Raw genomic sequence first — 113,020 nt, 5'->3', positions numbered from 1 at the left:
GTGTGGGACTGCGTTATACACTTTGCTAAAGCTTTAGCTATAGCTTGTAACTTGATTTAGCAGCTTAGCTAAGCGCCAGTGCGCATACTTAATAAATTTTATATTTTTTGACTGTATGAACTTGCATATCCTCAGTCTTATGCATACGATTGAACTGTTAATTGCAGCTTAGCTTTTAATTATGCCTTAGTACATGTTTTTAGAATGTTACAAAATGACTACGCAAATTTAATATACCCCAAAACCATTTTGCATGCAATAAAGTGTATAATGATAATCGAAAAGCAGCAGCAGCACAGCAGTTTGTTGTTCTTGACTGCGTTATACAGTTTGCAAAAATTCTAGCTACAGCTTGGCACTTAATATAAAGCATTAGTGTTACGTATACTTAATAAATTTGATTGTTTTAAATGTAGCAACTTGCATATTCTCAGCCTGAAATTTGTTGCACAGCTGCTGCTTGTTTCTATAAATGTTACCAAATAGCTACGCATTCAAATATACCCCACATCAACTGTTACACAACAAAGTGTATGCTGATAAGCCGCTGAATGTTTGATTTAGCAACGATAATTGTAGCCATATTGAGTTACGCAGCAGAAATTGTGTCAAAGGGTTTATGGTCGCATTTAATTAACAAGCTGGGAAGTCAATACTTGAGAGCTCAGCTGATTGATTTGTCAACTGAGCTGCACTTAGCCAAAGCAGTTGGCTAAGCTATAACTAAAGCTAAAGTCAATTGCATTTTTCATTGCATGATTAATATGCAATGCCAAGCGTGTTGGCAACATTTTACTTAAGTTTCTTATCTGCAGCAAAGTCTGTGTTTACCTTATGCCCAAAACCAATTTATTTTTGCAGCAGCAGCCTGCAGACTTTCAGTTCAGTGCACGTCGAGGCAGTCAAGCAGCCAGGCTGGCAGGCAGGCGCATAATTAAAAGCATTGCGCCATCATCATCAGGCAGCGACACCCCAAAAACAAAATATATATATATAGCCACGACCCACCCATAAATGACGTGCAGCAATCGCATTATTTGCCTTTCTTTTGGGCGCTTTGGCTGGCGTTTTTGGCTGCACAGCAGCAGCAGCATTGCGAGCAGGTCGTTAATATTATTTGGCTTGATAAACTTCTGCCACAAGACAATCGAAATTACTCAATCACGTGCGCGCAGGCGACTTGAGCTGAGTTGGGGGCGCCGCTGAGAAAGCCGCGCGTCAAATGCTGCAGCGTCTGTGAAGCCATCAAAGCCGCGCCTTTGTAAACTGCCAGCAGCTCTCCAGCTCTGTAGCTCTTGGCCCTATTGCCTGTTGGCAACAGGAGTCGTCGTTTGTGTCGTGTAATTGTTGCTAACGCGCCCACTTTGTGGCTAACGTTAAATGCCAAATATAATTTAATAGGAAGTGAAAAGCAAGCAGAAAGGGTAGAAAATTATGCCTTGAAAACATAATGATTGATTTGTATCAGAGCCAAACAAGCCGAAAACTAATGTTGCTGCCATTAAACATATGTCTATGTCTATGTCTATGTCTATGTCTGTCGAGATTGCAACTAACCGCAGGCCGCGATAGCTCGAGCTGACTGCCAATTTGTAGCGCTCAATTTCGCAAGCGTTTTTGAAATTTGGCTCTCTTTAGTAGATTTTTATATTCATTTGTTGCTGCTGCCAATTTGCGCTGGCTGGTTGCGGAAATAATAACAATAATTTTCGTGCGCACTGTTTGTACAAATCGAGTTAACATAATGCACAATCATTAGGCTATAATCAAATACAGGACACACACACACACACACAGACAGTCAAACAATTGCAGTTATTTTGCAGCTGATTTGTTGCTCACATTGCATCATCATCAATTGCAGTGGCTCAATTTGCATTATTATGCACTTTGGCAGCTTATTAGCTTTATGTTTGGGCTTTAATGGACTTTAGAAAGCATTGCACTGTCGCCTTTTTATTATTATTGTTGCTGCTGCTGTTGCTGTTGTTATGGCTGACTAAGCTGCAGCTATGTGGCAAGCAAAAAGTTGGAAAGGTGTTGCCAGTTACGCCACTTCAACTGAAAGTTGTTTGAAGGTTGTTGGGTCAACACTTCCTTAATAAAAAGAAAATCTTATTGCAAGCTTAGCTTTAGCATTAATCAGAAAAGTCTTAAGTAATATTGCGCGTATGTTTGATAGTTAATTAAATTTGTCTAAGCTTCCTTTAACAACTTTTATTCTCAAATAATTATCAATCACATTAATTCTTGCAGTTTGCAATACAATAAAACTTCTCTAGTGTATGCAACGTTCTAAATTTTTATAGCAGCAACAAATTCTAAAAGTTTGCACTACAAGCACAAAACTTGCTCGAGACTTCGCTAACTTAAAATTGAGACAAGGCGCTTAAGCTTAGCATTTATTATATTTATAAGTAAAAATAATGATTGTCCAGTTTAAGCATGCTAAGAACTTTTTTTATTTATTAAACCTTTGACAAAATGTTTGTTCATCGTGAAAGATTTAGAATTCAATTTTGTTGAAACAATAAAATCATTGTAAGAATTTATTTATAAGCTACAAAAATTTGAATTTGAAGATTAATGAATGTCATGCTGCATTTGTCAGCTATTTATATATAAGCTATTAAAAATTTAAGCTCAAATTACAATTGAGCAAGAATTTTGCTTTTTCAACAATTGTTCAAGTCAGCTTAAGCTGAAGCTTGCGCAGCTTTAACTTTATCATATCTTGGCAGCTTTTGCTTTGCTGCTTTGAATGCCCTTTACCAAATAGAATAATGCTGAATACTAATCATTGCTTATAGCTGCTTAGACTGCTATAATTTATATATTAGTATGCATAAGTATGTTTTATTGCTATAACCTTTCAATATGCAGCTTTAGCAGTCATGCTCAACTTATCTTCAAGCCAATGCCATCAAAGTTCATTAAACATATTTCAATGCGCTAACTACGCCTTTTGTAAAAATTATGCGCGCCTGGGTCACAGTCTAAGTCGCCCACAACTTACAGCAATGTGGAAACAATGCCACAAAGCATTTGCTGTCTGGGCAGGGCAGGGCAATGGGCACTACACGAGTTTCTAATTGAAATAAATTACTACGAACTGACTGCAGAAATTGAAAATAACTACCAAGCCAGCATGCCCTTGAATTAGCTACGAACTTAGCTTAAATTTATATAAATTGGGTTCATTTATGCAACGATCAAATGAACGAACGCCCCGATCGCCCGCTTGTCTGTCTGTGTTGCCCGCTTATGACAGGCAGACAAAAGCTGCGTGTCATGGCGCTGGCTGCTGTAGTTTAATGAAATGTTGTGTAGACGCAGCTCGTGCTGTGACCTTGAAGTGCAGCGTGTTGCGGTGCGGTGCGGGGGGTGCAGCAATTGGTAAATGGCAATCCATACGTTGCTGCTGCTGTTGCAGACTTGAATTCGAATGTGTGTCAAATGCATCATGCAACCGTTGACGATGTTGCAGACGTGACTAACCGACTTTCATGTCATAACTTAGTGCGCTCTTTGAAGTTCAAGTTGCCTGCCACAGAAACAAACACACACACACACACACACTTAGTTGCTGCCCCCTTGCAACATTAGCCAGCTGGCATTGTGCCAGGCTTTTGAGCCGGTTCAATTAAGGCGCATAAATTATGCAGCAGCCGCTACGGCCGCCAAATTGAAATCGTAAATTAACATTTGCCAGACTGCCCCACAGTCCACCCCTCTACCCCTCTCAGCTACAGCTAGCGTTAGGCTATAACTTTTACATTTTGACCAAATATTTTTGCAAATTTTCACTAAGCGCGCTGCCCACGCAGTTTGACGCCCGTTTGGGTGAATGTTGCAACAACAGCAGCAACAACGACTGCAAAATTGTCAAACGAAATGAAAATGGTAGCAATTGCTGCAGACATGCAACTTGGCCAACAAAAAATAGTGACAGTTGCAAGTCAGTCAACGGCTGCAACTGCAACTGCTGCTGCTGCTGCTGCTGTTGTTAGTTTGTTGCACATGCCACATGAGTGTGCTACGTTAGCCAACATCATTACCAACTTGGACTTGCTGCTTGTGTCGCGCAGTCATTTGGATTTTTATATATACACTTTGGTATTTAAATTAGGGTAGTAGGGTATGATAAAAGAGAGAGAAAGAGCAACAGACTTAAATAATATTCACTATTTTTTCTTATTTGATTGAATGGCAATAAAAATCAATAAGATTTGTTTTGATCTTTTTATCTTCTCTGAGTGAAAACTAAGAACTGCCATATATTGTATTTATTTTATATAGAATATTTCTCAGATATTTTTTACAGTACAAGTAATCAAATATATAAAATAATTTGTATGCGAAAATAATTCTTTTAAATTATTTAAATTTATTTTCACATTTATTGCAAAGGCTCGTAGATGTTATAATTTTGTATATATTACAATTAATGAAATAATTTTGAGATAAATGAGAAATGAAATGTAAGCAATTAATTTAAATTTAAGCAAATTTATTTATTTATTTATTTTAATTGTAACTTAGAATTAATTCTATGGTACAATGAGGTGCAGTTGAGGCCTTCAGGCTATCTATGCAAATAATTACATTTATTTTCTCAACTTATTAAAATTGCTTTCTGATTAAGGCGATTAATTAAATTTGATTTCTCATTATTTCAAAGCCTGCTAATTTTTTAGAATTTCGCACACAGAGCATTGAAGTTTTCTCTAGCAAAGTGTATCTGCTAGTCAGCTGTGATTTGCCTGCCGCTTATTTTATGTGTGACAGTTGCTTTATGTTACAATTGCCAGTATTACTTTTTATTTCAAGTGCACAAATTTATTGCCATTTGCCAAGGTGCAGAGCGCTCGCTCTCGAGCCAAGTTAACAGCTACCGGGCTAATCAGCGCGCCGCGTTCGTTACCTTAGCTTAGCTTTCACTAGAAGAATTAGCAACATTAGCATTTGTTGCTGTTGCTGTTGACAGTTTTGGTATGCGAGGCCTTAGATTAAACTAGTTGACAATCAATCATTAAGACAATTTTCACATGCTTGGGGCTTTTGTTATAAAAAATAAAATTGCGCGCTCAAATTACAAAACAAGCGCAGCTCAACTCAAGACAATGTCAAGCGCTTTATTTTTTTTTAACAATGTTGCATAATGTTGGCTACAATTTTGTTATTTGCGTGGCCAAAAAGAAAAGCAAAAAACTTTTCCTGTAACGAGCCGCCCGCCAACTCGAGTCGCAGCTACGGTAATATGAGCCCGGACGGACAGCGGGACGACTTTATGCCGCTAGAGGTTGTTGCCTGGTAATAATGACAGTATGTGTCACATTGCAACCCACACGCATTCAATTTTACTGCCATGGCAAACAACAACAACAACAAGCTTGCAATTTTATGAGCCATTTGAACAGCGGCTGGTCCCTCGCTTTTGTTGTTGTTTTTGTTATGGTTGTTGTTGCTACGTTTAGTTTTTTGTGCTGTTTTGGCTGCAGTCTTGGCGCAAATTTGATCCAATTGCGCACTCATTTAATCGTGATCTTTATGCGATTGTACAGTTGGATGTGTTTAGCCTTTTATGTCGAGCTTGAGAGCCTGAGAGCCTCAGTCTGTCTGACTGTCTGTCTGTCGCTGTTGTCTTGTTGCTTTTTGGCCTGTGCATTGTGACCTACATAAACTTGTTGCTGTTGTTGTTGTTGTCATTGTTTAATTTAATTTGCTGCCTTGCCAGCCGCTCTGCAATAATTATGTAAAAAACATGTTGAGCGTTTAAGGAAGTTAATTAAATGCAAAATAAATGTTCATTAAACAAGCCAACCAGCCAGCCAGCCAGTCAGTCAGTCATGTGTGTGTGTGGGAGCGAATTCTTGATCTTTTGCAGGCCTTGGCAGCTGGTCAAGTGCTGATAAGCAAATTATTTCCGGCATTACAATGCAATGTACAAAATGCTGCATATTAAATTATGAAATGCAGCAGTTTGCGCTTTAATTAATTTATGCTGCCTAAATGAGTTGTCAAAAATATGAAAAAAATGTTGAAGCAGCTTTGAGCTGCTTTGAAGCTTGGCTAAAGCTTAAACTAGTTCAATAGATTACATATATTTGGTTAAAGCTTAAACTAGCTTACTAGATTACATATATGTATTTGAATTACTTACTAAGGTGGGTTATCGGGTTACGATCGACTTCAAAAACTCCCTCCAGGCGCCTCTGCTTGTGCGCTCCTTATCCAATTCATAACCTCCAGTTTGGATAGGCTCTCCTCCACTTGATTCTTCATTTGTATTCCTTAATTTTAGATTATTTTTGAATTATTATATATTATCATTAGCATTAACATTATGTGCCAAAAATAAATTCAACTCGACCCAACAGTCCTTGCCTATATTGTCAAAAATATTAAAAAAAAATTATAAAAAGTTTTTCCCTATTTTGTAGTTTGGTTAAAATCTGAAACTAGCTCAATAGATTAAACTTTTTTTGAATTATTCAATTAATAATTTATAATTAATAATAATTACTGTATGTTTAATCAGCAACAGTTCATGTTCATATTGTAATAAATATTGTAAAAGAATAACTTGCTGCTTGATTTGTAGTATAGTTTGTTAAAATTGTCTAAACGTATTTAATTGAATTTAAATTTAACAAGCAACTTTATGCAATGAAGACTCAAGCCCATTCACTTATATATGCATTAATATAAAATTAATTGAGTAATAAATTTATAAAAGCAAAGCGAACATTTGAACATTTAAATTTTTTATCTAACATATGTTAAGTTTAAATTTTCAAAGCAAACCTTTCAATAAGCAAAAATTTCTATAAAGCTTAAGCATCATTGTCTTAAATGTCTTTTTATCTAAGACTTCAGTATTGTATTGTTTCTGATTTTATTAAAATAAGCGCATAAGCATTAGGCAAATGTAAAACGTTTAACGTACAGTCTAATTTAGATGCCATGCGAGATTTACTTTGTTTAAACTTTCAACTGATATTCCTAATGTTATTAAGCTGCGCTTGATTGCGGCACGCGTTGAACGTACAGCTCATATAATATTTATTTAAAAATAAAGCTAACGCACTTCAGCTGAATAATTAATTTACACTTAAGCTTCAAGCTCAATTGACTTGGCTGCGCTTATTGGCAGAGTTTAATGTTTTATGCATAATTTGACAAGCTTTTGTTATAAAGCCAAGCCAAGCAGCTAAATTTAGATTTCTGCTGTTGAATTTGATATAAAGACGCACTTGAAGCGTTAAAGTCTCAACGCTCATTGTATGAAATTTTGTGCCAGCTGCAGACAGCGACAAAGGCCTGGCTTATGTTATTAGCCAAGTTAGCCGTAATTACCTAAAGCATAGATGTGTAATTATGCTGTTGGCCGGATATGGAAATTGACATGATTAAGCCAAAAGCTGGCAACGTATAATTTTGAGTTTGCCGCAAAGCATGTCAAGGGCATTGGATGAGCTGTAGCTGCAGCAGCTTTGTGGCATCAAAATTGAATTTTTAGCCAACAATTGGCGAAAGCCGCAGCGTCGAGAGCTTGTTGCACTTTCGGGTGAAAGATATGTGCACCAGCTATGAATAAAACATAACGAAGGCGTTGCAGCCAAGAGAGAAACAATAACTAAAGGCGTTGCTGGCTACCTAGCTGCCTAGCCTGGTTTTTTCGGCCAAAGCGGTAATACGTCAATAACCGTTTAGCGTACAAATTGAAATTTTTATTAGTTACGGAACGCCAACTGCAGGCAGCCAGAGCTGGAGCTGGCCAAAGCAAAAGCGCCCGCCGGCGCTGCAAAATGCAAAAAGAAAGAAAGAAGCAAGCGGCCAAATAAAAAAAACAAAATTTATGCGCAGCTAGACGAAGATTTGTTACACTAACTTGGCTGCAAGTTTATAGACGTGCACATAGTGAAATTATAGTAACTTGGGCTAGTCTATGTAGACTTGGCTGCTTAGACAGTGGGCGGCGAGACGGGATGCTGGGGCTGGGGGCTGGGGGCTGGGGCTGCTGTCTAAGGAAGCCGCAGCAATGCCGCCGCCTGAGATATCGCTAGAGATTATGTTTTGTGGCGGTAGCAGCTGCCACCATTGTTTTTTTTTTATTCCAAGCTAACTTTGTTTTTGTAATTGTTGTTGCTGCTGCTGTTGGCCTTTGGCTTGTATCGCGTCGTTGGCATCTGTGCGATGTGCAACACTTGCAGACAACTTGGCGCTCGCTGCTTTTTTATAACTGTACATCAGCTGCTGGAACTGAGGGCGCTATGAAATTTGTTTATAGAAATTAGCCAGGCCGTCGCCACGCCCATGCGCCTGTTTGTCTATCAGTTTATCAGCCCGCAGGTGATTAAGCCGTCGTCTACATGCATTTGCATGTCTGCCACAAACTTCGCTTGCCACATATGTTTCCTGTGTGTGTTGCAACGTTTTGACTTGACGGCTGTGTTGCATCCTGCTGTCATTTTGGCTACCGTGTTTTGGGCCACCCCTGCTGCGTTGTTTGGCGGGGGGAGCGAGCCGGTCAACATAGACAGGTGATAATGTCTTTAATATGCTTGTTGATTTGTGAATTGCGCGCCAGCAAATATTTAACTTGCGTGTTGCCAACTGTTTGCAGCCCCCTCTTACTGCTGCGCTAGCTGCAGTTGACAGCATTTTGTTTATTTATATTTTTATTGAAAGAGGGTTTGGCCAGCAGCGCTGCAAGTTTTAATTATAGCTGCTGTTAAAAGTCGTTAATTTATTGTTACACTGACAAAAAATACAAGCAAAAATATAGCATAAATATATATAATATATAAACATTAAACAAATTTTAAGCGCATTGAAAGGAATTTGCACAAAAGCTTTAAAAATGTAAACAAAGTTCGCACTGTTTTTGTTTTAAATTTCTAAGAAAAATACGCACTTGTCAAACTTGTTTCAAATGTATACAAAAAAATGCTATTAAAATTAGAATTGAGCTAAAAATTATTAATAGTAATAATAAGATGCTAAGAAGTTGCTTAATGTATAAAAAAAGTTCAAACTGTTTGTTCTATTTTTGTATTAAATTTCTAAGAAAAGTTCACACTTGTTAAACTTGTTTCAAATGCTTAAAAAAATGCTATTAAAATTAGAATTGCATTAAAAATTCCATTAAATATATACAAAGCTGCGTGGCTTCAAAAATGTTAATGCCAAATTGATTTTAAGCTTGTTAGACTGACAAGCAGCAGCGCCCAAAAAATCATGAGATGAGTCTTGAGTCTGAGTTCTATCTAAACAAATCGATGAAGCTGTAGAACTTACTGACAAAACTTTAAGTACGTTTTAAGGCCGTTCCTTGGCCGTCGCGTCATTATATTGTAGAACTAGGGTTATAACATAACCAAATTTCAGCCAAATCGATGAGTCCAACGTCGTGTTGTTTGCTTGTGAGATTTTATTTTGCCGCATATTTAGTTAAGGCAACTTATTGTTACTACTGCTGCTATGCAACTAAATAGTTGCATTAAATGTATCACTACCCACTAAAAGTCTAAGCCATGTCTATCAAAAGTGTAAGCTTGCTTTGATTTTGATTTGCTTTATCATTACAGTATAAAATATTTAAAAATTCGTCTTCAAGATATACGCAATTCAAATGCAATAATTTTCTCTCACTATAGTAGGTAGTAGCTTTGCTTTAATCTAGTTGCAAATACAAATCAAAGCTCAGCACGCAACTTGTACTTAAGCTGCAACTATTGCTATTGCTAACAAACTGGGTTAAGTATACGCCGCTTTGGCTGCTGCACTGCACTCTTGACTTTGCAAATTTATGCATTTCGTGTTAACAGCTTTATGATTTTGTTTTGTCTAACAAACAAATACACGTTGACGTTGAATAAACAAAACAAAAACAACAACAACGAGAGAGAACAACAAATGTTGCAAACGCTTCGTTGCATGCGATCAAGGCCACAGCTGTGTGGCAACAACAAAAGCAAAAGCAATAGCTTAAGTACTATAAATTACAAGTTTTGCAAACGGAAACGTTCATATGCTAAGCAACAAAAAGCGAGCTGAACGTTGCTGTGTTGGCGTTTGTTGCATGCATAGGAGCCGCAGCTTTTTGCCTAATGAGCCGTGCCCAAAAATCTAGCGCTGCTCAACCGCTGATGCTGTTTGCCTTTCACAATGAGACTGTGTGCAAAAAATCTAATTAAATATAATCGCGCTAATAATCTTTGTTTATAAAACTTTCTAAAGCAGCGCAGCAGCTGAACTAAAATTCAAAACGCTTGCAGCTCTTGGGCTAATTATGCTGCGTCTAATTACAAAGAGACGGCCAAGCAAAGCTACAAAAGTCAAGCAAACTGGTTAAAGTCGCGACACTCAACTTGAGCTACTAGAATTATGAAGCCAAAGCCACAAAAACGCGCGTGGCAAGCAGCAGCAGCGGCAAGTTTATGCCGCCTGAGTGACTTTTCCGCCAAAGTTTTGATTTATGTGGCAACTGTGACTTGGCGGTTCTCGCTCTCGCTCTGTCTGTAATTATAGCTCAGTTCAGACTTGTTGGCGACACGTTACAAATTGCAAATTCTCGCTCAACTTGTATTTGTTGCTTTCAGCGCATTGCGCATTTATAAACAATTGCAACAAGGTCTGGCTGCTATAATGTTTATCAACAGCAGACTCTAGACTCTAGACTCTAATGTTGTCAGCAGCTGCTGCCCCCAGCGCTGAACTTGCCACGCACTCAGTTCTTCGCACTTTGTAAAGTTTCTAGATATGCAAGCTTCCTGGAATGCAACGCGCTGGCTGCTGCTCCTCTGCTAGTGTTGATAGCCATGAATTGCCGTCGCAGGCCATAAATACAAAAATGCAAAAATGAGTTGCTGTTGTTTTAGCTGCGGGCTGCTGTTGCAAATATTCAGTTCGTTGCACAGGGCGGGCGTAACAAGTACATAAAGGCCATTCAAGCCGACGCTGCTTGTTTTGTGACCCATTTAGGCTGCCCCAAAACAATGGCTTGTGCAACCAGCAACCAGCAACAGCAACTCGAGCAGCAGCCTTGCTGCAAGCCCAACTCACCTGCTATACCCTCATACTCAAACTAAGTCAAAATATGTTTAGTCAGTCTGAGAGCTTTCTTTTCATTTTCATTACATTTGCATTTATATTTCAATACTTTTCTTTATGAGCTGCTTAGTAGTTTAGCCGTTATGATTAGCTACAAATTTTAATATTTAAAAATTATTAAATAAAAGTCTCTCTATCTCTTTTAGATAAATATCTGTGTTTCATATACATTTAAATGAATTGTAAAGGTAAGTTTGATATGCTTTAATTATAATTTAATAAAACTCATATTTTCTACATTATTTATCAATAATTTGGTTTATCAATTTTGGCCAATTTTTAAACTTGTTAGTTCGGCATGCTTCAAATTTGTTTATTCCTTCTTCATTTATTTGCTGCAGCAGCAAAAGTTATAATTTGTTTTCATGTTTATTATAAAAAAAGGTTAAACTTGTTTGTATTCATTTTGTCTTAAGCTTATAAATTTTTGTTTCGCATCAAATGTTATTTAATATATTAAAAAAGAAATTGACTACATATTTTTCATAGCAAGAAATTCTTTTAAAAATTCCAATTAAACTGCAGCTTAAAGAGTAAGCGAAAGTATTTCAAGCCTAATTAAATTAACTTATTTTTAGTTGAATTTATTAGACACTTTACTTTTATTTTTATTTATTTATTTATTTAATTGTAAACTTATAGTTAAGATAAAAGAAAAAGATTACATAAAATATTAAAAATTAAATTTAAAAGTATTCAAAATTATGTTTTTGTTTTTAAATTTGATAAACTTATACATTGGGAGTGTTAAACAGACTCAGCTTTGTTTTATCATGAGCTGGAACTTTAGTTTGACTTGGCTGCATTTACAAAAATTCACAGCAAAGTGTATTTAAAATTCGGCTGCATGCAACTTCTGCCGCATGCCGCCTTTTGTCATTGTGTTTGTCGACACACACACACGCACAGAATATTTCAGAGTCATTTGTCTTGTTGATTTATGCGCTTATTTACTTATTGGCGTTTAATGTTGTACAAGATTTTCACACGATCAGCAGCAGCAGCAGCAGCAGCTTTAGGCCCAATGCTGTTGGCTAACCTTGAGCCTTGGCATAACGGCAATTCAAGACTTGACTTTTGTTTGTTAACCAAGAACCCACCAATGCTATATAGCACAGTTTTGAGCGTGTTCTACTTACAATAACTAAAACCAAAGCCAAACAGTTGCTAAGCAAACTTTATATTTTATGCTTTGACTGCATCTTTTAAATATAATAAAGTGTCGCTCTTCCTGTGCGTGTTTGCTGTCTGGCATTTGTAATTGAAGGATCTGTTTTTATGACTTATCTAGCACTTGTGGAATTTTCTAGTATTTGTCTGTTAAGTAACAAAGCGGAAGTGCACTTAGTGAAATAAAAAGGATCTCCCCCCCCCCTACTGAGCTCACACTTTGTCTACCTGGCCCGACACCTGTGAGAAAGCCATATAAATGTTTATACAGTAGCGTCGTGGTTCAGGCATTAATCATGGCAATTGTTGTGACTCTCGAGCTGTGGCCTCATCCATAAAATTCGCAGGCGCATTGCGTGGGGTGTCGCTTGGATTAATGCGCGGCAAGCTGCGATTAGAAACCAATTTGAATTAATGAACATTTGAAGCAACTTTGATTTTGTTTAGCCACAAACACACACAGCGGGCAGTCCAAACAGCAACAACAACAATAGCGTCTGCAAAAAGAAGCTAAACAAAAGACTTAAGCCACAAACTTGACTTGGCGTTTTGGCCAGCTTTCTGTCTTTCGGTCTCGCTTATTAATTTCACATGCCTGCAACATAATGAAAAGCGATTTTATATTACCCATGGCCGCCTGCCGTCGTTTATAATCAAGTTAAATGCGCGCCAAGCTATAAAAACTTGACTTATCAGCCGACACCGCCAAATGGCAAATGCAAAGGCGCAAATGCGTTTTTATTGGCCAAGTGCAAGGATTGCCAGCCAGACAGACAGCCAGACAGTGTGACCATTAACAGAACGATGTCGCCAGCGATTCGCCAGCGTTAGTGACTGAGTGAGTAAGTGCGCGAGCATTGCCTTTTTTATGGCAATTTTCACTTGGCCTGGCTTTGGGGTTTTCCCCCCACTCCCCCCAGTCAAATACAACTTTATTGGCCAGCTTCCTGCTGTGCGTAAAAACATATAACTATCATTTATGGCAAGCTCTTAAAGCTCCCCAGACACCACAATACCAATACTCAAAAGTGCGTTCAGACTTGCTAATTTCTATATCTTATGCAAACTAATAATTGAGCAAAAGCAATAAAAAAATATGTTTGTAAATAAGTGGGGAACTGAAAGTTGCAGTTATATAAAAATGCACTAGACAATGTATTAGTTGGGAATTTTATATAGATATTTGTAGATATTTTAAATTAAATATATATTTCATTTAGATGAAATGCATTTGGAATCAGATGAAGTGAATTAATCGAGCTTTTGGTTTTAAATTTGTATATATTTTAAATTAAATATGCTAAATTAAAATTAAGATAATAACAAAAGGCGAGTACTAAAAGTTAGAGTTGTATAAAAATACAGTTGGAGGAGTTGAGCATTCAAATTTGTATATATTTAAAATTAAGTTATTAATAGCTTAAGATTAAGAGTCGAGAGTTGAAAGCTAGAGTTGTATAAAAATGCATTTGGAATAAGTTGTTTGACTAAAATTCTTTTCTTAAATCTTAGAGATTTTTTTTCAAAGTGAATTTCAGTTCATCCTCAACGAATTACATTGCTGTTGAGTTAAATACTTTTTTAAAAGCTGATTGAATTCAAACTAAATTTATTCTTAAAATTTTAATTCAAATTGAGTTCATGTTTTGAATTCTAATTCAAATTGAAATGAAGTTTCTGACTTTAATTCACATTACAGACGATTTCAGCTTAAAACTTTAAGTTTTAGTTAAAGATTTTGGGCTTAAATTTGAAAGATAATATTGTATTATATTATATATTAAGATAAACAATATTTGGTCTAAGCTTAAGCTTTGAGCTATATAAAAGTGCATTTGAAATCAGATGAAAGGCTTAAGTTGTGAGATTTTGCTTACAAATTTGTAATATTTAAAATAAATTTATATTAAATGCAGCTTAAGCTAACATTTGGCTTAAGATTACAGTAAACTATACTTTAGAATTATAGAAACTCCAAACTAAGCCCAAATGGCAACTAAATTGAGGCTGCTAACATAAATTTGATTAGCTCTTAGAACAATGGGCTTGCATATTTATGCTGATATGACATTGAAAACTATTGAAAATATGCTTAAATACTCATGTGTGTGTGCGTGTGTGTGTTTGTTATATCTGTGTGGCATCTTTTTGTTTTCTTTATGCGTGTTTTGTTTGCTTTTCGTTGGAAGAAGAGACGTAGACGAAAAAAATGCGCGCGCTATCGATCAACATGCAGACGCGGGAATCTCTTGGATTTCAACACAATGGGACGTCAGAGGTTTCGATTTCAAAGCCAGAACAGCCACAGCCAAAGCCAAAGCACGTAGCCTCGGGATGTTTGAGGCACACACAGAGGCATAGAGACTGTGACGTTGATGCGCACCTTTGATAAGACTGCGCCGCCATCTAACACACCTAACAGAGTTATGAAACAGCGTGAGAGACAGCAAGAGCAAAAAAGAAAGAAAGAGAGAGAGAGAGAGAGAGCGGGGGAAGCAAATTTTTGTGTCATTGACACAGAGCGCTGAATTTTAATGTGCGTACAATTTGAAATTTTAAAAACCTAACATGCTAAAAATATTTTAGTTCAAAGTGATTGTACCTGTTGCTGATATGCTGTTAATATGGCTTCAACTGATTGATCAACTGACACTGCCGAATTGCATTTTGGCAGCTTGGCTGGCTTTGCAATTTTCGCTGAGCTGCGTTTACGTTTCAAGCTGCGTTTGGGCTTAGCTTGCTTAGCCAAGTTAATACTTGATTTACTTTTGCTTATATACAACATTTTGATGCGCGTCTTTTTGGAGTTCTGCGCCAGCTGCTGAAATTTGTATTTTTCGGCTGCCGACAGCAGCGGCCACATTTCTATAGCCTGCTTGCGTATTTCCTGCGATTTGCTTGGCAACATGCGCTGCTGGCCGCTGTCATCCAATGCCTTGAGCCGCAGCTCATTCAAATAATTCTCGAACGGCACAGGCGACGCAATCCGCTTCAGCTGGCGCTCGCGTTCCAGCTGCAATGTGCTCTCGGTGAAGCTTACATGTGGTATTTGCTTATTGCCAGCGCCAAGTGTATTACATAGCCAGTTCATTATACTTAAAATATATATAAAAATATACAAACTACGTTTTGTTATTTTGTATTTGATTTGAGATTTCTTATATGACTCTAATTTCAAATGTTATTGCTCTATCTTAGCAAGGTGCTAAGCCGCAAGTTAATTAAGACAATGCACGTGCTAAGACCCCTTCCTGGAACTGGTAACAATAGCGCTTGGAAAGCCCTAACCATAAAACGCATTGATAAGAAGCAAAAGATTTAAAGACGGCGATAAACGCCAAGGGAGGCTGCAACTATTATTATTGTTGCCCAGCTGTGAGCAGCTACATAAAAAATAAACCTTAGCTATAGTGCAAACAATGCTTGGTAGTATACTTAACACCCAGACAGACGGCCAGACGGCCTAAGCGGCATTTTATCGTCGCTTGTTAACATTGGAAAGTGTGTAAATTTACACAGTCGAGAAGTCAGTTGGAGATTTTCCTCTTTGGTTTTACTTTCAATGAAGCAACACTTTTCCAGCAGAAGATTCTAGCCAACTCAAATACTCAAAACACTGAAGAATATTTAAACAAATATAAATAAAGTTTAAAACTAAGTTGGCTTAATTATATATTAAATTAGTGCGAGCTAAGCTGTTATGCTCTTTAATTTATTTGCATTAGTTAGTGTATTTAAGTAATGCGCTTTTTATTACATTTTACCATGTGCAATTTTAGGTCCAATATAAATTAGTTGACTAACTAACATGCCCTTGCAACTTGTACTGAGCTCGCAGGGGAATTGTTAAGTTTTTGCGGCGAAATGATCAGTTGTGTGCGAACTTCGCCCCTCGAACACATACAGTTGCGACGAACTTGCTGCGAACTCGAACGCGTATCGCATCTCTCGCTCTTACACGCACTGCTGCCGATCTTTTGTATCAAACTCATACGAACCTTTGAGTCAAACTCATACAGTTGCTGCAAACCTTTGAGTCGAACTCGAACACGCATCGAACCAACTAAAAAAGTTGTTTTTTGTTTGTTTTTGTTTTTATTTCTTTCTCAAACTCAAAGTAACGGAAAAAACGTCAAGCTGATCGGTCGCGGTCGCGCGCGCTCGCTAAAACAGCTACGAAATATTTTATGAATGGAGTGTAACCAAAACGAGAGAACGTGAACGAAACTTACAAAAGTATAAGCTAAACGATAAACAATCTCGAAACGATAGCAAAACGTTAAAGTTTATTAAGAAAGAAAACGTTTGTTTTTTTAGTGCTGCCAGCTAACAAAAACAACAACATATATAGCATAAACAAAAAGAAAACGCGGAAATTGCAGTTGAAAACAAAACAAACGCTTCGATTGTCAAGACACGGTCAGTACATATTTTCTTATGTGCTTGAATTTCGCACAACTCCCCCACAATAACAACAACAACAAAAACAAGCTGAAGAAAATTTACAGCTAAAATAAATAAAAAGCTAAATAGTGCGTACAAATTCATTTTCGTGTAAGAAGAAGAGTGAAGAGCAAAGCAAAGTGTGTAAAAGCGCGTCGCGTGTGTTTTTGTTACAGATTACTAAATTCTGGCAATTGGAAGAAGAAAAAAACAACATGTCGAAACGTGAAACGAAATGTTGAAACAGCAACAACAAGAAAAAAAGTTGATGTAAAGATTTGGAAATCAATTTACGCATAATAAGAAATTAGTGCAAAAGTTCTGTGTATACAAGTGTTTATTAGTGTGTGTGAGCAAACGAAACTGAGTTTTCAATAAATAAACATATAACGGATTTGTAGGCGAGAGTTTTTTCAACATAAAGGTAGGTCACAGTTTAATTTGCAAAATATGCGCTAAAGCAAAAAGTGAAATAGAAAAGGCAAGCTGTGTAGGTGTGTGTGTGTGTGTGGGTTAAGCCAAAGCAGACACACACACATACATAAAGACTTATGCTTATCAGTTGTGAGTGCGTAAACAATGCGCTTATCTGTCTGTATGTGTGGGAGAGTGACAGCAATAATTGCAGCTGGCTAAGTTAACATTTCTTAGAATGTTAGAAAACGTTTAGTTGCTGTCGCTATGTTTGCACTTACTTTCACTGCACAAAAACAACAACAAGCAGCAGCAGCAAGCAGACGAAAATATTAAAAAAGGCAACACACAGCGAAGTGAAGAAACAAAAACTTAAATTTTTTATAAAAACAGAGTTTGCTTAAACCGGCATATGCCAGACACATGCATACAAATATGCTATCAGTATGGCAATGCCTCGCTCGCTCGCGCTCTCTCGCTCTTTGCCTGCGCTCTCGCTCTGGCGCTGGGCTCTGCGCTCTGATGCTTGTCTCTCCTTTTAAGTTAGACGCGCTTTATCTTGTCAGCTCAGCGAGCACAGTTATAGTCGCTGTCGCTTAGTCGCTATTGGTGGTGCTGGTCTCGTCAAGCTGATAACCTACATAGTATGTATTGAAAGTATTGTGCTGGGGCCACAGCTGTTTAGTTCGAGTTTGTCTTTTAGTTTCATCAAAATCATATCGATAACACACACACACAACTAAAACTGCAAGCTGACTTTATCTGACTAACATTTCCGTTACGCGTTAAGGTCTGACAATAATTTTTTATATATTTTTTTATTTATTTTCGTTGCTCGTTTCATAAATCATAATCGGCTGTGCTTATTGATCGTCATGTTTATTTCTTTGTGTGTGTGTGCGGCACTTGAACTTAGTTTATTTGTTTATTTAATGTTCGTTGCGCATTTTTTACTATAGGGACGCCCAATCACAGTTGATTTTGTTGCTTAAAAGCGTAAACAAAATACTTGAATGTGCATTGCGCATTCGCTGTAATTTGCATTAAAATATTTCCGGTCACATTAAATGCGTCATCGAACATAAAATAAAATTCATAAACAGCGCTGCGATTTAGTTGCAATTTATAAATTTTACGTTAATAAGCGACCCTTTTTTATAGTCAATTATGCTTGTGTCTGCTTTGCTGTAAAGTTATATTAACATGCTTACAACTGGTTTTTGTTTATATTATGTGCGTGTATGTGTTTAAATAAAAAAGGTGTTTAATTTAACAGCAAACTTGGCGTAAATAAAACTGAAACAATATGCTGCGTTCTTATATACACACATACATGCAAACATATGTAAATATATGTACATGTGTGTGTGTATTAACTCGTTTTTATGTTTGCGCTGTTTATTTTGTTTTTTAGGTAAATTTAGCTACAGCTGTTTGGCTTGAAACAGTTGCCATAGGCTGTTCTATAAAAATTATTAATAAATTAATTAGCAATTGTTAGCAATTAAATTGCTATGCAGCTAAAGTTTGTTTAGCATTAACTTCCAAATTTTGTGTATTGTTTATTTTGAGACATTTTAAAAATGTCTAAAATCCCCACAAGTCACACCCCTCTTAAAAAGGATTACTTGTCTGTTATTTTACATTTCCTGTTGCTTGTCGTTATGTTAAATTAAATCTCTAGACAGGTTCACATCAATTCTTTGTAGGTGATAAATGTCTGGCAAGAATTTACATAAATATTTTTACTACAGCTGCCGAACTAAGACTAAGTTGACAATGTGATTTGTATGCAGTTGTAGTTGTAGTTGTTGTTGTTGTTGGGGCGCCACCCTGAACTTACATAGAAGTAAATTTATTTTAGCTACTGTCTGTAGCGAAAGAGAGAGAGAGAGAGAGCATGAAATGAATTCTATCCAAAAACAGCAAACTAATTTCAAACAATGTAAAGTATTATTTATTTTTAACTGAGGTCATCAAGCGACGCTGTTGTCGTCTCCCGCTCTGCCGCTCTCTGAGAGCGCTCAACAAACGATCAACTGCGCTCAGATTCATGTTATTCTTATTTCCAACTTAATGTGCGCGTGTTGAGTTTATATATGTATGCATGTGTGTGTGCTAGTGTGTGTGTTGAACTCGAACTCTCACCAAATTATGCCACACAACGTTGACTGCCCTGAGCAGCGGCAGCAGCAGCGGCAGCACACCCAGACATAGGCATACTAGATCCACTGTTAATGTTAATGTTGTTGTTGTTGTTGCTGGAGCTAGTGCTGTTGCTGCTATCGCCCAGTGGCGTTCGTAGGTCTAACAGTCGGGGCCAACAAACATTATTTGAAATATTTATGCTTGACTTTTGCGCCTCAATGACTTTTGAATTGCCTTGCCTTTGGGGCTACACACACACACACACTAATACACACACACGCATTTGCATACATGTGTGTGCTGCATGTTTTGCTTTGTTGTTGCGTTAGAAGTTATTTTGTTGTTATTTTTTGTGCTTAAGGCACAAACGCACTTCAAGCAACAAATTGCAAGCGTTGCAGCTGCTTAAAGTTTAAAAATATACAAACAAATTAAAACAAGCTACTTAGTTGTTAGTACAAAAATGATTAAACTTAGTAAAAAGAACTAAATGTGGCAGGTTTTAACAATTTTTGTTGCTCCAACACTATTTACTATTAGACATCTTCGATTTTTGTGCACTAAACTTGCTAAAAAATATTATTGTATTAAAATTAAATTATTTTATTGCTTTAGTTTTTCTATTGTTTTGAATTGTTAACAAAAATTGAAGTAATTTTGCTGCTGCACTAAATAAAATTTTAAAAAATATATATGCATGAGTTTTAAACTATCTAAAGATTCTAAGCTCTTAATATATGACAAATTTTTGACACGTCAAGCACCTTGACTAAATTTCAAAAAACGCAGTATTTTTTATACATAAATTTAAATGGCATAAACAAATCTTCTCACACCTATTAGCTAAGGTCATAATTTAAAGACTTAAACTAAACCAAAATATATATGCGCAGACTATATTTTAATTTGAAATTTTTTCAAAAATTTTTCTATAACATGTGGCAAAGCCATAAATATATGCAACTGCCTTTAGTTTTTTTGTTGTTGTTTATCATTTACGCTGCGGGCAGTCCAAACGCTCAGGGGGGAGAGTTGAGTTGAAAAATAATGAAACCAATCACACAAGCTCGCACATTAAACACACATTAGTCTGCATTTAATTTGTCAATATTAGCTCGACCTTTTTTTTTGAGGAGAAATGGACGCAGTTCTCAGGCCCAGGCCACACTTTTCTTTTCAGCATTGGGAAAGTGAGGCAAGGCAACAGCGCCAAAGCAGCAACAACAACAACAACAACAATAAAAGCAATAACTCTGCACGACAAGCAGGTCCAAAAGCAAAGCATGTTTGTCTGTTTGGCTAAATGCCTGTGTCTATGTCTATGTTGACCTTTTCACAGCTGGAATCATCTTTCACATGAGTTCTCTGTCTCGCTGCTCTCCATACATATATATATAGTATATATATATATATAATATGCATAAACCCCATTGCTCGTGCGCTTGTCAATTTTCTGTCAGTTGCTTGTCAAAAAATTTGTTTGCAGTGAAAAACAGAGAAAAAGCAACAACCACAATACACGATTTTCATGTAAAGCGCAATGATTGACGAACTGTCGGACATACCACAAAAAAAAAAATGAGCAACAAAAAAAAAAGAGCTGACTAGTTTGCTTTTCTGCAGCTGGAAAATGTTTATACATTTTGAGCTGTACGTATGTCTTTTAAAAATTCCCTGCATAATTAAGCTCTACTACATATTTGCCCATATAACTTGTAGTTGTTAGCCCTGTTTACAGCGCTTTGCATTTATTGTTTACAGCGTAATTTGTTTATACGCGGGCGACATGTGAAAATGCAAACAAAACGCAGCCAACAAAAACAACAACAAAAATCAGTGGGGTGCCAACTGTGCTACGCAATCAACGTCAAATGCTGACTAATGTGCAATATTTTTATTTTATTTTTATTTATTTTTTTTAAGTTACGCGCAAGTATTTGTTATCGCGTTTAAGGGCTCGTCATACAAAGCGCAACACGTAGCAATTGTTTAAAGTTTACTACAAGTTAGTTATATATGCTTAGCAACTTGTTTATAACTGACACGTTTGGCAGTTGCCTAACTGTACAATTTAGATCTAGGGCTAGTGGCTCAGAATCAGCGCTAAATTGTTTAATTTATGCAATTTAGAAAGTTGCAATTTTTATACAAATTTTGCTCTAAATTTTGAGCTCAACGAATTTTATTTATGATTTTAATTAGTTGCAAAAAATGATGCAAAACTTTCTTAAATTTGCTATTTAGCAGCAATTGTTGTAGAAGAATATTTTATATTTTTATTACATTTTATTAGCTCTCTTTTATATAAATATAAATATTTTGCTTTGTATTTCTTTTGCTTAGTTGCAAAATTTTATATTTTTATATTTGCAATTAGCTAACAATTGTTGAAACAATATATTTGTATACATTTGTTTATTATTTTTAGCGCATTTTGTTTTTCTTTTTTTGCTCTATAGCTACTTTTGTGTTTTGGTTTTTATTAGTTGCAGAAATAATATAAAAAAAGTCTTAAATTTGCAATTTAGCTGCAATTGTTATAAAAGAAAATTTTATATTTTTATTACCTTTAATTTTTAGCTCTTTTTTTTATATATTTATAATATTGTTTTTATTTAGCTTAGTTGCAAAATGTAATATTTTCTTTTTTATTGCAATTAGCAACAATTGTTATGATTTTATATATTTTCATACAATTTGTTTTTCATTTTTAGCGCATTTTGTTTTCTGTCTTTCTGCTCTGACTGGCGCCTACAGCTTGAAAAACTAAAAATTAGCATTTTTAATGAACTTAATTATACATAAAAAAATTCATGTAATTATTAGCTGTCATTAGTTATGCCACGCAAAAACTAAAAAAAAAAATATATAAAACAAATGCCACAAAAGTGTCGCTATATTTTATTGTAGACATTATTTAGATGCCAGCGTGACTTTTTTATTTTATTTGGCAATTTTTCTTAACGCTTCGCAGACCGCTCGGTGAGCGGTGGGCGTTGGGCGGGCGGCTGTGCTGCTTTTTATTTATAATTAAATGCAATTAATTTTGCATATAGACAAACATTAAAGCGGAAATGGCAAGCTGAGCGCTGAGCTATTCATTGATAATTTGCTGCTTGCAAAAAAAGAAAAGAAAAATATATATATTTAATGATAGACATTCACTTTTTTGTGCTGTTTTTTATGGAACGCGACTAGGTGTGTGGCTTAATGGAGTGAAATTTGGCGTAATTGCTTTGACTTTGTGTATGAATCTTTTATTTTACTTTGTGTTTTGTTTTGTGTTTTGTGTTTTGTGACTTTGGCTTGAACTTAGAGTTTTGCTTTTGTCGCTGCTGTTGCTGCATTTGTTATGCAAATCAAGTGCCGCCATATGCAGCACAGACACACACAAACAAACTAAGAAGCCAAAACGTTGTCAGAGCCGGCCAGACCAGACCCCAGACCAAGAGACAAGCCAACAGGCCCGGCATAACACACAAAATTGAAATAAACTCAAACTGCGAACTGGTTGTGTAGGCAGCACACGTACAAGGTCTTCAAATATGGCTCTTTATATATATATATATATATATATAGTTTTTGTTTTTGTTTTCTTTGCTGCTGTTGCTTCTAAGCATTTTTCTTCTATTTCTTGTGACGCTATAATAGCATTAATATTACCCATACGATTTTTGTATTTATGGCCATTGTACGCTGAAGTGCAATTTGATTATTTTTTTCTACAATTTTGTTGCAGTTGTATGTGATGTTGATGTGTGTGGGTGCTGTTGTTGACTTGTTGTTGCAACACACACACACACGCGCACTTTGTGGTTTTTCAATTAAGTTGCTGTTTTGACTTTGTGGTATTTCCATTCATAATTGTCTAATTAGTTCTTAACGCTTGCATTTTTGTAAGACATGCACGTAATTAATTAATTTTTTATATATATATTTTTAAGTAATTAACTCTTGCATTTTTCCAACACATGAGTGTTATTTAATTTGTATTTTTATACTTATTTTAATTCTATAATTTTTGAAGTAATTAACTCTTGCCTTATTGCCGGGACACGAGTTTAAATTAATTGATATTTTTATAGATATTTTAATTTTATAATTTAATAAGTATTTTATAGCAGTCTTTTGACATTTTTTTTAAGACTTCAGTGTCATTAAATTTGTATTTTTAATTATATTTTAATTGTATTATTTATTGAGTAATAGGTCTTGCATTTTTCCAAGACATGATTGCTATTTAATTTGTATTTTTATATTTATTTTAATTGTATAATTTTCTTACTAATTAACTCTTGCATTATTGACAAGACAAAAGTGCTAATTAATTGATATTTTTATATATATTTTAATTTTATAGTAATCTTTTGTCTTTTTCTAAGACTTCAGTGTCATTAAATTTGTATTTTTATATATAATATTTCAATTAATGGATTTTTCTTACCCATGAGTGTTATTTAATTTGTATTTTTATATTTATAAATTTAAAAGTAATTATATTTTGCATTTTTCAAAGACATGAGTGTCTATTAATTTGCGCTTTTATATTTATTTTAATTCTATAATTTTTGAAGCAATTAATTCTTGCATTTTTCCAAAAGCTAAGTCTGAATTTATTTTTATTTTTATATATAATTTAATTGCATAATTTTCTAACTAATTCACGCTTGTCTTATTGCCAACACATGCGCGTTAATTTATTGCTATTTTTCTACACTATTATTATTATTAATAATTATTTGTTAATCACCCCTCACTTATGTTCAACAGTGTAGCGCGCCTCGCATGATTAATGCACTTTGCAGTTGGCTGGCGCCTTAATAAATATTGATTGTTGTTGAACCCAGAGTGCATGATCTATTTACAGCAATTGTTGCTATCAGCTAAATGAGCTTAGTTTTCTATTTTATTAAAATTAATGTCAGCGCTTAAGGCTTAATAAATAATAAACATTTTTTCATTGCAGGTATGTTCTCATTTTGTTAACTTGATGAATATAAAACGCAAACGTAAGTGCATTAATTCATTAAAATAGTTGAGAACACATGTCATCAAGCGCCAGCGTTAAGTTTTTTAACAAAATTCAAAAAAAAAAAAATATACTAGACGTGCATATTTTGTAGAATTGCTATCAACAGCAGTACTAGTTAGTATAAAGCGCCATATGCAGCTGACTGACAAGTTTGACCAAACTGACAAGCTGACAGAAATACACAGCGAGAAACAAATGAAACAAAATTGCGTTTGCAACTAAAAATAATAAAAATAGCTTTAAGTAATTTATTTGCTGTGTATATATTATATAGCGCGCTCATTTGTTGCTTTTGGCAATCAGCAAAGTGTTGACATTATTTTTTGTCAACATGACGTCATTATATGGCGGCCTTAGCCATAGTTTTGTCTACTTTATTAATGCTGACACTAGCATATACAAAAATCAAGGGATTTTATATATATGCGCATATATATTATGTGACAGTCGCTTGTTGCTGTTGTTGTTTTTGCTTGCATTTTGTTATCGCTTGTGTATTAGTCATCACCTGAGTCAAAAAGAAATTGAGTAATATATATAAAAACAACAATAAAAGGCAAGTTATTGTTGTTTTCTTTAGCACAAAAGTGCATTAGCGACTGTTTGATATGCATGCATAGCAAGCAGCTTTTGTTAACGATATTCTTTTTTGTGAATGAAGCAATGAATGAGTTCATTTGCCATAAGCGTTTGGCTGCTTAAACAAAAATATTGCACAGAGTGAAGACAAAGCGAGGGCGCGACGTCTGAGGCAGACAGACAGACAGACAGTTGTTGGCCGCGTCTGCTGCGTGGGGCGTCATTTGGCCAACTGTCAACTTAGTCATCAACTTAATTATCAGCAGCAGCAGCAGCAACATTATTATTATAATAATTGACTTGCCAAGTACGAGGAAATGCAGTTGCTTGAGTTGATTGCACTTTGTCAGTCAGTTGCAACTGATAAGCTGCAGCAGCAACAGCAACAACAGCAGCCACATTGTGTTTTAGTTTCAGCAGCAGCAGCAGCAGCAGCAGCAGCTGAAAGACAGCATCAAGTCCATTGTAGATAAGCAGCCAAAGCACAGATCAACGTCTGCCTAGGCTATAAAAAAGCAACAGTTTCAATTTGATTTATAGCATGTAAATTTATGGAAATTTACAGCCAACCACAAATGCCTTGGCGAGCGTCTCGCTCTCTCTCTCTCTAGCTCTTGATAAAGTGTAAAATAGCTTTGCATGCTAAGCAATTGCAACAAATTCCAATTTTATTATATCATGTGCGGCATTATCGCATAGCTCGCCACACATATTATCGCCTGCCACTTGCCCCATGCCCCATGCCCCCTGCCAATTGCTTCTAGACTCGCCACTCGCTCTCTTTTTTTTTTTTATAGAGCGTACTTAAGATATGTTAAAAACAAGTTGTAGAACAAGTTTCGCAACGCCTTTAAATATTTTTGCGCAAAGCTCAACCCCAGCCAACCCCACCCCCTCAGCCCCTCTCTGCAATCTTAACAATGTATATTCGTAATATCTACACGCCGGGCAGACAAGTCTTAATTACCCAACATTTATTTGTATATTTATCGCAGCAGCAACAAAAAAATTGTATAAAATTTTTTTGTTCATTTGCCTGCGGCGCTAATGAACTCGCCGCGCGGCGTCTTGTTAATAATTATTAAAATAATTTTTTTTTTTATTTTGTTTATTTTACTTGTTTTTGCTGTTGCTATTGATATTGTAGTTATTGTTGTTGTTGTTGTTTGTTGGCTGCTTTTAACGCGTTCAACTGGCTTTTGAATTGATTTCGGCAATTAAAAGTCACTAAATGAAATTGAAAACGCTGAAAGCTGCAAAAATATAAAAAAATAAAACTAAAACAGCACCAAAAGTATTCAAGTTATTATTATTATTTTTTTTTTTTTGTGTGTGAGACACTCGAGTTGCTTTGATTGATGGGCGTTCAAGTAGCGTCAGCAATTGTTTAACAAAAAATTAATAAATTTATGAAGCTGACCGACTAAACTATGCTCTTTAGTTAGCGCACAGCATTAATGTTTATATAAGTAGCATAATTAATGAATTTATAGCCATTGACAAGGGTTAAAAATCTTAACCTTAACTTAAGTTGCTCAAAAGAAAAATCCAAAGAATCCAGTTAAAATGTATTTTATAAAAATTAGCAATTATATTTCAAATATGTATAGCAAATATTATTTTTTAAATATTTTAATATATTTCTTTAACTAATGAAATTGCCATTCTAAGGCTAAAAATCTTTACATGAAAATTAGAAAAAATTGTTGGTCTGATTAAATTAATTAAAATTGATTGGTTACATTTTATTTTCTTAAAAATAACATTTAAATTGAAAATATTATTTTTATATATATAAATATATATCTGAAATTGATGAACGACAAGGGTTAAAAATCTTAACCTTAAGCTGCTCAATAAAAATCAGAATTTATATGCTGTTTGACTTTTAAAGAAGAGAAATTTTGTTTGCTTAGAAAATTCATTTAAATTTAAAATAATTTCCAAATAGCAAATAGCTAAAATCTATTGCTAGTCATATATTTTAGTGTATTTAAAATTCAATATAGCGCTAAGTACTGCGTATTATATTTTGTGGTTATTTTGGCTTTGCTGCTTTTTCTTTCATACGTTTTTGCTTTGGCCGCACACGTGTGTGTGGCACTGTTTGTTGTTATCAATGGCCAAAAGCTTTATTCATTAGGCAGCTGCTGATAAACAGTTTTCAGTTCTTTTCCAACTGTTTCGATTATCAGCCAAATGTGTGTGTGTGTGTGTGTGTGTGTTACTTTTACTTAGATAGCGCCGGCACGAAATACTTTTTGTATTTTTTTATTTTCATTTTTTATTAATATGCTGTTTCTGTTGTTGTATTTTATCGCTTGATATCGCTTGGCGTTATGTATATGTGACTTAATTAGTTTGCTATGCTTACGTGGGTAGGCGAGTTGCTTAGACCGGATCTGCGTGCGTGTGTGTGTGTGTAGAAATTAATTAGAGACGCCACAGCGCTGATAAGCAAATAAACAAATAACAAACAGCAGCTAGAACTTTCATATTCAAAAAGAAAGTCGTATAGACTGCACTAATGTAACTGAATAACAACAAAACTATAAGCCATATATATGTGTGTGTGTGTATAAGTGTGCGTGTTAGCCTTGAACAATTGCCAAAATTTTGTATTTTGTGTGCGCGCAATAAAAACAAGACAGCTATATAATTTTAATAGCTATATAGTCTACTAAAGTCAACGCAATAAATTGCCTAAGGTCGTAGCATAATAAAAAATAATAACAAATATGCTTTTGTTAAAGTTAAAGCGGCTTAAATCTTTACGCTGCACTTGAACCTTTTTTTGCTATGAACTTTCAGCTTTAAATGTGTGTGTGTGTGTGTGTGTGTGACGTCAGTGCTGTGCTATAAATTATGTCTATAGCGCTTTTATTTATAGCAAATATGATTTACAACACTGGCGGGGGGACTATGTAAATATATTTACATGCCAACAAGTCAATCAGCAAAGAGTGACGCTGATAAATTTAATCGCCAGCAGCGACTGCGACTTGCAAATGGGAAAATTATTTTTGCGCGCCTGCCTCATTACAGAATTTATAATTAAATGCAATTTATAACTACAAGTGGAGTATACAACATGCCACATGCAACAAGCGGAGCACTGACCACAGCTACACACACACACACACACATGCATACAGAACGTCCGCCAAATAACCGCAATTGTAATTATAACTTTTTTTTATTTTTAATACAAAATGCGCTTGTTACGCTCTGTTTGAAATAAACAACGAAAACAAATGATTAGCTTTGCTTATTGTTGTTGTTGCACACACACACAGCTATGATTTGTGTCTGTGTGTAACAAACGCGTTTGCTGATAGACAACGCACCAGCAGCAGCAGCAGCAGCGCCGCCTGCTCCACCAACGCCGCCGCCTCGCCTCAGTGACCATTACAAATGTTCACTTAGCCGCGCCGATAGATATGAACACTAAACTAAGCGAGAGAGCGCGACTTTACTTTATGTAGAAAATCTTTTTTTTTTTTATAAATTTGCAGCGTCTCCAGCAGCAGCAGCAGCAGCAGCGTTTTTATTTTTTCTCCTTTTGGTGTCGTTGTTGATTATTTCTACAAAAGCCACTAATGGATTTTGATATGCACAACACAGCAGCTCACATATACACACACACAAGCACACACTAATACTAATGCACACACATACATAACACGCATATTTCTATTAAGCTGATGTGCCTGTTGCTGCAGCAATTGCCTTGAGACGCGAACACTCTCCACACAGCAAAAATAAAAGTCGTACAACAAATTAAATAATACTAAAATAAAATTTAATCATTATAAAAAATAAATAAAAAACTTTTCAGTTTAAAATGACAAATTGTGTGTGCGATTCTGCCAATGTCTGAACTTAAATTGCATATAAATTTAAATTTTGCAATTTTTACAAATTGAGTTTTTTAATATAAAAATAATGCTTAAGACTTGAGCATTTTACAATTTACTCTTGCCTCAAAAACTCTGTCAAAGCATTCACAAGTGCTACGCATACAAATAATACATGGAAATCATTTTAATGCCACTTTAATTAAAGATTTTGAAAACAATTTTAGTTTGCTATATGCAATTGAAAGTAAGAAGCTTAAGCTTCAAAATTCTTGCTAATTACAGCTTAAAAAAATAAATATATTTTTTTATATTTAGTAATTTGAAATTACGAATTTCAAGCAGAAATTATTGTTTATTTAATGTAAACAACTAAGAATATTATAACATTTTTAAAAGAATTTAGTTAGATAAAATATATAATATTTTTATATAGTAAACGCTGCTTAAAAAATTCTTAGAATATGTGCGCTATTGCTAAACTTTTTCTTGCAGTGTGCGTTGCAGCTACTTTCCGTTGCAAGTTTGCTACTTTATATGAATGCCTTGAGGCTTGCAACTTGCGTCTCGTCGCGTCTTGCGGCATGCAGCGATAAAGTTCTTGCGCTTTTTCGTGAAAGTGCAATCGTTAGAATGCGCACAGTCAAAAGAGTGAGACAGCTAGAGAGTGAGAGAGCGCGACTGAGTGTAGAGTGAGGATTGAAGCATTGGCCCGCTTAATTATCAAAGACATTTTTCTCAACGGGCCATTATTTTGGGCTTGGTCAGCTGATAAAGCAACAAAGTGGCTGCCAAAAGGCGTGGCCTGGACTTGGGGCTTGCGACTTGTGCATTTTTAAAGGCGAGGTCAAGTCAACAGCAGCAGCAGCCAGCCAGACCGCCTCGACTGTCAGCAAGTGATGTAATGTGCAATGCAGGAAGCGTTGTCCACGCAGCTGTTTGCCTAAAATAGCAAACAAGCAAACAAAGGGTGCGAGAGCGAGAGCTACAGAGTGAGCGAGAGCGAGAGCGAGCGAGCTGGGCCAGGATGACTGTAAACAAAGACTGTCAGTTCGTTTGGCAGCTTGGGGTTAAAACATTAAATGCGCAGACATAAACAGCAAATAGCTGAAAGGGCCGTTGCTGTTGTGGCAACATTGGGCGTAGGTGCAACGCTGTGGCAGCAACACTAAACTAATGGCGCAGTCGCGGTTCAATGAATTACTTCATTAGTTGCAGGCGACCAAACGACTGACCAACGTTGCTGGCGTTTGTGTATCTCAAAGATACGCAGCGGCGTTTAGACTAGACAGACTGCTGCAAAATGTTGCAAGTGTTGCCATGTGGCATGTCCAAGTTGAATTAGCTGGCAGAACTCAACTCCTGTTAGTGCCAGCGTCAGAGCCTGGACTTGGGCCTTAATTGCGGAAGTTATGAGCATGGAATTTTAATTATTTCACTCGAGTGGCTGCCACAGCGCGTCGCTGTTTGCTGCTGCTGCTGCTGCTGCTGCTCGTTGCATTGTTAGCTCGTTTACAGTTAAGCAAAGAATTTGTTCAGTTTCTCGTTTTAGTTTTTGGGCTGCCACCGTCTGTGGCACGCTGAGCAAACATCCGGCACAGTCAAGCAGCAAACCTTGCGCATTCTTCAGCCATTTGCTTGTCTGTTTGCATTCTTCATTTTGTGCTGGCGGCGGCGGCGTCCACAGTGTTGGCGGCTTAGAAAGTGTCAAGTCAAATGATTGCGAGCGAGCTGTACCCAATTTTCACCATATTTAGTTCTAGCCGAGCATTTCACCAAACGTGACACTTTCAAATGTTTCAGAGCCCCAGACACATGAAGCGTTTTCCCCCAAATGCGGTGGCCTAAACTCCAGACAGCAAACTAACTGGGGATGTATGTGTAGCTCATCTGTCCAAAGTTAAATGCGCAAGCTACACTAAAAAAAATAAAAAAAAAATAAAAAAAACCTAAAAAAAAGTATTTTAATATGCTGCAATTTGTTTGAAATTTTTTTTTGTATTTTTAGAATTAAAGAGCGTTAAGTTTTTTGTTTTAAATTGCAGATAGATCAACATATAAAAAAAGATTTGAAATTGCTAGTTTTTGTTTGAAATGCATTTTGTTTATTAAAATTGAAGTAAGCGCTAAGTTATTTTTAAATGCTAGACATTGCAACATTTTGCGCAGTGTAGCATTTAAAAAAAGATTTTACATTTATATAATATTAGATTTATAAAAACTTAAAAAAAAAATTATTTTTGTGTAATTTTTGCGCTAAATTATTTTTAAATGCTTAACAGTGCAACATTTTGCGCAGTGTAAGTTTTAAAAAAAGATTTGTATTGCTGGCATTTGTTTGAAGTTGTGTTTTGTTTATTAATATTGAAGTGAGCGCTAAGTTATTTTTAATTTACGACAATTTATCATTTCGCGCAGTGTATCTCTAGTTCTTGGACTTTCTATGCCAAGCTAATTTGTAATAAATGCGCGCTGTTTACCTATTTGTTGTATGTGTCGCAGTCGCAGTCGTCGTTGCTGTTGCTGTTGCAAGTAGCTGCTGCTGCTGCTGCTTCTAAAGGCCAAGTGGCCTCTTGTTGCAGTCTCGACGCATTGCGAGTTGCTTGGGCACGCCGTCAATTCGTCACTGGTGAGACGGGCAAGCAACTTCCTTGCTTCAGTCACTCGCTGCTGCATTTGTTCAAATGCAAGCAAACAAAGCACAAAGGCAACAGCAACAGCAGCAACAATACAAAACTGGCTAAGAGCAGCAAGCAGCTGATGCTGTTGCTGTTGCTGTTGCTGTTGTTGTGGCTGTGGCTGGGCTGAGATGGATGGAGACGTCGTTTAAGATTAAGACGACTTCTTTTTACAGCTGCGTCGACTGCAGCAGCAACGAGTTGGCGTTGGTTGTTGTGTGCGTGTTGCTGCTGCGGCTGCGGCTGCTGCTGCTGAGGTGAGTGATGATGATGAATGTGTTACAACGAAGGTTAACGACTTGCTGGCCAAGCAGCAGACAACAGCGTCACAGCTGATAAAAGCGCCTCGCTATTGTCTGCGTCTATTAGCTAACGGTTTGGCAGTTTATATATTTTAAATTTGAGTTAATTAAGCCGCCAACAGTCGCCATAATAAATCCACTCAATTTGGCTTAAATGCAATTTAAATAAATGCGACAAGCAGTCGCTGGCCCAACCAGTTTAACCGAAAAACTTGCAAAGAAGTCGCGTTAACAGCAAAAATATTTGCAATTTGTTGTAGTCAACGTGTTGTCAATGGCAACAGCTGCTGTTAACTGAAAGTTCTCTCTCTCTCGCTCTTAACAACTAAATTACACTTGTCTGCATGTTAACAATTTACACACACACACACACACACATGCAAATGCAAGTTTGGCAGTCAGTTAGTCACTTAGCCCAGTCAGTTTGTCTGTGCGGGCCAAGATTGCAATTGCAATGGGGTTAGCAGCGCAATCTCTGCTCAAATATAGATAGCTAGTTAGCTTGGCAAACAAACGAATAAACGAGCAGCGAGCCACGAGCAACTTGCAACATGTGTTGCCTTGTAACGACAGCAACAGCAGCAGCCAACACCAGCAACAGCAACCAGTTCGACTTTGGCTTCGACTATTCTAATTGCGCACAAGCTTTAGCAGCTTTTAGATACTTTGTTAACTTTAAGATGCCATCAAAACAGCAACAGCGCGCTACGTTCTTGTTGCCACAGTTTACGACTATGGCACAGCTATGGGCTAACAGCTTTTGGCCATAACTACAGGCAAGTGTTTGCCAATGAGTTTACATTTGGGTCAAGCTGCAGATATTAAAGCTTTATAACTTTATATATTTTATTGCACTAACAAATTGGCAGCTGTGTGTAAGAGAGTGCGAGAGCGCCAGAGCTCGAGAGAGCGTTAATACAAACACGTTAACTGCCTAACTGTGCTGTCAAATATGTAGCGCCTGCCCACGTTGGGCTCAGTTCAGCTCAGTTCAGCAGCAGCAACCACACAAAGTCACAACAGCAACAACACATTGCATTGCATGTGGCATGAAATTCAGTTGAAAATAATGACACACCCGTTTCAATTGTGACGCACACACACACATACAAACAGATATACATCTCATAGATATTTCACTTGAAAACAAAAAAAAATTGAAAATTTACTGAACTGTAACCATATGTGGCAAGCAGCGTGGCCAAATGTGTCGCTCTCGCGACTTCTCATGCTGACTTTATGGCTATGTCAGCTCTAAAATAGTCAAGCCCAAGCAGCAGCGGCAAAGCAGCAGCAACTGCTATAAGAATCACATTAAAAAAACATTTAAATTAGGCCTATAAAATGCGTTGTTAATGAATTTGTGCAAAAGCTAAAAAACTGCTAATTGCTCTCTACAAATTTTATGCATTTTTTATAGAGTTTGATATGCTTTAGAAAAAAAGGGAAAAGGGTATTAAAAGTTGTGCCAAATGTATGTAACAGGCATGGCAAACGCCTTAGAATTGAACAGCAAAACAAACTGAGTCGACTGACTGTATGAGCGTCAAGAACTCGGAAACTAAAAGAGCTACAGCAACTAAATTTAGTATATAGCTTCTTCTATTTCTGTAGCATGTTGCTTGTATATTTAAACAATTTTTTAACAGCTCCATTAACCACAAATAAAAAAAAAATCAATTTGTGTGCACTAAAAAATTAAAAAAAAATCTAAAATAAATTACACATAAGCCTTGTCATGTGCTAAAGCATGTTTGTAGTCAAAGTGTATTTAAAAGTTGGCTGCGCTCAACTTTAACTTTGTTTATACAGTTTGATAGCCAGGACCGCCCACAATTTAATGCCTTTTGACAATGTTTAAAGTACAATTACCAGAGTAGAAACAGTTACGCTCACTGATTGTACAATTTTGATTAGCAACCAAAGCAAACGACAGGCGACGTCAACAATTTAATTGCACATTTGCATTAGAGTTGGAAAGCAGGCCTGCCACAGAAACTGTCAATGCCTGCAACTGCAACTGCAGCTGGCAGTGGCAGCTCCTGTTGAGCGCTTTACAATTGTCAGCGACAGAGCCAGAGAGACTGGAGGCCACGTTTGATTTCTTAATTGTCGCTAAATGCGGGAACTGTGCAGTCTGCACAACATTGGCTACGTTTTTATCGTTGGATCACAAGTTTTGGGTTTGTGTGCACACGAAATGTTTGTCTAGCTAGGCAAGCATGGTGGTAATTTCAACAACTGTGGTCTAGCCTAGAGAGAGAGAGCGCAAGGGAGCGCAGTGCTGAGACATGCGGGAAGTTCAAGTTTCGACTGCTGCTAAGGGTCGAATTTTAATTGCTACAGTTTTAATTTATTTTTATTGCCATTTGGCATGCTTTGTTTACAAACTCCCAACCCTCTAATGTTGCCACTTAAGCTACCTGCATATTGTTTAAACAATTTTCTAAGCCTGTTGACAGCTTAAGCAGCAGCTCTTATGACTAATTTGGCTCACCCACTCACTTATTAACTGTCATATATAATACTTTCACTACTTAAAACACTAAAAAACTTATAACTTAAATAATTTTTACTTAATTTACATTTTAAAATGCGCGTTTTTTTGGGTTTTCTAATCGCTGCGCAGTTATCAAAGCGCATGCGTTCGCTCTCGCTCGCTCTCGATCGCTTAATCGCTTAACTGTCACATAAACTGTGCATTTTATTTGACAGTCAAAAATATGTAAAAAAAAACAAACGCACAAACGCAAGCTCAAAATTTCTTTTCGATAACGTGACAGCTGCGCACACATTGCGTATACGCAACATGCGACTGCACATTAGTTGAAAATGCTGACAACAATAATTCAAAATTATGCGCTTTGTATTGCAGACAGCTATAGACGTCGTTATTATTAAATCAATTTACTTTCGATTATCAGCAGCTGAGCCGCAGCTCAAACTCAACTCAATTCAAATGCAAATGTGCGCAGCTTGTGTTAATCTCAGTGATTTGTGTGCTTTACTATTATTTTAATAATTATGCAGCTGCAGTTTCAACATAATTATTCTTTTTTTAGGCAACAGGCAACACAATAAACAAAAAGAGTGATGCGGATTAGGAAACAATTTCGATATCAAATGCGCTGCGCCGCTGCTTGGGCAGATCGCATAAATTATGTGGCGGCTGGGACTAAGTTTAGGTGTTAGAACCTTTAGCGGTTTTTGATTTGGGCTTTTGGTTAGAATTTATGTTGCCTTAAATGGACAGCTCAGTTTTTTTTTGGTTGCCATTTGTGATTTATTGCGCCACTTTAATCGATTGTGTTGCCGCAACACACACAACAAAATTTGTTGTTGTTTGGCTACAACTTGACATTGAAAACAAAAGCCATGTGGCATTGTTGTTGTTGCCACATTGTTGACTGCTGGCTGGCCAAGCGTGTGAATTTTGTTTTCGTTGCAACTTTCAAAGTAAAAAAGCTGAGAAAGACGCTGCAAATTAAGTCAAGGCTGTAGAATTGCATTACTCATAAAGTCGAAAGCTAGCGAGCATATTAAATTACATGCGGGGCATGCAGTGCATTAAATTGCATTTGCAATTGAAATCGGCATTATATACACCATATAATGTGGGTGATTGTTTGTGCGCATATCAAATTTCAAGGCATTTATAACAAACATATAAATGCGTATGGTATGCGCCTTATATATATTTCAGTCTAATTACTGATAACAAAATACTTCAAGGGAATTTGATTAAATATTTTTATAACTGTGCGCCCTGGGGACTGAAATTAATAAACATGCAATAAATATATTTGCCAAGAACTTTGACGTACATTACAAGCTTAACACATTTTGTTTGCTTATGAAAATAAATAAATATGCAAAATAAATAAAGTTCAGATAAGCTCAAAATGCAACAAATTTCCACGAATTTGCTACAAAATACGTTAATGAATCAAATATTCATAAATTAATGCTTTTATAAATTAAAAGTTTTTAAATTTTAATATCACCCCAATAATTAAAATAATTAAAATAAATTATAATTAAAATAAATAATAAAAAAAAGATTTATGGGGTCTGCTCGTCTATAATCTATAAATTATTTTAGCTTTTTGACCAAAATAAAATTCTATACATTTTTTTTATGCTATAAAATATATTTTAAGCTAAATTTTGTAGAATTTTTTATTAAAAATAAGCTTAAAACATTAAAAATACAAATAGGCATAAAATTGAAGAATTTTAGTACTTCAGACTACAAAAATATGTCAAGAATTTAACTAACATTTCAAGTCAACAAAAGTCAAACCAAGTTAACACTCAAAGCACTGTTAATGCTTTGCCAAAACAGCAGCAGCACCTAAAAATCTTTAACTACAGCATGAGCTCAACTGATTAGCAGCTCCAAGCTCCAAGCTATGCAGCTGCTGTTTGATAAGCTGCGTCTAAAGATAAATTTTAATATAGAAATTGTTGCTTAAAGATGCAATTCATAAATTTACATAACTGCATGACAATTGTTTTATGTTTTTTGTGGATTTTAGAAAAATAATCTCCAGCTGTGCGCGTTGATTGGGCATGCAACAAGTTGCAACAACAGCTGAGTTGGGAAAGTTGTGTTTATAGTGAAGTTTAGTTGCGTAAATAATTTAATTTTTAAGCAAAATCATTGCATTAATCTAAATATTTACGCTTTCATTGCAGCTTTCTGTTGATCTAAGCTGCGTACATTGTTTAAAACAAAGCCAGGTAAGTTTAAACAAATATAAAAATGGTAGCTTAAGCAAGTTTTTATTTAATGTCAACAAAGTTCTTTCACTTTCTTTGCTTTTATTGTTTTTAAAGCTGCCGTATATGTAATAAAAATTTAACGTTTATGACATTGAACCTTGAACTTATAGCAGCCAATCATTCACACCCCAGGCGACGATCTAGCATAGATAAGAGTATATGGGAGTATATTATTATTTCTCGCTCTCGCTCTTTGCTATTTAACTTTGAAGTTTTGAAGCTTTTGCGTTTTGCTGACTACGCTGCCAATTTGGCTAAAAATAAATTATTACTGCTTATATAGTATACAATATGATATCATGACGACTGCGTTGTTGTTTTTGCCAATTAAAAAACCTGAAAAATATCTCTGCTGCTGCTGCTGCTAGCTAAATTATGACTAGCGATAATCACACTCGGCGGCGACGTGGCAGTGAATTTTATTTTTATATTTATTTTCAGTTTCAGAATTGTAGAGACTTGAGTTTGGTCTAGTAATTAGCTGCTGCTGTTAAAGTTGCATGCGTAGCTCAAATTTCAAAAACTACATGCACTTTGCAACGCACACAGATACGACTGTGTGTGTGTGTGTGTGCTAAGCCGGAGCTGCTTGCATTGGCAGCGCTTGGGTGTGAAAAGATTTATGTGCCTGTTGGAGCATCTCGCTATCAATACGTTGGCCCACAGCAGCTCACACACACACACACACACACACACACACAAACCACACACACATACTGGCGCAGTTGCAACTGCAGCCATTCACCCGAGTCATTCCAGTTTCAGAGTTTGCTTGTTGGTGGCATCTTTTGAGACATTTCATTGTGTATATCGAGGCTTTTATTTATGGTCTGCAGCGCATTTTTATAACTCTACGATTTATATATTGATTTGTAATGCACATAAAAAAAAAGGCCAATGCTTTTGACCTTGTCCCTGTGCCCAGGCGCGCTCATCTGCTCATCGTCTTGCTGCTGTTTGTTTTTGCTTGTTAATTTACAATAGTTACAACGAAGCGAAGGTCAGCAGCAGCAGCAGCAAAAACTTGCCACAGCCCCAAAAACCAGACGCAGCAGCAGCTCACATTACCAACAAGTGCAACATGCTGCCTGTTGCAGCTGCAAGTCTCAGCCCAGTTGGGTGACATAACTCGAACTTTACACACAAATATTTCAACTTTTAAGGTATGAGCGACGCGTAAACTTCCTAACTCACAGTCTCAATGTTTTTTTTCTTTCATAATTTTATGCAACTCTTTACTTTATCGTTGCTGTCTGCCTGTCATGGCCACCTACAAGCAAACTAAATCAACCCGAACTGGCAACTGGACATGGCATAGATAACTCTAAAAATGCAGTCAATTGGCAAACACTTGTGCATGCAAATATTTAACAGAATTTGTTAGAAATTTGTTGTTGTTTGTTGTTGCACAAAAACCTGCGCACATGACAATGTGTAAATTTATGACAGTCTTTGTTGTTGTTTTTGTTGTTTTTCTTTGCTTGACTGCACTCAGCTATTGCATAAGTTGTTGTGTTTTTTATGCGCTTTGCACATAGCAAAATATTTACTTTATTAATTAAGCTTGAGCGCTAAAAATGCACATGAAAATCTTTAACAACAATATTTGTTTATACGCAGCGCATATATTTTGTATAATTTTATGGCATTTTTCATGTGAACGCCGCAGTCTTTACAACGCAAGCTGATCAAACGATTTATTGAGAATCGCTTTGGAAATCACAAATTGTAATAAAATTGTTCGTATTAAACTCTAATTAAAATGACCATGTTGTTCATGCTTGTGGGTGGGTGTAGCTTAAGCTATATATAGGTCACAGTTTAGTTATTAGCTGCAATTGAGTTAAGCCTAGGCCATGACCAAAGCGCTTTATACACTTTGACATGCTTATAAAAAATAGAAAAGGGTGTCTTGAAGTTTTACAAGCTGCAGCAATACAAAACTTAGTCGATTTAGTCATGTTTGTCTCTATGTGCGTCTGTATGAGCTACAAGAACTCAGAGACTATAGCAGTTAGAGCAATTATATTTGGTATATAGATTCTCCTATTACTGAAGCAATTTTTTAAAATTTTGTAATAATTTTTTTCCTCCCCCCTCCCCCTGAAATTAAAAAAAAGGAATTTGCGTCCATTAAAAATATCGAAAAAACTGAAGCTTTGCCATAATCTTGATCGATACTTGCTGCCATCAAAGTGTATCTGAAAGTTGCTTGCTGCCAACTTTAATGCGCTTGCTGCTTTTCAATGAAATAGTATTTCTTTTGCTTTGCGCTGCTTTGGGGCTGATTAAAGGCTTTCACCGCATCTGGGTCACCTTTCGCCAGCTAAGAATTCTCTCATTCTAAGCAACAACACATGTTTGGCTGTTGGCTAATGAACTTGTTGTTGGTAGGTAGCCAAAGTTTCTTTTGATGTAGGCGTTTGACCCTCAGTTAGTTTGCCTAGTTAGCTATGTAAATTTTTCGTCGGGCCTTTCATACAATTTTTTCAATTAGCTGAAGGTTTGTCTGCTCGCGTTCAAACACATTAATCAATTTGCTTTACACAAAAAACACATTTGATTGCAAAAAAGCTAAAAAAAAAAAAAAAGAGCCAGCGACAATTTAATTATAACAACAAACAGCAGCAGCTACAACGACTGGCAACGAGTGTATCTGAAATTGATATCGTGACTTTGTGTAATTTGTAATTTACGATGAGATCACTTCCTTCCCCAACAATGTGTACAAGTCGCATAAACTCGCCTCAGCTGCCTCTTTGCCTAGCAAAGTTTTTCTATTTTTTGTTGCAGCTGTCCCGCTGAACGTGCCCCAAACATACGTCAATTCGTCGCCGGCAACAGGCTGCGGTATCTCTCTGGCTCTTGCTCTGCTATGCCTTGTGACAATATAAGCTTCGTGGTCGTCACTGCGCATAGTTAGACGAGAGTTCCCAGCTGCCAGCCCAGGCCAGGCCAACCAGCATGGCCAGTGCACTATTTCAGTTTCAATTTCAATTGCAATTGCAGCTTGAACTTTGTTGTTGTTGCTGTTTTTTGGCTTGTGCCCCAACATTTTCCGCTGACTGACTGACTGACAACAGCGTCCTGCGCATCCATCCAAAGCAGCAAAACAGACAACGGCAAATTTGCATTTAACTCAAGCGAGCGATAGAGAGCGCAGTCCATGGGCTATAAATTGCATAAATTAGATTTGGCATTCTGCATTTTTTTGCAGCAACACGCTAATAAATTCAGCAGGCGCGCAATTGAAATGAAAGCAGCGAGAATATTGTGCAACTGATCTGCAAAGTTTATAACTAAAGCGACTAAATATTGTACAATTAAACAAATTGGTGCAAGTAGCTGAGCTCAATTAGCGCAAGCAATAAGTGATAGTATATTAGTGTGTGATATTCTATTACAAAAGAACACATAGAAAGTGAGTCGCAGTCGACATTAATAGACTCTGTCCTTGTAGTACAAAAACTAAGCTAAAAGATTATTGTATACAATTCGTTTGCTTTTATTAAAACTACAACTCCAAGCTTCAAATACATAGAAAGTTGCACACAGTCGACACTAATAGACTGCTCTTTGCTTAATAAGAGTAGCTGAACTATACTTTGGGCTTTGTCATGCTTTCTGCTAACTTGGCAGCACAATTATCAACTTAAACTAAACTAATAGTCGGCTGCTTAATTTAGTACAAGCATAGTTTAGTTCAAGTCTAGTGCAGTTCTTATAAATGCCATAGCGGCTTTAAGTGCTTAAGCTTGCATTCTAAATTATTTTCAACTCAGTTTCTTACTGTACACACAATTTCTATGTAACTTAACTAATAGACCATTGTAAATTTATATACAGAGTCTAAGAATAATTCAACTTTAAGTATTTTCAGCTTGAAAATTCCATTTCCAATCAATTTCCATTGAATAAAACTAAACAAATGTGAATTTGTATACAGAGTCTAGCAATATAGATTCCATACGTTTAAGATTATAATGTTATACCAGAGCATTCCATTTTTTTTCTCTCAGTGTAGCAGTACGCTCAATTTGAAGCAAAAAAATAGACCATTGTACAGAGTCTAAGAATATGCAATTGCTATTAATTCCATAGCAGCTTTAAGTATTTTTGATTGAAAATCATGCCAAAGCAGCTGCTTAGTTTTGCTCAATTTCTATTGAATTAGTGACTATTAAACAATTGTGATTGTTAATACAAAGTCTAAGAATCTATAAATTCCATACAAGTTTTAATTGCTTAAGCTTAAAATGTTATGCCAAAGCATTCTTTTTCTCAGTGTATATACAAATAGTTCATTGTGCATTTTTATACAGCGTCTGGCAATATGAAATTCCTATTAATTCCATATCAGTAAAGTATTTTCAATTGAAAATCTACTCAGTTGCGCTCACTTGTGATTTTTAATGCAAAGAAGTCAAAAAAAATAATTCCAACTAAGTCTAAAATATGCAATTAATACTAATACAAGCTGCAACTTTTTAAATAAATAAATTGTGGCAATTAGCATAGCTTATTTTTCTCTGTGTAGCTGACTTGCGTATCTTTTGAAATCACTCACTGAATTCTTTATGCTTCGCATTTCCGTTGAACTGCTTTGTGTGATTTGCTGCAATCTCTACATTCATTCAGTCCTTGACCTTTAACTTAATTACATTTGGCTTAGCCGCACGTTCAGCGCTTTTTTTTTAGTTTTTTTTTTATGGCTACCAGTTTGAAATTGAATTATTGTTAGCTCATTAAGTTGTAACAAGCGGCGGCAAGAGTCTTTTATCTATTAAGTTATTTTTATGTGCGTTTTTATTTTTTTCCAACTTTAAATGCTTTTTTTTTTGGCAAAGCGGCAACAAGTTGTTTAATTAGCTGAAAGCCCACGCGGCTAAAGAATCTTGCAACGATGTTGCAATCGACTGATTGTCGATATATAACGTTATGCTTATTATAGCTGCAGCATAAAGTAAAGTCATGTGACAGATTTTAAAAGTGTCAGCAGCATTTTCTTTTTTAATGTCCAGCCTACGTTCTTGGCTATTGAATTGTCAGTTGTGGCTATGGCAAGACGCCTCTTTAAGCCTGCGCCAGAGCCACTGACAGTTGCCAAAGCTGCTTTACATGTGCAGCGAAGCGTGTGGGCAACCAACACACTGACAGTTCCAGCGGCGGCTCAAGAGCTGCTCCTCTGCTGCTGCTGCTGCTGCTGCTGCTGCTGGCGCGTAGGTCGCTAATCAGATTTGCAGCTGTGATATGCAGACGCTGGCAGACGCTATTTTAATTACAAGTCTACAGTCTCCAGTCTCAGTAGCTTGGGTGGCCCACTGACCAAGCAGTTAGTGGTAGAGATCATAAAATAGACTTTGTCATAAAAATCAATTGAGAATTGAGCGCTCCAGACAGTTAGACAATGCATAGACACTCGCTTTTCATATGTGCCGCGGGTTGTGGCAAGGCAGTTGCTACGATTGCATAAGCACACACACACACATATATTGTTGTATGTGTGTGTGTAATTGTCTGTGGCACAGGCACAAACTTAATTTCAGTAAAGGCAAACAAACCCAAAAGCGCTGACGACGCAATGAGCGAGAGCGACTGCGTCTTGGGCTTGGTTTGTGTGGTCCAGACTTGCAGCCAAGCCCAAGCTGCAACTTGCTGCAGGCTTTTTGCTTTGCGTGTGTTTCAGTTTGGGCTTGCAACAGAGTGAAATAACCTAAAATTACACGACGCCAATTTAATAGTCACACTTGCAACAGCAACAGCAACAGCCGCAGCCACAGCTGTAACTAAAATTACTTGCAACAGCAACAACAACAACAACAACAAAAAGCGTCTGCGTGGCGTCGGCGTATTGCTGCATTAAATGCTTCTTAGAAATGTTAAGTTATATATATAAATTTTAAGCTGCAGCGCTAACAAACGTTGCAAGTTGCTGTGGCTGCTGCTGCTGCTGCTGCTGTTGGTGGGTGGTTGACTCTTGAGTTCTTGAGAAAATATGCAGCCTCATCGTAATGCTGTTGGTAAATACTTCAGCGTATGACAACAAAGCCAAATGATGTTGCTACCAAGGCCAAGCACAAAGGTTGAGGCAGCTGCAATTTCCTTTGCAAACAAATGTAATTGAGCTGCGTAGTTTGGATTTTGAGCATATGGCAGCCTAAAATTATGCGCGATCGATCAAATGCTTAATGCACACACAGGCGGCGGCAGCTAATGTTGCAAGTATCGCATGTCAACTGCTGCAAAAGCAACAACAACTGATAGATAGATAGACAACCCAGTTAGGGAAACAAACCAAACAAACAAACGAGCGAATCTGTCAGTCTGCAAGCGCCGCACACACACACAAACACACACATATCTTGCTCTTTATATGTGTGTATTTGTGTGTGCAACCTCAAACATAAAACTACCGTTTGATCGATCGTTTTGATTAAAAATGCAACACATTTCTGTATGATCTGTCACAGACATCAGACATTAGACATTAGACAGTCAGAGCCTCAGCTCCACTCCCCGCCCCTGCCCCAAGCCGCAAGCCTCTTTCGCTTGCGTTTGCGGTTGAGAGCGAGCGAGACAAGCGAAATGTTTGTTAAAGTGAAATTAACGTCGTCAGCTAACAGCCTACCAATCAACAATGAACGCACACTGTCCACATAGCTGCTAATGTCTGTATGTGTGTGTGTGTGTGTGTGATACGCATGCCAATGCGCAAGTATGTGTAAGTGTAAATACACAGTCAAAAATTAAGAATTCTAAATGCAAGCACAACGGGTCAAACGTTTTGAACAAGCTTAGAAATTAAAGCAATTGAAAAGTTGAAGCTTAACTGTATTTTTATTAATAATTAAAAAAAAATATGAAGCAACAGCCTAAAAATTAAGAAATTTATTAACATGCTTCATACTTATATAAAGAAAATGTATGCAGCGAAGAATTTAAAGAAATGTATGAAGGAAATCCAATTAGAATACACAAATAAAGTAAACAAATTATATATGAAATAAAGTAAAATTTAACACAATTTAGATACTTTTAATTTTTGGCAAGTTGTTAGCTTACATTTCAATGTTTAAACTGTTGTTGTGACTGTGATTAGTTTACTGTAATATTTTTTTGCTTTAAAATTCAGCTGATAATTGATTTACATTTTTATTTCCCAGTCGTTTTTAGTTAAAATTTATATTTTGTAGCTGAAAGCATTCATAGAGCGAGTGCTGACTGTATTGCTTATCTTATAATAATTAGTTTTATGTTTTATTAATCTTAGATAGTTTCAAATTGTATTGCAATGACTTCTTTATACTTTTATCAGCTTGCAATATTTCATGTCTCATTGTGTATTCTAAATTTCAGCTAATAATTGAAATAAATTACATTTTATTTTTATTGCCAAGTCGCTTAGCCACACATTTAATTGTTAAGCGAATATTTGTAGTGCTTTAAGCGAAAGGATTTGTTAAGCGAGTGAGTTGACTATATTAACATTATCTTACAATTTTTGTTTATGCTAAATTTCAGCTTATAATTAAAATACATTTTAAAAGTTACATTATATTTTTATTTACCAGTTAGTTAGCTCCTATTTTAATGTTAATCGATTTAATTTGCTTAAAATATTTGTTAAGCGACTGTTGACTGTGTTTAAATATCTTGTTATTCTTTAAATTTTATTTGTATTATTTTATATTATTTATTATTATTTATATTATCTTATATTATTTATATTAATAACATAAATTCATTTTGAATTCCTCAAGTCTCAATTTGAATTTAATCTAATGCATTTATTTCTCTCATAGAGCTTGAAGGCATCGACACTAGATAGAGCTCGCGCATTATTATGTATTTATGTATTATATACATATTTCTCTCAGTGCATTTGACTCAAGTCAGTCAGAGACAGACAGCAGCCTTTCATTGGCATGCAGTCGTCACAACAAGCGAGCGTAGCCAAGTTGCCACGCAGCGCATTTTCGCATTTTCCGCATGATTGTTGTCAACGCTTCCTACACACACAAGCAAACAAACACATACACACACACACACTAACGCACACATGTGTGTGTGTTGCTGGCATGCAGTTTTGTTTTACAATTCATGAAACTCGATCGATTTATTAACTATATGTATATTGTATTTTGCATTAGTTGCGCCGTTGCAACTTCAGCTCAGCGTCTTCAGTAACTCGAGCGCCATTTATGGCAACAATTTGAGTTTGTTGTTGTTGTTGTTGCTGCTGCTGTCCATTTACCTTCATTAGGCTTAGCCATAAATGCCAAATAAATTGAATAAAAAATTGTCTCAATGCTTTGACAATTGCCAACGTCATTGGAGATTGCACAATTAAACTTTTTACTTATTTGTTTGTCTTAATGAACTGTGTGAAATATATAGCGATATATGTATATGTGTAGCGTATGTTGTTGTTGTTGTTGTTGCAGCCACCCATGAGAAAATTAAAAAGCTGCAGCTTAGCTTATTGTTGTTGTTTGTTTGACCAGTTGCAAGCTCAAATTGTTGAGAGCTCGAAATTGTTATTGCACAATTTTCGCTTTTTTTGGGGAATTCAATGCAAGCGGTTGCAACTGGTTGAAAGTGGGCAGCATGAGGCGGTGGGGTAGGGGGGTGTGGCGACTAACAAAATGCGCCTAATTGTCACTGGCAGTTGTCGCCACACATAACACTTTGTTTTTGTTGCTAATTTTATGACGCCTGTTGCGAGTGCGCAATGCGTTATAAACTAAACAAAATGCATGTGTGTGTGTGTGTGTGTGTGTTTTATTTATGTTTTTTTTTTGTTCAGCAGCTTTCAAGTTCAGCGCAAGGCTTTAGCTTTAGCTTTAGACTTTGGCAGCAGGCACGTGACTGAAGCTGAGCTGCACCTTTTTTTTATTTTGGGCTGCTGTGTTGCAAGCTTAAGCTTGAGTCATGGTCGTCAGTTTGTTGGCCCTACTGCAACATTATCAGCAACACATTAGCAGCAGCCGCAGCATATTCTGTCTCGCTCTAACACTTGCTTTTAACCGTTAAAATTGCATACCTTGGCATTGACCATTATCAAACTGAGGCATCAAACATTGCTGCTTGCCACCAGCAGCAGCAGCAGCAACACAATTGCAAATTGCAATTGCTGCCAATTACCAAGGCAGGCAGCAAAAAAAACAAGAAAAAATAGAGCAAACGGCTAAACTTGTTTCTTGACCAACACTTCAGCATAGAGAAGTGCGAAACTAGCTGCAGCTCTAGCTCTGCCCAGCAGAATAGCAGAGCTGCTCAGTGATTATGCAATTTACATGATGTTTTGGTTACTCTAACTTAGGGGTAGTTGCAATATGTAAGGCAGCAGCAATCAAATTAAGCTTTGTTGGCTCTAATTGGAATTAAACTCAGTAAAGTCCAAAATATCAAGTCTTAACTCATACTGCATGGATTAGTAAATAGCAAAAATTAAAAAAAAATATTTATAAATTTAGAAATAATTTTTTCTACACTACATGACTATAAAGTCAATTTCTTATCAGCATTTTAATTAAATTAAAATTTCAATTATTTGTTTGCTCTAAGCGAAAAGGCTTTGTGCTTAAAAATAGCAAAGGAAAGTCCAAAATGTCAAGACTCAGCTCAGTTTTGATTGATTTTTAAATAGCAAAATTACAAAAAAAAATATTTATAAATTCATAAATCATTTTTATAGTCAATCCTGTATCAGCAGCCTAATCAAATTGAGTTTTAAATGTATTTTTTTGCTGTAAGTGGAAATGGATCTACTTTAAATAATCCAATGCTTGGAAATAGCAAAGGAAAGTCTAAAATGTGAAGACTTAACTCATACTTGGTCGATTAATAAAAAGAAAAAATTAAAAAAAAAATATTTATAAATTTATAAGTCATTTTATAGTCAATCCTTTATAAGCATTTTAATTAAATTAATTTTTAAATGCATTTGTCACTCTAAGCAAAAATGTGCTGCATTCTTCAAACTTCGCAAGCGCTTCATGCTTCAAAATAGCAAAAAAAAATGTCAGAAATGTCCAAAAATAAATTTAGAAAAATTAAAAAAAAATATAGCAGGACCTTAAAGATTTCTTTTGTTCCCATTCCATTAAAACTTTATGCTCTAAAACTAACTTTAAGCCTTTATCTATCTCTATATCTATTTCGATGTAATCATTTGACCCTAAGCCTTTTAAAAATATAATTTGTTATGTATATTTTTATGTTTTATTAATCTGAGATAGTTTGACTGCTTTATACTTTTATCAGCCTGCAATACATTTTATGTCTATTTAGCTTTACTTTTGTATCTGCGCCCCAATCAAACTTTAACCTCTAAAACACACTTCAAGCTATTTCAGAATATATATTTCTATAACAAATTGTGCGCCCCAACATAATCTCAGCTACTTTGCTTTGCTCTTTAATGACAAAGCTGCTCTTCAACTCACATTTCGGTTTTCTTATTTTCGTATTGTAAATCATTTTACAATGGCAACGAAATCTCAAATAATCATAAATAAAACTAGGTTAATTTGTAACGCTTGCTTGCATGCGTAATGAAGCGTTTAACCCGATTAGAGGCAGAGAGCTACGAAAAATATCAAAATCCGAAATGAGAAAAGGTTCTGGGGACGCGCGATGTTAAGTAGCTTTCAATTTTCTGAAAATGAAAATCAATTAACGCTGTCATAGCACAAAAGAGCGAGAGGCCAAGCGCTGAAAAGAGATAAAAAATGAAATTCAACTCAAGTTCAAAGTTATAAATGTGCCAAGCATGAGCGTGCGGAGTTTGTTTAATTTTTTTTGGGCTACACAGTTGGCATACAAAATGTAGTTTGATTGCAGTTGGTTGTTTCCTATTTGAAAGTTGCACAGACAGAGAATAATTCTGTCAATGGTGGGTCGCTGGCTTCGACTCTGTTGGGATCAATTACCTTTCAAAAGCAATTTGCATTTGAAATGCATAACGTAACGAAATCGTGTGTAATAATTTCTGGGGTTTTTATTTTTTTTGGCAGTCACATGCTGTGTGTTTGTCTTTTATTGTTTGCTTTGTTTGCCAGCTGATTGGCAGGCTTTCAAATTGAACTGGCGACGGGCCACAAAACCGAAACCGAATGCAGGTGGCTCAGCTGAAGCTGCAGCCACCCACACCAATGTCTTATCTGCAGCAGTTGCTCATTATTGCAACAACGTGCTTGCAACGAAAGGTGTGTCAGTAGTTGCAACTGCCGCTGTGGCTGCTGCTGCTGCTGATGCGATCACGTGGCTTTAGCTGATCAATAAGCTGCAGGCACGCAAGCGAGCAAAAAAAAAAAAAATGGGTTAATGCGCAGGCAGGCAACATTTATTTGTTTTCATTGTTGATTGTGTTTATTATAATTGTGTTTGCGTTTTTATTTGTTTATGCGCAGCGCTGCTGGCTTAACACAAATTTCTTTACTCTTACTTTTGATTAGGCAATGAGTTTGCATAAAATGCGCTTAATTCTTAAAAAGTAAATCTGTTGCCTTAAGGCGACAAAACATTGTTTTGTAGGTTAAAATAACAAATTCAAGCCCAATATGTTGCTTGGCTTTCATTTTCAGTTGCAACAATTGAATTCTTGCATGCCACACACTGTACATTTGTCTTTGTTGCATGCTGCGGCAATTACAACAAATTAACAGCACTTGAGCACTTGTCTGCCCATTTCACTTTGTAAATTATGACAGGCTGTCTATAATTAATCAAAGCGCCAGGGCCGACACTCACTGCCTGGCATTTAGTCTCAATTAACAAGCTCAGCTCAACTTCTTAACTTGAAGTTTTGTGAGTTGAAAGTAAAACTGGCACCTATTGGAATGTTGAGCTTTTGTTATGTACTAAATAACATATATACATATATAGCGCACTCAACCAGTTTAGAAATTCTACTGGTTTGACTAACTGACAGACTGACTGACTGACTGTCATTCTTACGTTGCTGGCCATGGCGCAAACCTGCTGAGCTGCTTCGCTTGCTGCTGCTACGTGTAGCGATTTGTATTTCAAATGACGTCTGGTTCCGTTGACTGAGCTCAGCCTCCAATGTCAGCTCAGCTGATTGAATTGCAAAATTTCAGTTGCTCTGCAAGTTAAATTTAACTATCGTATATACATTTGGCAATCATCTCTCTATCTATCTCACTCTCCACTTGGATATTCTATCAATCAAAGCTTTGAGTATTGCCAAACACTATGCATGAACAATTAGTTGACTAAACAGCCAAGTCGACAGCATACTAATTCTTAGCTGTAAATCTTTAAAACTTGTCAAGATTTATTGTTCGAATAAAATATTGTTGAGAAATTGACAGCAATTGTAAAAAAACACAAACAAATTTATGCGCAGCATAAAATTTTAAAGCAAAAAATAATAAATATCTTAAAAAAAAATTATAAAAACATACAAAAGCTAAAAAAGTTGTATTAAGTTGATAATAAATAATTTATAGTCAGCTGCGTACCAGCAGCAATAATTTAATTTTTTATATACAAAATATATTATATTTTTTTGCTGCCAAATATTAAATCATAACTTTAACAATTTATTATATAAAATAAATTTTAAAAAACACAAAAGTGATATAATTTGCAAAGTTGATTGCCCAAGTTATTTGTAATTTATAGTCTGTGTGCAAATATATAAAAAAATAATTTGTGTGCAGCCAACAGCAATAATTAAATTTTTTATATAAAAAAATATACAATTTATATGTTTTTGCTGCTAAAATTCAAATTATATACTTACAAAAATTATAAAAAGCATACAACAGTTAAGAAGATTTGTATAAAGTTGATTGCCCAATTTATAAATAATTTATAGTCTGCAGAAAAAATTTGTGAGCAGCCAGCAGCAATGATTAAATTTTTGTATATACAAAATATATTATTTTTGCTGCTAAAAATTAAATTATAACTTCAACAACTTAAAACAAATTATAAAAAATACAAAAGTGATGAAAATTTGTATAAAGTTGATTGCCCAATTTACAAATAATTTATAGTCTGTCTGCTAATATATAAAAAAAAATAATATGTGAGCAGCAAAGAGCAATAATTAAATTTTTTTGTATACAAAATATATTAAATTTATTATTTTTGCTGCTAAAAATTAAATTATTACTTCAACAACTTAAAACAAATTATAAAAACATACAAAAGTAATGAAAATTTGTATAAAATTGATTGCCCAAATTATTAATAATTTATGGTCTGCTGAAAAAAATAATTGCATTTTTTTTGCACAAAATATTTAAATTGATTTAATTTACAACTTCTTATTTTTAGCACTACAGTTAAGCTTATTGTTTATTAACAAACTTTTGCCTTTCTCTTTGCAGCGCCTTTGATTGGAGAATTTCTTTTGCATGAAAATTGCAACCAAAAAAGGTATGTGACGAATTTTATGATAAAATATGCGCTGAAAGTTGCGCAAATGTTAAGCTAAGCTAAGTTGCAACAAATATGCCAATTAAATCGATAAACATTTGCTAAGTTATTCGCATTTTGACACCAAACAGCCAACAAAAATTTCAAAGCGGCAGATGACAAAAAACCGAAGAAAATAACAATGCAAAAATTTTTGTAGACAGACGAAAATCATTTATGTTAATCAACACATGTTTTTGTTGTTGTTGTTGCTAAAGTCATTGGCCAAGTCAAGTTAGACTAAAGTTGTGGCTAATGTGGCGGAGTTTGAGCGAAGCAAAACAAAATAAATATACAACAAAACGTGTTTTGGAATCGACTCATCGTTGAGTGTCGCAAACAACAACAAAAAAATCAAATTCAAATTCAAATTGTGCGGCCGCTGAAATTTGCGCTAATGTTGCCATTTGTGTTGCTGCTGCTGCTGCTGCTGTTGCCGCTGGCCGTGTTGATGGGCCAGTTTGTTGTCGTTTCGTGTTGCTGTTGAAGGTGTAGACACCAAAAAGTTATTTTTGGTTGCTGTCTTTATATGGCTGCCACAACAGCAACAGCAACAACATTGCTGCGTGCCTTGCGCTGCGGGTTTTCTAATTCTTATGCAAATATGCGACGAGTTGTACATAAAGCTACTAAAAACTGTTGTTTCATTTACAGTTGCGATGACTCAATTGCTAAGCATAGATTTCAATTCGCATTAAATGCGAAATGACATAAAAGTTTCAAACTGATAAGCAAAGCTTTTAAAAAAAACATTAATGACAAACTCAGCTGCGCGCATATTACGCATACGCAACGTTGCAAGCTTTTAAGTTTGAGTCATGCTAGTTTAGTGGCATCAACTGAAGAATTAATAAGCGTTGCGTCTGCATTTAACATTTCATAAAATCTCAGACTCAGCCATTGGCCGCCTGTTGCTTGATTTGAGTTAATCTCAGACTGTGGCGCGCTCCATTTCATTACAAAGCGCAGCAGGTGCCAAGCCAGCCCATGCTTATGAACTTGACATGCAGAACAAATGTGCGGCACTGAATGTTGCTCTTTTTATATTTTGGGCTCATAAACTCACACTTAAAATCAATAAACGTAAACTGTGGCCCACCTACAAAGGGCCTAAACTATAAAATAGCGAAAACTTATGCGCAGCATAAACATAAACAAGCCAAGCCCTAAAAAATAAAATGCCAAAAAGGCTGCGTTGCATATATAAAGTTGTTGCAACAAGCGTAAACAAGGCAACGCATAAAAGGATGCTGGACAGACAGACAGCTGAGCAGACACTTAATTGCCATTTTATTACTTCAACTATTAGGAGAGAGCGAGTCTCGTCTCTTCTTGCTTCATTAGAACGCGCAACTTGCAAACTGAACTCAAAATCCAAGCAACGCACGTTGCACTTCATTTACGCATCAAAGTTGTTGCCAGCGCCCTTTGTCTGCATATTGCAACAACAACAACAACATTCGTTGCTGCCACATGCAAAGTGACTCTGACTCTGACTCTGACTCTGACTCTGACTCTTGTGTGTGTGTCTTGCAATATCTTTAATGAAATCTGCATGTTTTGTGGCTTAACAAGCATTTTGCTTGTCTACTCATGTCGCTCTCTCGCCCGTTTGCAATCCTTTTGTGTGGCACATCGGCAACTCCTTGTAGCTTGGCCCCAACAACTAGACACAACATTTGCCATTGGCTGAGCTCATTGCCAACATTGTTGTTGCTGTTGTTGTTGTTGGCAAATCTTGTTAGCGCAAATATTAACTTGTAAATATGATGATGCCCCATGGAAATTGTATAAATTGCTGATAAATATCATTAGGTCTCAACTTCTTGCAACAAGCAGCGCGGCCTAAGCTTTGTACACACACACACACAAATATTTGTATTTGTATTGCAATAATGCCTTGCAATTCTATTAAGATTTTTATCTAAAGTGCTTGTGCGCATAGCGAGCGAGAGCGACAGAGAGCGAGAGAGAGCGAGAGCGCAGCTCGTAATTGTTTAGCAAATCAGTTGAAGCAGTTGAGGGCCATTTTATTTTTTTGTATGGCATTGCATTGAACGCAAGTGTTGTAGCTATTGTTATGCCTGATTATACAGTAGTTAGTAACAATTTTGCAAATAAACAGGCAAAGAGCTTTTAATGCACTTTGGCCACTTTGTAAAAGAAATGAATGAATAAATAAAGCAAGAGCTCTAAAAAATATATATAAAAATAATAAAAACACCCACTTATAATAAACTTAGAAATGGAATCTTAAATCTTAAATTTTTTACAGTCTAACTATGATTTGATTTTGAAATTTCTGATTTTGTAGCTTTTTCTGCAATGGTAATTAATTAATTTTGATTTCTTTCATATAACTTCAACTTCTAGCACAGCATATTTTTATCATATCAGCATATTAATATCAGAATTAAATTTTAACTCCATGTTAAATCGCAGCATTGCCCAAAATCAATGGAATTTGATATGCCTCAGTATAGATTGCAGGACAGATTCAATTGCTAAATGCTGTGCGGGTTATAAATCTAATAGATTCCATTTAGGAACTGCCTAAAACGGCAACACCCATACGCTTTATTATTTTGAGTTTGTCTAGGGCAAAACTAATAATTGCTGTGCACAATTTAAGGCTTTAACTCTACATAAACATAGCTCAAATAGTTAATATGCCATGCGTAGCTCTAAACAAAGTTATTTGCTTGTGGGTTAAGACAAATTTTGTAAGACCTTTCCATTGATATCAATAACAAAATGCTCAATTGGTGCTTACCTTCAACTTTAGTTTCGTCAAAATATTTATGCCCACTTGTGTAGCTTAAATAATATGTTAAAGCTGCTTTTAAATCTCAAGCTCTGCTCTTCTATGCTGTGCTTGTCAAACTGCATTTGCTAGTCGAGTGCATTCTAATTTGAGTTTAAAATCTTTACTTAAACATAACTTAAAGCTCAGACTCAAGCTGTTCTGTTCTGTTCTACTCAAAGTGTATTTGCTAGTCGAGTATATACTGCGCTTGTTATATGCATTATATTTTATCAATAAATATGTTTACTATAATGGATTTGCCCGCTGGCTGGCGCACTCAACACTTTTACTCATACCAAACTATAGATAATTATGGGAAATAAGTTCACAGATAGTAAAATGTTTATCGTCTGATCGCTGCTGTTGTCATCGAGTGTTTTATTTTATATTATTTGCTTGTTCTTGTGGTTGCAATGACAATGACAATGCGTGTTGCATTGGACTAGCAGCATCATAATTCTAAGCAGCCAGCGCACGCTTTGTGCTCGTAAATAACTGCGCAGAGAGACAACAACAAAGACGTGACAAATGCGCTAAATGAGGCAACTTTGTGGCGTGGGAGTTGCTGCCAACTGGAGACAGCGACTAGAGCCTGCTGCAGTTCATGGGAAGCGCTTGCAATGGCGCCAAGCAGCAGAACAGAATGCGCTAAGCCCAACTCGAGCTGTGATAAAGTCACTTAGGCGCTCATATTTCAACGAAACGTGCACACATCAACTTCCTACTCATGTGGACTGCTCTAGCTGCTTGGCTAGCATAAATATTTAGCTGCCTAATCAATGCGCTTGGGCTCAATGGGGGGGAGCAACTCGCTGCTTTGCGTTTTTTTTGGTAGTAATTTTAAGCACTCAACGCAATCAGCGGGCCAGCAGTGCAACACAGTTGGGCACTGCTCCATTTTTAGCTAACGAACAAACGCACACACTTGAGCTGCCGCACGCTGCGTATGCGCATTATGCTCAAAACGAGTTCAATAAACGATTAGCTGCGACCACCAAGTTCTAGCTACATTCACTATTGTTGTTGTTGTTGTTGTTGCTTTGCGTGTGCGTCGCGTCTGCCAAACTTATCGCTGCTTTTACACTAAGACGAAGGCTAATATGTCATTTGGTCATTGATACGCGCGTCGTCGAGCGTCGGCTTCGGCTTTGGCTTTGGCTTCGAGGGCAAGGCAAAACGCTTAATGTCAGTGTGAGGTGCGTATAATTAATTGCGCCTATCAATATCTTTGTAGTTGCTGCGCGTGCGCGTTTGCCACAGCCAAAACAGTTGCACGCATATGGCCAAAAGCCAAAGCCACAGCCAGAGCCACAACCAATGCGTGCTTGGCTCTTTACATGGCCAGCAGCAGCAGCAGCAGCTCATTGAGATAAGCTCTGACTGCTGGCTGGCAAAGTATTTGCTTTTTGCATAAATCATAGCGTTGCGAAATCTTAAAGCAAGACACTATGCATATTTATTTATTGTTAAAGTGTTGCATTCTAATCAACATTAAATGCAAGTCAATATGCGAATTATTAAACACAATTAATTATAATAAAATGTAGACTAAAAGAACTTTAAATGTAAGTCAATATGCAATGTAAAGCATAATTATTAAACATAAATAATTATGATAAAATATAGACTAAAATCAAGTATGAAATGTTAGACTAATCAACTTTAAATGCAAGTCAATATTATTATTCACAATTTGTTATAATAAAATATAGACTAATCAAAGCATAAGTTGATAGACTATATTAATCTTTAGAGCTGATAAGTTAGCAACATTTTTGAGTAATAAACTTAAGACGATTTTCTTATGTGGATAACATTGCCTGACTTTTTTAATAATTCCAATTTTAGTTTGCAAACGTCTTTAAATTTATTTATAGCCTGAAATATATTCAAATAATTTTAATTAATTTTTGTTTGAAGTTAAATCGTTTAGTTCTGACCAATTCTATAAAGAGATTGGAATTTATTGTATTATTAATTTATTGAATTAATCTTTTACTTCAAATTTTTATTTGTTTAGATCTAACTAAATCTATTCAAGGCCTTAGATTCATTACATTACTCTTAATATAATTGCTAACGTTACCTGATTTGCTTTATTATTTTTCAATTTTAGTTTTCAACCAAATTTAAGTCTTATTTGCAGCCTAGAATATTTTAAAATATTTTTCTTATATTTTATTTGAATTCAAATCTTTTCATTCTGACCAATTATAGTTTATATAAGCTGTTGGCTTAGGATTTATTTGCATTATTCTTTTACTTTCTATTTGTATTTGTTTAGATCTAACTAAATCTATTCAAGACCTTAGATTGATTAGATTTCTCTTAATATAATTGCTAACTTTCCCTGATTTACTTTATTAATTCTAGATTTCATTTGTAAATTCTCTTTAAATCCATATTTATGGATTAATCGTTAGACTATTAGGTCCGGGATATAATTAAATATTTTTGTTCATTTTTATTTGAAATTAAATCTTTAATTTTGATCAATTCTATAAAGAGCTTAAGATTTATTTGTATTATTATTTTACTTTAAATTTTTATTTGTTAAAGTCTTATCATCAAGATTGATTTCATTACTTTTAATATAATTGATATGGTTTATATAAATCTCTAATTTTCCTTTCTAAATTGTTTTTAATTCAATTTATAGTCTGGCATGTATTTAAATGGAATTTTGAATTTTCTATTGAATCTATTGCAAGTTTGGCATTAAATATTTGTTACTAATTTCAATTTGTTAAATTTCTCAACAAATCTATACAATGTTTAGTATTGATTTGATTATTTCATATAATTTGTACGAATTCTGAGAAAATCTAATAGAGTAAACTGATCTACGCTTACTTTTGCTATTAGAACTCAAGCTAGTTGCATTTAATGCTAATTATTATTATTGATATAAGTTTTAAGACTTGTCTTGCTAAATGCTTTTGATCATGACTCAGCGCATTGACCACATCCGGTTGAGTGTGGGGGGGCAGAACGTTTAGACTTGTCATAAAAATAAAGCGCGTGTAGGTGAGTGCACACACACACACACACACAAACAAACACACAGACAGAGACGTTGAACAGTGAGTGCAAAATGACAATGCATGACTTTTCAAAGAGTTCGACGCTGCTGCGGCGACGCTTCGAAGTTCTTGCTGATGATGACTCATGGGCAGCCATAAAATAAAGCAAATCTTTTTTTGCTGTATAAAAAAAAAGCGGCAACGGCAGTGACGTTATTAGGGTAACAACAAAAAAACGTGCAAGAGAGAAAACAAAAGCGCTTGCAACACTTTTCTCAAAAGTGCAGCAGACTTAACACAAACCCTGCAGCTAATTTATGTCTTACTTCTGTTTACTGTTATCGTTGTTGCTGTTGTTGTTGCTACGCTACTGTCTGTGCGGCATGCAAATGCAGCATGATTGATGTTGCCACATTGCCTGCAAAAAAATTGTTAAAATATTCTCTTTGTGCAAAATGTTGGCATTTTGAAGTGCGAGTAATTGCAGCTGCAATAGTTTTTCGTGTCGCTGGTCAAAAACTTCCTTTCACAACTTGCAACAGCAAGAAAAATGAGCTTGCAACATGGATGTGCTGAATTATGGAACTGCAAACAAACAAAAGTTAGCGGCAAATGGCAGCAGCTTTGCAGCAAAGACAAACAAGTTGAGTCGACGACCTTGACAGTCATATTAATTATATATTAAACTATAATAAACAAAAGGTAAAAGCAACAAAAAAAAAAGGGCAACGCTACTCTTAAAATGAATAAAGTAAAGTAATCAAAAAAAGTGCGACTAATTACGCATACGCACAAACAAGTCTCAACTTATGCTTATGAGTGGGCTATGAGTGCGTATGGCCCACAGCTAATTACGTGCCACAAGCACATGCCACATTATTCTTTTGTGCAATGAGCCGCCGCCGTCGAGTTGAGTCTCGACCCTTTGAGCAAGTAAAACGCTTAGCCAACACTACGACACTTGTGTCTGCAACTGCAACACACACACTGAGACACACACACACACACATGTGTTTATATGTATTTGGCTAAAAACTGCCGCTAGCAACAAAACAAGTAACATAAACGTCAGTCAAGAGCTGCCGAAAAACCGGTTGAAGTTATGAAAAATTATGATTGTCACTGCAACAACAGCAACTAACAGCAACAGCAACAACAGCAATGTGTAACAATTTCAAGTTAAACATGCGCTTTTGTTTATTGTTGTTGTTTTTTTGCATTAACGCTAAAAGCCAACACCAAATAGACAACAATTATAGCCACGGCAGCAATGCCAAGTGGGTCTCTATAATTATTTGCCCACGTTTTACATGTTTTGCTAGACTGACTGTCGTCGCAGGTGTGTCTATGTGTGTGTGCTACAATTAGTTTAAATTATAAAGCTACGCGCCTTTTTATTTTATTTAACTAAATTGACAAATATTTGAGCTGACAAGCGCTTTGATTTAGTTGCAATATGTGCGCCATATGTTGCTGCTGGCAGCAGCTGCTTGCAACATGTTGCTGCTTGCCTCATCAATTTGTGCGCTACGCACAATTGCTGCAAATTTAAATGCACTATTTTAATTTTTAGCTGCTGCTGCTGCTTTAATTGTTATGCATGCAGCTGAAGTTGCAACTCAATTGAAGAAGAAAATGCTAAGCTCGAGTGTTGTCCCTTCTGTAGCAGCAGCTGCGTATAAATTGTCATCAGCTGTCAGCGTCAGTTTTAATTAGTTTGTTTACAGCAACAACAGCAGCAGCAGCAGCAGCAGCAGCAATAATAATAATAAACGCTATAGCAAGCCAAAGACAAAGACAAAGAGCAACACGCACCAATCATATCAATTTGGTTTGTCAGTTGCTTTTAAATAACAAGTGGACAAATTAAAGTTGGGCGCCAACAACTTTTAGATACACTTTGACGCACTCACAAACACAATTGTTCGCAAGCTTGACTAGGCAATTTTGTAATTTATTGCAGATTTTTAAAGATTTTTTTATAACGTTTTTTTCGATACGCGGGGGAGGGGGGCGGAAATTAAAAATAAAGCATAGTGTTCTATATCTAGGAGCAGCTACATAACAAATTTGGTTGCTCTAGCTCTTATAGTTGCTGAGATACACGCGCTCATACAGACGCACGGACGGACGGACATGGCTATAACGCTATATAAATACTTTATGGGGTCTGCTACGCCTTCTTCTCCCTGTTACACAACTTCATCATACCCTTTACCACTTTACAAAAATGTTAAAGTGTATAAAAAGATGCTTGGCTATATTTTGTATAACTGTCTTGTCTCTGGTTCGGTCAATAATGCACTGGGTTAATTATACAGTCGCCAGTCTACAATTTAACAGCTGTGCGGCCACAGTTGATTGACTGCTGATTAGACTAGCGCGCTAGTTCGCTTATCAGCAGCAGCAACAGCAACAACAACAGCAATAAGAATCATAAACTTCTAAGTCAAAGATGTGCAAAACCCCGCAACGTTCAGTTTATGACAGCACAAATTGAATTTAACTTTATGTTTATTTGATGTTTGTTGCTATCAGTTAATTAGTAAAAATTTATGCCGCGCTATGGCCCATTGACACTTTTTGAACTTTTAGCAACAAGAATTTGGCAAGTTTTATGTGTTTCAAAGCGACCAACTGCAATTGTATAATTTATGCATTTAATTTATGCTGGTTAAGCGCACATTTTTCATTACAAATTGAGTCATTAAATTTATTTATACGCGCTGAAAGGCAACAAAACAAAAAGAAAAAACTGCCAGCACTTCCGCGACTCTTACTCCAAATTCTGGGTCGCATATTTTTGGCTGCTGCAAACTCCAACTCCAACTGTGTGCCATATGCTAAAAAATGAAGTTACAACTACAAGTGCAGGCATAAGTATCATTTTTTATGGCTTTTCATTAAGTTTGCTGCATATATAAGAAAGCTGTAGCTGCAGTTCTTGAATGAATATTAATATGCAGTTGTTAGCCTGGCCAAAAAATCTGGCACAACTTAAACGTATAAAGTATTATATTTTAATAGGCCATGCTGCTGTTGCTGCCGCTGCTGCTGCTGCTGCCAAAAATAATATTTATAAATATGCATGCTTCGTTTTTTTAGTTTGTGGGTCAAGCAAACTTTTGATTTCACTCAACACACGAAAGCCATAAAAATTTGATAGGCGTGAAAACGAACCCAACTGATAGTTATCCGGCCTTAAAGCAAGACCCAAAGCTGAAGCTAAAGCATAGGCAGAGACTGAGTCGCAATCTATGATTTAGCGTGCCGCAGCACTTGACAATAATTTACGCAAATAGCATAATTCGCTCTTCATGGGCGCAACACGATGAAGACGACGACGACGACGACGTTGGTTGCTTGGCTGGCTGGCTGGCAATCTATGCTGCCTGCCTGAGCTGCTCCTGCAATGACTTTGTAGTACTTGTGGCCAAAGAGCCACAGAGGAGTGCTCATTGCGCTTTCAACGCCAACGCTGAAATTGAAACGAAGCTGCAGCTCAAACTCAAAAGCGGAACATGCCAGCTAGAATAGAAGCGCATGCACTGAGAGAAATGGCAAATAAAGCCAAATAAAATAAATTAAGCTCGATATAGTAAGCAGAAAATACAGATATATGTTAAGTAGGGTAACAGTTCTTAATAATAAACAAAGTGCAACTTAATTTAAACAGCGAATTCGGCAAAGAAAACTCTTGCTTATTATTTTTAGTATTGATTTCAAACTATTCGCGAGCAAGGGTTATAACGAAGTTCAAAACTTAGCTAAGACTCAATAAAGTAACTTGAGCTGAACTTAAATATGAAAGATTTTGAAAGATTTTCTTGGGACTCCAAACAGCACTTTATACAAAATAATTGAACTTAAAGTAAATTTAAAAAAATGAGTCAACAATCTCTTATTCATTATTTTAACATACAGTTCTTAATATAATATAATAAACAAACTGCAATTTAATTAAAATCAGCAAATTAGGCAAAATAGCTTATTATTTTTATTGCAACAATTTATTGCAAACTATTTGCGAGCAAGGGTAATCAATAAAGTTCAGAACTAAGCGAAGCGCCAATAAAGCAACTTGAGCAGTCTGAGTTCGGCCATTTTATGATATTTTAAAAGATTTCCTTGCAACTTCAAATAGCTTTTTATATAAAATAATCAAATGCAATTAAAAAAAAAATACGTCAAAAGTCTTATGCATTATTTTAGCATACAGCTCTTAATATAAAATAATAAACAAACTTCAAAAAAGAAAGTCAAGCAATAGAAACTCTTAATTCTTATTTTTATTATAGCAATTTATTGCAAATCATTTGCGAGAGTTCAAAACTAAACTAAACTTAGCGCAAAAATTGAACAGAACTCATTTATGATATTTTAGAGAATTTCTTTAACAGCTCTTAATATAAAATAATCAAACTAAAATGTGATTTAAAAAAAAATCAGTCAAAAGTCTTTTATGCATTATTTTAGCATACAGTTTTTGATATAATATAATAATCCAACTTAAGTTAAACTAACAAAAAGATGAGCCAAATGCTGCTTCTTTATTATTATTATTACAATTAGTATAAAAACATTTTTGTTAGGCATATTATGCAATAGGATAAATATTTTTATACCCAACTACATCGAATGCATAAATTTTGGCTCTTAGTTTAAATGTTCACATATACTTTCTACGAATTTAGTTTATACTTAAACGATTGTTTGATTTTGAGAGCTCAGACTGTTCCGTTCTGCGTAAAGAGAAGTTGGTAGTTAAATTATTTATTTATTTAATGCAAGCTTTATTATTATATAAAATATAATATAATAACTAAAGCACGGTGTGTGTTTGCTGCTAAGCCTATCGACTTCTGTAGTTAAATTAGTGCAATGAATTGATATTAAGCCTTACAATGAGCTCTTTACTTTTGTCTCAATTGCTTTGTAGACACTTTGGAGCGCAGCTTACATTTACAATTACACGCTTTACGCTCTCAGTTTTTTGCAGTGCAGTCTAGTACACCTAATGAGGCATTTGCCTGTGGACTGTAGCTCAGTCGCAGTCTCAGTCTCTGCAGCCACAGTGAGTCACTTGCAATTGAACTACGACTGCGTTTGCGTTTGCGTCTGCGTCTGCGCATTTGAGTCTCAGCAAACTGGGCGTACATTAGTTATTTGCGTGCCATTGCCGCCAATCGAAGCTTGCATCGGCAATTGCAACAACAGCAGCAGCAGCAGCAACAATCAAAGCAACAGCAAGTTGCTTGATAAGGTACTACGCATAGATTTGTGCACACACAAAAAAGGCCGCTTACATGCACAAAGCTCATGCCAAGCAAGATTTGCAGCTGTGTTTGTTACTTTTTAATTGCAAAAACTCCACGCACATGGCTCGGATCGATGGGCGATGGCAAGATTGGAATAGCGATTGCAATGAAATAGCCTCGCGCCATATCAAACGACGCCAAGCAGCCAGCAACTTGCAAAGCACTTCAAATATCATCAAGAGTTGCGCGCAGCTTAGAATTATTGGCGCTAGACATGCAAATCCATGTGGCACGGCATACAAGCGCGAGAGCTTGCAACCAGTTGCGTTGCAAGTTTTGTAATCAGCGCTGCAGCATAAATCAAAATAACAAAATTTATGCAACGACAGTTGTTACAATTCTATCAGCAACACAAGTCTAGAGAAGAAAAGTAAACAAAATGGAACAAATGGAAATTTACAGCGTTTATTGTTTTTCTTTTTCTTTTTTTAGGGGGCACACAAATTTCTAAGCAACAGCTGTGGGCACAAATTAATAATGAAAATATTAAACAAATGAAATAATTTGTACAGCATAACAACAAAAGTTTAATTAAGCAAAAGAAGAAATAACAAGTTGATTAACGGACACAGGTTGGCAGCTCATTAAGCTGCAGCCACATGTGGCAAGTATGACAAGCGCATGAAACGTATTTTGAAGAACAATTACGTGGCATGGCCATTGCCATTGTGGCATTCATTAGTAAACAAAATAAAGGTGCATTCAACCTGCAACGCAAACACTTTCATCTCAGTTGCATGCAACGCCGCAGCGCATTAGAAGTCCAAGTCAACTAGGTCAACTGGCAGATTAGCGCTTCATCAATTTGAGCATTTTTCAATTGATCAAATCATTCAACGACTGATTGATTGCGTTCAATTATGCAGCAAGTTTTCAACTCGTTCGACTTATATAATAAACATGTGACTTTGATCAGCGCGTTGCAACAAAAACAACAAAAGCCAAACGAAAACTGTAACAAGTTTGGCTATGCATTGAATTATCGATTGCACGCCCTGTTGTTTATTTTGGTTGTAAACATCCGCAGCCGAAAATATGTTGCAGGAAGCCAGCATAACTTGCTTGCCACACACACAGAGCGACCGCAGGGCGATTCGATATTCAAAATTTATTTGTCACTGAACTTGCAACACGAAAAGTCGCGTACAAAATAAAACTTTATTTCATTTTTAGTGCGCTTAAATGCAATGCAGCCAATTTTATTGTTTAAGGTGTGTGCACAATATATAAAAAATAATAATTTATTTAATTTATGCATGTTTTGTTTTGTTTCATTGCAGGTATGTTGTATAGCTGGCAGCTATGTAAGTATTACGCATACGCCATGCTGGCGTTTTTAAGCCTACAAATTAAGCAAATATTGTTTAAGCGCTGCTCGAGGCGTGGCTGCGGCTACGGCTTTAGCTTTGATTGATTAGCTGACAGCGCATGCGGGTTTTTGCTCCACTGTGCGCACAATTTGTAACAATTTAAAATTCATTTGGCGTTGCGCAGTCCTTGACACCTTTATTTTCTGCATTATTTTAATTACCTTAAGCAGCGATAGCTGTTGTTGCTTAATATGCGCGCAATCGTCATGACACGCCAGCAACCAAAGCAGCAGCAGCAGCAGCAGCAGCAACCATGTGCGCAATTTGTCATCCTGACAGCAGCAAGAGCAACAACTCAGAGTCGCTCTGTGTGTTTAGTTTGTTTACATTTGGCAGCAACTGTTGCTGTTGTGTGTTGTTCGCTATTTTATGCATGTGCGCGCTGCTCAATGCTTAATTACGAATTCACTAAAACTGTCACAATCGCTGAGCGCTGCGCGTTTGTCAAATTGACAGCCCCAAATGCTGCGCTTAATCTTTGACGCGCGCGCAGACATTTGCGACTTTCTGCTGAGCTGTTAACTGAGTAATGTGCGCTTAGCACGCAGCGCACAAGTTTGCTAACCACACCCTCTCTCTCTCTCTCTCTCTCGCTATATATAAGAAGTGCTCATATTTCATGAGTCAATAAACTGAGTGGGGACTGACGCGCCTTTTGCTAAAATTTATTGTTACGCTCTGGGCTAAACTGTAATGATATTTTCATTAACCCAACGACCACGCAACGCAAACTGCCAACAATTGAAACTACAACAAACAACTGCAGACACACACACACACACTTGAGTTTGAGTTGGCCAAGTGGCGCTTGAGCAGCGCCAACAATTGTCTAAAGTATTTGCACAAGACGTCCTTGTCCTTGTCCTTGTAATCAATATCTATGGCGCCTAACAATTAGTTACGCCACAAATTTAATTGCAAAATATGCGTGGCATTGACATTTGTTGACAACAATTTGGCGCAAGCACTACGCACGTTTAAATTCAATTTTAAAAAGTTTTTATGCTTTGGCTTGGTCTTTGGCATTGCCGTTGTCAGTTAGCCTGGCCTGCAGGAAATGCATGCGCCGAAACGCATTTAGCCAAAGCAGCAAGCAAAACGTTGTTGTTACCGTTGGGCTGACTCATGACGGCTGCGCCGCTGTCATTTTTGGCCATTTGCGTTGTCAGTTGGCCATATAAAGGATACGGCCCCAAAGGCGCTTTGATTAATTGCCGACTTAGACTTGTTTTGTTGGCCTGGCCAATTCTTGTTAGGCAAATGTGTGACGCCTGACATACGAGACGTCGACGTGGCGTTGGCGTGAATCACTTGAGTCAAAAGGTCACCCAACAAGGTTGAAGAAATGCAAACAGCGAAAATTAATTGCCAAACTTGTCTTGGAAAATGCGGAAATTAATTGAACGAAAGCAACAGCTACAAAGTTTGTGGCGCAGCAAATTGGCAACAAATTTGGCTTATTTTAAGCCAAACTCCAATACTTGTTATAAATGGCAAATGGCGAGCTGCAGCTTTGGGCTTCTGCGCATTTTTGCGTGAAGAGCGCAGCTAAAGCAGAGAAAGAGAGTCATTAACAGTTGCAGCACCCCCCCGGCCCCAGCCCCTCACTTGCTGAGGTCAACAGGTTAATGGGCAGCATTAACTGCAGCGGCAACGTACAGCGGCCAACGACTTTGCGTTAATGTCTGTCGCCTTGATTGCATTTTGGCCAAAAAACTTTTCTCTTTACTATGCGTAGTTTGTCTATTGCTCTCAGCTGCAGCGTCGACTGCTGCACTTATAAAAGCAACAATTTGTATGCTGCATATTGCTTGATTGACTTATTGATTGCTTGATTGATTGATGGCCGCTGCCCAAGTGACGCATTGACTGACATTAAGCGGCTGCCAAACTCGCAGCTGAGCCTCAATTAGCTTAAGCTCTGACAGTTTTGCCTGCAGCCAAGTCAGTCGAGTTCATAGAACTTTTCTACCGTTAAACAAGCGGCTGTTTATATATAGCATACTATAGCTAATAATAAGTATGCCAAATCTGGCGTCTAGACTTCATAAATAAGCGTCTCAGGCTACGTGCTACGCATGCGCTATGCCAATTTAATTATATATGCATATATATTTGCTACATATGCTTGGCATTTATTTTTAGCTTGACAAATATTTATTTACGATGTCATTGCAATTGCATTTGCACATAAATTAACGAAGCTGCTCAGCACATGTGGCGTTCAATATATAAATAGCTCTCAACCCACTTGCATTTTATAATTTATGCTTAAATCTGCATTTAGTAGCTTTACTCAATATTAATTTCGTTGCTCCAACAACGCCTCATAAATCATTAAATCATAAGCATTGCCGCATTTGGATTTATTGTTAATAAGCTGCGCGGCTGTCACATATGTTGACTTTACTGTACTTTAGGCTTTTATTTACTTTTTCCTTTATATTTTTATATGGCGCTTTTTATGTGCCCAAAGAGTTGGCTATAAAAATCGGAGTATATGGGTGGTCGTTGTAAATAACAAAATAGCACTAAAAGCTTTTAAATATTTTTTGCAATTTTGACATATTTTTTTTTTGAAGCGAAAAGTAACATAAATTGACATTTTTGTGTATTGATACACATATTGTATACAGCGTAAACAGCTGGTAGATAGCGGAGTATATAGCTGATTTTAGTAAATAATAAAAGTATAACATTTTAACTGCTAAATATAATTTTGTAATTTTGTTATATTTTTTTGTAAGTCAAAAGCGACTTGAATTGAAATTTTATATATGCAGATGGAGATATACATATAATAGAAAGTAGTATATACAAAACTAGCAGATTTTAGTTCAAATAATGCCAAAAATATATTTTTGCAATTTTATAAAATTTTTTTTTGTTAATTAAACTGCCATAATTTACAACTTTATGCGCAAATTGACCACCAAGTGTATAAATGGTATATAGAAAGGTAAGCAGTAGTAAAGAAACCTTGCAGAATTTAGCTAAATATTTTCTTTTTTGCTATTTAAACTGACTTAAGATAATAATTTTTGCTTAAATTGAGCACCAAGTGTATACAGCGTATATAGAATGGTAGACAGTAGTAGCTAGAAGCGTTTCAGATTTTAATTTGAGCTATAGTATATATTTTTATAATTTTATGAATTTTTGCTATACTAAAATAAAATAAAAGTTTTTGCTACACTTTACTACCAAAAGTAAACAGAGTATATAGAATGGTAGCTAGATGTAGATTTTACTTTGCAAGCTTAAAAGTATTTTTGGCACATTTTTAAATATTTTATAAAAAACTTAAGATTCATATTTTTCTTATGCTTTGCTGCCTAGTGTAGCTACTTAGTCGTTTTTTTATTTCATGTGCCCCAAAACTTTACTCAATTATTTATTATCATTGGCAGTTTTCATTGTCATTAAATGCCAGCAAGCTTTTGAGTATATAGGCGCTATATATTGATAAATTGTTGCTGGCATGCCAATTGTCAGCTACTGTTGTAATTTTTCAACTTTTAAGGCGCAACAAGATGAATGTTAAATTCGTAATATGAGCTGTGTGCCATATAAATAGGACAATAAACAAATAAAATTTCACTAGCCAGCAGCTTAAGGCACAAACTGAGCCCAATGGGGCTATCAACGAAATCCTATTAGAGACTCAAGACATGCTAAAAGCCTTGGCAGCAACAACAACAAATTTAATAAATAAAAATAATAATAAATACAAAGCGTTGCTTTTGCAGCTGTAGCCAAAAGCCAGTTAAGTTCGTAGCCAGGTCTACAGCTGGCACTGGTCACACACACACACAGACACAAGCAAACACACACATGTGTGCTGCGCTGCTTTCGCCTTTTTATTTTGGTTGTTTTGTAGGCGTGTGTAATTTGACATCTTCATGAAATAATTAAAATTATTTATTGTTAATTTATTTTTTTTTGTGCCAGTCGATTAAGTGAAAAGATAAGCAGCCAACTGCACTAAACAATTGAAATTAATTTGTCAAATAGTTTGACAAGAGGCGGGACCAACATACGCCTGGCAGACAAACAAAAGCTGGCAGCTATGTAGCCACATTGGTGTTTTGTTGTTGGTGAAAGGAATTTTTGCAGCACTTTCACAAAAAAGCGCTTTTTGGCTTTGCGGCTAGCAAGGTCAACATAAAGTATATTTTATATCGATTTGTTAAAGAAGAACCTATTTATTTTATTAATAATTAAATACAAACTCCTTAGTCGCTAATCGGCTTGTAAAGTTTTAGAAGTTGTCAGAAGAAGTTGAAGGGCTTTAATCAAGAACAAACTTAATTATTATTTAAAACTCTAAGCTGTCAGCTTATAGAATATATTAGCAGCTACATTTACAATTGAAGTTCATTGAAAATAAAATTTACGTATACGTAATCATAATAAGAAATAGATTTGCAAGCTAAATTGTTTAGAATAAAATGTACTGGGCATGAAAGTTGTATTTATCTTTTGTCTAATTTGAATTTGGCGCCCTCTATTGCCGAGTTGAAACCACAAAGCCCCAATTAATAAAATAATAAAGTACTTTTAATTTCACTTTTCAATGTACTGCGAAAATAATTGTAAATTAATATCCCAGTTTTGGACATTGGTCCACTTTTTGCTCATATGCGCAAATAGCGCTTTTGGACATTTTTTTCTCGCCAAAGCTGCCACAGGACACACACAGATGGCGCTAAGGAGCTGCCGCTGTTTGTTTGCCAGCCCTGCAGGCAAATATTTGTGTGCAGCTATAGCGAATGCAATTAAATGAATGCGGGCCAAGCGACGTCGGGCAGTTAATCATGCATCGACATGTCTGCGACTGTGCCACAAGCTGCGACTGCTGCTGCTGCTGCTGCATTTTTTTCTATTTTGGCGGTCACTTCTAAGACGCATGCGAAAGTGTTGCGCAAAAAGCAGTTGGCAATTAAAACACGTTGCCAGCTTGCAACTGCAACTGTTGCTGCTGTCTAGCCAAAGCTGCCACATGACACACACAGATGGCGCTGCAAATGCCGCATGATGAGCGCAGCCAATTGGCCAAACGCGTCTTGCGCCGGCGCAGAAATGAGGAAGTGTTGGTGAAAAGCTGAGATGCGTTGAGAAATGTGGTTAATTGATTTTGCACTAACCCCCCAGACCCCACTCACCCCGCTACGCTTGGTCGCTGTCAGCAGCCAAACAAATGCGTTTTGTTATTAATTGCAATTAATTTTAAACTCTACTCTTCTCTCTCTCTCTCTTTCTCGCTTTCTCGCTTTGTTTGGTTAATAGAATCAAACTCCATGGCTGTAGAACAATGTCAAATGCTCGCGATCTGTCATTGATCGAGAAATGGGCAGATATTGCAACGCCGCCGACGCCGACGCTGCCAACATCAATATCGCCAACATCGCCGCGAGCCATCATCAAGTTCTGCTGCTGTCCGCAGCGCAGCAGACGCTACAATCTGAAGCAGCCCAAGTTCAAATCGTCGTCGGCCGCCGCCAATACGCTGCATGCTAGAAATATATTCGTCGATAACGATTTTACGTATATTGATGATGTGCCACGCGCCAGCAGCAGCAGCCAAAGCCACAACAGCAGCAGCAACAGCAGCAGCAACAAGCGCGTTCAAGATTGCGACAGTTATTACGATTGCCGAGATTATGTTGAAGATAATGACAATGATGAGGCAAATGATATCGCGCAGATCTCTGGCAGCAGCAGCAGCAACGACGGAAATGTGGCGCTGATATTAATGAATCAACGAAATGTGTCTGAACAATGGCGGCAGGACAACAAAGGCAGCAACAGCAACAGCAACAGTAGCAATGAACTAGCAACAACTTGCGCTGTCACAAACAAACTGAAAAGTGGCAATGAGCAAACGCAGCAGCAGCAGCAACAACAACAACACGAGTTACAGCAACAGCAACAACAAATCCAAAGACTTAGCAATAGCTTGCAACAGCAACAACTGCAACTGCAACAACAGCAACATAGCAATAAGGAAAATACACTAAGCAGCAACAAAAATTCAGCGCACTGTAATTATTGTAAATTACCCGACGACGACGCCGACGACGACGAGCCCCAAACGAACAACAACAAAAATAGCAGCAGCAACAAAAACTCGAAAATTGATTCACCGAAGTCGTCGCAGAATAAAATGACAATTACGACAGCAACAGCAACAGCAACGAATGTGGCTGCAACAACAGCCAATGAGTGTGGGTTGACAGCAGCAACAGCAACAACAGCAACCATTGCTGCTGCTGCTCAAGAGTTTGTGGGTGCTGCCACAGAAGTGCTGTGCAGCGATAAAGCAACATTGACAGCAACAACAGCACGTACAACAACAACACCTAAGCCCAGCATTGCAGCACGTCCGACCACGCCCAGCCGCCTTAAGACTGTGATCAAAACGACAATGGTGAAGCGTAGTCCTAGCCATGACTCAACGCAGGCGACGCATATGTCGCAGCCAAGCAGCAACAACAGCAACACCAACAACAGCGACGAACCCATACGTTCGGTTAGGGAGCGCATCGCCGCCTATGCGGCAGGAAATGGTAAGTTTAATCAGCTTTGGCAACTAAGTCGTGTTGTCGCCCCAGTGCCTGAGCCTGGGCGGAAATGCAGTGTGAGAAAATCGAACAGCGAGCAGCAACTGCTGCTGCTCACACAGTCATTAGGCTAGTTAAAAGCACAATAATGCGCATAATTAATTGTTGTTTTAAACAATTAAAGCTATAGTAAGCTATATACCAAATTTAAGCTGCGTAGATTTATTAACTCTCGGGATCTGGCAACGAACCCAATGGGAAACATTAACTAACAAAGTACTAAAGTTTAAGTTTATGTACTACACTTATATTTATAGCTGCTACTAACTTTTTGAACTATAAGTTGGGGACTAATTATATTTTTGAAGGTCAATCAGCTCATGCTGCATTCATTTCCTGCTCATCAGCAGCTTAATTAAATATCATTGCCCGATTTACTGAATCACGTTCAATGGCATGGGGCGGGCGTTTACTTACTTGCATTTTTTTCTCTTTTTAATGCTAAGTGCAGCCAATTAAAGGCAATTTGAGTAACGACAACGCTTTGTTAACTGCTGATTAATTCAACTAAATGCGCTCAACTTAACTTTCAAGTCGGTTGTAAGGGCGAGCGAGACTGCGGCACGTAGCAAAAGTTATAAACAATTCATAAGCAATGCCATTGATTTATTTTGACTTCAAAAGAAATTGACTGCAATTTTTTTTATGATATTTTCGGTCTATGAATTATGCATGACGTTAAGCTATGTATATCCGTTAGCTGCACACACACACACACACACAGGCGCACCTTTACACACACGCATGTGCACTCGACTCTATTACAAATCAATTAAATGCCGCAATGCTTAATAAAATAAAGAAAAAGCCACTTTAGACGGCATTCATAAAAAACTTCAACTCAAAATTGTTAGAGAGTAAAAAAATTATATTTTCTTTATTATTAGTGCGTTCGGCAATTGGAAATGACGTAAAAGTGCCGCATAAAGTTGAAAAATACGCGACTGGGTGCAGTTGCTTGCCCCCAAAATGCACAAACAGCAAAACAAAACACGCCTTGCGTGCCTCTTGTGCCCCATTGTGTCACCAAACTGGGAAAGTGCACTTTGCTTGACTCATAACCACGCCTCACAGTCAGACAGACAGACACACAGACAGTTGAATTGGCACAAGAGCAGGCAGCTAAACACGTACGCAATGCATCGACGTCATGAACGCATTTTAACTCTCTTTGATAGGCAAATGAGGCCTGAAAGAAGCCGCACAGCTCCAGCTTCGTACCCAGAGCTTAAGGCTTCTTGTTCTAGTCTGCGCTTCCAGCTGCTGATCGCTCAGGCATAGCTTAAGCGTCATCAGCATGGACAGCTTTGCCCTTATGCGATTCTGTGCGCCCAGTTGAGCAGCTTGGCAGCTTCTGCAGCTTTGTCTAGTTTGCTCCTTAAAGGCAATGATGGGATTATAGTTATAATTATTAAAAAAAAAGCAGCAAACATGCAGATCAGCAGTCTAAAAATTCATTTGCCACTGGCAGCTCACAAAGCTTTAATTTATTTAATAATTTCAACTACATTTTTCAAGTCAGTTAATTTGCTTTTAAACGTTTATAATTTGGCATAAATTGCTGAAACTGCAAACTAAGTATTTAAACAATAAATATGCATTTAAAAGGTTTTTATATTTTTTAAAATTTTAACAATATTTTTAAAATGTTTAATAATTTCAACTACATTTTTGTAGTCAGTTAATTTGCTTTAACTTTTATAAATTTAAACGTTTATAATTTGGCATAAATATGCTGTAAGTGAAAGCTTAATTTTTAAAGAATAAGTAGGCATTTAAAATCTTTTTAAATTTCTTAATATTTAGCAAAGGTTTGTGTTAAAAAATATTGAAAAGTTTACACTTATTACAGCGGCAAACAGAAAAGTCATTTGAATGACAAGTCTAACAAATATTTCATTTTAATTTCATTTCCATAAAAAAGCATTTAAAATCTTTTTAAATTTATTAAAATTTTAACAATAGTTTGTGTTAAAAAAAAATGTTGAAAAGCTTAAAATATTTTACAGCGTCAAACTGAAGTCATTTGAATGGCCATGCTGACAAATATTTTGTTTATGTAGCTTAGTTTGGGTTTTCTATTAACAGTTTGCTATATAGTGAGCTCAGCTTTATTGTTCAGAACTTTACTATTTATATATTTCTATGCTCAGCGACTTGATTTAACCTTTTGCTTTATTACTTGTTTTTCAATTGATATTTATGACTTCAAGTGCTTATTGTCTAGTTAGCTTAATAAAATTTTAATATATAAAAAAAATAATAAAAAAACACGTAGACAACGCACTAAGCTATTAATTACGTTAAAGTGACCTCAGTCGCTGTCACAGAATCAATCAGCGGCAGCGGCGGCAATAAAAAAATAGCAAACAGCATCAAGTATACGCCCCTCAATGAACAATAAGCAATGTACACACAATTGTTGTTTGTCTCTCCGACTCGGACAGTGGCCATTTAGCGAACACACCCAGCAAACAGTTTTTAAACAAATAAAAACAAATATTTTATTTTCTCGCTGTGAGCTGCGCGCTTGTTTGCCATGCAAAGATTTCAAAGAATAGGAAGCAAATAAAATTGTTGAGCACAGCAAACAAAATATAGAGAACAAAGGTGTGTGTGTGTGCTAATTAAAAAGCTTAAATGCTAAATGAAAGCTAAAATTGGCAGCAATTTGGAAAAGCTGCAGCTTTTTTTTTGAGTTTTTCTTTTTTGGGGCGCGCATATGTCGCGAAGTTGTCGTCAGACCTCCCATGAACTTTCAACGCGCCTCCCACACACACGTGTGCAGTAATTGCCAAATGTACCGTTAGCCGTTGCACAATTGAAATATTGCCAAAAAGGCAGAAGGCAACAACAACAACAGCAACAAGAGTCGAGTGTGGGCTCTTGGGCTAGACGTTTCGCCTGGACTTGGACTTTGCTGGCGGCCTGCCAATCGCCGCAAGACGATCAATTGGCTGGAGAACGCTGCACTAGAGTCGAACCCCCATAAAAGAAAAAAAAAATAAGCAACGAACTGTAGCCAAAACTGTCGCTGTCGCTGACTGAGTCGCTGCTTGGCCTGGGCCTGGCGCGTTGTCTGGCTGATTTACGAGCTCACCGCGGGTTGCTGTCGCGCTTGTTGTTGTTGTTGGACGCAACGCATGCGATTCAGAATTTTTAAATGGCAAGCGCTGACCAGCAGCAAAGACTCAAGTCTACAACTTCAAGTCTCCCAAATGTTGTTGTTGTTGTAACGGTGGCGACGACATTTTAATCAAGAAACTCAATCGAACGCACGCATGCGCAATAAAAACAAAAAATAAAATCGAACCTATAAAATCAACAAAGTTTTCACTTACACACACATATCACTACACATTCCACACACACACACACACAGCGTTGAATTCTCAAATGACGAACGACAGCAAAGTTCACTTGATCTTTAGACGCTTTGCCCCTATGCGAATTGTTAATACGATTTATGTTGAGCCACAGCTCAGCTCAGCGCTCAGCTATTTGCATATCCATGTGGACTGTGACAAAAGGTGAATGTGCAAAAAGAGTGAGAGAGAGACAGAGAGAGGGTTAGAGAGTGAGAGAGCGTGTGTATTTAAATTGGATCGCTGTCGCGGCTGTGAGCAAATAAATCATGCGGCAGGCATAAATTTAAATCTATGCGATTCAATTGGATTTGATTTGTTGAAAATTAAGCAATATAAATAAATAGCAAGTTAACTAGAATTTTAAATAAAACATTGCGAGGCACTTGAAGCAAGCAAATATAAAAATTTATGTAAATTAATAAAAGCAACAAGAATAGCTGATTTTTAAATAACAGCTGAAGCCGGCTGGGAAATATCTTTGAATAGCCCTACAAATATAATTTATAGTTATATTTTTTAAAGACTTAGCTCTTGAGTCAATAAAGATTTTTATATCAAACAAAATTAAATTATTTGCTCTATTCAATTTCTGCTTATAACAATTTTAATTAGAATTTTTTTTATAGCTAAACTCTGTATCAAATTCAATATCTTATTTTCTCTATACAATTTCTGCTTATAACAATTTGAAATGCGCTTATTTTTGTAAATGAATTCTGAATTAAAATATAAATGCTTATTCTTCAATTATTTATTTATTTGTATATGAATTTTTGTATGTGAATTTTAATACAATTGCTAATTCTTCAATTCAATTGATTTTTATTTGTAGAATTCAATTTAAAGTTTCATACAGTTTGAGCTTATTCAAGTTTTGCATATAATAATGTTGAATAAAAGCATTTTTATTTATTTATTTTTTTTTATTTATTTATTTATTTAATGTCAACTATGGACAGTCGACGATAAGAGAAAAGAATTACAAAAAATATTGAAAATTAAATTTAAAAAATTATTTTAAAATTATGTGTTTTGTTTATTAGATTTGATAAACTTATATTGCAAAAACACAATCAGGTTAATTATTGATAGTTAAAAAGTTAAAATAAATCTTTCAGTAGTGTGGTTATTATTAATAGTTAAAATAGATTTTATGCCATTGTTTTTACTTGCATAAAAAACTATTTAAAGTTTCATAAGACTTGTCCCTATTCAAGTGAATGGGAGTGTATATTTTATATATACGCAAAGTTTCAAGGCGCTGAATCTATAAATAAAACTTTAAGCCCCACAAGCTACTGGGGCATGTCTTGAGAGCTGAGCAAATAAAACATTATAAACTTTTATTTTATTTTTATAAAAAATAAATGTGTGTGAATTATCAACATTGTAAATAATTGTGTGCCATTTAAATGCGGCAGCGCCGAAAATTAATTAAAACATTTGCGTGCCGAATGTTGCGCGCAGCTCGTGAAATTCGCACACATGTTGCATGAATATTGCGAAAAATTTATGACAATTTAAATGGGACACATTCGGTGCACAATTTGCGGCGATTAGCGCTGAAATTTTCGCGCATTTGTGGCTTAAGCGCGAGCTGCACAGTGCCACATGTGGCAAGCAGCGAAGTTTTTGCAGCAATTTTTCATATGCGCGCGACAAAGCCGTAAAAGAAAAAACATTAAGTGTGTGTGTGTGTGTGTGTGTGTGTGTGTGCGCGCTGCTTGGGCGCGCCGCCAAGTGTTGCTGCAAAATATGAGCAACATGTTGCAGCAACAATAATTGCAGCAATTGCAATGATAACTTTATATATATAACTAAAATATATTTTTTTTTCTTTAACTTTGCAGAGCTGCAACAACAACCAACGAGTGGAGCGGCGCGGCAACATGAGAGTGGCAAGAAATTTACTAAAATTCAGTGCAATACAAATCAAAACAACATGACAAGCGATGTGAAAAGTGCAATTAGCAGTGGCAGCAACAGTCCACAGCAGCAGCAGCAGCAACATCAAACGCTTATCAACGGCAATGCAACGCCGCCGCCGCCGCCAGCAACAGCAGCAGCCAACACGTCAGTTGCTAGTGCGACTATCGCCGCTGACACGACGCGCTACAAATCGGGATTAAGTGATGTAGCGGCTGAGGAGGACGTTGATGATGCAGCGAGAGCAACAGCAGCAGCAACTGCAACTTCATCTGCAACTTCAGCTGCGAGCGTTTTTAGCACCGGTTGTGCAACTATGCCGCGAGTTCGCCAATACGGAAGCAGTGCGGCAGCTGCAGCTGCAGCCGTCATGACAGCTGATAAGAAATTCTTAAGCCGCACACCCGCCTCAGAGTTGCAGCATGTGCAACATAATCATAAGCTGCAATTTGCCGATAAGAAAAGCGAAGCTGCCAAATTGGCAACGCTAGACAATTTGGATTTGGCGCATAGTCTGGACTTAATTGATGATGATGGTGAAGATCCCTACGGAGCGCTGCAGGATTATTTGGAGCGTGTTAAGGTGAGACAGCGACACTTGTTGCATATTGAATTTTATGTTGTTGCCACACACACACATTTCGACAGCGTGACAGACAAAATGTGTTAAAGCAAACACAGCGACGACTTTGCGTATTCGTAATGTGTAACGCATACGACGCGTTGCACGCCCCAAGAGTTGCTGTGTGTACATAAAATTTTATGTTTCTGTACCGGAAAGCGCAACATCGTCAACATAGCTTATTTTTATAACTGTTGTTTCGCATTAACTTAATGTTGTTGTTGTTGTTGTTGCTAGTTTGGCTCAAGGCGGAAGCAGCGCACGCACGCATTGCTCATTAGCATTTGGTTTATGAGTTCTGTGCTAAAGTTAGTGCAAGCTTAAGTTGCTAACGTGGGTTGTTGAAACTAATTTTTTGGCTAAATTGAAATTATTAGCCAGCAACTGTAGCTAATGCTAACAAAATATGTCACACTGCAGCCTACGCTAAGCTTTCTTTTGCGCATGTGTGTGTGTGTGTGTCTCTGTGTGTGTGTGGCGCGTTTATTATGACAAATAGTGCAGCACTTTAGACACAAATTGCCGTTACTCGTAAGTCGCTTGTTGTCGTTGGCCTTAGGCTTAATTTGCCTAGTTATGAAATGCGTTTGGTGTAGGCGTCGCTTTGTTGCTGACCCATTTTGAACGCGGCAGCAAGCGAAGCGTGCAACAAATCTGGTGGGCAGCCTTTGAAACAGATGCAACATGACATGAGCGGCAACTCGTTTTGGCTTTTGCGCTTCCTGCATCAATTAGCTGCTGCGTGTGTATGTGTGTGTGTCTATCCATAATTTACTCACACAGCCAAGCGCTGCAACATGGCGTTAGTAATTGCGCGAAGCCGCAGCCGCAGCCTTAAATCATCATCATCAGCATCAATCAAGCCTTCAACGTCTAATGTAGTTTTTTGTCTATTCAAAAATAGTAAGAGCGGGGGGGAGGGGGGTTTAAATCTGATAAGCCAGTCAACAGCTAGACAAAAGCTTTTGGCTTGCGTGTATTCTCGTCAATGATTTTAATTATAGATATTGACAAAGTGGCGAGATGTGAAATTGAGACGTATAAACTCAACAAGCTAGGGATTGTCTTTGCTGTACAGTGAACCCACAGAGAGCTGCGGCTCCAATTATATGTGTGCTGCTAATGAATGTGGGCGATGGCTTTGACTTAACTTTATGCAACTGCAACTGCAACTTCGAGTGTAATTTGCAGCAGCTGCAACGCAGCCCGCTACAGAGAAAGTTGTCTTTGCCCAATTTGCAAATGACGTTTTTTTGTCAACGTCAACAGCAAATGGCAAATGGCAAAACAAATGGCAATAAAAGGCAGCGTCAGGCCAGGCACGTTACTATTTTTGTCAACCAGGAGTAGAGCTCAACTCAACTCAACTAAGCTGAGCTGCCATGCACAATAAACCAGAAATCGCAGTCTCTGCCAAATGAGCAAACAAAAAAAAAGCAAAATATTTAACAAACTCGCGTAGTTGTTGTTGTTGCTGTTGCTCATGTTGCTGCCACAAATCAAATGAAAGTGAAGCGTTTGCAGCTTCTACAATTTCACCCGTAAGCACAAGCCAATCATAATGCAGACAGCAATTAAGCCGCTGTCAAAGGCTGCTGCTGCTCGTGTTACAGTTGCAACAGTTGCAACTGTATGTTGCATGTTGCTAGCAGCCTAAGCTGCTGTTGTCAACAGCAGCATTTGCTAGCGCTGCTGACAATGCGTTGATATTTTCCGACAAGCAAATCAGTTTACTATATATCGCCAATTTGCTGCTGCAACACACACAGCATGTGGCTGCAACACACGCGAAGCACAACTTGGTGCACTTTCTTTTTGGTCAAAACATTTGACACAAAATAGTCAAGCAAACAAAATTGTTGCTAAAAAGTAAAGCGCGCGAAATTTAATTTGTACAAAGTTGCGAGCTAATGAATCATGCCACATGCCCCAATGACTAAGCAGCAGCATTAATTTCAGTTCTAGGTATTGCTAATGGCAACAGCATTTCATTTAATTAGTTGATTAATGCATTTATATATAAAAATTGAATTAATGCAATACAATTTAAATGCAATTTTTTGTTAAAATGCTATTAATGCAGCATATAAACGATTAAAAATCAATTAACAATTATGCAACATATGATTAACTTAAGCTGAGCGTTTATTAATATCAAGTGAAGCTTTTAATTTGCATTAATTTTTGTTGACTCAATTAATTGCGCATCTAAACGCATTAATATTTGCTATAACAATTAAATGCGCAACTTAAACAATTAATAGCTTAATATGCTAATTAATTGTGCACAAATTATTCAGCAAATATGTGAATTTATTTTTCTTTATTTAAGTTCTTTCATTAGTTAGTTGCAGCCTTAAGCAACAAAGTAGCTGCTGCCAACTATAAACTCCACAGCTCTGTTTACCAATTAAATATTTTGTAGCATTTATATAAAAAAACGCTTCCCTTTGACCCTCATTTGTTGTTAAATTTGTAGACACAAACTGACAGCTCTGAGCTGCTGCTGCTGCACGTGTGTGCAACTGCGTTTTGGCTTTGGACTTGGACTTGATACCAACAACGAGTCAAAGTGTCATTGCCCAGTTGAGTGCCCACAGGCTACAGCTGCACACAATTTTTCTAAGCAAACCGAGACGCACACAGCAGTGAGGCGAGTTCAGTTGCTCGCTTGGCTTGTGAAGTGCCATTGAAATTACAATGATCTTCATATGTTTTTGGTCTGATCGCAGACGTCAAGCTACCAAAAAGCCATAACGCAGCATATGTTGGCTCTGGCTCTGGCTCTGGCTATGACCTTCGTTGGTCAAAAACAAAAAGCGCGCTGGACAGGCAACATATAAAATATTTTGACGTTTGTCGATTGCGTTAGAGCCAAATGGTCGTCGCTGTTCAATGTCAATGTCAGTTGCCGTTTGAAGTGGAAAATTTTGTCAGTGGCTGCGCTACGATTTTTCTTGATTTTAAGGTTCAATGCTTGCTAATAAGCTAAAGCGTTAACGCTGATTGATGTGTGTGTATATGTTTTGGCTTTTTTAAGGGATTACTACTGTGACTGACCTTTGCAGTCGTAGCTGTCACAGCTGCTGCTGCTGCTGTTGTTGTTGTTGTTGTTGTCTGCATATCTAGACTTGAGCCTCTATCAGCGACTTGGCATCGCCTGCGTGCCACGCCTTGTGTTGCAGCTGCTTGCTTGCCACAATGCTGATTACATTTAGCGATAAATTATCCAATGAATACAATTAAAACGCATGCCCAAGACCTTCACAGAATTCTAGAAAGGGGCCCCCAAGGGCAAACTTCGTCGGCAACTCTAGTCAGCGCTTTTCTCACAAAATCAATTGCATGCTTTACTTTATTTTTTTTTTTGTTTCGTTGTGTGACTGTCCCTTCGTGCTTTAACAAAAAAAAAATAAATAACATAGAAACTAAAAATAAGCGTAGTAAAAGCAAAATTGCAAGCGCCTACGGGGGTTGCAACTGTTGCTGTTGTTGCTGCTACAAAACGTGCTGCATTTAAATGTCCAATTGGCCATAATCAATGTCAATGTCAGTGTCATGGTCAGGCTCAGCTCGCAGCTGCTGCTGCCCCCGCGTTAATTGTGTCTCCAATGGGGCATGCAGCGCACTACGTGGCCAGGATGTTTTCACCTGCTGCTGCTGCTGCTGCTGCTGGCGGCGCATGCCTGGCTTAACAATCAAACCCCAATGTTGCTGTTGCTGCTGCGACTCCAATGGTTGCTGCTGTAAATTTGCTGACATTGATCTTGTCGAGTGTAATCTATTAGCAGGCCGCAACAGTTGCTGCTGCTGCTGCTGCTGCATGTACATTGACGACTTGACTGATTGATCGTTACCATTAATTTCATGCGTTGACATTCTTTGCGGCCAGTTGTCGCCTGGATCATTGTACAACTCAAAGCCGCTTTGCTGCTGCCGCTTGCCGCGATTGGGAAAGAATGGATCGTCGTTGTTGTATAGATCGCTTAGCTTTACTTTTTTGCCACGATGCGCATAGAACGGATCGTCCAGTTGCAGCAGATTGCGCTGCTGTTTTTTGCCACGATTCGGATAAAACAGATCGTCATATTTAAACAGATCTTTGACTTTGTCCTTCTTGCCGCGATTGGGCACAAAAGTTTCATAGCGCTGCAGCAGCGACTCCAAATCAGGTGCATTATGCTTGCGACCACGTGGCGGTATAAAGGGATCGCTTTCAGCTACAAAGATTAAATTGTATTAAAGCTTAAAGTTGTAGTTGTTAACTTACCGCCCAGCTGATATATATTAGCACGATTCTGTTGCTCGCGTCGGACTAGTATATACTGCGGCTCATCTACAATCAGCGGCGGTTCCAAGTGTCCCGACAAATTCAGTTTCTTCCACATAAACATCCCAGGATGATAAAAGTCCGCCGAGTGCGGATTTAAACCAAAGCCACTTGGCTTATACGAATACATTTGCTTCATGGCCCAGTGTAGAAAGCGCACTATATCCTGTTCACCAGTTAGCAGCATGAATATCTCATGATTATTATGACGCAGCGGCAAATCCTCTTCATCAGCTTCGAACAGCTCCTCAGCATCTTCATTTGTGGCATCCAAACGATCCTGCGCTGCTGCCAGCTGCTTATGCAGTCGCGTCACCGCTTCTTTGATTCTGCAAACAAAAGATTAATGTTGCTCATCAGCAGCTGCTTTAAGGATGGGTCTGCGTGGGTGCTGCTTAGGTTTCAATTACACGTGCGTTTCTCTTTTTCAACCACAAAATGTAGCTTTGAAAATTATTGTAGTTGTTGCTGCCTACGCAGCCTCAAACAATCAGTGACCCAGAAATATAAACCAATGCTCCCCTCCCCTCCCCTCTGCTGTTGTTATGCAGAATTGCTGTTTATCTGTCTGTCATGCTTGCTCATCCAATCAATAGTCAATTTAAGGCAATTCCCCTTTATAAATTTCTGTGTAAAATTACAAATTAAATGCACAAAATACAAAAGCAACAACAACTGCAACTGCAACTTATGCGGGCCAATTAATCGACGCATTTAACAAATCAACAAAAACACCCAAAAAGCAAATGAAAAACACACACAGCGAAGCACGAAGAGCAAGAGAATGAGCTAGCAATGATTAATTGTAAATTAATAGCAGCGCACAAGCTTAAACATTTCTTGAAAACTGTAAACTGCGTAAGGCAAAGCAGCAAGCAGTTTACTATTATTACAAGCGGGATTTAAGGCAGAGAACTACACCCAAATATTATATGCACTTTGTTGTTTAACAAGCAGCTGAACTATTATTGTTCATGTATAATGTACCTAAAGAATTTATACACTTTGACTAAAAAGCTTCACAGCAAGCAGTTAAACTATTACTACAAGCAGGATTTAAGGGTGTTGAGCAAAAGTGCGCTGTAGTCAAATATTATATACACTTTGTTGTTAATTAAATTGTTTAGCAAGCAGTTGAACTTTTATGACAAAAAGCAATGCAGGGAGTGAGCAAAAGTGGCATGAACCCAAAAAACTTTGACTAAAAAGCTGAAACTATTACAAGAAGCATTTAAAAGAGCGAGCAAAAGTGGGTTATACCCAAAATTTTATATACACTTTGACTAAAAAGCTTTACAGTCTTTCTAGCTAAACAAAAATTTTTATAGTTCTAACCATTTCATACTTTTGCTCAAGTTCGAAATGTACTTTGTTCTTAAAGTTAATTGAAGCTGATCTAGCAGATATGGGATATACCCAAAATTTTAAATACACTAGCTTTACAGCCTGTTTAGCTGATTAAAAATATTTATAGCTCTAATCATTTCATACAACTTTGAAATTCACTTTGCTGTTAAAACTAATTGAAGCTGATCTAGCAGATCTTATACTACGCACTGCTACAATCTTTTTCCACAATTTTGAGCTACTCTTTGGCGCTTTCTGCTGCTTCTAAGTGTAGCAGCAACTGTAAAACCTCTAGCCATTTTATACTTTTGCACAACTTTGAAATGCACTTTGTTCTTAAAGCTAATTGAAGCTGATCTATCAAATCTCAGATCAACTTTTTGCACAACTTTGAAATGCACTTTGATGTTCAAGCTAACTGAACTGATCTGCTACAAACTTTTTGCACAACTTTGAAGTACTCTTTGGCGCTTTCTTCTTATTCAAAGTGTATGAGCAACTGTAGTATTTATAGCTCTAGCCATTTTATACTTTTGCACAACTTTGAAATGCACTTTGCTGTTGCAGCTAATTGTAGCTGATCTCACATCAACTTGTTGCACAACTTTGAGCTACGCTTTGGCGCTTTCTGCTGCTTCAAAGTGTAGCAGCGTCTGTTAAGTAACTTTGCTCTGCGATGTGAATTCACATCTCACTTCTCAGAAATCCGCACTCAATGCGCTAAAGTCGCTTTTTATGAGCAGCTCAGACACTTAAAGCGCACTTATTCTATATAATTATAATAAACTGTAAAGTTTTAAAAAATTTCACACCTCACTGCAGCAGCAGCAGAGGCAGCAAGGAAGACTTTCAGCTTTTTATGCTGAAATGAAAAGTGAAACTTTGCATTGTAATTGCCGCAGCGAATTTGCTGACAGTTGAACATTTCATTGTTGTTGTTGTTGTTGTTTTATAAAATAAATCAACATACCTATAAAACATACAACAATCTGTTATGCGACTGCGCTGAGCTGCAATCTGTTGCTTTTGTTTTTTTCACGCCCATTAATTGGTTTTGCGTGTTTTTTGTATTTCGGGGCCCGACAGCACAAATTGTCGACGATTTGTTGCTCTTATTGTTTGACTTTTGTCGGGGCGCCACATATCGTGCGCTCTTTTATAAAAGGTTTGCCAACAAACTGATGCGCTTGATAAATTGCACTTCAGCTTTAATTGGTGTGCGAGAAAGTTTAGTGGCAGCAATTGGTGGCAGCAGCAGCAACAACCTTGAACCCAATTGTTGTTGCTGTTGCCACCCAATTTCATGGCTCACCTGACCGCCAGCATGGCTCGATTGTAGTCCCAGGGACAGTTGCCGTTGTGGCAGCGACTTTTGCCCCAATATTTGTGTGGCGTGGGCGTGGCAGCAGCAGCATAGCCGCCTGCAATTTCCTGCGGCACTGATTGCTGTCGTTGTTGCTGTTGCTGTGGCAACTCTAAATCATAAGCCTCGCTGCTGCTGCTGCTGCTTAGCGCTTTTCGATTAAAATCCGTCGGCATTGTTGGCAACTGCTCCGCTTCCACACGATCCGCTGCAGCGTAGTTGTAGTTCAAACTTCGTTTGTGCGCTGCTGCGGACTCCTTGCTGTGCCCCAGCATATCGCGCAGTGCATCGACGTTGCCGCTGTCAAGCAGGACGCGTGCATCCTTTGGCCAATGCGACTGCTGCTGCCTCAAGGCCGCTGTTGCTGCCTCTGTGGCAGCGATAAGCGATGGTGGCAAAGATAAAACCACGTTGCTGCTGCTAAAGCCGCCGCCGCAATAAATCGCCAGGCAGACACACAGCCAGGCAAGCGTGAGCCTCATGCTGCTGGTCTCGACTGCTTTTTGTTTTTTGTCCGATCGAAACTGCAGCCTCTGTTCCAATTCCGCAAGTCGGGCCCAGCTTTGATGCCCAGCGACTGCGACTTAGAAACTGAAAGTGTAGCACAGCCAGCTTCACTTTTTATAGCCACACAATACCAAGCACTTTTGGGAATACTGTACAGTGGACACACACGAGCGATTGTTTGCCTCAATGCGCTGTAGCATGAAATTAAATAAATATATTAATATACACAAGTGAGGCAAGTATGACGACCCCAGAGGCATAAATAGAAATAGTACAGCTTACTATTGATATTAAAACAAAGTTTAATTTAAATCAGAGTCAGATCTACACTGCGGCTGCTTTTCATGCTCAATAGTTGGAAGCTACAATAATTTATTACTTGCTAATGCTCGATCGCATTTGTCTGTGGCAAGGGCTGCTGCAACAACAGCAACAATTGTTGAGTAATGAGCACGGCACGTTATTAATGTCATTGGTATTGGAGCAGTGTCTGGGTCTGCGGCACAGCCTCGGCTGCAGTTCTGGAACTTAGGGCCACGATTTTTAATTAAGTAATTCGCTGACTTTGTTAGCCCTCAGCCTTAGACTCAGATCTTCTTTGTTGGCCTGGCTCTTTGCCTTTTTGTTTTGTTTAATCTGGCTAACAAATTGCTTCATTTCAATTTATTTGCATTTGTTGTTGTTCTTGTTGCTGTTGCTGCTGCACGGCCTCGTTGTTCATCTTGTCTGCAGTTCGTGGAGCAGTAAAAAAGTCTTTTGCCTTTTGCGGTCGTGTTCTAATTTATTTGTCTTTGATTGTGGGGCCCCTTGTGAGTAATGTCTGATCGTGTCTTTGCCCTCAAACAGTTGCTGGCTTCGCTCTTTTCAAGCAAATTAAGCAAACATACATCATTGCCGTGCCCATTAGAAGCTGCTGCTGCTGGCGCTCGCTCGACTTGGAGCTCTGGGGCTTGGTCTTTGATATATGCACGCAATTAGAGCGCTAATCAAAACCCAACGCTCTACACACACAACGCCACGCGAATTTACTCTAACCACAATTTCCTGCGTATTCTAATTGCAGCTGGAGATCAACGAAGTGTTTGAGCTGCGCAAGGCGCAGCGACTGCAGCAGCAACTGCAGGAGCAACTGGAAGCTGTGCGCCAGGCCAAGCAGCTTGATGAATTGTCGCGTTCCACGGAATCAGATAGCGGCTTTGACAGCAGCAGCAACACAACAGCAGCAACAGCAACTAGCAAACCAGTGACAACTAAACTAGAAGCGCTGCCACCGCCGCCACTTAGTCCCAGCTCAAGTCCTGCTGCTGTCGCTGCTGCTGCTGCTGAGCCGCCAGCTGAGGATGTTAACATTTGGGCAAACAAATTTCTACGTGATTTGGAGAATCTGATGTCGGGCGATAAGCTGCCAGCAGCACAACTTGCCGCCCTTGCCGGCAACTGCTCAAGCCTGGACTCGCCCACTTCGAGAACAGCGCCCATGCTGCTCTCAGCTGCAGCCAGCGCAGCAGTGCAGCGTCGCTGTGGCAAGAACAGCAGCAACAACAACAACGCAGCCAACAGCGAGCAGCAGAATGGACTCGTCTTGAAACCAGAGAAACATGTAAGTCAAACAATGAGATTTCCAAATCTTAAAACTCACTCGTCGCACACAATTTCGACATGCTTAAGATAAAAACATAGAGGGAATTTAATCTTAGAAACAAACAAACTGCGTCCATATGTTTGTAATTTATGAGTTCAACATTTTGTGGCAAGTTTGCTAGATTAGGCAATTAGCTTTAAGTTTAGCTGCAATATTAAGATAAACTTCATTTCTATTTTATTGCGTTAAATAAGTTTTTATAGTCAAAACAAAAGTCAAGCCAACACTAAAATTTCGTCACGACACAGCTTCAATCGATGACCCACTTACACACACACACACACACACACACACACACTTAGATATGTAAACATAAACCATAAACCAAAGCCCAGTAACCTAAGCAACTTGTTAGCTGTCGCTGTCTTATCATATCAAATAGATCTAATTAAAACATTTATAAGCCAAAAGGCAACTCTCATAAACGGCACCGAGTTTGTGGTTCGCTCGCTCGCGTTGTTTGTTTCTGTTGCATATGCTTAGCATACATTGCTTCAAGCAGCAGACACTGCGATTATCTCGCTGACAAAAAAAAAAAAGAAGAAAAACCTCAAAAAAATGTAAGCGCTGCAACAACAATGCAAATATTAATTTACAAAACGCGTGCCACAAGTTTAGAAAAAAGCACAAACCAAAAGCCAAAGCTGCATTGTGGCTGCTTAACCAACAAATTTTGAGGTAGTTTAAAACTCTCTATCTCTCTATATATATTCAATACTCACGGCTGTACAGGCAGGGAAAATTGTAAACCAAATAGATCTGCAAGCAGCGTGGAGAAAAAGACTCATACATAGGTTAGGATAATAGGATAAGCATTTACTTCGATAAAGAATATTCCAAATAGAGTAACTTTTCAATTCTTATAATAGTAAAATCTCTTTTCATCTCTTTCTATATTCAATACTGTCCATAGTAGTTATGAGACTTAAAAAGATCTTGAAAAAGAGTGGAATAGGATTAACTTTAATTACGAGTTTCTTATTTGAAAAACTGAGCATAAGAACCACTTGGCAATTCTTATAATAAAAATAGATATATGATATAAAAATAGATATATATATTACGTATATCGTTTGTTCGGACACAATTAATTTACTAGTAAAACCTCTCTCTCTCTATCTCTGTCTGTCTGTCTCTCTCTCGCTCTCTCTCTCTCTATCTGTCTCTCTCGCTCTCTATCTCTGTCTGTCTCTCTCTCTCTATCCCTCTCTCCCTCTCTCTCTCTCTCCCCCCTCTCCCTCTCTCTCTCGAACTCCATTTACAATACTGTCCATAGTAATTATGAATTTAGTAACAATTGAAGCCCAAAGGGAATGGAATAGACTAAAACATTTACTTATAGTTCTTGCTTTTAAAAATTGATCATAAGAACTGCTTGCTAATGCTTATAATAAAATCCTTCGATATATTATATATTCGACAGCAATTAATTTGCTACTTGAAACTCTCACTCTTGTGCTTTATATTCAACACTGACTGCTGTCAGTTTACGCGCAGTTGCTGCATCTTTTATTAAATAAGTCATGACAAGGTGAACATTTCTCTCTGCATGAGAACAGCGAATAATTGACACAAATTTCTGAGTAAAGCGACCTCAGTCAAGCAAAAAGCTAAACTAAACCTCTTTTGTCGGCGCTCTCTTTCCCACTCTCTCTCGCTCTCGCTCTCTCGCTCTCCTTGACATAAGCTGTCATATTTCGCAGTAATCGTTCAAGTAAAAGTGCCAATTAAAAATCCTTAAGCTCTCTGCACTAATTAATGCAGCAAATTGTGGCAGCGCTCAGTCAGTCATTGAGTTTAGCAGCCACCAGGCAAGCGTATAAATCAAATTGCAACATTATCGAGGACACAAGTGCGTGCCACGAATTGCCAATAAAAAAATAAAGACAGAGAATTTTACAAAAATGAAACCAAAACAGCAGAACTGTCAACGAAAGTAAAGCAACACATGTTTTTTGGGAAAGGTGGTGCGCAAAGTGGGTCAGTGGCTGGCCAGCCAGCCACAGGGCTGCAACAAAATGAAGACTGCAGTAACTGCAACTGCAACTGTTGCAACGTTCAGCTGTCAGCACTGCGCGGCTGCTGTGACAGACCAAGTGGAACCCAACGCCCCAATTTAGTTATATGTGATGTTTATGAGACGCGCTGGCTGTGCGAAAGTGAATCTGCAGCTTTGCGCTGTGTGGCATGCCACATGAGGCTCAGAGCTTAATGATGATGAACCATGCACAGGCAGCGGACAACAAAGACCACGCATACAAAAGCTTTTCACGCAACTTAACGAGCAGCGGCGGCGGCGTCCCCACCCTTTGGACTTAAGTAGAACTTGCAAATCACTGTGTGGCAAATAAACATGACGAGAGGCAAGTCGAGGCTGCAGCTTGAGCTGTGACTGGGGCTGGGGCAGGCGTTTAAGTGTTTTGATTTGATAATTATTATCAGTGAGGCATGCGTGACCGCAGGCAGAGGCAAGCGAAGCGGCTTGTCCAATCGATTTGCGATATATGTTGCACACAGAGCCAAGAGGCAAGCGGCACAGCTGTCAGCTGAGCTTTATTTCTAGGTCAGCTACATCAATAAATGTGCGGCTGAGTGAAAATAAATTCAGAATTTTCATCATGTCAACTTTTATGCTCAATTAGTGGCATTTACAGTTTTCCACACAAGATAAAGAAAAACTCAAACCCAAACCCCTTCGCTTGCACTTTTATGTGTCATTTTGTGTTTATTTTATTGCAGTTTTCATTAACTAAACAATTCGATTGCAGTGCGTTCTGTGAGAAATCTTCAAGTCTTTATAGCTTTTGAATTGGCGTTTCGGGTATCAAGTTCTCTACCGATTTCATTTTACTTTTTATTATTTCAGTCGTTAATGCCGCCTCAATTTCAGTTTTGTTACATATGTAAACAAGTTCAACTTGCTTGGAGAGAATTTAGTTTCGGACGCTATTAAAATAGCTAAATTAATAGAAATCAATAAACTCACAAAAGATCTGGCAACGCGATCGCTGGCGCCTGCCCGGCTATAAATAGTCATGGCTAGCTGCCCATAAAAGACATGGCCGACAGTCGCGGCGACTCTCGCGTCGAGCCGCCGCCCCAATTAATGCGTCGCCCCGGCGAGAGTTGGCGGCTCATTAACACGCAGTTGGCCAAAACGACCAACACTGCGTCTGCATCTGTGTGTGTGTGTGTATCGATAACGTTATCGTTGCTTTATTAATAATTCATAGCAACAGTTGCAGTTGCAACCGCCACAGCCACAGCCATAATGCATTACAAATTTGAACTGAACTGCACAGTATTCCCCAAGGATATGCGCTGGGCTCTGCAATAATTACATTTAGTCTCGAGTCGAAGCGCCTTATATGGCTGCCAGGTTACAACTTTGCTGCATCAACAATAAAACTGGCAGACTTGTTTCAACATAAATTTATTGATTTTTAATGTTAGCTGCACTCGAAATGAAATTGCAATATAAAAACGTTTAAGCGAGCGCAGGCAAGAAGAAAATACAGTAAGGGTTAGTTAGAAAATGCAAGCGTAAAGATTTAAAAAAGAAATAATATTTAAAAAATTGTGTAGCAAAAAGCGTGAAATTAAATTCGATTTATTGAAGTATTAACTATAGATATACGAGTCTTTAATCAAGAATTTCTCACTCTCATCTTAGCGATGATTTTAACTGCATGAAAGCGAATTTGTTACAATTGACTAAGCACTGCCTACAATTGGATATAGGCATATAATATATTAATATATAGATAAAACTGCTTACTTTCTTAGAATAACAAAGACTTTGATCTCTACTAGGGGTAGGTTCAGGTGGCAACTAAAAACACACATCGATCATCATTTTAGTCTAGTTAGTATTATACGCTCTCTCTCTCTCTCTCTCTCTATTTTAGTTATTAGCGTAGCGGCAGCTGCAGAGTTGTGGAATTCTTTAAGAATGCGCAGCTCTGAATAGTTTGTTTTTGAATTTGAATTGAATATTGTACAAGTATTTGGAAAAGTGACGACAATTTTATACAAAACTATGCAACAGTATATCGAGTATTAGTTGAAAGTTATTGAGGCGAATGAGTGAAGCAGCGAGTTATTTGTCTCGACTGCCAGTTCTAAAGGGCAGCTAAGCTAAGCGTATTGGATTTATCGATCGGTTATATATATATGAAATAAGAATACTAAACGGCACTTAGGCCTAGTATTTAACACTACAAAACTTTGAACAAGTGAATTTCGAGCATAAGGTGCTGGAATATAGTAGTTGTTGTTAAGCTAAGTTAACCTACTTGACTCAGCTAATAGTAATCTACTTAATCTACTTGACTTAGCTAGTAGTAATCTTCAGTTAAAGCTACATGACTTAACTAGTGTTAAGCTTCTATTGAGCACCAAAGAGACTTCAGTACAGCTTACGGCTAATTCGAGCGCTTAGCAGTTTATTAGTTTATGAAAAGTTACTGCTTATAACTTAATCAAAAGCTCTCTTCAATGCAATCAATGGCAGCTCGCATTTCTTGCAGTGCATGTTGCTACCCTCTCCCCTCAGCTTACAACTCGTTAAATATTATAAGAATCTGTATAACTTCAACAGCTGTAAGCGCTCCTATGGCCTTGTTATACACAAGTTCTTATGTTAGTTACATTTGCTACGCTCTGAACTGAACTGAGCATTGCCAATATGCGCTGCTTTGTTTAGTACACACACACACACACACATACAAAGCACATATTGTTTGCCAAGCAGGTTGGCAATTTCACTGCCGTTACAAAAGTCAGTCGCCAAATGGCCCCAAGGAATCGATGCTCACGTCAACAAAATAAGAGCAGCAGCAACAACAACCTGCTATACATTTTTTTATCAAGCTCAGATGCTTTGAGGCATTATGTACACACACACACATGCATGCAACATATCTCTTTTTTTTTTTTTTGCTGCTTGCTACCAATAAATCATTTAAATCAATTTCCGCCTGTTGCTGTTGCCTTTTTTAAATGAATTTTGTGCGCTGCGCGTTAAGAGCGAAAGAGAGCGCATGTTAAGCGGGCAGGGGGGGGTTGGGTTGAGCTGCAGTTACGCGCCAATATAAAATTGTCAATCGATTGCCAAAAGGCTTGCAAATCCAATTGACATAACAAACTTAACGAATGCAACGAGTCAATGCCACGCCCAGTTGATCGAGTTGGCTGGGGCGGGCATTGAACAGGTGAATGCAGCTTGATTCGCAGAATCAACTCAAAGACAACATATAAATCATAAGCTACAAACAATAGCAAATGTTTTCTTTATAAAAAAAAACGCTAAAGCAAAACATTTTTTTATGTGTTGCGTTGGGATTAGAGATGAGCAGAAATAAATGCGCAGGCATGAGCTCAATTAAATTTTAATTTTTATGCTATATGTATATTTTTATGCAATTATGATTTTAGCTAGAATTTTGTTAGTATTTTATTAATTAATAAAATTAATAAATGCGCAGGCACGAGTTCAATTAAATTTATTTATTTTAATTGTGGTCTGGAATTAAATTCTATAGTACAATTGGTATAGCCAGATCAACAAATGCCTTAAATTTATATTATATATATTTATATATGTATATATATGCTATATAAATATTTTTGTTTAATTATGACTTTAGCTAGAGTGTTTTAGTATTTTATTAATTAATAAATATTCAGGCACGAGCTCAATTAAATTTATATATTTATTCTATATAAATATTTTTATTTAATTATGACTTTATCTAAAATTTTGTTAGTGTTTTATTAATTAATAAAATTAATAAATGCTCAGGCACGAGCTCAATTAAATTTATATATATGCTATATGCATATTTTTATGCAATTATGACTAGCAAGAATTTTGTTAGTATTTTATTAATTTATAATAAGTATAATAAGTTTGCTGAAGTTGCAAACTTTTCACGAGTCTCTTGCTCATCTCTAGCTTGGACACTTGAAATGCCTTTGTGGAGTTCCATAGAAAAGTTGCTTATTGTTTAAACAAGAGTCTTTTAGCTGTGAGGCAAAGTCAGGCCGCATTACTTTAAAGTTTATTGCGCAAGTTTTTAATACGAACTTAACTTTACGTATAAAGTTTAAAGTTAAACTTTAGCAGTGTATGCAGTAAGCGACTTTAAGCTTAAGTTTGAGCTACACTATGCGGCGCATTTGCATAAAATACAAATTCAGCTTTGTACTTGGCTTGGCTGCTTGACAACGCGCGCACAAAAAACTAAAGAATGCCATTGAATGTTGTTGCTATTTAGCATTGTTGTTGTTGGCGCAGGATGCTGAGCTTATTATGCATTCAAGGTCCTTTGCTACGAAAGGTTGAGGTTGAGTTGGAGGTTCTGCCAAAAGCTGTCAGCGCGCCTTAATAAACCAGCCAGACAATATTTTAATCGCGCGCTCTTCACTCTTTGCAGGCAACCATTCCATTGCAATCGTTTAACCTTGATTGCGGACGCAGCGAAGCGTTGACTAAACCAGGCGGCGTTCCCTACATGCGCGCACTCTCCGCACCCAGCGGCGCAGTCAAGCTGCCAACAGCAGCAGCAGCAGCGAGCAGCGCTACGAATCCGCGCAAGAGTCTCGCCTTGGCAGCCACTTGCAACGTTGGTCAGCTGAAAATTGAAGAAGCCGCCGCTGCAGCTGTGGATGAGCAGCTCAAAGGCAGAGCGATGCCCAAACGTGCGCTGGGCCAACATGTGACGTCGCCCACATTGACAAACAGAAATGTTATAACCCCACCGCCAGCTAAGCCAGCAGCAACAATTGGAGCCAAAGCCACGCCCGCTTATCTAGTGGATGTTAACAAAAAAGGCAGCACCTCAACCATTTGGACATCGGAGGAGTCCATTTTGCGCAGCGTTGGCGCCGTCGATGAAGACAACAAGTAAGTTCGCTTAAATGTTAAAAGCGCACAGCAACTAATTCTCTCCTACGCAGCTCCACTTCGTCGTCTTCGGCATGCGAGGAGGCCACCGGCGTGCTAAGCTCTGGCAAGTCGGGCATATCGCTAGACTCCTCGGGACTGGACAACGACAATAATGAAAGCGGCATAGGCACTGCAACGCCGCCCAAGGATATGAGCTACTGGAAAACTCATCGACTGCAGCGTCATCATCATCATCGCACAGGCGCGCCAGACAATGAAAGCTTAAGCAGCTTGGAGGCGCTGCGTAAAATGAAATTCCAAAAAAGCGGCTCTGTAGCTTCATCCGATGATGCGGATCAGCTGGAAGCGTTGAGTCTTTGCGGCAGCGGCGGCGAAGGCGCCAATGAATCCCAAGACGATATGCTGGATGAGCATCTAAGCAAGGCTGACTCCAGCAAAGCTGCTGGCGACTACGATGAATGCCATGATGAGTTTGAGCAGCATTGCTGCGACTGCGACTGCACCGATGGTGATGCTAGCAGCGCTAGTGGTGGCGCCAACACAAACAGCGCCACGCCTGTTGTGCTTCGACGCAAATACAGCGCTGCGCCGCCTGTGCTGCTGCACTGCATCAATCGCCGCAGTCAGCGCAGTCATTCGCTGGATCATTCACAGCAGCAGCAGCTGCTGCAGCCGCGTCGACTGCTCGCGCGCCAGCAGCACAAAGAGCGCGCACAGTTGTCGCTCGCGCTGCGCCAAGAGCCTTTCCAGTCGCTGCTCTCACCCACTGTCAGTCAGCTGCATCACTTTGTGGAGCTGCCCTCGCCCAGCAGCGCTTCACTGCACAGCGATGCGGGCGGCATGCAAGAGCTCACTACCAAATCCAATTCAGCGCCGCTGCTGCTCAAGGAGCGCGAGCGCAGTCAGCGCTGCGATGATTTTGCAGCGCAACATTTGGTAAGCAACCCCAACATATTATTAAATCATTAAGCAACCCACAGAAATTATAATGCGCTTTACTCTTTGCAGACGCTGCGCTATTCTCGTTCGCAGAGTGATCGCTATTTAGCAGGTGAGTGGGGCTACAACAAGTTTTTTGCTTTACTTGTACGCTAAATGAGTTATTTAAATGGCCTGGCCAAGATCGAGGCCAGCTAGAGTTAAAAATGAACAGAACGCTCGAGCGCGCGCTGATTTGATTTTTGATGCGCTGGTGGTCCTGCCAGCCAATTAGCGTTTTGCTATTAAGCGTGAGTGGTTTATAATAACAGACTGCAGCCAGTGAGCCACGCATAATATCTATAATTTTGTTTATCATATACTATATAGTGCAGTGCGGCAGAACTTTCGATTTTGAAGCGTAATTCAATTTCGCACAACAAACAATTGCGGGCAATCAATGAGCAGTCAGTGCGCGCCGCGTTCGCTTCAAATGTCATTTAAATTACTTGTGTCCATGTTCTAGCGCACAGCTACACTCGGAAAAATAAGTGACTATTATGCGTTATAAATATTTAGTGACAGCGATTAGTGACAGCTTATGAGGTTTGTGGCTTGCTTACATTAAATTTACGCTAAATTTTAATGTTCAGTGCTTTATCAATAATTGGTATTTTTTATATAGCATATGATAAATATTATATGACAAATGCATAAATAAATTTCGTATATAATTAAATTATATTTAATTCAATTCGTTTGCTGTGAGTTTCAGTTTCAGTTTGACTGTTGAATTCATCAACAAATTCAATTTAATTTCAAAGCAGCTCAGCACATTTGTCATATAAAAATATAGAATCTTTACTAATAAATTCTAAAAAAAAATAGCATATTTATATCTTAAGCTCAAGTCATGTTGAATATAAAATTCAATGCTCGTCATGCGGCAATTTGTGACTCACAATTTAAATAGCTTCAAGCTCAGCTCTGTCTCATACGATGAGAGTTCAATTGACGCACATTTCACACTAATTTTTGCACTCAGTGTAGTCAGCAGCAGCAACTTGGTGTCGCTCTGTTTGCTGCTCTTTTTTTTTTCGTTGTTGCGGCAAAAAAAATTTCCAACATTTCCGTCAACACTTCAATACAAAAATGCTCAGAACCAAAATGCCTGTCAATCTGTCAATGTGCATGCGGCTGCTGACCAACAACAACAAATATTTGATTGCCATATCCCTATAGTAGTCTGGTATATATGCATGAGAGTCGAGCTACGCTTTTGTGCCAAAAACTGGCGTATAAATTGAATCAGCCAGTCAAGTGCGCTCAGTTCAGTTCAGTTCAGTGGTGGCGCCTCTTTCAATTTTGCGTCATTTGCAGGCAGCAGTGTTGACCACACTAACAATGACGTCAAAGTTAAAGCCAAACAGACACATGTGGGGCCGCAACACTTTTCGTGACGATTAAGCAAATTGCGTGTAGTACTTGGCTTAAGTGACGTCACTCTACGTATGACGTCGTCGTCGTTGTTATGGCAACACTTAGACTAAAGGTCAGCATGACCTTTCGGCCCTTAAGTACATAAACTACTACGCACTACTTACTATATATTTATTTGATCTAATTTCGCATAATGGTCACTTTGCTCATTTGCACTCGAGACATGCCCCATTTATAACAAATGTGACCGCTGCTGCGGAAGCTGTCAACAGCGACGCCGGCGTCGCAGCTGCCACTGATTTTATTGTGAATTTTGTGATTTTGATATTTATTTTGTTGAAAAGATAAATACGCAGCATGTAGTAGAGCTCATGATTTATCTTTGCCACACGCATATAAACAGTTTGTTATTTATTTAATATTTATATAACTTTGTGTGTGTGTGTGTGTGTGTGTGTGTTGGCAATTGGCAATAATAATGCCGCATTGTTTGTGCTGAGATTTAATTAAGAGCAAAATGCAATATAAATTGCAATTGCAATTGGCAACAATTAAGCTGCTGAAAGCAAAATCAATCTAAGCCATAAGCCATAAGCTTGATTAAACTATAAAATAATATATGTGGTATTAAATATATCAATGGCATGCCAGCGCATAAATCATAAAACAAAATAAAAGTTCAACCTTCAGAGCAAAAGCAACAAGCGAGCGAATGACCGAACGAGCGAGCAACAGGTGCGGAGACTTGAGCAGCACCCAGCACGCCCACTCTAGATAGAGCTGTAGCCATTGTATGAATTTTAACGAAGGCTCATAAAGAGCGCACTAAAACAAAGGCTAACAATACAAATGTTGCTGTCTTTGTGTGTGTGAGTCCTTTCAGTAAACATTGAAATGAAATAAGCATCATCAACAACAAGCAACATGCCAGTTATTCATTTATTTATTTATTTGTTTTTGCTGCTGCTGCTGCTCGGCCACACACACATGACAGGGTTTAGTGGGGTGGGGTGGGTGGTAAGCAAATGTGCCACAGCAAAATAATAATAATAAGCGATTGTGGTTGCCGATAAATCTGCTTGGGCATGAGACATGCCACCTTGGAGTAGCAAGAACGACAACATTGCTCATACGCCCCATTGTTCGTTCAGACGTACGTTCGTCTAGCACTTCGTTCGGCTCGGCTCGGCCATTTTACTTGGCGCGCGCCAAGTTGTGAAAACGGAAAACAGAAAAATCATTAGTGCTCTTACAGGCGCCGTGCACAGTCGACGACTCGGTAAAGTGCTGCGGTTTGAAATTTGAAAAACGCTTTGGCCGTTTACGCGTCGACGCCAGCGACTCAATTGCAATTGCTAAGCTTACCCAATTTTTGTGTACACAGTGCGTATGAGTGTTAACATAATGTGAATTACTTTGACTACAACTAAAACTTGAGTGCCAAATTGTGTTTTAACTTCCCACTTCGAGCAAGCGAACATAAGTTTCAGCGACAAGACGGCGCTGCCAACGCTCGTCAAAATGCAGCGCCGCATGTCAGTGACGATTCGGGAGTACAAGTTCTTCCGGAGCTTCTCCCAGAAGTTTGAGAACTGGCCCAAGCGCAAGGCCGAGGCGCTGTGGCGTAAAATGCGCGAGCGCAAAATTGCAGGTGAGCCAATAGCTCAAGGGCAGCCGAAATAACAGCGAAGAATTCCACAAAACTTTACAGCAGCGATATGCAAAAGTTTAAATTTGAGCATTGTTTTGTATACAAAACTTTTGTTGTGTTGTGTGTGAGGCAGTGGGGCGCGTGCCACTTGCTGTTTATTGTTTTTCCGCACCCCATAATGAGGCGCAACTATTTTTAGCCTGCAGCATTTTTTCGAGCCAATTACAAGCTGCGCTATATCAATCGACGCATAATTTAAACGCAGGTCTTATTAGATAACTGTTGCTGCCCGTTGCTTGTGGCTAGGGTTGCAACAAGTTGTTGCAAGTCTGCCACTCACACTGTCTGCCAACTGTGCAATTTTCACTTTTGCTTTTCTTTATTTACTTTCATTTAAATAAAGAAAATTGCAGCGAAAATAAATTATAATACAATTAAGGAAAACGCAGCTGTCTCTACATGCAAAAAAAAAAATTTCAATTCCAATTAATTATACACTTTAGTATTGCGCTTTGTGGCCTTTTTAATTTAATCAGCCGCTCTGGGTCGCAAACTTTCGCCTTAGATCTAATTTTAATATGTAAATTGAACGAGTCAACCCCTTCAGGTATTTTCCACAATCTGCAGCTCAGCCAAAACTCATTTCCAACTTGTGACAATAAAACGCATAAATTTTCCACCAACTTCCGCGTTTTTTGTTTATATACCATGTATATATATATTATATATATTTTTTGCGCGCTTTTGCTTTTGATTTTGCTTTGGGGGTTATCATTTCAAATGTAATTATTTTCGTATGCGCCGCACTTTTATTTTATTTTTATTGCGTACGCCAACTCAGCAGGAAATTTTCTTTTTTTTTCTTGGCTGGCTGGCATTAAAAACGCATTAAAAGCTCAATGATCTGGCAGACGAACGGATGGACGGAAAAAGGCAGGTGTATATTTATATACATAAGAGACTGTGTGTAGGCTAATTTGGTTGTGAGTCAAACTTGCCACTTGTTGCAGAGTCTGCAGTTTAAATGGAACAACAGTGTAGCTTATAGTTTATAAATAGCTTATGGATCCGGTAGGTAGGGCAAGGACAGCTGGAAGGCTTTTGTGTCGTCATAACTCTCTCCCCCCCCCCGCCCAGTTACCCACTTTAATTTTAGAAAACAATAGCTGAAGCTATTTGCAGCAGCTCAAGTGAAAGCTCAAGGAAGCGAGCGCTGCTGCTTTGTTTAAAATATTTTACACACTTTCTGCTTAGCATTGTGTAATTAATTAAAAATTGCAAAAAGCATTTTGCTCGGCTAATCTCACTCATTCACTCGCTGGCTTGCAACAATGTCAACAACAACTTGCGTCACTCTTGTCAGTTTCTGTGAATAAAATTTATGTTGCAAATGGCATTAAAGTGGTTTTTGCCATTAATTAATGGCCAAGCAGGCAGCTATATAATAAAGCAAAGTGCTGCGATTCGATAGGAAGCAAAGTTGCATTGAGACACACATAATGACGTATCCTCAAGCGCTGCAATTAGCTGCTAACAAAAAACTTAAAAATTGTATGCAAAAATTCGTTGGCCAACATAATAACAGGCGCGCTCATGTGTTGCCCTTGGCATATGCAACAATTGCTGTTTAACTAAATTAACTACCAATTAGTTTAGTTAGTGTGCGCGCCGCCGTCAAACAAAATTCAATTTTCAAGCTATAAAAGGTCAATAAAAACATTTAATTAAGTCAAACTGCATAGTTTGTGCAAATTTTTTGTGCTCGTTGTTGATAAACCAATCAAGTGCACACATGCATAAAAACAGACGCAAAGGATGCGCATCGAAACGGAGTCGGCATTGAGTGTTTGGCAATTGACAGCACGACACACTTTATATAAGTTAACTCTCGGCTTGCTCTTGACTTGTCTCCGAGTCGACTTGCTGTAAGTCATAAGCTGAAATATTTGCCAGTGCTGCGTGCGTCATTTGCATGTAATATGTGTGGGCAGGAATTTTAACTGCTGAGTTGCATGCACTGTAAGGAATTTTGGCCAGAGTGCGCACAATTTCATTACACACAGCCAAAAAAAAATGTTAGAGTGTATAAGCGTAGAACTATAAAGTGTTATTTATATGAAAAGCTTATACAAGCTGAACTGATGTAGCTTTAATGCCGTGTTGTCCTTTTAGCGCTTTGTTCAATTGGCAACATATTCTGAACAGTTTCAAGCCTAGGAAATTTATAAAGTACAACAAATTGTAATTGTGCTTGTATTGATTTAATCATTTATTATACAAAGCCAGCTCCTTTTTCTATATAGCAATTCTTTCTATATTCTGTGCATTTTATCTACATTATACTCTTAGTAAACTCAGCTATAGCATCGAACCTTCTAAGGCTTATCTGTATATTTTAGCTTATTCCGTTGTCTTTTTAGCAATTGCAATCAGTTTCTGAACAATTTCAAGCCTTGTTTTTAAAGTGGTTGGAAAATTATAAAGTACAACAAATTGTCATTGTCATGCTGCCTAGTTATAATAAATGATTAAATCAATACAAAAATGATTTAATCATTTATTTAATCATTTATGAGTAAATCAATACAAGAATGATTTGCTCATTTATTATAACTAGGCAGCCACGTTTTATTTATGCAATATTTATTCTATATATCAATTCAATCTATATGCTGTGCATTTTATGTATTATACTCTCAGTAAACTTAGCTATAGCAACGATTACTTGCGCTCTTTTATTCATCATTTAAAGATCGAGTATATTTCATACCATCTATTCACTTTACTTTATCAACTATTGTTTATAATTCCTAGAAGCCTGCGCACAGAATCTTTTAATTAGTTTATTTGCACGTGTGTAATTTATCTGTACAAATTTTGTATATATCAACTTTACATACTCTCGTAAAGTTCTTAGCTTGTTCTAACAGCAATTTACATGCAAAAATTCTATTTAATAGTTCGGCTCTGCTCACAAAAATTTCTTAGAAGCCCAAAGCGGATTAAAAGCGGATACTTTGAAATGCAATCAATTTTTTGCCAGTGCAGCAGCCGCATCCTTTAGTAACTAACTATGTTATTTTTGGAAATGCTGCCCATGGCTTTGACGCACAGTGTGTGATGGTGCAAGCTTGCTTTGATTTATATATTGTGTGGCACATGCAGCAGCGGCGTGTGTCAAAGACAAAAGACGTCACTAACTTAGGCACGTTGCAGGCAGGCTTTGGGCTAAAGCAAACTCACACACACACACACACACACACGTCAAACAGAGCAGAGAGTGTCTGCTGCTCTTACGCACAGAGCGAGAGCTAAATGGAATTGCTGCATGTTGCATGTGCGTGCGTGTGCGTGTGCGTGTGGTTGTGGCAAAGTTTCCATTTAAACGAATTTGTCGCCAACAGCTGCCGCCACTAAGTTTGTTTGCTAGCTGTTGTTAAAATGCATTTTGCTATTAAAGCCAAAGCCACAAACAAATTGTGCTGGCAAACGTTTGAAGCTCGAGATAGAGCAAAGCTATTTTAATGCGAGTAACGTCGATAAAAAATTTAATTAGAGCTATCATTTGCCAGTTCATATAATGTGAGCGTTAAGCACTTAAATCGCGCCGCAGGTTGCAGCATGTGTGTTATTGCCTTGTAGCAGCAACAGCAACAACAATAGCGACGACAACAACAAAGACAAGTACAATAATTATTCTGTGTAATGCCAACTTCATGAAATTTGCGCGTGGCTGAGCTCTGCAATGTTTTAACATGACATGATGAAGCTCGAAGGTAGAACAAAGAGCCCAAAGCACACACAATATGGTGGGCGTTTGCTTGTATGTATGTGTGTGTGGGTTGAGCAAATATTGACCTTGACGCAATAAACGTTGCCCGTCCATTACCATAATATGCGCACTTTAAGCGGTCCAAAGGACAATGCGGCGTATGCGCATTATTGCGTATAAGCGCGCTCAAGTGGCCTACGCACTACGAACTACGAAGTTGACCGCTTGTTCTTTTGCGATAATTAATGAGCGATATATAAATAGACTGCGCCACTTTGCATAATTATGCAGGCAATTTGCCAATTGTTTGTTGTATTCAGATATAGATATCAAGAGATAAAGGCAAGCCCCAAAAGCATACACAAGGCAAGTCAAGTGAGCATAAGCTGAGCTGTGCTGAGGGCGCGTCCTAAAGCAAAGTAACAGCTTGTTAAAGGGCTGCCAGAGCTATTTATAAATGTACAAGAGCGAGCAAGAGAGCGACACACTTTCCCAACCAACCAAGCAACAGCGGAAACATATAGAGCGAAGTGACGTCGAGCTGTCCAGTTATCCGGCTGTCTGTCCCTGCAAGTTAATCGCTTGCAAAATTCAATAATAATTCCCGTTCAGCTCAGCATCGGAACGGAAAGTGTTTCATGTTGTCGTCGCTCTAGTTAGAGAGGTGTCTATGTGTGTGTGTGTGTGTGCAACGTTGATTGAAAATCAATACAGGCAACCAAGCTAACGAACCACGCAGCAGCAGCAGCAGCAGCAGCTGAAAAGTTCTCAGCGCAAGACAGATTAGCATTTAAAATAGGCACATGCCACATGCCACACATGCAACTGTTCGGAAACAAAAATGTTGCCTATTTCTTTGCACACACAGTCGTCATCTTAATTTCAATTCAGTTATTAAGCAAATGCGTGTGTGTGTATGTTCGTGTGTGTGTGTGTGTGCATTATAATAAATTCTCTTTTTTGGGGCGCCGGCTGACATAAATTGCTTATTTACGCTTCGTTGCGCCACAAGGACTGCTGCTCCCTTTGATTAACTTGCCTTAAGCAGCAAGAGCAGTGAATTTTACTTTCATCTTTAGCTGGCGCTTGGCAACTTTAAGTGCGCAGCTCTGACCGCAAGTTAATTGCATTTGCAAGTGCAGCGAATTGCGTTTGGCAGCAAACCAATTGAATTAACAATTAAGCGCTGCATACGCAGCGTATGCTTAATATTCTTACTCACTCTATATCTCTCTCTTTCACTTGCAGAAATTGAAGCAGTCGAAGCATGCAAATGGCTGCGGGCCGCGGGCTTTCCGCAATATGCGCAGATGTACGAAGGTAAGTGCAAAGTCAAAAGTTCAACTCAAGCTCAAACTCAAACACACACGCACTTCCGTCTTGCCTGTGTCTGTTGTTGTTGTTGTTGCTGCTGCTGCTGCTGCTGCTGCTGACCAACGCACTTTGTTGCCTTGTCATGTTCAACATGCTGAGTGGGCGTGGCAGTTTCAGTAATTGATGGTTTCGCCTGACAGCGACAATGACGATGACGTCGACGTCGGTCGTCGGTCGTCGACGATGATGATGACGCTTTGGCTTTGGTTGCAATGACTCTCTGCTCTGCTATTTAGTTTTACAAGCAGTTTATGCTCAGCTCAAGTGGCGTTTATTAATTTCAGCCAAGTGAACTTTCTCTTTCGTCTGACACTTGAATAAATAGCCATCAAATTGCGCCTTCGTTTTAGTTGTTGCTTTATGACGTGCCAAATTATTAAACAGAACACACAGTGCTGAACCAAAGTGCTGGCTCACGTGCAAAAACTGCAGACAAAACAGTTGGGCAATGAACTGCTGTGGCCAGCGCATGATATGGAACTCGATATCCCAGGCACGATGCGGCGACAACAATTAGAAGAAGCAGCCAACGCTCTCAAGCGAAAACGAAAGCAACGCCCCAACTTCAGACCCCAGATCCCAGACCCCAATGCGATGATCGTGGCAAAAACCACTCGAGCTAAAATATAATAAGAGGCTAAAGGACAAGAATTTATGAGGCAGACGCATACAAAAATTATTTCATGCTTCGCGTGTTCTTTTCGTTGGCCAAAATGTTAGCCCAGCAGTTCATTGAACCTTTTTTTTTTTAATCGTAATCGAGCGCTGCGTCGTTGAGCCGGCGATCCCCCAGCTTTGCTCTTAATGCTGATTCTCTTGCATTTGTCGCCGAATTCTGCGCGCGCCGTCGCTTTGCATTTAACGCCTGAAGAGCGCGCAGATTGATGATCCAAAAATAAAATAAAATACAAGAATACGCGAATTTCAAATAAAGACACCGCTTGAATTGAATTATGCGCTGCTGGGCTGGGCTTGGGCTTTAAGCTCAAAAGTGAAACGCGCGCGTTCTGGAGCCTGCGGGCGCCTTAACAAATTTGCAAGCTGCGCATGTTGCAAGTTGCGTGTGTCCGACCTTGAAATATGCACAGTTTGTTGCATAAATTCAACGAAAATGAAGCAACAGCAAAGCGCGTGCAGCAGTCCCAATGATAAATGCAGATTTTAATGAGTTTCGTGTAAACAAGGCAAAGAGCTTGCCACAAAAGAGATTTCCGCAAGGATCTTGTTGCCGTTGCCTGCCTGCCCCGTAGGTGTGTGCAACGCTTTATTGCACTGTCATTTGCCTGCTTGGCCTGTGGCTTGGACTCGCTTAACCGCTGAAAGGAGGTGGAACAGCTGTAAGCGTCTGTTAATTTGCTTAAAGCGCGACTCACCAAAAAGAAAGATGCGCAATTTCTTTAGCTTTATTTGTTTTTGTTTTTCTGCTCATTTCGTTTGCGCCCATAAGTCAACTAAAAGTGGCAGCTGTAATTCGAGGGTGTAACTAACCAACTGCCTGCCTGCTTATTATAAAACACAAGCATTGGCAATAATTTCCAACTACAAAAATTCCCCAATTGAAACATTAAAATTTTGATTGCACTGCACACGCAGCGGGAAATGTTATTTCTTCTCCTTTTTTATTTTGGCGCGCTGCGTCATGCGCTGCTTTCTAATGCAAACAAACAATTGGTCAATGGAATAAAATTAATCATATAATTGGCCCAATAAACTGAATACCGCGCGACTGTTCCGGCAACCAATGCGCCCTGTAAACTACAAAAAAAAAAAAAAAATCGAAACTGGAAATTAGTTTAACAAGAATTTTCGTTGGCTGACGTCAAACGCTGCAGCGGGGGCAGATAATGATGCTGCTGATGCTGCGGCCACCCGTTGTGTGTGGCTGCCACACATGTAAGTGGCACACTTGCTGCTTTAAAATTGGGTCTCCAGCAATTGCTGTTTAGGCTTCAAAGCAATAATCAAAACTAAACACAAACGAATGTTAAAAAACATTCGAAATGTAATTATAAATAAAGGGATACACTGCTACACTCTCTTTGTGCGTGTGTGTGTGTGTGTTTGTAAGTTCAACAACCTGGAAATGTTGTCCATAGGCAGCTTTTCCAGCCTGGCACATCCTACGGAAAGCTGCAGCAGTCGCCGCCGCGTATCTCATGCCAATGCGACATGTGTAAAATGTCAAGCGTGTATATCTCCTCAAGTCTTTGGGAAAGAAACTTGATTTCCTACGTGCAAATTGGCCACGCATATATTGCGAGAAAAACGCTGTGAAAATCGTATTAGCAGCCAAACACACACAAGCGCGTATACACTGAGAAAAATGCGCTGAACAAATAAAACTTACAAAGCAGTTCATGAACTTGAAGGGAAATTAGAATAGCAAATTGCTATTCACATAAAAGCAATTAGAATAGCAATTTGCTATTCACATAATTTCCCAATTAATGTCCTCTGCTATACTCACAGGTTATGTTATAAGCACTTACAGCTTATGTAAAAGTTAGAATCGATAGACAGTTTATATCGATCGCAGTTTGCAAACAGCTGAGTCAGCTGAGCTTGACCTAGTACAATATTAAATTAAATTGTATAAAAATGTGCAAATTCATTAGGTATAGTTTTTTTTTGCGTTTTTGATTGCTATTTTCTCTCAGTGCACATAATATATATTTATTTAATAGGCGCCTCAGCGCCGCCCACTGTGGGCGCCTTTAGGCGTTTTCTGCGTTTTGCTGCTGCTTTTAGCCAATTAGAATTTCATGCAACGTTGCTGCGTGCGGACGCGTCGTCGTCAATACGAAATTAAAGCACAAAATTAATAAAAAATTAATTTCAATTCGTTTGTTTGCTTGGCAGATCATCAATTCCCCATCGAACTGAACAATGTAGCCAAAGATCATACCAATCTAGAGAACGATCAGCTGCAGTCGCTCTACCGAAGACTCTGTGTGCTCAATCGCTGTGCCAACATGCGCCTGGATCAATCCCACAAGCCGCAGACGCCACAGGTAAGACACAAGCTTTAACCCTCTCTATATAGCTCTACATATTTTATTCGCTTGACAGCAGAAGGAGGAATCGGATGATGAGAACTTTGCCTTGAGCGAGAACTGGACATTCCAACCACATATACGACGCTGGTCGCGCATAGGCGAGATGGGACTGGAGCTGCCGCCGCCGGGGCTGCTTAACCTGGACAAAACGGAGAGCAGCAGCAAGGAGTCCAGCCCGGATCGCTTTGAGGATGATAGCTACGATATAAGCAGCTCGGGCATTACTTTAATGATACCCAGCTGCAGCAAAGGCGACGCCAAAGGTAGCGATGAGCATGAGGGCGCTGATGGCGCCGCTGCGCGCTTGCGACGCACAGGCAGCGAGCGCTTTAAGGACGGCGCCAAGGCGTTTCTGCGACGCGTCGAGTCCATTAAGACGCGACGTCGCAAGCGACAGAATCTGGGCGATATTAAAATAAGCGGACCGCAAATGCTGGATCTGGCGCAGCTTGGATCGCGGCACAGTGTGCGCAAGCCCGACGCTGTCTACTCCACTCCGCCCTCGCCCTCGGCCTTGAGCCCCATACACACATTCCCCAAGGCGCCGTTCTTCGGCAACGAGCTGAAGGTGCCCAGCCAAAGCGACAATTTCCTTAGCCCCAATCGCAGCAGTCCCAAGCGCACGCCCACCACTCCACGCTCCATGCGCACCAGTCCGCTGCATTTCTTCTCCAGTCCCATGTCGCAGCTGAAGGAGGGCAAGTCAGATGACTCCAGCTCCTACTACAGCGACAGCCAGGAGTCCTCCACAGGCGGCAAGTTGTCGCTCTCGCTGCGCAAGCCCTCCAAGGCGCGCCGCTTTCTACAGCGCTCCGGCAAGGTTGACGACATAGGCGCGCACTCGGACTCGGAGTGCCACCAAGGCCGCAAGCTGCTCATCAAAGATGCCAACTCCAATACCACTGAGGTCAAGGTCAAGAAGCTGACACGCGGTGGTTCGCTTAATCTCGGCAAGGATGGCAAAAAGCGCGACGGCTTTCGCTCTTCCTCTTTTCGCTCACGCAGCACTTCGCGCAAGGAGAGCAAGCCCGATGAGGAGCACACTGGCGGAGGTGGTGGTGGCGCCGGCGGCAGCGTAAAGCGCCAGAATGTTGTGCGCTGGCATAGCTTCCAAATGGAGGAGCGTCCCAATATGATCTTTCGCAAATGCTTCTCGCAAAAGATCGAGCCACGTGCTGTGCCCGAGGAGACGGGCATACCGTTTGCCGCTATGTCCGCTGGTCAGCTGCAGATCATACGCAAGCTAGCGCTGGTTACGCTCACCGGCCACATGGAACGCTACTGTCCCTCACATCGCTCTGGCTGGAACTGGGAGCTGCCCAAGTTCATCAAGAAGATCAAAATGCCCGACTACAAGGACAAGAAAGTCTTTGGCGTGCCACTGCTGCTCATCTTGCAACGCAGCGGACAAACCTTGCCGCTGGCTGTGCGCGCTGCTCTGCGCTGGCTGCAGCTGAACGCTTTGGATCAGGTGGGCATCTTCCGCAAGAGCGGCGGCAAGTCGCGCATCATCAAGCTGCGCGAACAGATCGAGCTAACGGACACCACAGCCGAGTGCATGGATGTCTATGATCTGCAGCAGGCCTACGATGTGGCCGACATGCTCAAGCAGTACTTCCGCGAGCTGCCCGAGTCCTTGCTAACCACCAAGATGAGCGAGACCTTCGTGGCCATCTTCCAACGTAAGTTGCAAATAACAAAAGCTAAAGTTTCTTAACTAATTTTAATTGAAATTACAGATCTGCCCGCTGATGTGCGTCTGGATGCAGTACAATGTGCCGTCCTTCTATTGCCGGTAATTAATTTATTAACATTTAAACTTAGAATTATATTAACACTTTGCTTGACAGGATGAAAATCGTGAGATACTGTATGTGCTGCTGGAGTTCCTTACCATTGTCGCTGCCAATGCGCAGCAGAATCAAATGACCAGCAACAATCTGGGCGTTTGCCTGGCTCAATCTATATTCCACTCGTCCATTGCCACTGGCTCCGCTTCGGTGTCAGCCTCGCCGCGTCGCAAGGGCAAAGGCTCCGGCATGCCGGACATGAAGGAGCTGGCTGAGGCCAAGGCCTCGCATGAGTGTCTGTCCTTTATGATTGAGAACTACAAGAAAATCTATACAGCAGCCAAGGAGAAGCTGGGCAAGTGCAACTTTGGCTATATGGAGGAGTCCAAGCCAGTGCCGCTGGAGGCGCTGGGTGAGGGCATGCAGTTCCACAACTGGCGTGGCTATCTCTATGAGTGCACTAGCGCCACCATTAAAGAAGGCAGAGAAAAGTAAGTCGCTTTTATAGTTTGCTTTATCTTTATTATAAAACTTATTCTATTTTAGAACTCGCGGCTGGTTTACGGTCAACTCGCTGAATGACAGCAATGTGGACATTGCTTATAAGAAAGTGGGCGATGGTCATCCGTTGCGCTTGTGGCGCTGCAGCACCGAAATCGAGGGACCACCTGCCGATGTGCTGGAGTATATAATCAAACAGCGCGCCAGCTGGGACATAAATCTGCTGCAATGCCAAACGGTCAAGAAGCTGGACGAACGCACCGAGATCTATCAGTATGCCATAGATGGGCAGCTGACCACGGACTTTTGTGTGCTGCGGTAGGTCTTAACTCTTAATTAAAAGTTATATTTATTAATTTGAATTTCTGTAGCTCCTGGCAAACGGATTTGCCACGCGGCGCCTGCGTCATTGTGGAGACCTCCATTGACCATGCCAAGGCCAAGCCGCTCTTCTGCGCCGTGCGTGGTGTCATACTTGCCTCACGTTACCTGATTGAGCCCTGCGGTGGTGGCAAGTCGCGCGTCATGCACTTGGCACGCGTTGATGTCAAGTAAGTTGCACTTGCCTGCCTGCCACAAACAATTCTATTATTAACCCATTGCTTGGCTATTTCCAGGGGCAAGACACCGGAGTGGTATAACAAAAACTATGGACACATTTGTTCGCATTATTTATCGCGCATACGTCTAGCCTTCAAGCACGTTGCTGATGGACCTGAAAGCAAAGTTTAAATAATTAAACTGGTTTCGACTATTTACAATATTCAAAATACAATTGAAAACGCCTAACTATTTCGACATGCCCCAACGATTAAGTGATTCCAACTGATACCTGGACCACAGAAAACGTAATGAATATAGAAAAACAATCCACATTTTATATTCGCGCAATATATATTTTTGTAAATACTTAACTAGTTAGTAGGAATTCCAAAATTATTTTTTACACCACACAAACTTCAATACTTATTATTGATTTTATGTTTACGTACACACACACACACAAACAATACTTATAGACATACTATAATTTACTGTATTATATTTATATGTGGTCTTATTTATGCCTTTTATATACCTTTTATACTTTACGAAATTCAATCTAACATCCAAAATACTCAACACATAAATATCACAAATGTATGTTTAAAATTTCTTACACTATATACTTGCATACTTGTAATGCTTATAACTATAATTACGACACACCCTCCCAATATCATTAATGTTAATTAGTGTGTAGTTCTTGGCAATGTCTAAATGTTAAACTTCAAAGAGAAAGCAGCAACCAGCCACATTTCTAGAAAGAAAAACAAAACAAAAAGCAAACTTTTCATGTGTAAAGCAAATTCAACTAGTCAAATTCTATTAATTAAGCTTAAGTTACTAACTAACACACACACACACACACACCCCAAAAATGTAAAACCCGCAACATAATGGTTTCCCCAACAGACAAAAGAAAGTTACACAGGTTTGCACTGATTTGGGTTGAAGATAAACAGATTATATATGTTATAACAAAATTTATTAATGTATGTATGTATCTTTATATATATGTACAAGTATGAACCTTATGATCTTTGATCAATTTATGTATATTATAAATGCCCATTTTGGCAATATAGTTTTATGAGTGTATATCTAAATATTATACGATATGTATGTAAAATGTGTAATGAGTTATCAACTATTATTACTACTACTACTACAGGCGGTAATGACAAATAAAACTAACCAACCAATGTCAAAGCAAAACTGTTGTTTTATATTCATATTTATTTAATATTCAGCGCTACTATTCAAAATGACTGAGGCAACGAACTTGATAAATGCCCCCAAGTTCGTTGCCTAAGTCACTTTTATTTACATACTGAACCCTAAAAGTATGCAACAGTTTTTAGCTGATTTGCAAGGGCAATATAGCACAGAAAAATAGCCATATCTCGGCCATATCCTGTCACATTTCCAAAATTCTTAGTTTGCGACACTCACAGGACAAAACTCTATCGAACTGCATTCAAGGATATAGGGGTCATCTTATTACGCATTAACTTAGAAAATTTTCAGCCCAGGGCGCAAAGGAAGTTGCTGAAAAACACAAAAAGCGCTGTAGCTCCTTAACTACAAGGACGATTTTGATGTCCTTCACCCAGCTGATAGTCCTTTTGAAACAGCACAGTTTGACACTAATTTCGTCCTGATTCTGCAAAGGACTCGCGAGATATAGCGCTTTTTCTGTATACGAAAAATGCTGTTTTTCTCCGCTCCTGTAAGGACTTTCGTCCTTTGAGTGATATATTCTGAAAGGTATTAATGAGCACTACTTGCATGCCAAAGGACATCCTTGTAGTCCTTGTAGTTGCGGAGAAAAAGGACATTTTGTGATTTTGGGCCACTTTTTGCGACTAACCCCCTATGAATTTTTTTCGGTAAAACTTTTTGTGCAATTTTGAAAATCCTTGAATGCAAATCGATAGATCTGATGCCCAGGAGCTCAAAAGTGCACATCATATTAATATGCGAAGGATAACTGAGGAGCAGGAGCTTGCCAAAGATTATCCTGCAAACTTAACTTAGCCATAACATCTAAATTACTGGCGCGATTTGCACGTGCTTTGGACAGCTTGTTGTTCTCACTAAGATCCTTCATCTGCTGCTGTTTGGTGTTGATCCTTCAAAGGACTTGGGTGTATGAGCTACTTTTTTGTATATCAAAAAGTGTTAATAGCTCGGCTCCTGTAAGCACTTTTATCTTCAAAGGGTTACATATCAAAGCGTATCAATTGGCACGTACTTTCCACCAAAGAACATTAAAATCTTCCTGGAAATAGCTGCAGTACAAGCACTCAAACAATAAGGTCCCTTAGCTATAATTCAGGCAATTCCTTGCGCATTGCGCACATTTAAGTTGTAATTGCTGCAATTTGCTGCAGTTACAAAGAGCCAAAGACATGCGCCATCTAGCGGGTAAAATGTGTACTTTGAACGGTGCTGCCACACTAACACAATATGTTGAACATTAAAGCGGCTAGCGGCAGCTACTCGCCAACAGATGACGCCACATGGCAAAATTTACAACTGCAATAAGAAAAACAAACAAATTTATATAGCAATATATTAATAATGGCATAAAATAATTTATTGCTTAAGCTATTAATATTATTATATTGTAAATAATGCAAATGTTTACATACATTTGCGTATAGGAAATAGCAATTTGCAATTGCTCACTATACCGCAAACACATAAATAAACGTATAAAACATTTACAGTTTCAGTTAAATGGGTTAATTCAATGCAAATATGCAGAACTACCTACTTTAATAACTGATTCAGAGTTATGACTTTTGCCGTATGCCCCACGTGCCTCATAATAAATGCAGAAAGCGAGGCCTACGGAAAAGTCCGCCTATAAACGTAGCTAGCTTACATGTTAAGTGTAAACGGTCGCTAATTGTGTTCGGACCCCAAAAAGCTCCTGCACCAACACCAACACACACTGACAAAAATACACACGCACACACACACACACAGACAGAGTGCAATGCAAGCGACAAACATTAAAAGTCCATTAAAAAATTATGTTCACCATAGCGTGTTAAGCTGCCTCCAGTTCAGCCAACCTGTATGTGTGTGTGTGTGCGTGTGTGTGTGTGTCCAGAGTGAAACTGGGTGACAAGGCGTCGACAATTTGTTTGACGAGGCGACCTTAACTAAGTAGTTGGCTATATGGAAATAACATCGATTAATTTTGGTAATCAGCACTCGAGTATATATTTATGTAAATTTCGAAAGCAAGACGCAGTTGCAGTTGCAAATTGCATCTGTGTGTGTGTGTTGTCTGCAAGCCTTGCAAGCAATGCGAATGCGAATGCATAATTGTAATTGCAAATGCAAATGTCGCACGTATTGATTGCATTAATTAATTAATTTGTGACTTAATTTCATGGGCTTGCGGCAATCAGCGCACGCACGACTGCCAAAATGTATTAATATTGCAGCAGCAGCAGCAGCAACTGCGACAACAACAGCAACCATTGCTGATGCTTTGCACGTGTGTGTGTTTGCGTTGTTATTAATTGAAATTTAATGGCAAAATATATATTTTTTATTTATTTATACGACGGCGGCAACTGCATTTATGCGCACTTCCGTCGCCCTCACACTTTTTACTCCCCAGCGGCGACAGCAGCAGTTGTTGCTGTTGCTGTTGCTGCTGCTGCTGCTGCTGCTCCCAGTTCCCGTCCTTGTTGTTGGCCTGCCGCTGCGGCATTCAAAAAGCAATGGACCCAACCCCTTTGGCAGGTTAACGCCAACAAGCTTGTAATTGATTTCACTTAAAAATTAAATAATGCATGCGGTTTTTACTGCAAAATGGATTTTGCAAATTTTGTTGCAATTGGCATAAACATAAATACATACATACATATATATTCTCTGTGTGTGTGTGTGTCTGTTTGTTGCACGTGTCCTCGACTCAGCTCCTTTTTTTATTTTTGCTTGTGCCATTTTATTTTCGCGTCAAATTAAATATGAAAATTAATATCAACATAATTGAAATGGCAAATGCGGCGGCCTGCCAGACTGGCGGACTGACTGACTGGCTGGCTGGCTGGCGTGCTGCTGGCCTGGCCTATGAGCTGGCGCAGCTGGGGCGACGTAATTGATGAAATTATTTAAGAATTATTTAACAAATGCGCCGTGACAATTATGCGGGACTGTTGGGGCAATGCAACAAAGTCACTGAAAGAATTAATTTGAAAAGCTTTAAATAAAATAAATATATATAATAAAAGCTTTGCCTTATTATGTTTGGCAAGCTGCGTAGTGCACATAACTAAAATGAGGCTAAATAATGCAAGCGAACTTAATTAATAGTCAAGTTATGTACAAATTTTTAGCAACATTTATGTTTGAAAGGCTCTAACTCAGCCAAAATAAATCGGATGTGGCTATTCCATACCAAGTTATGTTCGCTTAGAAATCGTTATTAAAATGAGCATAAATACATTATAGGCTAGTATGAGATTTCGCCAAGTTATAAACAAAAGTGTAAACAAACAAGTCAACTTTTTGTGAAATTTCAATCTTTAATAAGCTATAACTCAATGAAAATGCGTCCGATTTTAGAATTTCATGCCTTGTTATGCTCGTGAGATACATTAGAATAAAACTGCATTAAAAATTGGAAGTTTTGAAATTTTCGATATTTTGGCAAAAAACGTGATGTACCCCTTTAAATTTTGACAAAAATCAGGCCAGTATTCATTTCTTATCACTTTCTAACTTTGAGAAGCTATAACTCAGCCAAAAAAAATCGCACTGATAAGTTCTTTGGCTTAATTTACTCATGAGATTGTAAATAAACTTATGTTGTTGTGTTTGATTTATATAAAAATTGTTTTGACAAAGTTATGGCATTAAATCCAATGCTGCAGAGTTACTTTTTGTTTAATTTCACAACTTTGCGAAGCTATAACTCAACTAAAAAAAATACCGATGCTAAATGCATTTATACGTCATTATGTTGGCGTGAAAAACACAATTAAAATGAGCCTAAATATGTAAATTATAAAAATTATTTGACGAAGTTATGCACAAAATAGTAAACAAACAAGTTAACTTTTTGTGAAATTTCAATCTTTGTTAGGCTGTAATTCAGCGAAATGTCGTCCGATTTCAGAGTTTTATGGCTTGTTATACTCGTTAGAATCATGTTAATAAAACTGCATTTAAATTTGGGAATTTTCAAATCTCAATATTTTGGAAAAAAATGCAGTGTTACCCCTTCAAATTTTTGGCAAAACTTGAGCAATCCTAAATGTAATGATGCAACTTTGTTTTTACCATCAATACGAGCATAAAACTGTTAAACATTCAACAATCGGTTGATTTTTGAGCAAGATATGGCTAACGAAACAAATGACCAAACTTGTGTTTTGTTTAATTTCAAGCTTTGAAAAGCTATAACTCAGCACAAAAAAATCGCATAATAAAGTTTTATGCGTCGTTAGACTAACAAGACGCTAAATAAACATTTTCGTTTATACTTGACACATAAATAATTTTTTTTTATAAAGTTATGCATAAAAAACGAAAATTGCCGCCTATATATTATTTGAATTTCAATAATTGAAAAGCTGTAAGTTAGCAGAAAGTATAATAAACACTTATGTTATGCAAAACTGCATGAATTTGCGCTCAGTGTAATACATTTAGTGCGTGTCTGGCAAATAATAAAGCAAAATTTATATTTAAACAACAGCCTGCGATTAATTATGTTCAACCACACCAGAGCAATTCACTGCCAAAGATAAATAATGTAATATGCATATGTATGTATGTGTGTGTGTGTGTGTGTGTGTGCAATTATTTAATGAACCATATAGTATAATAATCATAAGCAGGCAACGGCTTGACTGACAACATGCTTTACATATTAATATTTGCAACAAGTTTGCCATGAGCTCAATTATCATGCACACACACACACATATATATATATATATATAAAGATTATTATGTAATCTATGCCAAATTTTATCGAACTGATAATGGCCGTTAATTGGGTATAGCTTTTGCAGCTCTAAACGGTCATTAACTTTGAAAATGCAAACACAACGAATATGTCGACAAGTCATTGTACAATAATTGTTTATAATTCCAATTAATTTTGCACTTAATATTAAATACAAAATTTTCTGCTGACTGCAAAATTCATGAGAATCTCACAAAAGAAGGCCACAAGTGTTGTTGGGGGTAGGGGGGGCAGCTCGTGCTGTAATTAATTGAAAATTTTGTGGCTTTGCAATGGCAAAAATTATTAACAAGCTTTCCACGAACTACAAACTATGTGTGTAAACAATTAGCATTTTCCCATGGCTGCGAAATGAATATACAAAATACCAAATAGCTCATATAACATTCATTTGTTGATTTGTTAAGACTGCAAGCTAATCAGCGGCAATTCAAACGCCTACGCCGAAATAAAAGCAGCAACACAAATGTGAGTCGCTCTCGTTGAAAATGTTGGCGATGCGACAAATTTTTGTGCTGCTCCCTTTGCCACGTTGCATGCCACTGGGTGCCTTTTGGCATTGCGCTTCATTTTGTTTGTCGTTGGCCGTTTTGCGTGCGCACTTTTAATTGCAATTGAATTTTAATTACTGCGTTGTCAGCAAAGAATGTTGCAGTTGCTCGTTTAAGTGCCGACAGGCAATGGCAACGCACACACACAATGAGGCAGCAGCAACAACAAAAGCAAAAACCGGCAACAGCAGCCACTGGGCCTGGCCCTGCATCTGCCACCTTGGGCACTGCTCTTTGACTCAGCTTATAGCCAAGCCAAGCGACCAAGCGACGACTCTCAGTCGACAGAGCAA

General features: G+C 38.0%; 2 protein-coding genes across 6 annotated transcripts; one reads left to right on the top strand and one right to left on the bottom strand.

Moving 5' to 3' along the window:
• The first annotated feature begins 16,418 nt into the window (after positions 1-16,418).
• Positions 16,419-107,385, top strand: LOC108603213 (rho GTPase-activating protein 7). 5 transcript variants are annotated; one of them, XM_017991807.1, is made up of 17 exons: positions 16,419-17,155; positions 36,440-36,484; positions 49,891-49,939; positions 67,785-69,064; positions 74,337-74,995; positions 83,645-84,181; positions 90,661-91,130; positions 91,184-92,069; positions 92,142-92,184; positions 100,163-100,234; positions 103,148-103,299; positions 103,361-105,026; positions 105,084-105,139; positions 105,195-105,625; positions 105,681-105,953; positions 106,007-106,186; positions 106,253-107,385. In XM_017991807.1, exons 4-17 carry the CDS (start codon positions 67,810-67,812, stop codon positions 106,365-106,367), a joined length of 6,795 nt encoding a protein of 2,264 aa, XP_017847296.1. In that variant the 5' UTR covers positions 16,419-17,155; positions 36,440-36,484; positions 49,891-49,939; positions 67,785-67,809; the 3' UTR covers positions 106,368-107,385. The 5 variants fall into 5 exon arrangements, with proteins under 5 accessions (XP_017847296.1, XP_017847294.1, XP_017847297.1 ...); XM_017991805.1 differs by having other exon boundaries at positions 103,358-105,026; XM_017991808.1 differs by lacking the exon at positions 67,785-69,064 and having other exon boundaries at positions 103,358-105,026.
• LOC108603215 lies at positions 78,534-82,608 on the bottom strand. The gene is made up of 3 exons (XM_017991810.1): positions 82,024-82,608; positions 79,305-79,693; positions 78,534-79,254 (listed from the first exon to the last, which is right to left on the bottom strand). Exons 1-3 carry the CDS (start codon positions 82,554-82,556, stop codon positions 78,551-78,553), a joined length of 1,626 nt encoding a protein of 541 aa, XP_017847299.1. The 5' UTR covers positions 82,557-82,608; the 3' UTR covers positions 78,534-78,550.
• Positions 107,386-113,020: the final 5,635 nt, after the last annotated feature.

The sequence above is a fragment of the Drosophila busckii genome, chromosome 3R (genome assembly GCF_011750605.1).
Source record: "Drosophila busckii strain San Diego stock center, stock number 13000-0081.31 chromosome 3R, ASM1175060v1, whole genome shotgun sequence".
In the NCBI taxonomy this organism is placed as follows: Eukaryota; Metazoa; Arthropoda; class Insecta; order Diptera; family Drosophilidae; genus Drosophila; species Drosophila busckii.
Note: the sequence above shows the minus strand (reverse complement) of the source record. Positions and strands in the feature narration are given on the sequence as shown.

Coding starts and splice junctions, on each gene's coding strand:
- LOC108603213 (XM_017991805.1), top strand. CDS start 67,810: ATGTCAAATGCTCGCGATCTGTCATTGATCGAGAAATGGGCAGATATT. Junction 91,131..91,183: donor GCCGTCGATGAAGACAACAA/GTAAGTTCGCTT, acceptor TCTCCTACGCAG/CTCCACTTCGTCGTCTTCGG. Junction 105,027..105,083: donor CTTCGTGGCCATCTTCCAAC/GTAAGTTGCAAA, acceptor TTGAAATTACAG/ATCTGCCCGCTGATGTGCGT.
- LOC108603215 (XM_017991810.1), bottom strand. CDS start 82,556: ATGAGGCTCACGCTTGCCTGGCTGTGTGTCTGCCTGGCGATTTATTGC. Junction 79,694..82,023: donor CGAGCCATGCTGGCGGTCAG/GTGAGCCATGAA, acceptor TTTTGTTTGCAG/AATCAAAGAAGCGGTGACGC. Junction 79,255..79,304: donor TAATATATATCAGCTGGGCG/GTAAGTTAACAA, acceptor TAATCTTTGTAG/CTGAAAGCGATCCCTTTATA.